The sequence below is a fragment of the Periophthalmus magnuspinnatus genome, chromosome 9 (assembly GCF_009829125.3).
Source record: "Periophthalmus magnuspinnatus isolate fPerMag1 chromosome 9, fPerMag1.2.pri, whole genome shotgun sequence".
In the NCBI taxonomy this organism is placed as follows: domain Eukaryota; kingdom Metazoa; phylum Chordata; class Actinopteri; order Gobiiformes; family Gobiidae; genus Periophthalmus; species Periophthalmus magnuspinnatus.
The window spans coordinates 14,885,018-15,029,196 of NC_047134.1; positions in this window are offsets into that span (position 1 = coordinate 14,885,018).

The following is a 144,179-nucleotide window of genomic DNA, read 5'->3' on the forward strand; positions in this document are numbered from 1 at the left end:
TAAATCTTATGTCAATGTCAGCTCTACCATTGTGAGATAGGACTTATTTTGGAAAGCTAGGTTAATATACTACTAAAATTTGATTTATCCATCCAAAAGCAGTTACATGCTCACTCATTAATGTAACACACACTTTGGAAATAATTGAATTGTGTCTGTAATATTTTTGGACATGGTTTATGAATAATTTCAATTGCTGTTATTTCCTACTATAGCACCTGATACAAATACAGCCATAGCAGAAAGGAAACATTTGCATTCCTCTGTACTAATGCTATATTAATGCTAAATGTGAGCGTTCTTTTACTATAAGGGTACACAGTTTTGTGCTGTTCCAGAAGAGGATTGTTGCTGCATGACTTTGTCAGTTGACATATTTATCTGTGTAAGTTTAGAAGTTTTGTGAAAAGTAAAATGTAGGATGAATCTATTTATTGAACAAAGGACAGCAAAACACCACAACAAACATCAGGCAAAAAAAACAACAAAAAAACAAAAAAATAACGTTCGAGATCCAAGATGTTTGAGTCAGGAGAGATGTGAAAATGTTCTCAGAGGAGATTTGCCCCTGAGGACGACAAATGCCAAAACAACTCTGACAAAGAAAGAAAGGAGGAAAATATGAGCGAACAGAAGGAACAACAATTATTTATGTAAATAATGTGCCATTGCTGCTTATAATTAGTGGGAAAATTAAGCAGAAAAGAAAAGGGAGAAAAACATCATGCATGTCACCCAACTAATTTTTCTCATGCAAATGAACAATTGAAATTATAAATGGAAATGGTATTGTTGTGTTTGAAAGGGGAAGAGTGGTGTTTTTCCTCTCTGTTTGGGATTCATTAGACGCGGGAGAACAGCACAGGCAGATGCAGTTTGACACAACGGGTGAAGCTGATAGCAGCAGCAGGACAACACAACATACTAGTATATTTTCAGATGTCTATGTCACTGCATTTTAATAATTTCCTAAACCATTACACAAAGTTAGCTTTGGATTGACAATATATTAGTTAATAGTAATAGCAAACAAAATAAATAAACAAGCTTTAATTTTGATTACATTCAAATATTTATTTATTTAAATATATATTTAGTATTTATATTTATATAATTTATTTATAATATCATTTTATTAGCTATAATTGTACACACTCTCAAATCCTATGACCAGGAGTTGTTGATAATGAGCAAAAAGTATCACATTAAAAATAAAATGTTTGAATTGGCAAATTACTTATTTTGTCCTGAAATTAATTGTCTAACCTAGTGCAGGCCTCACTACTAAACAGCTAAACAGAATTAAAGTTCTTAGTTTGCAGATAAGTACTTGTATTTCAGGGAGGGAAGCTTATTGTTTTGCTACTAGTTGTAGTATGTGTTTTTTCCCCCCATGGCTTTACTGTAAACCAATAATGAATCACTGTTGAAAAGTCTGTTTTTTTCATCAAAGGCCACGTGTTGATCTGGCCTTACCTTCACAGCACAGGCCGGCTCTGTACACTGTATGTCCACGCTGCAGACTATGGCACATGTGGTGAGGTGCCGACACATTTATCAGACAGCAGTCTCCCAGCGAGAGGTGCGGTTTGCCTCCGCAAGAAAGGCAGTGTCAATGAGGGTGTGATAACTGTGGAAGTGTGTCTACATGTATCTCCTGTCTGCTCATCTCCCTTACCCTCACACACCGCTCATGACCCGCTTTCTGCCACTGCACCCCCCCTCTGTCATTGCACACTGACTTTTTTCTTTTTTTTTTAAACGAAGTGGGATCAAACAAAGTCGGAAAAAGAAAACGCCTGTCTGACATTCATCTGACAGCACTGAATTCTGAACTCTTTTAAACGGGAGTGCAAAGGAAAAAGGCAGGAGAAAATAGGACATGTTTCACGCAATTTATGCAGCGCTAATTTTGCAGCCCCCGCGTCGAGTGTTTACAGAGTCCTGCGCTCTTGTTCTACCCCTCCCATCTCTCCAACCGCACTCTCCCCTCGCCCACCCTCCCACAAACACACACACTTTTCAAGGCTTATGTTATTCGGCTTTGCTTTTTTCTGTCACAAGTAAGGATGCTCTCCCTTGGGGTGGCTAAATTTACATCTCTCCATATGACAAACACAAACAAAGAAGCAAATAAATCAAATGTAAGTGAATGAGAAAGTGGAGGAAACAGGGGTGGTGGTGGTGTTTAGTGGTCCCAGAGCACCATATACATTTATTATGAAGAAAAATGACATAGATAACAGTGGTATAGTAGCTGTCCATTGCCTTTTTGCTTTGATTGACATGTTGATTTGGATTTTATGGTTCATCTGTCTAAACATTTTCTCAGACCAAGAACAGAAATCTTTGAATGTATATTCTGTACAGTTCTAAACTTTTTTTTCCCAGTAATATTGTTGGTTGACTTTGCAGTAAAATTATGATTTTATTTTTACTTTTATCTGGACACAAAACACACTTTAGCATTTGAACACTCCAAACCACAAGCTTTTACTTTTATTGAGGATTGGCTCTCAATTAAAAAAAGACCCAATCATAGTATAAACAATTTGATTACTCGCACAACCCAAAGTCAAATTGATATTTATGTTTTTTTTTCTCTTACCAAGCCTGTTTATATCACAAAACTAGAAGAAGAATTTTCCTAGGCTTATTATTTATTTAGCTTTATTTTCCCTCTGCAAAACCCCATTGCCCCTTTGAAAATGTGAGTTTATAGAAATTATCATTGTAGAAATATTCTGTTGAGTTAGGAATACAACCAACGACCCAGGCACAAGCGTCAGGAGGATACATCAGACTATCTGTTGCACATCTCCGATTCCTCTTACCTTTTATACATCACTGTAGCTGTATGGTGGAGCAGGCAGTGGACAGGAGCCCCCATTATGTGCACTGCAGCAGCACTGGCACCTGTCATCCCTGTGGAGCCTGTGTGCTCTCTGTGTAGGTGGATATGTGCGCCTCTACAGCCATTGCTATAGATGTGCCTCAGCTCAGAGAGAAGAGCTGCCTTTGCTATACTTATACAACTATATGCAGGGAAAGGTAAACCAAAGCTTTCGTGTCTATGTGTGCATACACTGTAGTGCGTGTGCCTAGTGTGGTGGTGTACTCCAGGTTTGATATTTGAATATTTTGAGAGGATTTAGAGGAGGTAGACTTGATCAGACTCTTCCAAAATGCACGTGTGTGTGACAGCATGGGTGACAAGCCGTGGAGCCCTGCTGCGTCTCAATGCGTCCTCTCTGATACATTATTAATTAGGCGGTGTTTAGAGTAACGAGGCGAGCGTTTGAGCCCCCCTCGGCCTCCGTGACATGCTCCCTGGGAATCCGCTGTGTTACTCCAGAGCAGAGGAGGCACAAGCCCACTGCATCCACACCTTACAGGAATACAAGAAGGCATCCTGGTCTGGCCATGTTAGATGGAAAATAGCAAAAACTACTATTGTGTAATCTGTACTACCACTTCTGAAGTAAATATCTATTTACATGCTTTAATATTAGAGAACAGATGCCTCATCATTTTAATGTACAATTTGTACTTATGCATCCGGAGTGGTGAAAAATATAAAAAAAATACTCATATCATTCTCAGATTTTTCCTGATATTATACACACTTGCATACACACACTCATACACACATGCACGCTTACACACACACTGACAGGTTTCCATGCTTCTTTAACCACTTTACCACCATCACTACTTGCTTAATCCTAAACTAAACCCGACTTTACCTATTTTAATCCATATCTGCAATTTAAATAATGTTGTTGACCTAATAATAAAAGATTTTCAGCAGAGACCTGATATTTATCTCCATAAGGAAAGCAGGTCCTAGTTATTGTGCATATACATTTTCATCCTCACAATGTGCTAAATACCTGCCCACACAAAATAAAGCATCATAACTGAGACTAAACCGGGAACTAAACCTGGACTAGACCAGGACCATGACCATTCTCTTGAGCTTAATCCAGGACCAAACCATAACAAGTGTGAACAGACCCCTATGTGCACCTTTGTTACGGTCTGTAACTGAAATGCTGATCAGAAAACTAGTAAGATACAAGTCCAGAATGAAATACCAGATTCCAAATGTGCTTTTTGACAACAATTCTTGATGCCTAATCTTTTGGTTTAGCTTCAGCAAAGGAAAAGTGTTAGTGACTGCTGCTGTTTTTGTGTGAGGAGATGTCTGCGACTCTATGTAAATGAAGTCTTATTGACACCAGCTCATTATTAAACTCACTAATAATCAGACCTTAACTACACTTCCTCTGCTGTTAGTTGCCACTTTTGTTTTGCATGATTTGATATTGTGGGTCACCACCCCACCTCTTTGTTCTGTGAGCTTGTTCACATTAGATGAGTCTCTTACTGCTATTACTGTCTGACTAATTCAATTCTTCTCTCCTCTTTGTCATCTCCTCAGCCCCTGCTCCCTCGTCCGTCTGCCCTTCAAATCTTTGGGGTCTCCCTGAGCCCTGTTGTCTGCCTCATTACTAACTGTTCAACCATTTGATTTTCTCCAGCGGCTGCTGTGGAGCCACACCGAGACCTTCTCCTCCCTATTATTCATGACTACACACACACGCTCAGATATACACACACACACACACGCACAACACATGCACACACAACACATGCACACATGCACAGATATACACACACGCACACACGCTCAGATATACACACACACACAACACATGCACACATGCACACACAACACATGCACACATGCACAGATATACACACACACACACACACACACATGCACAACACATGCACACATGCACACACAACACATGCACAGATATACACACAGGCACACACGCTCAGATATACACACACACACCACACATGCACACACAACACATGCACACATGCACAGATATACACACACGCACACATGCTCAGATATACACACACACACAACACACACAACACATGCACACATGCACAGATATACATGCACACACACAACACACACACACATGCTCATATATACACACACACGCACACATGCTCAGATATACACACTCACACACACAACACACGCACACATCCACAGATATACACACAAGCACACATGCTCAGATATACACACTCACACCCCCCCCACAGATATACACACACACACGCATGCTCACCCCTACATGCTCACACACAACACACACACACACATGTTCAGATATACACACGCACAACACACGCACACATGCACACACACATGCTCAGATATACACACACATATGCACACATGCTCAGATATACACACATGCACAATACACACACACGTGCAGAGATATACACACATATGCACAACACACATGCTCAGATATACACTCTCACACATGCACAACACACACACATGTGCTCAGATGTACACACATGTACAATACACACACACATCCTCTCACACACAAACACACAGATGCTCAGATACACACACACATGCACAACACACACACACACATGCTCAGATACACACACACATGCTCACCCCCACACACACAGACACACACATGCACAACACACATACATGCTCAGATATACACACATATGCACAACACACGAACACATGCTAAGATACACACACACATGCACAACGCACACACACATGCTCAGATACACACACACAAATGCTCAGATACACACATAACATGCACAACACACTTCCTCAGACATACACACATATGCTCTAACATACTCATGCACAAATGGTCGGATATACACACATACACATACTCATGCATGCTGTGACATGCACGCACACACATACACACGCACACCCCCCCCCCCCACGCACACCCCTACACACACACGTGCACAAGTGTGAAGACACAAACAGCTGTTAATTTTGTTGAAAGGTGCGGTCTAAATGAGTGTGTTGAGTTTGTGTGTTTGCCGCATGCACACAGCTCATACACCGGACAGTGTTAGAGTGCACCAAAGCACTATGTTGACAGCAAAGATTTAGCTTTTATTTTTCCAGGGCTACTCAGCAGAATGTAAAAAGTGCCTCCATAAAGAAGTGTATCTTAGAGCGACTGCCTGTGATTCCACAGCACAGTTGCCGATGACACTGTCATTCCTCTTGGTGACGGATGCACTGTTGCATCCTCCCAACTCTGGGCCTCTCTCTGGTTATGAATGTGGCTGGCAGAGCTTGGAAATACTGGGCCAAGGCTTTTTATTCACGACTTTGTGCATGCTGTTCATTTCTAGTCCAAAGCAAACTGCTTTAAGCTCCTTTTTATGTCTTTCCATATCCCTGCTGCTTATCACTCTATACCACATCAGCACGTAACTCAGACTTTACAAAGCTGCGTAAATAGCATATTGCTATGTACCACAAGAATTGTTGTGTTTCATGAGTGATTAGCTGTCAGTCCTCGGCTCCTCACTTTGTTTTTCTTTGTTTGATTGAATCAGCATACAAATGAGTCTGGTGTGATTGAACAGTGAACGGCAGGTTTGGAGGCCTTTTGTCTTTGTGATGAATGTGACCTGAGACATCAACACAATATTGGCAGAAAGAGTGTTAAGCTTATTCTTGAAAAGTGTGCTGGCATAAACCTTTACTTACTTAGCAGCTGACCAAAATTGTATTTTAGTTTGTTGATTATTTTTAAGGATTCATATGGACCACAGCAGAAAGGAGAAGGCATGGAGTGAGTTTGATGTACTTTTGGTAGTGAATCATGAGTTTCATCTCTCCATTTACATACACACATGATCTTTTGACGCACTTGGGTCAGATTACATAGAGACTTGTTTTGAGAGATTTTGCCAGTGCCACTGCACACCCCCCAACTAATTTCTGCACACGTAGGTTCAAGATTTTTTTTTTTTTTAAGTTGACTGCAGCCCTAGTGATGGTAGGACCTTTTTAAATGTAAAATAATAGTTGAAGTTTTTCAAACCATTAATACTGATAGACATTTTGTTAAATTTGACCATTTTGATTTGACCAGGGATCTCACACACAAACTGTTTAATTAATACATTTTTATTGTATTATTTTCTGCCATAACCCTTTTGATAATTGATGTGCACATTCATGTTCATGCAGACACAATGTTGCACCAAAACACAAGCATATCCACACAGTTCATTCATTATCTGCCCCCCTAGAGCGACCCAGGGGGGCAATCCATGTGGCCTCTGCTTGCCAAACATGCTCAGAGGCTGCAGGCCAGAGCCAAATGGGCCAAGCACCTGCCCTGGGAGTCAACAGCCCCCTTTGGCCCTGAGTGCCAACCGCTGTCCTGCAGAGCGGCGATGGAGAGGCAGATAGAAGCCATCTCATTACCTGCTCCCTGGGGCAGTGGCTGAGCAGAGGATGGAGGCTGAGGGCCGTGTCACCTCCACCATTGGCCCTCATGAACTGCGTTTAATTGAAATCTGATATCAGGGTCCCCATACTTGGCGTGCTCCCAGTTGAACAGCAGGCTTCGCTTTGTCCTGCCAAATGCTGGAGAAAATACAAGTATGAGAGGAGTTCAATCTTTCACTTTTACATCTTCTCCTTGGCTCTGTCTTCTTCCACTCGGGCACTCACAGAGTTATTGATTTGTTGAAGCTGTGAACAGGCCCATCACAGCTCCGGCTCTCGCTGGTAAGAGCTGATCAGAGAGCGCAGTTTGATGCTGGGTTTGTGTGCTGTGTGATCTGACCTTGGCACAGACACAATGCTCAGAGTCTGAGCAGAGACCAGCTGGGGATACACATGCACACAAAGAGCTGTTTAACTGTCCAGAGGCCCTCTGGGCACTCCACCTCTCACTTTATCCATTTAATATTTCATATCTCGGCCCCAACCACTCGGCCAAAAGCCTCGACATGGGTTGCTGGAATATGGATGAGAGTGCACGTTTACCCATTTACCTGGATGTCAGTCGGAAATCCCTCTAAACAATACAACTCTTCTCCTGTAACCTCCGCTCACTCACCTCACCGGGTACAAGAGCAGCAATCCAAGGCCAAAGGAAACAGACAGCAAACCCAACAAACAGGAGCGGTGGGGAGCAGTGTTTGGAGACTAAAAAGTTGATGCAAGTCTATGTTAAATTGTTAACAAGACACTGACATGTTTCAATACTGGCCTTTATCTCATCCGATCCCATTAAGTTTTTATAGTTTTTTTCATGAATGCACATGAGACACTGAAGTATGTTTTTCCTTGAATACACCATGGTTGTCTACATAAATTAAGCTTGTCGTATTCAGATTCCTCTTCATTTTCACATTGGACTGCTGTTGCATTGAACCAGACTTTATGCAATTAGGCAGTGGTTTAATTGTCCTTTAATATCTATGTTTTAAGTCAAAGGGTAATTATGTCGATGGTGCGTCAGGGGATCAGAATGTGGTGTACGTGTTGAAAGAAAGCAGCAAATTCATTTTTGTCTAATAGACCTTTTGTTGAATTGGTTCCGTCCGCATGTGATAAGGGTGTTAAGAATTAATGATTTATAACTATTGAGCCAGCAATCACAATTTAATTAGGCAGTAATTTATGATAATTTGTCTTCTTTCACAGCAGAACAGTTAATAATTGTTAATTAGCCGCTGATGATTTGTCCTTTGAACATATACCCTAATGGCCAATTTTCAGCCTATGAGCAAAGAGCCCTGTGAGAACCATCCAAGTGTGTTTAAAACACATGTGAGCAGGCAGACGTGGAGAGAATATAGAAATATTAGACAAAAACAGCAAACAGCAACATGTCATGTCCATCTGTAGCATCTCTGTATTGGCAGAGCATCTTCTCACATTACCAGGCTGGCTATGTGAGTGTGCCAAGTCCATCCATCTATGGCATGCCAAGACGAGAGGGGAACAGAAATGCTGGGAACACACTCCAAGAAAAGGTTGAGCCAAGTAAAGAGGAGGGAAAAAATGGACAAGGTAAAATGGGTGTAAAAACGCTCCTCTTCAGACTTTTCTAAACAACTGTTATTTGCTTAACAATTTCAAGTGGCTGAAATGCTGGTCTTGGGCTGTGGATCTTGACCCCAGGTTGCCTTTGCTCTAACTACTTACAGACTGCACTGTTTTTTATTTCTTGTACTCTATTAGCTTTTGCTTTATTTGTTCAAGATTATCTAGAAATTACTTTAGTTTAATACCGAAGATGACTTTTCTAATAATCCGTATCAGAGGAGGAGATAAAGATGACATTAAACTTTGCTGCTGATTTGAGCCATACTTTTTCAGTTCAGTCTCCAAAAACCCTTCATCTTCAAAAGCCATGAAACAACTGGGAAAGTGCACAAATAAAAGCTATCACTTAAGCTCTTTTTAAGGCTCTGTTCCTCCACTGACTGCTCTGTGTGATAGTAAGTTATAAGATATTTAGCATTATTAAAATGAATTCCAGAAAAGTTTTTGATACATTATATATATTTTAACTTCCCCTTTAGGACAGGTTCTTTTGATTAAATTCTCTCTCTGCAGTTGTTTGTGCTAATGTGCCGCTGATGGCTGTAGTGGGAGGCAGTGGGTTGGGGGTGCACTTGTAACACTGCTTGGATCAGTGCAGACACATATCTAAAGTGTCGAGGCAGCAGCTGTCCCTTTATGTCGTCAATTTCTCCTTGCACCTTTGAACAGCCTCAGCGCTCGTCTCTCTTCTGTTTTAAAAAAAACCCCAAACTCTGAAATGTTTCTCAACTCCGGCACCAGCCCCTAAATAGTCCCAAATTAATGCAAAAGTTGTTTACCTATTGCCATCCTGCCTTGGCCTCCCTGTTCAGGCTGGTGTTGAACCTGTCCACTGTGTTCATAGAGCGCCTTTATGCCTTTGCCTCGGTAAACACTGAAGTCATTACGCTCTGCTCAGGGAGTACTGTCATATACAACCGAATCTATTCACACAATTATTCAAATTTATTCTCCCTTTGACGTTAGTGGGTATTTTTGCTAATTTAAATGTGTGTTCGTAAGCTGCCATGTCCATTTGAGAGTAACACACTTGGTATTGGTTTAAGGTAACCTATAATTACATTTAAAGGTTTAATGATGTTACGCTTGACTCTGTTACCACCAAAGCATGGAAAACACGAAGCATCCTTGCACATATTTTCTTTTTAAATAAAGCTTTTTGAACTTGAACACAAAGAGCTAACAGTACTTTAGTTTGCTGTTGGTTGAACCCTGTGCCCTATAAACGGTTTGTTGTGAAAAGACATTTATTTTCGTATTTGCTGGGTAATTACTGCCAGGACTCGTCGTATGATATGCGAGGAGTTGCATTCTGAATCTCTGCTTCTTTGTTTAAAGGCTTACCATAACCATGAGTCCATAAGGCTAGTCAGTGGCTAATTAAATCAATGTGAGATAATGAAGTGCAATTAAAGGCGGTGGCTGGCTGGTCTTTTGCTGTAAGCACGGTTCCCTCCCTCTGGACTTGCGCCTCTTTAGAAGCTGTTAGTTTTTCCACTTGCAGCCGCCACAATCCCCACAGCAACCGTTTGGAGGAGTGATCAGTGAGCCCCCGAGGCTGCCAGCGCATTCGCACACTCAGACGCACTTCTCCTCTCCATTTATCCTCCCTCACCTCTCTCTCTCGCACTCCCTGGTTCTCACATTTTCACCTTTCCCTTGTACTCTTTCCATTCTAACTTGGCAATGGGAAGATGTTCAAATCCAGGATAACTTCATTCAGGTTTCACAAGTCACAAAGGTATTGAGATACATGTGTCAGTTTGATGTACCACTTCAGTCTGGAATTTACCATTTATTTGAGATTGAACACATTTAAACTATATTTTACCTTACTTTATACAACTTGAAGGATGTATCATATTTAAATAGCATTACTTGTTTAATTACCCTTAGAGATTCGTACCTAATTCACGTGAGTCACCAGATGGCACTATTTAGCTTCGCCTTACTGCATACACAACTCAATGAGGCCATGCTAATAGTTCTTTTCTTTCATGCATAACTTCAGTGGGACAGAGTGCAGAGTTGTCCCTCCTGTCAGTGGTTATGCTTGACCTCCACAGGATCAGATTACACTCAGCGGAGCTCCTACTGCTGTGAGATGCAAACATACGGCAGAGACATGGAAGCACTGCTCACTCCAGCTAAACATCTACGGCAAAATCTGAACATGAGGAACTGTCACTCCCTGATCTGTGATTCGCTGCTACAGCTTTAGATATTTACCGCATAAATGCACAGCAAAGTCAACAAACATATCTAGATGGGGAAAGAGGGAGTGAAGAGGAGGAGTGGGGGGAACAATTGTTGTGCATCAGGTCTGTCTTCATGCTTTCCCTTTGGCATCAGGAGCACTTAGCGCTGGCATGTTGAGTGTGGCGTGTGCTGACGTCTAATGGGCTTTTAAGAGCTTTGTAAGGGGACTATTTGTGTAGCATCAGTGGAACTGTGTGATCGCTACGTGACAGTAGTATTTTGAGCTAGCTGGAGCGCAGCGCAGGATGAGTTACCCAAGCTGTGGCTTCCCCCTGGGGAGTGTATGCTACTGAGATCTAACAGCTCAACTTCTCTCCCACTTTCCAACTCAGGTGTCTGTTTCCGCAGCAAGACAACTGAAATCTCTTGATTCCACCAGAAAACGCCTGTTTGTGAAGAAATAGAACGCCAATAAACAGGGCGTTTTTCTGCACCCGCTCTGGAAAGTTTTGATTTGTTATAGGAGATGTTTGGCTTTCCCCAGAGACGTGGTAGTCACACTTATTTGAGGAAGTTCAAATATATGGGAACTGTTGTTAGATCAGGATGCTCCATTTCTTTCTCCAAAGTTGATGCATCATTCTTTGTTAATATATGGTGTTATTATTTCAAACAAGCACATTATTTGTCTGCAACACTGGCAATGCTTTTTCTCCTAATTACTCCTAATAGCTCTCACTAGGGAACGTGTAAATGTAGTTGTGGTGGACACACAACAACTGAATGGAAAAAGAGTAATTAGTGGTGTGTATGGGAATTGCCATTATGTATACATGTTTCTGTCAGATAAATAAGTTCAAGGAAATAAAACAATTAAAACGAGTCGATGATGCACTGCGATGGCGGAGCGGCCTAATTGTTTACTCCCTTGTTGGATATGATGTAAAATATTATGATGCACCCACGCGGCCTCTTTGCATAATGAATGCATAATTCCTGAAGGAGTGAGCGGTGTAATGAGACTGGACCTGCGGTAAGTGCCAATCAATGAACATTTTTAGAAACGCCTAAACAAAAGGGCGCTCAGGAATTGTCAGCCTAAGTGCAAATGTGCTTCATCAACAATTAGCGCTACCTAGTAGTTTTGTGTGAAGTTACAAGCCTCTGTCAAAAAACAAATGTGCAGGGACATTTTAGTAGTCATTACTAAAAAAATATATAAAAATAAAGCTTTTGAATAATAATTTCTTGACAAAATTTGTTTGCAGGACACATCTAAAATTTGAAATCATTTATACATTTTATAAAAGCTTTGAGTGGATCTTATCTCTTATGATTAAGACAATACAGTTATGCTATGGAAATTAAGACTGGTGCTGTATCCTTGCCAGGATACATTTCTTGTCTCTTATGTCTGAACACAATACAACTGTTCAGTTTATCCATTTTGTAAACATTATTAAGTACTGACTGACAAAAACTGTGGTACTGCTAAATTTGATTGGTCAGAGAACTTCAAAAATCCCTCACCAGAGACAACTTTTGGCAAATGTGTGCAGAATAGACAAAGCCGCCTTCTCAATTTTCCACCAGAGAACAAATTCAAGTCTTTTCACCCTGAATTTTAACACGCACATACACACACTGAGTGAATCTGCCATTTAATAATTATGAGGCGTAAAATCCTTGCCAACGGCGAGCATACTGAAGGATGTAATTATGACCTCTTTCAGAGAGCCCACGCTCAGTGGCATTGCCTACGTTTCCACCCAGAGAGAGAAAAACACTCCCAAGGAATGACGGGGAAACGTGCCCTTCATTGCAATTAAGGACAATAATTCTCTGCAAGAAAATTGTTTCAATTGCTTTTCAGCCTGGGAGCCAAATGGCACTGATGGGGTGATGGTTTGAAATGGGGCTGACAATGGAATGAAGAGTGACATTTTAGGTGTAGTCTGGTGAAGTGTCAATATGCAAGATTTCAATGAAATCTGAAGGTATGAGATAAACCATGAAACAGGACATATAAGCCTAAAAGGAAGCTCTCTGTTACAGAGCCTTCAGACTGATGAGACATCGAGTCTCTGCCCCTAGAGAGCTCACAGGTTCACGCCACCCACTGACGCTAACACAATCATCATCCAGGCCAAGTCCTTTACTTTTTTCTGAAATGCATTTTAGCATGACCACAGATGAAAAAATAAGTTACATAATAATAGTTACTTGTAGGAACTTTGATTGGAATACTGATCTATTCGATAAAGTGATGGTTAATAATTTGTGGATTCAAACTAAATGGTCTAATGCAGCAAAACCCACTGGCAGCTTGTGGAGACAGAAGATGGAGTGCTGCCGGCCCTGGAGCCAATGCAGTGCAGCTGACCCTGACCTTTGCCCCTGCTGCACAAGCAAAAGCAGAATTTCCTTTAAAGATCAATATGGCATTGCATATTTATTATGCTTCAAAGGACTTTAAATTCCATCTGGAAATGATCTGGAAGTATAGGAGATTACATATAAATAAAACAGTATTTAATTGCATTTGTTGACCTATGCCTGCCTAAATAAAATGTGATTTATGCCGTCTGTGTCTTTAGACAACTAATCGAAGCTCAAGTAATTTACATCTAGCCTGTTTCTGACTTTAAATGTAAGCTTTCTGTGCCGTGTTTCTACCTTATATTAAAACACCTGAGTTGTAAATGAAGATTGATTTATTAGCTGGATTCATAAACAGCCTTGTGACTTTGTTCAGCTGTGATCTCATAGACAGTCCTGAATTGCCTTGAACCTAGAGCCCAGTGGAGGCATGATGGTGAGGACAGCTGGACTGAGTGCGGCACAAGCTGCAGGCGGGATCCGGATGCTGTGTTTGTGTATGAAATCCTGCGGTGGGATTGCATCTGTGGTAGCTGCCTGAACAAAGGTCTGAATGAGGAGAAATGGGCACCGCGGGGAAATGGAAAGCAGCTTTAGGGGAGGGAGACATGCACACACATGCGCGGGTGTTTACATTGGACGAGGAAGCTACACGACGATACATTCCAGCGCTCACGGTGGGCTCACCAGAGCTTAGGCCATGTTTTCATGCTTGACTTTTCCTCACCTAAATCCATACATATGTGTATACTACAAGTCATATCATGATATTAACCCAGCGCAAGTGTTTGCTGGGAATTAGACTACTGCTTAAAGTATTTCTGCAAAATTTGTCTGTCATCTCACTTCGCTTGTTTGAGGTTTGGCAGGCCTACTGCAGGGGTCACCTGCCACCCACATCCCATTTCTGACTCAAAACAGTTAACACAGACCCTGTCTTCAGCTCGGCACGCAGGCTTTGGGTCTTGTGCCTCGCTGCAATCAGAATTCACAAGAAAATGGAATCCTTTATATGCAAAACAAACAATGCGGAGGAAATAAAACATTCAGCCAAGCTGTCAGGTCCTTTCAAGAATCAATACGAGGCCTTTCATCTGCGTCCCAACCTCTTCCTGGTAATTATGCTGCATATTTTATGCCCCCCATTTTCTCATACTTGCTTACTCACAAACATGTATTATCCCAACACACACACAGTCCCTAACAAACATACACATAGAATACAAAGGAGACCAATCAAAATACTGCTTTGAATAGTTAGATTGACATGTGTGATGCTAACGTGTGTGCGTGTGTTGTAAACATTATGTACAGTGAAGCAAAGATGGCCATCGGATGACTTGATCAGGATTAAGGTGTCGGCAGTGACAGATTGACATGTCCTTGAACAAAATCACCCTTAAAGTGTCCCGTCATCACATTCTTGCCATTACCAAGGCTGGAGTGGGGGCTTCCTTGGGGACAAGAGTGATTGGGCTAGGACCCTCTGTAACCGGGGGGAACAGCAGACAAAGATGCACAAGTGCAAGACCTATACTGGTCCTTTAGGAAATACTGTTGATTACACTTTTTACTTTAGTTGTCCAGTCCATAACACCAGGTCACTCAAAGTTGGAATCTTGAACAGTTCCTCACTTTTAAACAAGATTCCACATACTCTAAGAAAAACGTGGCCAGCAAAAATCCTCTGAGACAGGAAAAGCGTATGGGCCGGGAGGGTGTGATGGAAGGGCTCTAATGAGGCATAGCAGAGAATGAAATATTAAAGTTTCTAATTAAATAGAAAGACCTCTTCCACTCTCGTCAAGGTTGTTTGGACCATTATCTCTGCCATGTGATCAGCAGTGACCCGATCCGTTTAGGAGCTCCCCAGTGTAAGAACTGACAGAACACACACACTGGCTATTGCACATGTACCCACACACACCCTACTGGACAGAGCCGATACAATGATCAAATTCATCCCTGAAGTGGTAAGAGAAAACTTTTCAATAGATAAAAATACCAATGAAGGCCATGTAGGATATGAAAAAAATGGCAAACTGACCCTAGTAAAAGAAATCAAATAACGCAAAATCAACTAAATGAGTAATGTATGAGCCTCCTTCCCTTAATTTGTTTTTGTCCATTAAATACAGCATGCACTTTAATAGGTAGATGTGCACTGTGCAATACCTAAAACAAGCCATTAAACTAAAGACTACAAAAGAAGGTTACAAAAATCTGTATGTTAACTCTATGATAAATGTGTTAGTAGACACGATAAAAGTGATTTGATGATGTTCCGTACAGAATTGAAGGGCTGATTTCCATTGTGTTGCCTGAGTACAAATAATAGACCTTGCTAGACCTGCGCAGAGCTGTGGCCTGGGACACAAAGACCGAGGGCTGCATGCTGCTGTATATTAAACGGACAGACATTGTGCGTCCGTAACTACAGCCTTGCTTGAATTTTAATCATACTGTTTTATTAGGCTCTCAGGGAGTTTCCCTCACTGTGTTAACGATTTGTCTGCTGCTGTGGTTGTTATAGCCATACTCAAAAATAATATGTATGTCACCCAAATATATTAATTTATATATACGAGCTGGGCAAGTTTCAAAATAACATTATACCAGTGTACAAAGAAAAGGGTTTACCTCGAATTTCAGCTCAATCCAATGACATGCATATGGAGCAGATTTTTATTTTTTGTTTTAACTATAGGGCTTTTGCTAACTATTAACGGTCCTGAAATGACAATAGGGCACACAGCTTTGCTCGTTGATAAAGAGGCAGTTCCAGTTTTAGATAAGTTAACATTTATTCTGTTTTACATTCACATCTTATACAAAGGCAAGACAGCAACTCCCCAAAACTGCCAGTGACGTCAGACCCCACTCCTGGAGAAAAATGTTTGTTAGTTTTCAATATAGTTTAACCTGGTGAGAGCACAACACACACCTAAAACTCTGTAGCACTACCACACATACAACTGGAAGAGGCTATACCACACATTTCTTCCACATTCACAATAAGTTTTAAGCTAGACTGGGACAGTGGACCCAAACACAGCGGGCCCAGGTGGATGTGAGCCAGCCTAGGCTCCATTGCACATTACAATTAAAACATTTAAGTCTGTTAAGAATGGATAAGATGCCCTTTAAAGCTACAGTGAATGTATAATACAACTTCTTAAACAAGACTTGGTTCTTCTGCCTGGCTAGACTGCCCCAACTACAGATTAACAACAGAATCCTTCCTCTCACCTCATCACTACCGCTGCTGAGCCCCACTGGAGGCTGTCGGTTACAGACTGAGAGGCCAAGATGCTGTGCTCTCCCATCCTTCTGCTTCACACCAGGTTTCACCACTGCTGCTGCCTTGCCTTGGAAAACAAATAAAATCAATTTATGTGTTCAGCCTGACAACCAGTTATGACACTTTTAGATTTAACAGTTTTTCATATATGCACAAAAACAAACCATGTCATTGATGACCCTGTTTGCCATTCACAGAAATAATGTACATGCATGAAGTAAAAAAAAACAAAACACACACAACAAACTACATGCAAAATAGCACATCAGATAAATCCAATATGCAATTCCAGGCTAATCAAGACAGGTTTGACATAGCACAAAAAACCCCCAAAACAAACAATACCACTTGTAACAATAATGGTTTCGTGGGTTAGATAAATAGAACAAATTGAATCAATGATCCTGCCAACAATGCCAAATGTGGTACACTGAGTGAGGCTGACCAAATAAATATAATGCTAAATTAAATAAACTAAAAATAAACCAACAATACCACCGGAAATAGCCCAGAAAATAAAAAAGAGAAAAAAGTCCCTAATTCTAAGTTTAAAACCGAAGAGAGAATGAACCGTTACTACAAAAAAAAAAAAAAAAAAAAGAAAAAAAAAAGAAAGAATAAGACACACATGTTTGTTCAATGAGAAATGTAGGTTAGTTTTCACAATAGTTTAACCTGGTGAGGAGAAAACCCACGGCTAAGCTCCTGAGTGTAACCCTGGACATGTCGTCACACTCACAGTGAGCCATTCCCTCACGACCCCAACTGCCCAACACCAGCTACACTGAGGATTCCAGCAGAGGACACGACAACCTCACAGCCGGCTACACTGAGGACTCCAGGACTCCAGGACTCCAGCGCTGCCCGCCGCCTGACACAATGAATGGGGCACCATGGTGGAGACATGGTACGGCATTGGGCTTCATGTTATTTTGCTGCATTAAAAAAAAAAAAATCATCAGCAACTACAAACCTACAGATAACAAAAAACAAAACAAAAAAACAACAATTTACCTGGCTGTGCAGAGATGGACACACACCTGGCCGTAACATGAGCATGGCCAAGCCAACAAGAAGGCAGATCGATGTAGGAGAGACCAGAGAAAGCACGCCTAGTCTGAGATATTTTTACAATAGGTGGTGCGCCATCTGCCAAAATGTGTGCGTTGCTATTGCTATTTCCCCCCTTAAATTCATGCTCATTCATGATTTAATCGCTGCATGGATTAACAAGTGATCAGACAAAATCACTTCCCTGCTCTTACTGGCATGAAGAGAACAAACCACATGAAAGGCAGCCCACCAGCCCAAACATTCAAATACCTTTTGGTCGGAGTGTCTGGTTACTTGAGGTAGACACCACAACACGAACCCTGCTATCCTGACCACTGCCTCTAAGCTTGTTGTCCCAGTGGTGTGACTCAGACAGCGGACATCATGCCATGTGTTAGACTTGTGTTGTTTGATGGCTCCTCGTGCCCCAACTTCAATTCCTCCTCCTCCACTTTTGTGTTTCCCCTCTGGAGACTTGCCTGATTGGATTCTGAGAGAGAGATCGAACGCAGAGGTCAAAGAGAGCCTTGAGGACGCTGTTGTTTGTGTGTGCTGCCATTAGCCGCCTCTGGCAAATTCATGCACGCCAAGAAAGCGCACGTCAATCCAGCCTCATGCTTTCACCTCACTGGAGTCTATGGATATGTCAAGACCACTGTGTTTTCTTTGTTCAGTTTGCAATAATACTCTGCAAGTCAGGTGTGTGAGATGTTTTTAGTCATGTTTTTAAGCACCGACCAACACTTAAAAATAAATGCTTTAAGAATTTGTTCAAACTCAAACTTTGTTCAAACTCTCTGCACTTAGAAATACAAACAATACCTATAGTTCAAAGTAATACGTTCATACCATGCTCATATTAACCCTTTTTACGGAATATGATTGAGGCTCTTTACCACATTGACTTTTATTAATCAACATAAGACACAAGGGCATGATTTTGCTGACTTGAATCTTGCAGGTTTTATCCAGATCATGGCTTGCGGTACAATGCTAATAGTGGCTGCTCTGCCTGGGTTAAAACCACGCTCAGCCATATAAGTACCATGCAGTCAATTAATTTCTGGCTGCTTAATGACTTGGAACCTCAGTGATGCAGACACCCCGCCCAGTCCTCACATCCACAGATTGATTGCATGAATTTCTTGGACATGGTACCTCAGATATGCTGTTAGGAATTATTACATTCAATTTACAAATTATGATGATATTTAAATGACTGCAGTTATAGCAAGAAAAGGAGAATTAATTAGCAAAATAAATTCACCTGTTTTGTCACAGACTTGATCATGTTCAAGTTATGCGTGATGCGCAGTGTCTTGGGGCTGCGTTTGCTACAACCTATAAACCATAATGCTCATGACATGCAGATATAAAATGAAGGTCACTGTGCACTGTATACATACGACATGTGTGCACTGAGCATACTTTCTTTTTTCCGGATATCATCATTCTAACGGCAAGACGCACAGAGGCGAATAATTACGTCACTCAGAAAAGCATCAGTCCTCCACGCTTGGGTCACTTCCTTGTCCTCTGTCTCTGCGTCTCGACTCTCCCCCGTCCCTCCAGTGTTCGCCCCCCACTTTTGCCACATAAATGTCTCCTTGTCGACATGGAAAACTGCCTTTCTGCAAAGTAGTCCCTTGTTTATTTCCTTTGCAAAAGTCTGCTGATAGCTATCCCTGCTGTTCAAGGCTATACCTGAATGTTCTTGTCCTGTGTGTCTGTCGCGGGATACAGGGAGGGGCCAGTCAGATGGAAAAAGATGCAAAGGGAAAAATGGAAGAGAGATAATGTTTTAAGTTGTGTAAGAGGTAAGGTGGGCATGGCGTGAAATTGCTCCAGCACTGGCGACCCTGCTGTGTGCATTGCTTCCACCCAAGGCCTTGTCCCTTCTCCTGCAGTCGGAGCCCCCCTCTGCAAAGCCTCCAGAGCCCCAGACCACCTCCTGTCGGGCTTTTTTTTTCTCTTTTCGGGTCTGTTGCACACGGGGCGGAAAAGATCGTATTTATCACCTGTCAGCATTTGGCAGCCCTGAGTTACGCGACGCAGGACAGCATAAAATTATCATACACAGCCATGAAATTACAAAACCGCCCAGGGACCCCACAACAAAATTATTTCATTTTTTTCTCCCCCAAAAGAGGACGGAGGGTGTTTGCTTGTGAGGTGAGAAGGTGACAGGTGAAAAGTGGGGGGTGACAGACAGAGAGTAGAGATGTGGGAAGCGATGTGATAGAGGAAAACACGAAAAGAGGACGTCCTGAGAAACTGTCCTTCACACTTTCACACAGTGTAAGATAAAATGCTTTCTGGCCTGGGCTCAGAGCCAGCAACGCCACAAAGTCCCATTACAACAAACATTATGTCAAGTGTCCATCTGCTTGTATCTGTACAAATCTGGAATACCTTCAAAATATTTGACCTATGGATTGTTACAGCCCACTTAAATTAGTAACTGAGTTCTGGATCTCAAACCAGATGTGTCTCTTATGGCACGCATAAACATGGAGCGAATGGAGAGGGCTGTCAGGAAGTGTGTTTTAACCAAATATAGGCATTACTAGACAATCACAGGGAAATTATATGTTTTACCACCCAAGAAAAGCTACAAGTAAGCAAACTTAAACGATGGACCAAGTTTACAAGAAAAAAAAAAATTGCAGCTGTCAGTATTTACATCCTATACAGCAATATGAAGCCATAAAGTGATCTGTCTAAAAGCAAATAGTGAATGTTCAAGGCAAGAATGAAGACTTGACAAGCTTTTTACAACAGTGGGAGAGTGTGGGAGTAAATTTTCCATTAGCCTAATGCATTACCTAAGCAATGTGAAGTTTTCAAGGCTCATGTTGAGATTATGAGATCGTGCTTTAAGAAAACATTTGCAACTTGCCTGTCTTTAACTAAAACAGTGCTTTTTCTGTGCCTTTTCTTGGCACCGTGGTCCATCTTCACTGTGTAGGCCTAGTGTGCGTAGGAGGAATGGCATTGACAGAGGGAGAGGTGGCTTTACATAGGCCCTCCATAATGCAGTAGGTATACTAAATGCTTCATTAACACCACACACAGGAAATACAGGGTCAATATTTATAGACCCTTGCACAGAGCACTATGTAGATACGCTTTCTATTGGCTGGCCTTCTAGGGAAGGGAATCAAATTAAGTCAACGAGGGACTGGAGTTTTTCTCTCGTCCTCTCTTCCTCTATGAAACAGTCAATTTCCCAATGATTGCTGGCAGCGGCTAGCCACCACAGGCTTGACCCCTCGTCAGGAGCTGAAGCTGCATGGTAACTTAAAGGCTTTTTCCTGCAAGGTGAAATGGAAAAGAAGGCACATCAGTAAGTCTGTCCAAAGTCAGACTTCAAAAGTATTTACAAAATAATATCAGATAACAGTTACGGGTTTTGAGTGTCTGTGCATACTTGTTGCCAACGTTTATCAGTGCATTTACACTAAGAACAAATAGAACATTTCAACAAACTGATCCAAATGAGCCAACAACAATTATCACATCACTAATATCATTAGGTGAACAATTATAAGATGTTCAGTGTTACCATTGGCCATGTAAATAGTATTTTAATGCAATAATTGATTGATCTGACCTTTAACCAATAATCCAAACCTCAGGCCACTCCTGTAATTAGAGACCCAATATCTGTCTAGTTGCTATCTGTGGTGTGCAGGGCAATTTGAAGTACTTAAAATGGTTAGTCACCACTAAAAAATACCAGTACATCATACATATTGTTGGCCATAATTTTACTCCCAAAAGTCTAGAAAAAAAACATAACAGCGAAAAGTTTGGGAGCCATGAGGAGAACTTTTACTTTGCCCTATTCTTCATGGTTGTTAAAAGGTACAAGGCAAATAGCTTTGTAGACCATGATACATTAACACAAAAAGAAGGATGTAGAGGAAGAGGAATGGTGCGTGCGAGTGTGGTTGGTGTATGCATGTTTGAGAGGAAGAGCAGTGAAAGTATTGCCATAATTCCTGTGTGTCGGCACGGCTGTTAGGAGCTCAGGTGGCTGAGCGTTTGCCCTGGCCAGGCCTCATCAACGTGAAGGGCGATCTCATCCTTTCTGCATCTCTCCTCTCCTCCGCTTGATTAATTGGGTTCCAAATACGCGGCCTGAATACGTAATGCAGACCCTCACAACAGTGCCCCCCCCCCCTCGCTTCAACACCACTACCACCTGCCTGCCCCCCCCCCTCTCCGCTGTCTCACCTCCATCACAGACCCTCATTCCGCTCTCCATCTCCGCGTGCTGGCAATCTCCAACAACACATTAGCATACACTTGGTATTCCAGACAGACGAGGTAGCTGGGAAAAAATTGAGAAATATAAAAAACAATTTAACAATAATAACGACGCTGATGATAAAATTAATTATGCCCAGGGATGGAGCGAAAGACGCGAATGAGAGGGATAGGAAGGAGGCCCCGGCAGCAGTGGCTCACTTAATTTGATTCTCAGACACCAGCAGATATCAGGTGCTATTTGACAAGCAGGCACAATGACTGTTTACTGCCAAATCTCTTCTGTGTGTGTGGTGAATGTGTAAACGGCAGTATGTCATCCACAACAAAAGGTGCGGCGCCTTTTCCCTATGTGTTCACAATGACACTGTGTATGATGGCACACCCTGCAGACAGCGCAGTGTAATATAAATAAATATATATATACGGGCATGCATACAGCCCACCCACTCATCTCATCTGCCTGTCTTGACAAAAACAAAATGCATTTATTTTTTTCCAAACCACATCTGTAGCTAAAAAACTCACAAAACATGTTAGAGCGAGTGATGTTGTTGCTATCTGCTAAATGTAGATTTTCCACAACATCTTCTTATTTCCTTCTGCAACACACAGCTTCTCCCTTGGGACAGTGATTGACACACATAGGCTTTAGGGATACGATTCAAGCATGACTGGTTCTCTTCGGGGGGTAAACATTTTGGAGTATTTCTCTCCATAACCGCAACTGTAGCCATGTTGTCAGTGGCGGAGCTTGTCAGTGCTGCTGCAGTAACTCCACTTATTAGGCTAAACGGTGAGATCATCCTGGGTGGGGTCTGTTTCAATCTCCCTCTGTCTCATGTTGAATTATCATGGCTGTCATCACGCGTGTGTCACACCGTCTCTCCGAGTTGTTTAGTGCATTGAGTTTTTCTATTATACTGCCCAAACTACACAGTGACAGCGGCGAATAATAAAAACATCCTTATCTTCCTTATCCATAAAATCTAAAGGTTTATGCTCTTAGTCTGTCTTACTCAGCCTGCGGAGAGAGGGCGATAGGAGTGGTTGCAGCGGTAGTACAGAGGTGGGGGGGTTGAGAGAAGTGAAAGGGGGCAGAGACTGGTGGCTGCATTGATTTAATTTGCGGAGGTTTTGCGCGACGGCGAAGCATCCCTTTTAACGATCACTAAATTGTTTTCTGACAGAACCCCACCAAGCAATTTCTAACCCCCTCCGCACCCCACTCCCCCCTCGACATTTGATTTACATATGATCTTTAAACACCGGCGAGGCCACGCTAGCTATTTGGTTATCATTCAAATCACTCTCCTGCGTGTCACGCTCGGGGATAGGTCACTCTGCGCTAACGCCGGCTCCCGAGACGAGACGCCACGAGAAGGGAAAAGCAGGAATGTATAACTAATGAAATAAATTGATTAAGGAGTGAAATCAATTGGTTTTCAGACCACAATGAAGATCTAGTGCTTAATTTAGCATGGACGCTGCAAGACCGAGCATTAGCAATAGAAAGACACCTGAATATAATTGATGCTAATTGAAGGAGTGTACAGTAATGGGCACAGGAACGCTAACTGGGCTCCCCATCTTTTCCATTTTGAGCTGCAATCACTACTCTCTTTGAATGCACTCAAAGCACTGCTCAGCTTTGATTCTGCCTAATGCATTTAATAAGCCTGGTTTATTGGACTGTAGGTAAGAGACACACAGATAGAGACGGGGAATTTGCATGCCTTTGAAGAATAAAAGAAGAGCAGCCTTTAACCTTAGAAGTAAAAAAAAAAAAACAGAAATGTGGTATGCTGATGGATGGTAATGATAGTAGTGGTATTTCTGCTTTTTTGGTTTGGAATAATTCATACAGGGACAGATAAATGATTTTTATGGCTTATCAAGGAAAAACCAAACCTTGTAGTTGCCGTTTGCGTATCAAGTGAGCCTTAATTGGGATTTTTAATATTTAAAAGATGCTGATTTTGATGCTTTCTATTGTTAAAAGTCAAATATGTTAAAAACATTCTTTCTTACGTTGAGTGGGATTGCCTCTCCACAGGTCATATTTGTAACATGGCCTGGTGGCATCAACTGTTTATCTCCATGGAGTTAGATAATTTTAATGCCATACTGTGGAACATTCCAGTCAAAGTATTAACCTCTCCATGGAGACAAGCAGGTGATGGACATAAAATGCATAGAAACCCATGATGTACAGTATTTAAATAAAAAAATAATATTTTCATGAGTCTAGATCAGGCATGCACGCTTTAATCTAAAGCTAGTAAATTTGTGCCAGAGTAATGTGTGTCCGCGGAGCATCAATAAAATTCATAGGTTGTGAAGAAATAGGCATTGATTTTTCCCCCTTTCTCAGTCTTTTATGAATGTGTTCCACCTTCTTTACTTTCTCCAGACTGCTTTTTACAAGACAGATTTTAGTGAGTCACCATAAAAGCAATGAGAAGCTACTTAAGTGCACAACAGGGACAGACCCCTATAAAGATCATCGGCAACCTTTCTCAGCCTTCAAGTCCTTTTGAGGAGAAAGACGAGAAGGATATAGGAATGTCAGAGATAGTAAATAAAAACGGAGGTAACTATGAAAAGGCAGTTTTTAAAGCCAGTCTTTTAGTACCTGGACTGTGTTTGGCATCCAGACGTTCATCTTGAGTGATAGGGAGGGAGGTTCTTTCACACACAGAAGCACTAAAGTACCAGCTTCTTATCTAAAGCGCAACATAAGCCACATGATTAAAAGTGGCCAAACAGAGTTTGTTTCCATCTTTCCTGATTACAAATGGAACTGCAACTTGTAAATTGTGTCCCTTCAGAACTGCCTGGGCTTTCCGCCTAAGCTGCTAAGACATTGGGAGATATGGGTTTTGTGGCCACATGTCTGGTTCAAGTGAATAGGTATTGAGCTGTGGTATTTTCACTTCACAGTCACTCACTAAGAAATGTTAATGATAGAATTGTTTTTTTGTTTTTTTTCTACTGCAGAATAATTGTTGATATAAATGTGTATTATTAAGTTCTTAAAAGAAATGCATCTTCCTCATCAAGCACTTGATATGACAGAAATAAAATGCCAAACACACCCCTGTCTCAGTGTTTCTGGGTGTCCAAGTGTTTTCTTGGTATTCCTTAGGGCTGAGCGATTTTGCCTGAAAATAAAATAGTTCATTTACTATTTCTGATTCGATTTTTTTCTTTTTTTCTGCAATGTTCTGCAAATTACAGAATATGGTCAAAATTGAAAGGATTGTGTTCAGTGTATTCTTGAGATAAAACAAACTACTGCATTGTAGCCTGAACATGTAATTTGACATCACTGATTTCAAAGCAGCCAGCCCTGAACGGCCATATGATTTGGTCACTGTGACAGTGGTGAGTGGCCCTTCTTGCATTTTCAATGCAATTCCCAAATAAAAGAAAGTTGGGCAAATAAAAAAAGATTTTCTTCTAAACAAATCAATTTGAACTTCAAATTCAATTTATCGATAGAATCGATTTCACCACTATATCGTCACATCGCATTGCATTGTGTACAGACCTAAAAATTGTGTTTCAAACACAGTATTGACCTCTGGTCTGTGCCCCTCTGCTTTCAATTATGTTTCAGTATGTGACCCTCTGTGAAAACAAGTTTGGACACCTCTGTTCTAAACCGTCAGTCACAACCTACAAAAAAACAGTCATTGTCACGTGCAATACTACACGCAAATAGCTTATCCACAAAATGCTATTAAAATGAGTAATTTTAGTAGTTTTATGTAGATTCATTTTTGTAAACAAATAAGAATCTCCATTTATCTTGAATTTGAGGATTGTTTTTTAGGTTTCCTTGTCTAAAGATGATTTAGGTGAACAGTAACTAAATGCGAACCATATAGATTCACACTTATGTTTGACGATAGCGATCTCAGTGAATAATAGATCTGATTACTCCATCTGTCGGCTGTGGGATTTCTCTATCTGATTGAATATGTCCTTAGAACTATATGTATTTATTGGGATGCAATAATGAAAGATGTAGAGGAATCTGTGGACCTATTTAAACAGGGGAGTGGGGGAAAGGATGCTATTACAAGTGGCTGGGAGTAGGAGAGTTATCAAAGTGGCCCTATGCATGTGAATGAGTGTATTGATCCACGGGCCGATCGATGCTGTATTTATAACACAGGGGAAAGCTGAATCAATGCATACTTAATGTGTAAAGAGGCGGGGAAGCTTGGGCAGGGGTGCAGAGCCAGGGCACAAGGTGGGAGGAGACCAGGAGGAGGCTTGTTATAACCCAGGTTTGCGTTTTATGTTTACTCAGCACTAGTGGCTGTGTGCCTTCTGAATGCTTTAGAGTGAGCTGGTGTGCCGCTCACATCACACCCTGTTATTCTGATGAGCTGTCAGTCAATGTTGCTTTATGTTCATCGCCTTCAAAGGGACAGCTCAGCAAAACCCTCAGACCACAGTCTTAGTAATGTGGACACGAAACTTTGGTGATGCTTGTGCAAAATTATCAATACAACTTACTTCCTCTTGATGGAGTCACAATCTGCTATTTTGGTCATATATCAGGATTCAGCATTTCTCTATTTATTGCTCCTATCTGCTCAAATACAGACACTTTTCCTCACACACTTTTCCTATTGGATAACCTCTGTAAGGCTCTGAGTGAGTGACAGGTGGGTTTAACCAATCATGTTTAAGTGTGAAGTTTCAGAAGATTTGCTCACATGCTAAACAGATAACCTAAACGCTAAAAATGTGATGCTGTTTCCCCGAGATGCTAGAAAAGAAGCAGTGCAGTTTTGCTCCAATGGCTGAATGAATATGCAAAACAGGGCATTTGAGGCGCAGCAAATGCAAATGAAGTCGTTTAGTGGGTACTACTAAATTTATCACAATTATGAGAGCTAAAACTGTGACTTTGAAGAAACAGGTACCAGGATTTTACACAAAAAGCTGCTGTAATTTGTGCACCAATGTTGATTAAAAATACAATATATTAAATGATACATTATAAAATCTTGCACATCCCAGATGGAAGAAACACAAGGTTCTGAAACAGAAATATTAGAAAAACCAACAAGGACGACCAGAGAGGGGGGAGCCCCACCCAAAACAAACTGAAAGTGCAACCACACAGTCACAGATAAAGAACTTAAAAACAAACTGTGCAAACTGAATGGGCTAAACTCCTTCCAACAACACCAACTATTGATGCAATAGAGCTAAAAAAGTGAAATAAAAGTAAGTCCTGGATGAGACGCATTCCTCATTTCAGGATGCACGGATCTGTGTGTTACCATGATCTGTCATTCAGCTTTAAAGTCTAAAGTGAAAATCATTTCTCCACTATTTACAAGCACTGGTTAAACTGCTGTTGAGTTTTCATGGATCCACAACTGACACTCTGTGGGGAGGCTGACCCGATGTGGTCCAAGTACGAGGCAGACTCAGAAAAATTCCCCCATTATCAAAATTTATTTCAATCACCATAATAATACAAAAAAACAACAACCCAAAAAACAAAAACATATTTACAGAAAATAACTGCTCAACATAAACAAAAAGCAATAGAATTTAAGAAACTGAGGAAACACCCCACATATAACCGGCTACACTGATGGTCTGGACTGGCTTGCCCTGATTTTATACCCCCTCAATCCAGAAGCACCTCCCCCAGGTAAACACCATTTACTTCTCAGGTACAGTAGGCACAACTTTAGCAGAATCTCATACTGTACTGCTTTACTGATTAGGGCCTAAATCCCTTTACTAAGTGTTTAAAATAAAACTAAACACTTAAACATTACAAAATACAACAAGACATTAAAGCAAAAAATAAAAATAAAAAAATAAAAAGAACTTAACTCTTTTCTCCCCTCCACATAGTCCAGCCCACGGCCACTCCCAAACCTTTAAAAATGGCCGACCTAGGGCACGCCCCTTCTTTGTCTGGACCATGTGGAGATTCAGGTAAGAGTAGACTGATGTATTGTAACTGGAGATTAAATATAACCAAATAAAATATCTTTCACAGGTGGTTTGATAATTAAATTAAAGGTGATATTAAAAGGCCCATTTTGTCACACACTCCTCAGTCCAGGCTCTGTTCTGAAGCAGGGCCAAATGTCCATTTGCATTCAACAATTCAGTAGCCTATAGAAACTGAGACACACAAACTTTTGCATTCGCTGAATGCTATCATTTACTTTACCAGTCAAAGGTTTGGCCACTTCATCTCATTCAATGTTTTTTTTTCTTCTTTATTTTTGCTACTTTCTACATTTTATAAACATACCAAAGACATCAAATGTATAGCAAAAACAAAAAGTAAATGGCTTTTTTCAAAAAAAGTAAAGGGCGGCTACTTAGAGGAGTTTAATTTAAAATATTAAAAATAGAAATGTTATTTACCTTTTTTCCCTACATAATTCAATATATCTTACTTTATTTGTTCGATGTCTTCTGTAAGTATATAAACTGTAGAAAATGGTAAAAAATAAAGAAAAAAGAACATTGCATAATAGTGTTATTTACCTTTTTTGTTAGCCGCCCTATGCTTCATAAAGGAAAAAAAAAAATCAAAAAACAAAACATTGAATGAGACGTGTGTCCAGACTTTTGACTGACCTTGTTTAAACTTGCACTACAGTGAAAAGTTTGGACATTTATTTTTTGTATTTGTTTTTTTTATTTATTTATTTTTTGTTTTTACTAGTTTCTACATTTTAGATGTATACAGAAGACGTCAAATATACGAAACAAGGTATATGTAGTGAAGAAAAAGTTAAATAACTTTACTAAATATTTTTTGAGGATTTGAATATAAAAAAAACTAATGTTCTTTACCTTTTTTTCTACATAATACTATTTATCTGATTTTATATATTTGATGTCTTCTGTATGTATATAAAATGTAGAATGTAGTAAAAAATATGAAAAAAAAACATTGCACGATGGTGTGTCCAAACTTTTGACTGGCAGATTTAACACGCACACTTCCCAACAGTAAACCACACCAAACAGCACATGCAGTTTTTCAGTTTATACTTAGTTTAATGCCTGGATTGATTATTTAGGCTGATGTGTACATTCATGATAAAAATGAAACTGTGATATAACTCCAGGAAAATCATAGAGTAACCGCACCCCTGCTTCACTGATTTTGGAGTTGGAGGATAGACCTAGACTTTGCGTTGGAAAAAAAACTTGAATAACAGACTTAAACATAGACACAATTATAAAAACAAAAATGATTATATATTATTATCTTTTAATGTATTAGTCTTTCACTGTATTGGTACACTTAATCTCCAGACTTGTATGCCCAGTACATGGCTAATTATACTCTTGTGTGTGTGTCTTATCCCTCCCAGTAGACTATCACGTGGCAGTGGCTAGTGCAGCTCCAGGTTCATGTTGTGCTGGGGTTTCTCAGTTCAAAGTGCTCCCAGCGAACACATAACATTTTACTGCTTTCTGCTGGTGGGGAGTTTTTTTGGTAAGCATACTCCTGTGGGCCTGATTTGGTTTTTGACTTTTATAGCATCCTACTGAAGACTGTGGACTGTGAAGCACTCACTCACCGCCTGTTGTAAACACATAAGCAGGTGTACCCCAACCCCCCCCCCCTCTGTCCCATCCACACAACCCTATACAGATACTCACAGGGGGCCATGTTTTATAGTGGATAAAGGCTCTAAGTATACTGGCTTGTCTAAAATGTCAGGGATACAAATGCTGTTATAGGTTACATTGTTTCTAAGAGCAACCATGACCTGAGCATTAAAAAAACGTGCATCTTGGTTAATTTAAGGTTAAGTCAATACACCAAAGTGTCCTTGAAGGGGTTAAGGCTTCAAGTATGATCATAGTATACACACCTATAGCCGACAATTCAAACATAATAGTCCACAACCTTGAACACCATTAAAGTGCACTATCAAAATCACTGCAAAAAAAAATATTGCATGGTTAGATTTGACCTAGTAGCACTGAGCATGTGTGGCTAAGAGCTGGGGCCGAGGTGAACAGTCTGGTCATCTAGCAGGTGTTTGGCAGGACGACTGTTTTACCTAGATTTATGTAGCTGGAAAACTTCACTGCGGGTTCATGGAAAGCCTACATAGGTCAAAGCTGCTTGAGTTTCCATTCCATGTTCACTTTTATTTCCACTTGGGGTTGACTAACTTCCTCATGTGATTTTTTTATTTTTTTTTTTTGGGGGGGGGGGGTGTTGGTTTAAATCTTCATGAGGTCGAGGTTGAAATCTGCGAAGGATTGGATTTGGATTTTTAGGACAAATATGGAAAAATACGGACACTTTGGGCAGGATTAATTACTACTTCAAAACATTTACAGTCCTTGTTTTAAAATATTTGACACATAATATTAAAAAACTATATTTGTCAGCATTTCAAAAGTTCATATTGATTAAAAAAGGTTAAGTCTTGAAACAAAGAATGCGCTATTGTAAATTATCATTGTGAATTACCGCTTGTGAGGCATGGCAGCTACTTTGGCACAGGTTAGGGCTTTCTTAGTGCTAAGGTAGTTTTGACACAAAGCCCTTTTGTCCTGGTCTTTTATAGTTCATCATGTTTTTATAGCTTCCAAACCATTTGAAAATTGCACATAAAAAGCAAACATTCCTCCCTCTTCTCTCATGCACAGCCATCGTCCTGCTCTGTGTGTGCACAAGTTGGCCCCTCTCCAACTACAGCATCTGCTTTTTAGGTCCACAGCTCCGTCCTGCACCAGAAATCCCTCATCCAGCTCCCTTTTTTCTGCTCAGTGAGAAACATGGATTTATTTTGTTCGGACAAACTATTTTACAGTGGTGTGTACAGCCCACTGCTACACCACTTGGTAATGATAAGCCCTTTACAAGTGGAGAGCTTTTGCACACTCAGCTGAACTTGAATTGGCAGGTTCAATGGGCCATTAGTGCAATACAAGGGAAAAATGCGTCACAAAACATGACATCCAAAGTCATAACAGCTCAATAATACGTGCAGCTTATGGCTTTAGTGTGAATGAATCAAAGCTTTCATTACACTACATTATACTTCCATATTAGCCAGCACATGGGGTATAGCATATCTTCATAGTAACGGTGCGCATGCCTCCCTCTCACATATAAAGGTGTCTGTGCTCCTGGAAGCATTGCCTCAATAACTCAATTTAGAGAGGGATGCAAAAGTGAATACACAATGTGAAAAATGAGCATGCAGTTACAGCTGAAATATGGATGTTCCCAAGTACATATATTTGTCGCCACGCTGAATCATTTAATCTCGCCTCGCAACAACTAGAAAATCCTTCCACAAGTAAATTTATTTTGTGATTAATCCACTGGCAGCCAAATATTATGCATAGGGTTTTCAAAGCAGCAACTAAAAGCAGATGTAGTCAGAAATACCCCACAGGTATATTCAGAAAGTAGATATACTTCAGTGCTGTCTTTGAAATCTTCTGTAGTACTCTTCTGAACACTAGCTCATATGTGACATCAATGTTAGAGGTAGAGGTTTTCTTTATTAATTCTGTAGGTATAGAGTTAATGTTTTACCGCTGCCACTTGATTTTGTTTGTTTGTCTGGTCTGACCACAAAATTACTTTAGTACATTGATTTTTTTTTAATTTTATCAACAATGAGAAACTTTTTTGCTGTATACAGTGTAATCTCTTAGCTGCCTTTTTGAACATTAGGCACTTTTACAGGCAAAAATATAATAATATATCAGAAGATCAATAAAAGAACAAGTGATTTCTGATACAAACTAAATCAAAATATATTCATACAAGTGGCTTATTCAACTTAAACTTTAGATTCATATGTACAGATCTCTATTTGTTTTATATCTTGACAGTTCTGGCTGCTCTCCGCTGTGACTTGTCCGGTCAGCTAATTTAAACAGATTTTAGCGCTGTATTCTTCGCCAGAGCAGAAGGACGACAGTGCCATTTGCAACCCGACTTCTTCAGAACTGTATCCCGGGTGTGAGAAAGTTGGTATGCCCCTCATCCCAATTTACAGTCTGGTGGACATGTTTCCAGATCTTGATTGTCTCCCTGATCCAACGATGCTATTTGTTGCTCTCATGAGATGGTTTTTCCTCTTGTAGTGGTCTGATATTACGGATTTAAGTTCTTGGTGGGCCTTTTGCTTAGTGGTTCAGGCTCATGTTTTGGTTTAAGCAGGTGTTACCCCGTCTCCCGCACAACCCTATACAGATACTCACAGGGAGCCATGTTTTATAGGAAAAACGTTCTAGTAAAGCGGCTTGTCTAACTGACTTGTTCAACCTTTCTACACTCAAATTTGTAAGGGCAAAGAGTCAGTTGTGAGAGAGATGGGAGCAGATGGTTCTGACAGAATAGAGGCTAAATGTCCATTGGCATATCCCAAATATATCTAAAGAATAGCTCTTTTGCATTTCTCTTTGTGTTGTATTTGACTGAAGAGTGAAGTGGTGCATATCCGCGGGCTGCTGATGCGGGACTTTGATACTTGAGTCTCTCACTGCTGAAACAGTCAGACAAGCTGAGATGATGGTGGTCTGCCCGAGGCTCTGAGTGGGAGTGTGGGCAGATCCACTTTCTACAGACATGACGAATGACTGGACTCCCCGCCCGAGTCACCTTCAGCCTTTCACAGGAAGTCCAGGGCACCAGGTCAAATATGGGCATGGCCATTCTCTCATGAAGCACATGTAAGGCCAGTTTGATGACACATTACCGTAACATAAAACGGGAACAAAGTATTTATCCTCACAAAAGTGCACATGTCAGCAAAGATATTAATGTTAAAATGTTTGACTATGATGTACCTGGCTTTGTATCTGGTTCTGTTATCAGATTAGCCTTTTAATTCCTATACATTTACTTTACTTATTGGTCCCAAACATTGTATTTGCGATTCATAAACAGAGGGCCAAGGCATAAAGGCCATTTCAATGTGATTTTAGTTTCCTGACTTAAGAAAATGTACTTTTGATTTATTACAATCAAACGGGAGTCTGACTAGGACCATGGTAGATGTTTACAGAACAATAAAAAAATGATGTGAACTATTAACCAAAACCTTTAATGAGCATTTACCAAGCAAATGTCAAGGATACAAATTCAGGGTTGAATGTTTAAAGTCAGTGCTTTGTGTAATAGCGTTAGAATGTACTGAATGCTTATGCACATATAATTTTTTTATTTTTTTTATTTAAGCACTTAGATACTCTACAATCTAATCTCTATTCTTTCTAATACTATAAGTTTAGCAATTTGAAGTAATACTTAACTCTGGACAGGACCAGTCACAACATAGAACCTGTTTGCTGTGACTGTTTGTGTGAGTGGATTCCTGAGGAGAAATGGCAGGTGTTTTGCATGTAATTCTTGGTGAATGCTGTCATCTGGATGGCTCTGATTGTAATCAGACGGACTGATGATGCTGCAGGCCTTTCCTTCTCTAACTTGAGGGGATGTTCAGAGCAGCAGGAGGCTCCAGTGCTGTTTTACCTGACAATCAGAACGCAACCAACACAAACTTAACACCGCAGACAGCCAGCGCCTTTTAAATTTATGATTGCAAAACATCTGTTGAATAGTCAAAATAAAACAGCGGTGCCGACTTGCTCACGGTATATGTAAATACTTCACAATGTCATTCATTTAAATGGTTGGTATAAATAACATTTTATTTTGCAAAAGAGTAAACAAACAACTGTGTCATAATTACAGATGTCTTGTAATGATTCAGAGATAGAAGTTGTCATTGCTCAATTACTGGTAATAATACTTTTAATATGTTTGGCAATTCAGTTTGTGGTGTTATTAACACAAAACATCTTGGGATAGAATTACAAAGTTTGAAAATTGCAGTGATCAAAGTTTTTTCTGCATGAAACACTACTAACAAACAAACAGTTTTGTCTGTATTTTCTTTGTCTGACAAGGCACAAGTGAAACATGCAGAGATCAGAGTTGGGCCAAAACAGCTGACCATTGGGCCAGTGGTGGGCGAATGATACTGAACATCAGTATTATCAAGACATGAGGATGTGTTTGTACCTGCTACAGAAACACTGCAGCAGATTGGTTTGCATGCTGTACTGCTGCTACTGCTTGTATCTTTTCTTTATTCATTATTTTTAATACATCTGAAAACACAGGTATCAACCAGGCCTCAAGAGTCAACGTGAACGTTCTCCATAAATTTGACATACTTTTGAAAGTATCTCACAAACTTGCAAAAGGCACACCACACACTAAAAAGACATCGGCGGTCACAAGGAGAGGTGTGGAGCTGTTATTTAAGCCTGGAGCCCATTCTGTCCTTCTCCTTTCTTTCTTTCCTTGTGCAGCTTATTGGCCTTGGCCACCCTGTAATGTGTGGTGCCTCCACTGCCACAATTCCTCGTGGCTCTCGGCTGAGTATGTATCGATTGCTTGCTGGTGTGTATTACGTTGAGGGAAGGTGTCAGGGCGAAGGAGCAGGAGAGCGAGGGGAGGTGGAGAGAGGCAGTGGGTGGAGGTATAGGTGAAAGACAGGGAAGGGGGTTAGGTGGAGGAAATGTTCTGACAGCTCATTCATACGTACAGCACTAACACCTTCACAAGTTCTCTGCTACAGATTCAGAGCGCTGAAAATCCACACTGGCACCTACGCTGTCTTCAGCTGATTTTACCCTAATCGCACCATAATCTCAAATACAAAAAAAAACCCAAACAAAATAAGTACAATTCAAAATAAAATTGTGCTTATATTATAATGTATTCATGTATATTTTTAATACCCTACACATATGTGCTGTTTTTATAGTAACCAATGACTACGGGTCATAATGAGTCTTTGTACTTGTCCTACTCAGCACAACATAACACAGAGGGTTGGACATACATAGTTACTAGTGGTCAGAATGTTGTGGATGAGTTTGTAGTTTCTGAACTTTGAGTAAAAAAAAATATAATTTAAACATTTATGTCAAACATTTTCACCACATTATTAATTATAAATTAATAACAATTATTCTCACACTGATGGCAGTGCATTAAACATAAACTGGCTCCAAGTTTTGATCTTAAAGAATTTCTCCACTTTTAGAGACTTTGAGAAGTCTTAACGGTGAGCCGCTGGGGAGTGTATGTGCCATATGCAGTTGCACAGACCCAGGAGTCTGATTCATAGTATGCAACTGTGCTCCATCACTTTAATAAATAGTTGGAGCGAGCAGAGCACATTTTTGCCTGCTACAGAAGTACCAATCAGAATAGGGACATTTAGCCTCTTTGTCTCTGCCAGTCCCTCTCCCTGCTTCCTTTTGTCTCCTCTGTAGCCGTTCCCGCTTACGTCTGTCTGGGTGTCTGCCTTAAACAGGATAGATTCTCTGGTGCTTTAAAGGATGGCTACATCAGAGGGCCAGCTGGCCTTACTCTTTCATCAGCGACACTGACCTTCTGCTTGTCACCGCTTAAGCGGCCGTCACATCCACTCCAGCGGCTCATCGGCCACTGCCACAGGGAGAAAAGCTAAAGAGCTACCTTAATCCAATACAGCTCTTGAGAGTGGCGTAAACAGCACTGCTTCATGTACTGTGCTTCATGTACTGTGCATGAAGTAAGGCATACAACTGTGCCAACAGCCGCAGGCACGCAAAGAAAATGCCAATATGTTCAATGACGATAGTGTCAAGTTTATTCTAAGAATCGTGATATTTGATATGGTAATTAAGATGATTTAGTGTTACTATAAATATTGTTGACCAATAGCATATTCTTCTGTTTTGAAACTGTAGCCTTGTGTGGTGAAAGCTGTGTGCAAAATGTAAGAAAAGATACTGGCACTTTAACAACTCCTTCACTTACAGTGCAAGGGCGACCCTGCTGCCTGAACACTTACTGACCTAAAGATGCAGTGACACAAAAAGCTCAAAGATAATTAAATATTGATTTTTGTTTTCTAATCCTATATAAAAATTGTCCTGAGACTCCCAGTGGTAGTTTTCACCCTCTGTAAAAGAGGGGAAAAAGTCTGGATTGGCGGTTAACCTCTATTTCATGTCGGGGGTGTCGGAGGGGCTGATGTGATGGGGGTGGTTGCCGTGCCGATACGTTCTTGGCTCCAGCCTTGAACCTGGCCCGCACCATTACTCTCCTGCTGCTGATGACACTGATCCCCTCTCTAATCTTTCTCCTGGAGCGGCCCGTGGCAGGCTGCTCTACACCGCATGCCCGATTGATATTCTCTTCACTCGGCTCCTCCCGTCCTGAATTTACACCCCCCTCTTCCTCCCAGCACGCACTACCTTTTTATACAGCTTCTCCTTCACCACAGGAGCACAACTTTCAGGTGAAGACAGTCTTGTTCTTTACATCTCACAGTGGTTGTTTCTGATCATTTTGTTTATTCCTTCACAATGTAGAGCAAACCATGTCTGTTTTACATACTCTTCAGTCACTGGGCATTTGTTCAAGCTCCACTGATAAGTTTATGATCTAGAGCTTGGGCAAGAAATATCATATCTTGATATTCAATGTATAGCTCAGTAGATATACATTTTTTATACAAAAATATTTTTCCCTAAGTTTATGCTGCTGAAATTATGAATGTAAATCTGTGTAGTTGCAGTTAATTGTGTTGGACGTGGCCAGTGAGTGGAGGGAGGGCAAAGACAGGAGAGATTGGGAACCTTGGTAGAAAAGTGGTGTGACTCTAAACAACACAACATTAAATAATCTTAAATATGGCCAAAAGTATAGTGTACACAAAATCGTATTATTACCATTATTACCCAGCCTAAGAATATGAAGAAGTACTCCGGAACAAATGTTACTAAATTTGCTTAGCAAATAATCACTAAACGTAAACATTAAATTAAATACATTCACGTGAATTTTGAGAGTGTGAAGGTCTAAGATACAAGATTTTTAATCTGAGTGTGATAAAGAATTGTGCTGATCTTATTAACAGAAGTGTCTGAATTTGAATCTTTTTCAATTTTTTTTTTTTTTAAATAGACTCACAACAAGCATTTTGACATTATCATACAAAGTAAAAATACTTTGTACATTTGCAAGTGAAGTAAAAGTAATACTCTCTAAAAACAGTGAATAACATGTAACATTTATTTCTTGTGTTCATAGTAAATATAGTATGTTGTCATCAGTCATTCTGTTCAGACTTGATTAACCTGAAATTGAGATTATATTCCAGAATTGATGTGTTCCTTTTGTGTTTGAATAACTTTTCTATTCTGAGTGATCTTTAAAACCTAACCCTGTAGGACTTTTTCTGAACATTGTAGAGCACAGCTGTGACCTTCACTCATTGGCTTCACAGTGTTCCTCAGAGCCAACATGGCAGCTGCCCTATAGGTGAAAAATCTCAGCAGAAAATCATATCCAGACTTTTATTTGCAGGTGACTGGCTTTCCATTTGTGCCCAGTGCCCCTTTCAGGTGCACTTCACAGACTCAGTGCAACCTGGTTCTTCTCCTGTAGGGTGTTTATCTAAGGACTGTCATTCTTAGAGAGTTTTTCATCTTGAATTTTACATTGATTGTGCCCAGATTTTTAAAGTCTATTTTACATTTCTGATTTGCTATTTTCTCCCATAGGAATATCAAAATGGATGATGGACTGGATGAACTGGGCTAAACAGAAACATGTTGCTGTGGTATGTATTATGCTCTCTTATGGGTTCTACCAGAAGATAAAACTGTATAGCACCTGGGGCTGTAAGAGTCACCCATCTTTATATATTTCATACAGTGACCCCTGCACTCACAGGCACACACAGAGCCGTTCATATCCTGCAGGGGGCAGCAGTCACCTGCCCAGTCAGCTGCTCTGTTCTGCCTATGCATTAAGTTTTTATCCCCTCCATCAGGCATGCAGACAAACAAACACTCCTCTGGGCTTGTGGGCCAATAAAATGTGATCTTATTAGCCCCCCAGGCTCAGTGCACCGTCAGCCTGGCCCCTCCACCCCATCAGTAACATACACAGCCCCCTCTCACCTGCAGCTCAGGTCCACAAACACACAACGTGCTGCTAAAGTCCTGTTGCACCGCAGACATTCACCTCATGTGCTGGGCCATGCATCTCCATCCTCTACTTCATTAAATAGCACTCCAGCACTGCCACCATGGCTCTGTGTGGCTAAGTGCTCCCCTGTCAGCCCTCTTAACCCTGCTTTGAGCACAGGGAACCCAGTTACAAGAACAGGGGAACACTACTAACCCACAAATTGAAGTTGTTGAAATGGTACTGTCATGAATAAAGTTTGGGTTGTATCTTTTTATTTAGTTGGACCATGCCTGTTTATCTAATATCTGCATATTTTACTTAAGCATATTTATTGAAAGGAGTGTGCAAAGGTACCCTCATGTTTTATTTAAAAAGCTGTTCAAGGCGCAATTAACTTTTCTGAATAAGTGTTGTGGCCAGATTCAAGGTGATTGGGTCTAAGCGAGCTCTTATAAAAATTTCAAATGCTGCTCTTATCGCGGGACACTGGCTATGCAATGCCATCCATCATGATTTGCTAAAAAGCACACTGTTTACCTGCAGAGCATTTAATGAGATATCTTGACAGAAAATCACACGTTTTTTAAGGTTTGTCAAACATTGAAATTAATTAGCGTAAAGTAGGTAATGGTTTGGAAGGCTGCGGCATTCATGCACCTGTCGTTATACAAATCAGCCTGAAGTATGTGTCTAAAGCTTACAACGGCATTGTTTACAAGTTCAACATTACACACGATGTCTTTCCATACCATTTAGTCTTAATAATCAGGTGTGGAGATTATAAAAACTGAATTACAAAAACGAATTATGACATGCAAAGTTTTACTTTACTCAAAAAATGTATTACCTTTCCAATAATTCTTAATTATAACTATTTTTTAAATTAGTCTGTGGCATATACTTGCAACAATGTAAACAGAGCAACTTCTCAAAGCAACATTGCTTTCTCTAATATCAAGCTGTAAAAAGCAAAGTCTTGAATACATTTCAACCTAGTTATCTTGTAAATAACATAAATGCAGCTTATCCCATTCACCGGTGTCTTTCACTGAAGACATCAGCGGGACATCAAGGACTGGAGTCCTAAAATACATTTGTAGATGGTGACTCTGTCAAACAGCTAAAAGCACCTGATGACCTTTGACCTCCCCTGTGAGAGGCTGAGGTGCTGGCACGTGCTGGGCACACAGTGCTGCTGCTGCAAAGGCTGGGTGGTTCATATTGATTCAGTGTCTACTGTACTTGTGGAGCCGGGGGCCAACAGCGCTTTTCTTACAAGGCAAACTCTGGACCAATCTCATCACCCATCCTCTCCTGGGAATCTTCTGCTTTTCTCCTCTTCCTTTCCTTGGCTTCCACTCGCTGTGCTATGTTCATTTTTGCTTTCATTTTTATTCTATTAAAGGCAAAAAGAAAAGAGAGCAAGGGAAAAAAACAAGGTCGACAAAGGTTGTCCTCCCAGCAGTCAACAGAGGGAGGAGGGGGCACAGATAGCTCTCCAGAAGACAGGCCTGAGAGCTGAGATATCCCACAATGCAGCTGATAAGAAAGTGGGCCATATAACCTTTGTTGGGCACGTGACAGGAATGCAGACAGCAGACACGCGGGTGAGGAGGACTGTACTGCTGCTGCTGATGATGAAGCTGCTGCCTCTGAAAGATGAAGTCAGAATGGAGAGACCAGGACTGTGATAAGTAAAAGAAGACGTTAGGAGCTCACAGAGACAGCCAGGGAAGAATGTAAAGTGGACTGATGGGTTGCATAATAAGATGGCTCATATACTGTGTATGTGTGTCCACAGAAACAGAAGAAAACAGTTCATTTTAAATTATTCTCTCGTCTTGCTATGAATAGATAAAATTTCCAGATGCCATTGGGTAACTCATATTGTTATGAATTGTCTTTACAGTGCTTATAATAGGACTTATCTAATAATATAGCTTAAGCTTATCTAATACTATATCTTATTTAAAATATCTTTATCAGTTGAAAAAATTATATATTTATTTGAAATTATGAATTCCTTAGACCATAATTAGACTAGACTCCTAATAAAATCAATATAAACTGTTGCTTTTCCCTTGTCTGGGGAACATAGCCGTAGTAAAACTATATTCAGCTGCTTCTCTTTTCCCAGCCTCATCTGAACAGGCATCAGCTCGATCTGCTCCAATGTGGGAATAATTGACCCTGAACAATTATTACAATGAGTGCTCTCATTTTTCTTCCCCTCACTTTCACTTGGCAGCAGCGGCGGCAGTGGTGGGCGATGTGGACTCCCCACTCAGCTCCAAACTGGGACAAAATCAGGCGAAGAAGACGCTTCACAAATGAAGTTCTCCTCGACATCTCAGGAGACTCCTTGTGCCATTTGTTTTCATTATTTTGACAAGGCGTTTTAAGGAGCCCTCCTCTCCAGCCTGTCCTCCTGTGTCTCTCTCTCCCCCAATCCCCACTTTATTGGGAGCTCATCCAGCGCGCGGTGCAGCGATGTGTTTCAGTCACAGCTCTCTGCCTCAGAAGACACGGGCGGGGAGCGGGAGGGGGCCAAGTGGCACTTCCTCACCTTGATAAATAGACACCTCCTATCTCTGTCTTCTCCTCGTCCCTCCTTTCTGGAGTCCTCAGAGTCCATCCTCCGATTCACAGCTTTTAAAGAGTTATTTAATGAAGCTGAAAACACACAGGGAATTAACTGAGAGATAACCTATTCTTTATTTACATAGGCTCTCACTTCTGCTCGAGGTCAAACAGTGACTGCTCAACCACTCATGAATATTAACGTGATAATTGTTCATTTTGAATACATTTTCATTTCATTTAATACTTACTTACTCAAGAATGAGTCCAACATCTCAAGACATGCATATGTTTGTTGAACTGGCAAGTCCGTTAATGTCCACTGTCTGAGTGGAGTTGTTCACCACTGTGATCCTAAAGTGTCTACGAACAAGATGAAAATAAAAGAATAAATTATATGGTACATTTGTAGTCATAACTAAAGCTGAGGAAAATGTGAGAGTGATACAAAATGTTCTCTTCCCAGACATGTTCACGCCAGGACCAGCTCACTCTAAAGCGAGGTACCAAAGTATCTTAAACAGCCTGATTTGTATATTCCTGAAACAAAGACCTCCAACATCAACACTTCATCAAGAGGTAAACAAACAGTCCACTCTCTCGTCTCATTTCACCTCCACTGCCGCCCTGCATCCTGTTCCAAAGCTGGTCCTGATTTGTCTTTGGTTTCGACCGCCCTTCACCGCCACATTAAAAAAGTGATACATAAACTTGAAGGGAAAGTTTAAATCTTGTGGCAGGGCAGGCTGTTCACACATCTGGCTCATTGCTACACAATCCCCCAAAATCCACTTTTTCAAGCCTGGGTGGAGTTTTTCTCCCAGGACCAGCCATTTCCAGACACTTCTGACAAATTAATTCCACTTTAGGCAAGCATCTCACCTGACCTGCTTGTCAATTACAAGTTAAGGGTTATTCCACAAAGTCCCAAAAAAATCTTTCACTTTGTGCCAAGTTAGTCTTTATAAAAAAACAAAAAACAACAACCCAAAATCAACAACTCTTTCTCTGATCTCTGTGATTCAGCTTGCTTCTTGAAGTGGTTAAACAACGACAGAAAGATGTAATGTCAAAACACTTCCAATATGAATCAGAAAACTTTTGCCATAGTTACTACATCAATATTAACTGCTCTGCTTTGGTGTCAATCAAGCAATCACACATCAATTACACTATTTTGCAAATGTTGATAAATGTTTCATGTTGAGAAAAGCAACTATTTGCACAAGAGTGGGTGAGAGAAACATGGCAGACTGAGGTGAGACAGGGAGAGCTTTCCATAACCATTTTTTTTTTCTCCCAGCAATGATAGGCAACCAAGCAGAAAAGTGAATTACCCTTCTACTCCAGCACTTGTTAATTTAATATCTCCAATGAGTGGCTGCAGTGTGGGATAGAGCTTGGTTGCATGCATTCAGCACCGTGTTTGAGGAAAGATATTTTTAAATCAGTCAACAAATTATGTACTGTCTGTCTGTCAGTATTTGCAGTCAAAGCCACACAGCCAAACACACCAGACCCACTCACCTTTAAGTGCAGTACTAGGGTACTCAGAACAGTAAAGATACAGCACACAACCCTCAAGCTGCCAGACTCCCCGAGCTTTTTATATATATATATATATATATATATATATATATATATATATATATATATATATATATATAAAAACACAATTTTAAAAGATGAAAACTTTTTCAGAAGTTTAGAGGTAACCACTGTGTTACTCTTCAGATGTGTAGCAGAAGACAGAGACAGGTGCTCAGACAGCAGCCTGGGAGCCTAAAACGTAAGCAGCCTAAAACGTAAGAATATTAAGGCCAGTGTTTGTATATGTTCATAATGTGACAGGACTTCCTGTAACCCCCCCACCACCCCACCGCCACCACCCCATCACAAGACAATTGGCAGGCAAACAGCTGCTTGGTCTAAGCGGGCTGCATATCAATGGCTCTAATTAATTGGATTAATGGAGAGGGTTCTGGGATTTGGGGAGAGGCTGAAGGAAGCATTTCAACGGAAACAGAATTGCCATCCCTGAGGGCAAGGGGGTCGTGTGGGAGCCGCAAACGGGGGCACGCGCCTGAATATGGATGAGGAAAAATTGAGTTAAAACAGAGGAGACTGCAGCATTCATTAGACCGCCCACCCTCTGAAGTAGCTGCTTAATATGCACGCTATTACTATGCAAATCAGCGATAATGAAACGCAGAGGATTTTTTTAATCAGAGGAAGAACAAGCAGATGTTAGGAGGGCTTGCAAAGAAGTGCCACGAGTGTTTGTGCATGCATTTGTATACGTGTCACTGTCAGTTAGGATATGTGCAAGTATGTACAGAGCTGGAAGGGGTGTTTTGAAAAGAACTCAAATAATGTTATCAGTGCTTAAAACAAAGTTACAGCTTCAGAGCCTTTGGATGGGGTGCACGCTCCATATGAATAAACTATCTGGGGACTTCACTCAGCCTGATTAATCTTCTCTGCAGGAGTTGCATTAAGAAATCAGAATTAAGAACAGGTTATTTATTGGAGAGATTTGTGCTGGGACCGTGGGGAGAGATAAAGCCTGATCGACTCTTAGCGCAGTGCCTATGGTGATATGGTAAATCCCTCCGGCAATCCTTCCTGTCTGTAGAGTCAACATTTGGTTGTGTGGGCTGGTGTAGTCCTCCTGCTGGCATGTGTATGAAGTAGTGTCTCATATACTGTGTGCTATGATGATGGTATGGTTAAGGGCAGACTTATATGAGCAGGATCTCCCCATAAGTGGCTCCCTGTGGCTTCCCGCTCTCACAGCCTAATCAAGGGATTTCTCTGTGGGCTGCTTACATTAAGTGTTCCTTCAGCACAAGTGGAGGAGGAATCATGAGCCCTGGATGAAGTCATCGATCATCAGGCGCTTGGCTTTTACAGAGAACTGTGAAACTAGATGTTGGCTGTGCACAGGACGAGCTGAGGACACGGAATGAACAGCACTTGCACTGGAACTATGCCACCAGGAGAAGAACAGTTAGTTAGTTGTTCAAGTTGGTTAGTTTGTCAGCAGTTTGTATTACTTCAATAAATGATGAATGAAGTGATAGGGATTTTAAAAACCTGTGATGTGAATGAGCTTTTTTCCCCTAATACCATGAAAAAAGTCAATTCTCTGTGTCTAGTCGAGATCTACAGTCTACAATCCATTTCATGTTTGTTTTCCATGTATTTTACATTTCTATTTTTGCTTTTTCAATAAATTACTGTATTTTATGGACTATACGTTGCTCCAGAGTATAAGTCGCACCAGCCAAAAATGCATAATAATGAAGAAAAAAACATATAAGTCGCACTAGACTATAAGTCGCATTTTTGGAGAAGTTTATTTTACAAAATCTGAGACAAAAACAGACATTTTATCTTTAAAGGCAAGTTATAATAAAAAAAAAAAAGAGAGAACAACAGGCTGAACAGCAGTACAGCACGCTAAGGTAACACATTTATACTTATTCAGCTAATGAAGCATAGACCGAACTAAATACGTGAGAATACGACTTTCCTTTAGGGAGTATTTTTGCTCAGTCTTTCTCATATGTCTTTTAAATTACCATAATGTTGAAATTTTAAAATTTCAGTGGTACAGAAGTAGTAGATAATAATAATACAGACAATAACAAAGATGTGAAATTAGATATTTTAATAATTTCACATATAAGTCGCATCTGAGTACAAGTCGCATTTTTTTTCATACTTTGGCCGGGGGTGCGACTTGTACTCAGATGTGACTTATATTCAGATAGTCCGGAAAATACAGTACTTGTGTTTTATTACAGGCACAGGCAGGTGTGAATTTCCGTGTAAGAAAATTTGTCAGATTTCTATAAGTAAATATTTAAGTCATGAATCTTCTCACATTTTTTTAGAGACAGAACAAGGTTTACATATAGTCCCAGGCACTCATTGGTTTTGTTCATTTGAAATAGCTAAGTGGATATGTTAATTGAGACTAATTAAACAGGAATGTACAGCTGCTATTATCTGCCTGGGATCAATACGGCGAGCACGGCTTACGAGCGACACGAGTGCAAACATAGTATTGTGTCAGATGGAGCCATCGCAGGAGCTTATGTATGTTGTTCATGTGTGAGGAAAGGGAGAGGCAGGAGGGTAAACAAATTAGCGTGTCAGCTCTTTGCCTCAATAGATTGTTGTCATTAGGTGGAGAATGTCAAGTGGGTCCTCCCTGGTAGGCCATATAGAATATTACAGGCGTGAATCTCCGTCCTGTTTGACTCCCCGTGGCACTGTAATAACAACAGTATAATGACGCACAATACATCAGGTGAATACTGGAGTCCCACTACTCTCCCAGAGCCAGGCTGGGTCTGATGGCACGGCCCTTAATGAGAATGGTGATGATGATGAGGAGGCTGACTGATGGCGATGCTGCTGTCCCTAGTTAGTGTGTCTCAGTCTTAATTAGAAAGAGGCACGATTTAGGACCTGTTTTATGTAGGCAAGGCAGACTCAGACTGTGCTCACTGATTATTGTAGCCTAAATACATTTCTCTTAACACTCCCACGGGACTAAGTCATGACAAAAAGTTTGGAGCCTCACAATTAAATCAGTCAGAGGCTTATGTAAGCGTGTCTTTGGGCAATGTTACTTCACAACATGCGTCCTTTTTACTCTTTGTTTTGGGGATGGTGAATGGGAACATGTTTTTGATCTGAATAAGCTTTGTTTTACACATTGGCGTATTTGGACAAACAACAACCAAAGTCAATCTGGTGTCCTTCAAATGTAAGATATATTAAAATAAGTGTAATGCCAGAAGTCAACAGGATTTGTAGCAGTTATTTATTGTTTTTAAATATAAAGGGGTGATGCAGAGTTTGAACAAAAATAAAAGCCCCCCTTCTTGGCTTCTTATGCTGCCCAGCTCACTAGATTGTGTAAATTCTATATTAGCTTTACGTCATGTATGTCTTTATAGTTGAATTAATTACATGTGTACTGTAAATGTAAATGTGTGATTAGCCACATCAAGAGTTAGCTGCACACAGCTCTTTTCTCTGCTCACAGAACGAGTCATTGAGCTTCAGTGCTGATAAGTGGGGCTTTATGTTCCTCCTATCAGCACGCCGCTCAACTCGCCAAGTCCAGCTCACGATCCAACTGTGAAGGTCATAGAGGATAAAGGCTGTGATGCGTCATTGCTCCATAGGGATATCTCGGCAGGAGGGTGTGTGTGAAAGGTGTCTGATACATGGTTTGTGTTCTTACTGTGTTCTCTTAATCCCCAAAATCCTCAGTTTGCCAGATTTTGACACTTATCTGCTCGTAATTTCTAGCATGCCATTTTCTGTGTACATTGGTTATTCTACGAGCTGGTTTTGATCATGAAAATGGTGCGTATGTGCTCTTGTCTCTTTGTTTGGAAGTGACCTCAGGGTGATCCCGACTGGGAGGTTTGGCTACAGACAGAGGCGCGGCTGATGTCAGCTGGACAGCTGGCACATGGTTCTCTGATTATATCAGACTTTTGGCTTATTATTTTTTTGTCTACTTCTGTAAAGGAGTGTGTATTGTGCTATATTTGTCACTGCCTATACAATCTGTGAGGTAGATATTATTATTTTATCATCCAGACTATTAATGGTTATATGCAGGTGGTTCACAATTTCAATTTCACACAAGCCAAAGTGTATTTGCTTCCACTGCGGCTGCTCCTGCTTGGGCATCACATGGACCTCGCTGATATCTATTCTACTTCAATTAACAACAGATGCCTCCTTCCACAGAGCTAGCCCTAATTGTACGTGATGAGCAAAGCTAATCGCCCTAGCACTGCTTGACCTTCTACAGCTGTGAGGGAACTTTTCCCAGAGCCCCCAGACCCATCCACATGCACATACACAGACTGCCACCAAATATTTCAGACTGAGGTTGACTGGGGGCACTGGGAATGGTTAGGCTAGCTTTGGTGACCGCAAATTAGCTGCTGTAATTGCATATTCCTCCCTACGTCCATAATTTTTTAGGCCTGTTTGGTGTAGTGAGGGGAGTTTGTTTGTTTTGGTGTCAAGGCGATTTAGAGTCAAAACACCTCCGGCACACATGTGCTACCCTAGTCCAAAGTGGCACAACTATAGTTTTAAAAAGAAATAACCGATAAACAGCCAACTATCAAGAAAAAAATGTAGCTCAGTGCTGAACTATGAACAAAGTTTAGGGGTTAACTTTGTATGGGTTGGCGTTTTCTTGGATAAGTGGGTAAGTAAGAGACTATTACTACCTTCCCAGTAAAAAAAGAGCAGCTGGCATTTTGAAAAACCTCTCAAACCTACTTAGGAAAATATACCTCTTTTTTTTATCAGTGTGTTTGAGTTCATATATGTTCTCTGTTTACTTTGAGTTCTAACGCAGTAACATGTTTGGGGTGATCTATGTCTAAATATATTATGCAGTCATATAATACATGGAAATATGTGAATACAAGTAATGTGTTTGCCTTGGAGTGTACTTCATTTGCTATATTGTTTGTAGAAAAAAAGGGGTAATGTGTAGGTGCCGTGATTATATAATAAAAAATATCCTGGTAAAGTCCTGAAAAGAATTTCAAGTGATGTTTGAGAACTCTGAAAAATGATACTATATAAATACTGTTTTGACATTATTATTACCTTTTCCAGAATATTATTGAAGTCCTGGTGAGTGTGATTGATTTGGTTCTGATTCACCCTAAAGGACACCATGAAGAACATTTTTTGAAAGGTCTTGTTTCTAGCAGTGCTGGCAGCCATAGCACTGAACTCTGGTCTCTGCTTTTGTTAGTTCTTGTGACTCATTGTGTTCTGAACATAAGTCCTGGATCTCCCTTTACATGTTCTGTGTCACCATCCATGTCAAAGACTAGAGCTTAGTCAGAGTGAAACTTTCTAAAAAACATATTTGAAATAATTTACTAGACAATGACTTGCAGATGATTTTTGCACCGCTCATACACTGTTCAAAATGTGCATGCATGCACAAGAAACAGACATAAATCACATGAATTTGTATTGCAGCTATAGTGCAGTCTTATGGATGCCTCGATGGCTTCAGCGAGATTTCTTTTGGAGACTAAATACAGCCAACAAATATGAAACATTAAGTTCAATTAGCACTCTTGGTTTCACTTAGTCTCATATTTAGAGTAATTACTCTCATGAGCATAGAATCTAAGTATATCTTAAGCATAAACACAGAATTACCAGTGTAAATGTAATGGTGAAGTATTTGTTCAAGTTGATATATTAGCTTGCAAACAGTTATGCGAAACATTATATAATGCATTGGATTTAGTGCTTTTTGGACACTCAAAGATGCTTTATAGAGCACTGTTCATTCACTTGACACTTGGTGGTTGTAACATACTACGATAGCCACAGCTGCCCTTGGGCAGACTGACGGAAGCAAGGCTAGCAATCTGCTCCATCAGACCCCCCTCTCTAACCATGCCAGGTCTTGCTTAGCTTCTGAGATCTGACAAATTCAGACTTTAACAAGTCAATACTGCCACATATACAGCTCTGTATTATAAATGATGTGATCCAAAGTCTGCTGAAAAATACCCACCCCACTGCTGCAAGTTCACTACTTTGTCAAAACAGTAGTATTTGAAAAAATAAAATAAAATAAATTTAAACATATATATCCGGGCTACATTACTCCTTAAAGTACAAGTCAAGATGTTCTATGTATTTCTAAGTTTCTTGCTTAAATGGTGACAGTGGCTCAGTGGTTAGAGTGTTGGTCCCCCAACCCGAAGTTCGGAGGATCGAGTCCCGCTCGGACCAAGTCCCGCTCGGACCAAGTCCCGCTCGGACCAAGTCCCGCTCGGACCAAGTCCCGCTCGGACCAAGTCCCGCTCGGACCAAGTCCCGCTCGGACCAAGTCCCGCTCGGACCAAGTCATTGTCTGTTGTTGTGTCCTTAGGCAAGACACTTAACCCACATTGCCTAGTATGAAAGTGGTGTGTTTGCGAATGATAGGTGGTGTTCGGAGGGGCCGATGGCGCAGATTGGCAGCCTCGCTTCCGCCAGTCTGCCCCAGGGCAGCTGTGGCTACAATAGTATCTTACCATCACAAAGTGTGGAAATAAATGAATAATGAAATAATATGAATAATAAATGAAATAATATTATTATTTTTAAATGTCTTGCTTAAATCAACATATCCAAATACATTTCATGTGACTTTGTGTAACAACCTATTACCTACTGAAATACAAATGTTCATAAATTACATTTTTTTTTTTTTTTATGTAAATGCAGTGAAAAAGTATAAGCCTTGAAATGTGTGTTTAAAAGCCAGTGGCTCTGGTGACATTCAGGAATGACAGTGTAGTTTCAAGATGATTTTTTATGCCTTTGCCAAACACCAAAGCAAGTAATGTTTATCACTGAAGCTGGTGCCAAAAACACATAAATAAACATGATTTTTATTTATCACTTTGAGAGACCAAGTACCACCCACACAATGGCATGTTTTTACTTTGCAAACTAAACTTGTGTGAACTTTCTTTGAATCTGACCAGGAGTTAGGTGTAGCTACAACATTCGCCCTGACCCGAGTGTTCTGAGTATGACTTGTGGCACAGAGCAGACTGGATCTGTGGCACTTTGGAGCCAGACCCCTCCACAGCCATTATTTTGCCACCTTTTTCTTATTTTTCATTAGTGTACAGCTCTGGCCATTACGAGTTCGGGGTCTTTTGTTTCAGCTCAGTCCCATTTGGTCTCAGAATCCCCGAAGTTCCCTTTTTGGGAGATGCCTTGTGTAAAATTTGTGTTAAAAGTGGTGCTATAGTCACGTTCAGTGTCATATACAAAAGAAACAAAAAATACTGACATGATGAGAAATACAACAATATAACCTTACAAGGGTTTACTCATTGAGAATGCAATTTTTTAAATATTTCTTTCTATAAACCATTTCTAGAAAGAAATATAAAAAAACAGAATTCTCAAGGATAAATCCTCTCCTAAAATGAATTGATTGTGACACAACACCATGGAATTACGCTTTTATTTGTAAATAGAAAACTATCCAAATTTATTAGCTTCAAATTAAGCCGAAGATGAGCTCTGTAGCTCAGACTGTTCACCTGCTGTCACAGAATGAATGTTCCATACCTCCAAACCAGGGCTTTATTTGAGCCGGAACAAGACAAAACAGGATCCGATATCTGTCAGAGTGCGATCCTTCAACTGTTTTCTCTGATGCGGTAACCTGACTGGAGTTAAACTTGTATGTTTAAGATCTTGTATAATATAAACACAGACATTTGTGTTTTAGATGAATTACGCCCACATTTTGGTGAACCGTAGGCTACGTCTCATCCCCTCGGCTCTGCTCTCACAACACAGAGCTGTCCTCCAGTTTGACCCCACGCCACTGTCTCCCTCTATGACACTGGTCCAGGCCCCTTCTGAGTCTCCTGTGCAGAGTGGGATTATAGTAAATTACAGACAACTCACTTTTTTAATGAGGCAAAGAGGCAAGATGAAGTTTATTTATTTACAATATAAAATGCACTTTGACGACAGATAGATGAGGATATGAGGGAATCCAACAGCATTAGGACTAAATACAGGTAAAGTCATATACTTCAGGCCATTGGTATGAATAGCCTCATGTGAATGAACAGCTTTTGTACAACTTTTTGTTCCAATTACTGTAGATCAATGTCGGATTGAGCCGATACAAGGAGAAAACGTGGGGAGGACTGTGCTCTGATGCAGGGTCGGGGAGCAAGCGTGTGGGAGGGCATCCATCAGACTGAGTGTTGTAGTGTTGTACACAGCCTAGTGTGAATGAGCAGCTTTTGCACCAATCCAGATATGTTCCAAACTGTAGCAGAGTCAGACTGAACGATACAAAGCTCAGGTGAGGGAAGGCGACGGCTGTGCGGGGAGTGAGTGCCTGGGAGGGCATCTGGACGGTGTGGTTACAGTGGCAGGTGCTGCTGTGACTTGAGTCAGAATGAATGAACATCCCAGTACGACACATGGATAAAAAGCTCTCAATATTTATTTGTATTTGGATTTATATGGTTTAGAATTGAATACAATGGTCAATTGCATTGTATTTTGGCATTTCTGAGTGCTTATACTCACCTACTGTGTGCTTTGACTGTGTATGGACATCGCTCATAAAGACGCTTTTTGTTCTGGCAGCGTCTGATTTACAAATTAAGCACAGCCCCAGATTGACAGATCGACCAAAATGACTTCTGTATTTCAAACAGAACACTGGCTATGGGGAAAAAATGTCCACACACTTCAAATCAGAGGCAAAGAAATCCTATGAAATCCCATTCTACATAAATTCTGCACTATTGTTTTGAGGTTTGAAAGTAGCAGGTGTTGTCTCTTGGATACAGTGGTCATTTTGGATGTAATATGAAGTTATTTATTGAACATTTTTTTCTGTCTCAAACAACAAAATCATTTTAATTAACAGAGAGAAAGGAGAATATCTTATGGGAAAAGGTCCCCAGAATGGTCACTTTATACCTTATTTGCCTATAAAATGTTTATTGTTTGAAAATTCTACACTCAAAAATGGCATTTAATTATCCTATCCATCATGTCTGCATAATTTGTACCAGATTCCATATTCCTGTCACGAAGGATGCATGTTCATACTCGTCATCTGAACTAACACTGAGGCAGGTCACATATACAGTATAAACATGAACTGTGCCAAGTCTGAAAACAATCCATGAAAATTAAGTTGAATTTTTATCCTGAAATCTGTAAGTGTCCCATAGAATGGTCCCATATGGATTCTATGACTGAGAATTCTATCTGTCAGTTTGGGGGTATGGAACATTAATTTTGTGATAGCAGGTGAACCGTCTGAGGTACAGAGCTAATTTTGTGCTTAATTTGAAGCTAATACATTGGGGTAGTTTTCTATTTGCCAATGAAACTGTAATTCCATGCTGATGTGTCACAATCAATTTATTTGTGAAGAGGATTTGTCCTTGAGAATGCATTTTTAAATTTTTTTTCTATAATTGTAAACCAAAGATGCATAAACCCTCGTAAGGTTATATTGTTGTATTGTTGTATTCCTCATCATGTCAGTATTCTGTGTTCCAAATTTCATCACTATGTGACACTGTATGTGACTATAGCACTACTTTTAATAAGCTCATATAATTTCACACAAGGGGTTGAAACAAAAGAACCCAAACTCATAATGGCCTGAGGTGTAAACTAATGAAAAATAATAGTAAAAAAAGGTAGAAAAATAATGGCGGTGGAGGGGTGTGACTCCCAGACCACAAGTGAAACGTGTGCCAGTGTTAATGGTGCAGTTGTCAGCTGTGGACTGTTTCAGTCATACTATGGGAGTCGTTCACCCACACTGCTTTTAAGTCGAGGCTCGCATGTTAGCACTCTGAGCTCTCTGAAGCTAAAGGAAGCCTGGGCACTGTCCATGACCATGTCTTATTGGCCGACTGTGAAACACCACATGACCATGATGGCCAGAACCAAACCGCTGTGGCCATGGAAAAATGTCAGCCTCAGACTTTTCATCCTTGTGTGTAACAAAACACAGTTTAGAGTTTGGGAAGCACCATGGCAAAAACAGAGCTGAGAAGTGCACTGCTTGAAATGAATAAAGATGTCCTTGTTTCTGGTGTTGTTGTTGTATAATGATAGCAGACACATGCCGATGGTTGTTTTAAGTTAAGACATAATAGTATTTGAAATCCAAATATAAGATTCAACTTTGCTTACAGCTTTACTTTGGAATGTTTATGAATTATTGATTGAAGAAGTTATTGTTTAAAATCTAAACAAGATTTATATATGCCCTGCCCTGATCTTATTTTTGAAGTCACATTATGAAATACTCCACTATATTAGAGAATAACTGCTTATGGATAGACTTAACATCCACTTATCCACTTGGTACCTCCAGTGCCAGCTCCACTGTGTTGTATGGTGATGAGGGCATTGTCTTCTATAACCAGCTTACCATGAAGGGGTTTTAATCAGGCACAAGACATAAAGTGGTGCTCATAGCCATAATTAATACAGGCCTTAATGATGTTAAGTGTAGCAAAGCTTGTAACACACTTTGTATTATTCATGACCTATGTGTCGACATTCCTCTTCTTCATAACAAAGTTGTTGTTGCCACATACTTTAAGATGAAAATCTTTTCAGACAAGTGGTTCTTCAAGGCATTTAATCTTAGTAAGTTTGAATATTCTGTGTGTAGACCATGTATTACAATGACAGTCAAACATTTAAACAGTCATCGAGAACTGATACTGTTTATTGACGTTCTGGGTGATTTTCATCACCTTTGTCATTATGTATTTCATTAAATAGAAGCAATTACAAATAGTTCAACCCAGTGTATGCAAAATTTAAGCAACATACCCAGTATCAGATGTAGACAAAGGTCTTATTTTGACCCTGAAGGCTGCTTTTACAGTACATGTACATGTATGGGGAAAAAACAACAACTTTATTACATGAAAGAAACAGTGCACAGCTCCTTTAATGGTAATTCTGTACCACCAATGGTCAACGTCCCCTTATATGATGCCTGCAGTGGTTGTGCTCTAAAAATGTCAGTCACACTGAAGAGGTTAACCCCTTCTTATATGGGTGGTGATGGAATATTACATATATAGGCTAGCTCTATCTGATCCCAGCTCAACATGTTGTAAGTCCATCCCAGTCCAATCTTGCCTCTCACTGTCACCTCATTAAAAATACAAAAAGGGCTAAAGGGGGTCCAGTCCGCGCTAAAGCTGCAGTGAATGTGCACGCAGTAATGTCATTTAATGCTGTTTCATGTGAAAAGCCATATTAGAGTGCGATTTGGTAATCTGGGTTTGCCCATGCTCGTCTCTATGATGTCATTATGCTAAACTGACCTTTAGAGCCAGATTAGGAGCAGTGCAAGAAATAGGAGGCTTTAGGAAGGGAATTAACAAGAAATAGGAAACGCTGCATTTGCCACATAGTGATGAGGATTCGGTGCCCCAGTCCAGCAGCTACAGTAAGTCTGCTTGGGCTGAATCCTAATGAGATTTTTTTGCATGTCTTATTCTTTTAGGTTTAGTAAATGCACATTTGCTATTTAAACATTACTGAGAGTAATTATGTTCCATCAGTAATTCAAATGTATTCAAATGCTAAAGGTCCCATTTGCTGTTCTTTAATTTGTATAAGTCAAGTCAGGTGAGATGTATAGAAATAAAGTCTTTTTTCCTGGGTGATTTAATGTAAATATGTGTTTTAATAGAACATCTTAAGCTCTCATAAATGTTTTTATTGAATGGTAAATGGCATTCAATGAGTCACTTGAAATGAACATTAAAGACCCACAATCTTTAAAGGGCACATCTCAGTCACCTACAGTGTATAAGACCAAAACTCTTGTAAATGTGGCCCTGGCCTCCATCTGCTGACACATAAACGCTCAGCACAGAGGACACAGCCATTTACACTTCCTGATTGTACCGTTATACTAATGTTGCGTCATCATTATAATTATTATCCTATTACCTTCTCTCAGGGAGCAGTAATTGATGGGTCAGCTAAACTTGTCTCTGAGGGGAGTGTGCTGCCTTGTTAGTGATCCCAGAGAAACTGCTAACTGAGCATGTTTACCATGTGTTTGTGTGTAACAGAGGTGTAACTGTGAATGCAACTGAAACCAAGGGGCGCAGTAACACTTCTGAGAGGAAGCAGTTTAACACATCCAATATTTATGACAGAAAAAGTCAGGCCCTGGTGCATGTACTGCCCCGTAGTCACTGAGCCAGAGGAGTCCATACAGTTCAGCGTGCATTTAAATGACTCTTAACCCACATTCATGGGCACAGGTCGGAGGATGCCATCATAGTTTGGAAAAGACAGACTTCTCTCTCACATTTATTTAATTCAGCTGACCAAATGACATGAATGTGGTAGCAGTATCGTATGGAACATCTGGATGTAAAAATAATCTGTGATTTCAGACCTGACTGAGGTAAAAAAAACCTTTTAGACAGACAGAATTTCAAGTCAAGATTCAAGTTATATGTCAAAAAATATCATTCAAGTGGATGTCATGCTCTAGTTGTTGGTTCTTATAAAATTGTATTAATAGTATTAGAAATGTGAAATAAAAGTGCGCTGTTTTGTTGTCAGGGCCGTTGAGTCTATGACTGTTGTGAGTGACACAGGCCTGACAACAGGAGGTGACAGTTATGGGGCGGGAACACTCCCCTGCTCACCGCTCATGCACTCTTCCATCATTAGCCAATGAAGGCCTCATAAAAGTGAGTTATGTGCCACGAGAGGGAGGTTCCATATGGCACAAGTGATCCAGAAAAGCAACGTGTCGCAAAAGACCCCTAGAGCCCAACAAGTCAGCTTTTATAGGGGCCTCCCTGGCCAACATTAATTGATTTTAATAAGAGGCAGTGAGGGCAGAATGCGCTCATTCATAAGGCTGATGGGGCTTTTCCCATGTCTCCAACCGAACACTGCTGCACTTACAGCTGTTTGTTCCAATGGCCGGAGTGTGTGTGCTCTCTGAGCACAGGGATACTCCCGTCCTGTCCACTCGCTCATACATTTCTTCATTTCCAGTTCAATAATGTCTTCACTTCATCACTAGTCTAGTCATTTATATGGCCCTTTAGTCATCCCCCTCCTTGTGCATTTACCTGAGACTGAGCATTTGCATTAAATCTATACAGAAATGTGGAGACATATGTTGGCTTTGTTTGAAGGAGCGCTCATATAAGTTCTGTCATTTGAAGTGGGCATATTATGTAAAATAAAGTCTTTTGAGGTTTTCACAATTCTAATGGTGTTACTGGATGACTCAAAGTTGTATTTTGATTGATTCACACATGTTTATGTTTTGCATTGTCTTCATTGTCTTACATTTGAGGCTTGAATGCTCTGAATTTTTAATTTTTTTTTAATCTGCCCCCTATCTCTGCCCACTGCTCTAAACTTGCAATTAACAGACTTAACACAAAAACAAATAAATTATGGTCATGCATGAAAGGCTCAAATATGTTACACTGACATTTTTCAACAATAAAAACACCTACATTTAACTCCACTCTCTACAGTGAAGTGTAGTAAGTTTTTAAGAGGACATCAGTGGACCTGTTTGTATTTAATCATTTATTTTACATTTTATTATTATTAGTATGGAAGTTTACAGTGAAAAAAGTGAAATAATAATCTGTGTATGTTATAATATGAAATGTACCTATTATATTATTATTATTATTATTATTATTATTATTATTATTATTATTATTATTATTATTATTATTATTATTATTATTATTATTATTATTATTATTATTATTATTATTATTATTATTTTATAACAACAATACTAATTTATTATTTCTTGTTGAAAATGAACAAAACATGCTTTCAATATGTGTTTAGATTCTTCCCAGACACATTGTGGTCTTCCTCTTTCTATAATAAAGGGATTTGATGAGTCTTATTCAGCCTCTTGTGAGTGTGGAGCGCTGGCTGCAGGAGGTGGGGCAGTGCGACAGGGGAGGGGACAGGGAGGAGGCTGGGCCTGTCATAACTCCATAATACACTCATTACTCCTGTGCAGTAGAATTACCACTGATGGAAATGGGATTTTCAAAGATATACAGAATGTAATTATTACATACATATATGCAAAGCCTTTTCACTCTCAATAGAAGCTTTTGAATGATATTTTCCATTGCGCGTGTGCTGTGGTGGCATTTATTTTCAGGGATATTTTTCTTTTCAACAAAGCCGTCATGTGAGGTAACTGTGTTTTTATAACATAAACAGACTTAAAACTGTGGAATAAAACCTGTATAGAGTTTTTTCTCATAAGGTGGCTTTCACATTAATAGGCTTTTAATGGGCTTCAGCATTTTATAATTATGTTATTATTTTTACCATATCATAAATGACCAAAATAAAATATTAATAAAGGCTATCCCAGCAAGCGGGATGTGTCTGTCCTATAATTATCTTTTTTTTTTTTATTATTCAAATGCAAGTTAATAATAATAATAATAGTAATAATAATAGTAATATAACAATAGTAAATAACAACTGAAACCACCAGTAAAATACAAAAATGTGTTTTTCATTAGAACTTTATATAAATTGTTAAGCTTCATCTCAGTTCAGCTCAGTATAGGTAACAAAAGGCTGTATGTCACTATATGAGGCACCTACAGGTGAGGGGCTGTGCACGAGGTTTTCTTTGGAAAGGGAGAGGTGTGAAACTGTGGCCTCTGCTCTGGTCTGCTCCGAGAGGCTGAGTAAACAGTGTTTGAGTCTGGACTGTGCTGCGATGGACCCAGCCTCTCCAAACAGAAACCATGAGTCAGCCTCAGGAACCAGGCCAGGCTTTTACTTTAATGAGAATCAGGCAAAAATTTTCTCTGGAAAGTTTGGATACATGTCAGATGAAGAATGCCTAAACGTAGACAACACATGCATACATGTGTACTTTTTATATGTGTTTAGTCACTATTGCTGTTAGGCAGGTATTGAACTCTTATTGGCATTTGTTCATCCTGACTGTTCAGAGGAAGCCTATTCCCTGATCTCCGGTCTGCGTGTCTGCAGAGGCAGGGGCCCCATACTCCACTAAGGAATATTTATCTTTCCAGCTGCTTATGTGGATTAAATGAACGTCCAGCAGCGCAGGGAGAGGGAAAAGAGCAGAAAAAGAGATTGAGAGAAACTGGAGTTTTGGAGGGAATTATGCCACAGGGAAAGACAGAACAGAGAGAGAAGAGGAAAGAGGCTGTATGTCTTTAACAGTTTCCACTTAGAAGAAAATAAAACAATAAGAATGACTTCGCAAGTCACATTTACCCCCAGCTGTGAGGAGGGTGATGGAAGCTCACATTGTGTTAGAGGCACCAGACATGTACAGACAGAATACATAGACAAAAGAATGTGCACAAAATGAACCCCAAACACACAGACCCAATTAACATCCTGACATTCAGAGAAATTCATCTCAAAGACACCACACATATGTTCATGCAAATGTAATGGGAAATTGTTACATGCTCAAAGTATAAAAAAAAGAATATCAGCAGCCCAGTTATTCAAACTGGAAGGAAGTTACAGTTTCACAACATCTCACCTGTACCTGCATATTTTAACCTAACTTTAATAACTTTTCTGACTGAAATCTTCAAACTAAAGACATTCATATATTAGTAATAGCACTGTTTCTGTTTCCTTTGTAAAAATATTCCTTGGACAATGCGCACATGGGCATTACATGTAATCAGGCAGCTGATATAAGCACACAAACCACAAATGAAGAGTGTATTAGGATGAAAGCGGTGCCTGTGAAATGTGATGCGCGTTCTTCACACAGGAATGTTGAATGGGTGGCAGCTCAGCTCTGTGTGTGCGATTGTGGTTATGCACAACGTAATCTAAGTCTGAAGCTGAAGTCATGGAAATTTTCCCTCTATAAAAGTGAAGCATGACAATGGATTTGGAGCATCAAGGCCCGTGGGATTATGGGGATCACATAAATCCCCCGCGCCATAATTTTAGCAAACCACATCAAGCGCTGTGTTAAGGGTTAATAATCCACTTCTCCACCTCTTTTCACTCCTTTTGCACCCAACCCCAAATCCCAGACATTAACATGTGTATCCAGATGTTTTCCGAGTAGAAAGACACAGCAGACAAATAAACAGATTTGGGCATAAATCTCAGACTGGCCCAGAAGTACTACCTGGTCATTGGAGGCTCTTGGCCTGTGCTATTGCTAAAGGTGTTAATGCATATAATAGTAATAGTTCTACGTTTGTGTCATCATGTTTTCTTTCCAAAAGGTTAAACCACTTTCCAGACACATATCCACAATCTTTTTCCCATTGCACTTTTTGCACATTAACATCAAGTAATGTTTTTTTAGTGACAGAAACGTAATTGTCCTCCCCATAGTTTAAAAGCTAGTTAACCAAATGTATACAACCAATTAAACCTTTTATTAATATAATATTTTATTAAAGGTAATAGTAACTGTCCTTATTAAATTGGGGCAGTTTATGGTGTCAAAACTAAAATAGTCCAACTGCATCCACTCTGAGCAACAATACCTTTAACAGTGCATCACAACACCTATACCGAAGCTTTAAATACATGCACAGAGGATGACTGTGTGTCTGCACTCTGACATTACAATTTGCCCTATGAGCCAGTTTAACAGCCGCCTTAAATCCCCCGTCCACCTTAAGTCACACACACCCCCACCGGCAGCGGCGTCCTCACCAGTGCATCATCAGGAGCTCTGAGGTGCATGAGTCCAGGATCTTGTTTGGGGAGCTTGAAATCGATCGATGCGCTACAACAAGCTCGACTTCTCTCCCCCTCCACCGCTCGCTCCTAACTGTGTGTTTGTGCATTTACTGTGGTTGTGTTGGGACTCCCTCTTCTCTGTCTGTCTCTGTGTCCACTTGAACATCTGTAGTAGCAGTAATCAACAGTTTACACACACATACACCGCAGCAGGCTCTTCTGGCTGTTTGGAGAGAGGAGCGTGGCTTGTGCCCATTCCTCTATTAGCCCACTGTCAGAGGGAAGGCGGGGATCATATATAAGCCAACGGGATTAGGAGGCAACAAAGCATCAGAGCAAAGAAATCCCTCCCAGCCTTGGGGTCCGACTGCAGCCTCCCCTGCTCTGGACAGTGGTAACAGGGAGATGCAAACTAACAGCTTCTCTCTTGACAGTAAGTTGTGGCCTAGTCTGGTTACTTCTTTACTGTGACCATAGCACAGTATCCAGAGTTCCTTAAGTTTCCCATCTCCTAGTGTCTTAAAGAGTGTTATTTTTTATTTATATTCCTCAGCATATAAACATGTTGTAAGCTATAACTTTTGCAAGGCCTGAGGCAGTACTGTGGATTGTATAACGTGCAAGACCATTGGTGTAAATAATGTTGTTTTATTTGCTTTGCTGTAATCTAATCTAATGGTTATCATCAGTGCCTCACAAATTCCAGTTTGAATCTTGATCCTAGAGAGAGTAGCGGATGATCAACTGTACGCCTTTTAAAGAGGAGGTCAAACATGGTGTAACCACACTCATTTTCTGCTTGACAGCCATGATTATAGCTTGTGATTCTCTACCTGCAAGAATCGCCTGCATTTGTCAGTCTACCCTCCTTTGACCACAAAGAGTATATCTTGTCCTACATTACCATTTCAAAGAAGGAGCGCGCACCTATATCCTGGGCTTGATGGCTGCCTCACCGCTGCACTGCTCACTATATATGTATGCAGTGAAAGTAAATCTGAGTGATTAATCAGGTCTGAAGCTAAAACATAATAATAAGCCCCTTTATATTAATGCGCAGCTCGTGGCTTGAACAGCTCAGTGGAAAGGCCATTAGTCACCAGCTCCCTGCAAAGCCACAATTAAGCAGTCGCATATTACTCTATCTCTTCCTCTCTGCCTCCGCTCCCAACTTTAATCACACTTGTGTCTCCTTCATTATGGATTCTGCTCCTGGGCAATCATGTCTTTAGGCGCTGACTTCCACGAGCACATCATCTTATTTTCCTATTTGTTAACCTATGTGTTAACACAGCTACTGTTCATTATCCCCCAGCCACGAAATGAAAACGAATATTAAATGTCGAGTTAACGTAGTAAAGTCAGTGCTTGTGAGTTCACTTGTGATAGTTGGAGAAGTGTGGACTATATTCTTTTACACATCACACTTATGAGCAGTCCTGTGCTCTAAAAACAAACACTTAAGGCTGTAGTCCTTGAGTTTTGTAGTCAATCGTGTGATGTTGTTTTAGTCAATGCATTTTTGTATCAGTCAACTAAATATTTAAGTTGGATTATAATGATTTATGTGGACCACTGGAGATAGGAGAATGCATGGGGTGAGCTGGCTGGAGTTTTGGAAGTAAGTTAGTAGTTTAATCTGCTTTTTTAGTTCTAAAGATGCTGTTTACTACTTCTCTGTATAGCCCCTAGATAGTTGTTTTAGTTTGCTACACACCCTCCAGATTTCACATGTTTTTCACCCAAATGTAAAACTAACAGATTATTTTTCTTAAATCATATTGTCCCCATATTATGGCATGTATAGATATAGTATTTTCAAACATTGTTTAAGTACGTGTTGTTCTTGTTCTATCGCCCACTGTTCATTTTACCAAGTGAGTGGGTGCATAAAAAGGGAAAGTGACAGATTTTATAATTGTTATAGAAATCTTATTTAAATTCAAGCCTGTGCTTTTTTTCAGGCTTGGGACACTTTAAAAAGCTGTCATGCATACCAACCACAGGCACTTCCACCCTCCCGCTCCTCCCCCTGTTTTTTTCATATCCTCTAATTTTGCCCGTGCCTCTGCAAATTTGTCGCAGCGCGTGGGCTCCGTTTGATTTCATTAAACAGAATATTTAAGCATAAAAATTGTTTAATCGTCTCATGTCATTAGGAGATGGATTTCGTTTTGCATACATTTGCATACTTCCCCTTCGCATTAGAGCCTGGTGAACATGCAAATGCAGGGCCCAGGTTATGGCGGAGGTGTTTATTGTCATCACTTGAGGCAGCTCTACATAGCAGCGCCTCCACACAACAGGGCTGACGGCAACATCTGGACGCCTGGGGGCTGGGAGGAGCGGAGAAGGCTCATGTTTGTTTTTATTACACAAAAACTACAACCCACTAATTCTACAGTTTATTTTTCTGAATTACCTCTGTGTTTACTTTGTGTTTTTGTTTTTGGTGTTCACTGCCTGAGAATACAACAGCAAATCATCTGCTATCACAGTTTACCGTGAAGTTCTTGGATAACACGGTGTAGATCCAGATCCTTCCCGTCTTTAGGAGGTTTTGAATCATCTCTGTGTATATAGTTTGTTACACTTAGCATACATCTATTCAGTATATTTAGTTTATTTATTTATTTATTTTATCACTGAAATGGGTTATGTAAACAGTCTCATCTCTGCTCAGATATTCTTATAAAATAATTAAAAAATGCAATCAATAATTTAAATTTGAGACAGCAAAGATATCAGTGTTTTCTGGTAGCTCTCGTTAATACAAATTTAAGGTATATTCTACTGAAAGCGTCAAGTCCCCGCTCTGTATTAACTGCTTTAATTACTTCCTCTTCCCTCGTGTTTTGGATGTTGAAGTTGAAGCTGCAGTCGATGAAGATGTAAAACTGTGCACTGTTCTTTCAGCTGTAGCTTCTGCATGTGTTTTTATCAGCTGTTCTGCCGCTATTGTCCACATGGCTAAGCAGCGCCGCTAATGAGGCAGTAATTAGCAACACTGTAACGCTTCTTCACCCGTGCTTAAGTCCTCCTTCATTTTCCCCTCTTCCCCCTCCCCGCACCAGTCATTTTATTTCATGCTGCAATTTCAGGCATCACAGATGATTTGTTCTGGCACAGTAATACGCTAACCAAAAAATGGCGTGAAGTGAACAAGTCCAAGAGAAGACGAGTATAAACCTAAGAAAATGTAGTGTGTGTTTTCAGTCGCTGTGTACAAATCTTACACAAAACAGCCTCATTCATACAAAACAGTAGCTCAAGGTCTTTTCTGCCTTCTTAAAAAATCTGAATTTATATTAATACATACTACGGATAACACATACAAATATTGTCACAATACTTCTATTATATGTGAAATAAGCACATGGTTGCTTTTAAATCATTGTTATTTTGTCATTCTTTAAACCTGCAGTGTCAAGATGTGACAATGACTCTTGTTGATTCCCGCTGTATTCGCCTGTTGCCATCAGCCGCATTGTAACCTGGGGTCTGGGTGAGAGACTGGGGCCTTGTAGTAGCACAGTTCTGATGATACTCGGCCCCAGTGGCAGTGGCGGGGTAATAAATCATGGGTAGCGGTGGTCAGATAAAACGGCAGTGTGGAGCTGATTGGGAGGAGAAACTATTGTGACGAGTGTGCGCTGGTGAGGATCCACTGACGACCCGTGTGAATAAAGGTCAGCCCGGCGTAGAGGCAACCCCAAACATCTCCCTGCATCTTCATTTACCCCGAAAAGCCATTACAGCCACTCCAGAGGCAGTTTGTGTTTGACCCGCCCTACTCTGAGCTCTCCCCTTCTCTCTGTCTCGCTCATCTCTCACGTACCAACAGGACTTCAATGGCCCTTAAGAGCGAGCTCTCAACTGAGCCCGTCTGAAGGAGGGACAGGGAGACCCTCTGCTGGTCACTTAGATGGACTCCTCTACAGTGTACAAGAGACCAGTCAAAAGTGGTCTTATATTTGAGACCAGTGTGATGTGCTAATGAAAATGAACATACACGTGTCTCGTCCACATTACTGTAAAATAATAGATATTTTGTTACACATACTTCTCATAACATTCTCATAAATATTCTCATGTAAACACAACCATTTTATAAATTACTCTGCAAAATCACATGGAACGAAGAGTTTTATGACCAAAGAACATAAGTTTTGTGTTTTTTGTTGTGCATGTTGCTTTTAACTATTAATACTATTCTGACACCATTATGTTATTTGTGTGTAAGTGGGGCTGTAAATTGTGGAGCATACATTACTTTGCAGGACAGATGCAGTTCACGGGATTTCATTCTCTTGTGGTACATTTAATGCATCTGTGTCTTATCAAACTCATCTTAGCAGTCAAAATCCTCTGTCTAATTTGGTGATTGACAAGTGGTGTCCCATCTGATTCAGGTAGGACCATGTGGGTGAAAAACCAAATAACGATACGCTTCACTGCTGAATGTGGAGAGTGTAGACAGCAGCGGCAGGGACAGTGTTTTCTTATTTAATCTTCTATTGAAAATAATACATTTGCTTTTGATATCTCAATAACCCGACTAAATATACCTAACTTCCTGCATGAAAACAATATGATTTTGAACATTTCCAGTAAGTGACGGAGTGGTGACAGGAGCTGTGTCAGATGGTTTGTCTAACTAGCCCCTGTGCCTCCTCTGAGTGACACATGTCAGTGGCTCTGCATCAGCTGCCCACCTGGCACCAACGCCATTCCACCTCACCTCTCTTTTACGGCTGCTCATGGTTCTACCTCTACTCTCTGTCACCAGCCCTGCTCTGCTTGTCTTTCTCTTTCCTATAAATCTTTAGAAAACTCTCCTCCCATATCCTCTTCCTATTCTCATGATTAGATAGCCCTGCTGTTGTGTGCGCGGGTTCCCAGTGGACAATCACGCTGCAAAAAGTGTGGACATGTGTGTATTTGTGAGCTGTGCATTTTCTATTAGAACAAAACATGCCTGTGGGGCCAGCAGACGTCAACTGGAAATGCAATCTGGGCCTGTGCGCTGACACCCAGCACGCGTGGAGGGTGGTGCAGGGGTGGCTCGGTGTTCTGGGGCGGCAGTGTGAATGTTATCGCTCTCTGGAGATGCCCTGGTGCCGCCCTGGGTCTTCACCCTCCTTCAGTTCAGCCTGGACACTATTGGAGAAGAAAACTCCCATCTGGCCAACTTTACAGACAGCCACTGTTCACCTGCACGTAGGGGTGGGTAATATGGACAAAAATTATTATTTTGATATTTTTTAGGTTTAACCCAATGGCAATATTCAGATTATATTATGGCACTATGTCAAGTTGTGCTAAAATGTGCCTTTAATTGTCAAGGTTGAGGTATTCCAATTTATAATAGATTTTAATCACAAACGATATACTCAATAAACTAATTGCATATCTCCAAAACAACATTTAATATATTATCAATTTTTCAAGATACCCCCTACCTCTACATGCATTCCAGGAAAATTCATTTCTTGCCTAGTCCGATTTGAACAGGATTTCTTAAATGCATGTAAACGATCCGATCATACTCTGCACTGCTGCATGGCCAATCACGCTCTGATCATGCTGGGAGAGCCATTCAACTTCACGGGTAAGAAACCACCAGGAAAACATTAGACACATGTTTTGATGTGTGCTCACGATGACACAAATGACGGTCCCTCAGCTGCTGTGTTTCTTTCATTATTTTATTGTTTAGGTCTGCTATGTTAAAGTGAAAGTAAAAACTACTGGAGCTTTAATGTTTATTTGTCCTGCAGAGAACAATCGAGGTATGAACAATGTACTCCCTACTCACTGTAAATTAGTATTGCTTATGTATATTTGCAAAAGGATGGTCACATGTATGTTAGATATTTGTATTAAGCAAATTAGCATCTACTAAGTTAGCCCTCCTGTTTGCACCTTTTCAGGACTTTACCTGCTGTTTTATCAAAGTTCAAATGTGGATTGGTTATTACATTATTTTATAAGTAATGAGGGTGCATTCACACTCACACGAAGTTAAACTCAGACTAGAACAGGACTATGCCAAACCTACATCAGAACTAAACACATACACACCCTTATTATTAAGTACAGTAAGTATTAAATGTTATTCTGAGTGTGCTCTTGGATCTACCGTATGAGACCCCATTTCAAAAAAGTGTACCTTGCCATGCTGAAAAAGGCTTCTCTGATCAACCGTTGTTTGTGTGACAGCGCTTTAGGACAGAAGAGAAAGTGGGAGGAGGAACAAGGAAGGACAGACGGACGAAACATATATAGGTGCTGGGTCTCGGCAGGGCTGGCGTGAATGCAGATTGGGAGTTCCTGGACATGCATAATTCACCACAGGGGAGATAGGAGAGGAGGTGGGTTTGAAGAAAGGGAATAGGAAGGTAGGTAAGATAGGGAGGGATGGGATAGGGGTGAGGAGAGGAGGGGTTAGGAGAGAGGAAGGAGAAAGAGGAAAATGAGCAGTGCGTCTCAGCCAGCGTCAGCGTCTACAGTGAGAAGGTAATTAGGGAGCTGTCACTTGTTCCTGTCAGGCAGCACTCCGGCTGAAACATGGAGCGCACCCGCATGTGTGTCTTAGGTTGTACTTGTGGGGGAGGGCCACGCTGGTGGAGGGAGGACTCTATATATGTGTGTGTATGTGTGTGTTTGTGGATGCATGCCGGGAATGTGTATATAAATTGCGCAAAAGAAAGTGGGGAGGGAGTCGAATTCAAATGCGACATAAGAAGGAAAACAGAATAAACTAACCCACTGTGAGGGAATTGTAATAATAGTGGATAAAAATGATTCAGAATGATTCTGTAATAAAAGCAAGACCTGTGGTATCGGCGGTGGAGAGCCACACTAAAATGTGCTGCACCCCGACTTCCTGTACTAAGCATTTGCCACATCAGGATAAAACCCCCATCGCAACTGCTGAGTGATTTATTGAGGTAAACAAATTCATATGCATGCATTATTGACATGGGACCCACAACCATACAGTCAGCAGCCTATGTCTCCTGTCAGCTCTCTGCATGTTGATTGTCTCGAGTCAAAATAACAATACGCTAATGTTTAAACAATCTCCTTGTCAATGAGAGCATACTTGACAGTTTCTTCTTAAGGTGGGGAGCGGGGGACTAGGTACACGTGCAGTCACTCAGTCAGCCGCTGCGACGTGATGCATGGGTATTTAAAGCCGCGAATGCCTTTATAATCTGCAGCCCCTCAGGAGACAGTAGCTCGCCATATGAGCCAATCGGTGTGGGCCTGTCGGTGAAGTTTTTCACAGTGACACCGGCACTCATACCACTCACTGGGTGTTCCAATTAAAAGCCACCCCTGCCAGGAGTGCAACAGCTCTCAACAATGCTAGCCCATGCACACAGACACGCGCTCATATGGGCTAATACACCGCGTGCTGACAGACCACAAACACAGGGCTGACGATGATGGATGGTGTGCGTAAACTGGATGGGGATATAGACTTTGGCTAAACAGCCCAGGCCTTCATCAGGGGGCTGTCCTCAGGCAGGTGGTGGGCCCAGGACTCGCAGGTGCCGTCGCCACGGTGATGTGCAGGATAATTATCTCACGGGGGTATATCCACAGTGTTGGTTAAACGTAATCATGTTGGGTTTCAACCAGAAAGTGGACAGTACTAGGGATGAGAGGGGCCAAGGAGACATCACACAATAAAAGATTTGGCTCTTGTTTCTTGGAGTACTTTGAAGTTGAAGCTACAATTTTTTACACAATTAAACCTATTATTCAGATGCTACAGTATCTGCATGCTTCTGTCTGCAACTACTCAAACTGTTGTTTTGACACATTCAGTTAAACTATTAAATAATGAAAACAAACAAAATGTATATATTAGCAATTAATATTATATTTTTTATTTTTGAACAACAAACTATTATCTTGATTCATTTGTTCAATCCTTCATTTAACCACAATAAAATTCCTTGAGATTCTTGCCCAGCTTGTTAATATTATAGTACTGTTTTATTCTCACCTTGACCTTGATCAGACTCGTTAACAAATGTATATGACATTACACTGGTCTATTGTTTCTTTACTGTCAGACTGTTTGTGTCTCCAGACACAGCTTGGTACTAATGCTGTCACTAATTGGTCTGTCTGAGGACGACCCAGCCATCTTAGAAACACAATGAAAACAAGTTCATAAGTCGAAGGCATTTTGTGGTACACGGCGATCAACAAAATAACCACAGTAACATGAATTTGTAAGGACTTTTATGCATAGCTTCTCCGACTCGCCAGTTTAGTGTAAACAAGTGATATTGTGAATCTGTGTCACCCAGTGATACGTGCCATTTTCCCATGGCTGGTCCATAAGCAACTCATTAGACCACTTCAGACGTATTTGCACTGCGAGGGGCTGCCATTAAACACATCACAAGGCCTAATAAATGTATTATTTAAAAGCTGTGCTCCAATTACTAATTGATTAGAGTGGAGCGCCTCATCAATAACACACAAGCAGCCCCTTCAAATCAAAATACACATGATTTATACATGAAAGGCTTTAAAAGGGATAAGTTCTCGGCTAATCAGTCATAAATGTTTTAAACACCCAAATTTTTTGCTCATAATAAAAAAAAAAAAATGTTGAGTGGCTGTCAGATCTGGTGTTGTGCATGTAATGTATTGATGTGTGTGCGCGTGTGTGTGTGTGTTGTGTGTGCTTGTGTGGGAGTGAGAGATAGTGGTGAAAAGTGTGGCCACAAAATTGCTTCATGTGTCCCAATGGGATCGATATGAATGAGACAAACAGAAAATATTGCCCAAGTCTTGAGTCAAATTCTGAATTTATCAGCAGCAGACTTGAAAATGGGTGTAAATGAAATGAATATAAATGGGTTTGCTTTTTAACCTTTATTAAACACTTGTCCCCATAGGCAGAGCTCCATTTTCTCTACTGGAAAGGTCCAATTACCACACTAATACAATATTAATAACACAATTATTCTAATTAAGATGTGGGCATAATTGTGTCATGTACAATGGGACTAAATATTACAAAGAGTTTAAACATACACTATAATAAAATGTTCATACTTTTCAATACCACTATGTCCTGGTTTTGTTAAATTGATGATACATTTCAAGATGTTGTTGGTTTTAGTTTTATCAGTGATCAGGACATGAGGTGGTATTTGTACAGATACCAGAGCACCAGGAATGTGGCTGGGAACATACTGAAAAACAAAGCCACATTCAAAGACCCAAGTGTCTCATGCACAGACCCCAAGGACAGACCAGAAAGCAGAAGAAATCCTGCTTCACAAATCAAAAAGAATGGAAAACATGGTTATGTCATCTGTGCAATTCTTACATGTGGCCCAACTTTCTGAATCATTTATTCTTATAGTTCAGAGTGTCATGTATTCAGATTCTCTGACTGAATCTGTTGTATAATGATATAATATTGAGTTCTTTTCCCTTTACTGTGGTGATTCACATAATCTGAACACTCACGATCATTTTAGTTATGTTTTTGAAGTTAACAAGTGCTATACGGCTGCCACGATGTTGGTCCTTCCTATATTTACTGTTAACAGTGTACGCTGCAGCCCCACCCCTGACGATAATGATGTTGTATGATTTGTGAAGATGAAACAGTGATGAAGTAGTGGAGATAGGGTAATTAATGGTCCTGATGTCACAGATGATTGTAACTATGATGAACAGTGTGATGGCTGCCTAAAGTATATGTGAAGTTTGACTCTGAGATTTACATGCAGTCGGTGCTCTGGATCGACGTCTAGCTGAGTGCGCCATGCCACAGGGGGTTGTCACTTCTCGACGAAGAGACAGGTCCATGCCTACCATGAAAACTCTCCCAGCAGCCACTGCGGCACCCCATGGAAGCTCATGCTAATCGCCAGTGCTGGCTTCACCCCCCCACTGTCAGCTCAGCGAGCTGGATGCACATCACCAGGGAGCCCCACGCTCAGCTCTGTACAGGGGCTCACGAAGGATGCCTCACTCTGGTGAGGGCCAGCCTTGTGTGTGGTGTACAAGCAGAGCTGTATGTAGATGCATGCAGGCCCACGTCTGCACACATTTCATGATGACACTAATGTGATAGTGGGCTACTTTAAATATAGGCATATCGTTTATCTGTTAATGAGTACAGGGAGATGGGCCTGTTGAATATGGTAATTCTCTGCTGTATTAGGCTTGACAATATATCGTAAAACTGGGAGCGTGTTGGAAAATGTCTGTGTAGTAAATGTACAAGTACAGAAGGCTGATCCATAGACCTGCAATGCCCTTCATTATTTACAAGACCCTCATTCTAGTATTATGATTATGAAGAGTAAATTCAATATTTTGTCAGATCACTTGGAGTAACAGAAGAGTGGCTTTTGGAAATTCCCTGTTGGGCTGTATTTTATAAATCTTTTAAGTTAAAAGAACTCAAGTAAAATTTCCCCTGGCCCTGTGCTGAAGTTCAGGCTCAGGTGTCATTTTGATCATTTATATACTACCGACTATTTACTATTTAAAATGTGATCATTTTTTCAGGGTTCTTTTCTGTCTAGTTTTTTTCCCTTTCAGAATTCACACACTGTACTGAAGTAAGTGCAGTGTCCTTGTCATCCTCTCAGAGTATAGTGTGGCTGTATGGATGAGAAGTGACAGGGGTCGCAGTGTGAGGAGGTGTCTGTCATATGCAGCTGTGCCTATGACCTCATGTTCTCATAATAAGGGCTAAGGACTCTGCTTTGTCACTCCTAGGTCAGGTAACAGCCCTGGAAGCCTGACACAGGACAACAGTACTTCCAAACAGCTGTTTAGCGGTGAACAACAAGGACAGAAGTCATGCTATTTCTACAATGTACACTAACATACATGTAGGCAGTGTGGCAGTTCAGAGCCAGACATACATCTAACCTTCTTGTATTTTTTTCCAGTCTTAAGTCAGTGCTTCTCTTCCACTCTATTACACCATCACTAATTCTCTTTAATATTCCATGCAATATACTTTCAACCAAAGCCTAGAAATGGAGAGTTGCCAAGCAGCCAAAAAAGGAGCATTACTCATAAGGGTCATGCTCTACTGCGCAAAACACAACCCCTCATATATCATCATAACTGCCACCCGGTGACAATTACAATTGAGATGGCAAGAACTAAGAGAGAGCTCCTTAATTTAACATCCAATTATTACAAGTTATCACCTCTTGATCAGTGTAATATAACAGACAATCAATGTTGCATGTGACACTTAGGAAGGGCCCGGTGTAAGCGCGGGTGAGACCGGGGGTGTACGCTGGGCACGTGCTTCAATTTCACATAGGTCCTTTGTCTATACTTGCACATAGACTATTAGAAACTATTAAAATTGGTTGTTAAGGGTTACGCCTGTCAATGTTAAAGTGCCGTAGTACATTATAAGCCTTTTAAAATATTTGACAACCGTTCCTTATGCCATGTGATGCTCCAGTTATATAAAAGTTGAATCAAAATGGAGCTGTGGAGAGAAATTATAAAACCAATGCTTAAGATTTGATGTATAGTATTCAAAATGCTTCATCGAGGCTCTGTTCATTGTGAATCATTAACCGGCTCTACTGCTGCTGCAAAGTACCTAGCATTAAAATTCTTAACAGATCCGATAGCTAGGGATTTGAGGCAGGATCTATGTAATTGCATGTATACCAACCATGAATTATCTTTACAAACGTTAAATGCAGATTTACACAACCTTAACCTTATATTACATGGATTATTACTTTCCTTTCATTCATTTTTTGTCCTCTTGCTTCAACAAATAAACAAAATTCAACAGATCTATCTATCCAGTCCTCAAGTACATGTTTACCAGACTGTCCCTTTATTTTGATATTCCTCTTTTAGCTCATATGCCCTTCCTGAAACGACCCTTGAAGCTGACTCTGAGACATGCGTTTTTGTATTTCCGCTCAATTTAAAACAATAACACCCCCTCGTGTAGAGTCGCTGTAGATTAGACCTAAATATCGGTTAAGATACTGTAGGAAGATCTTAATACTCTTAAGTCCTGTGACTAATGAGCCAAATTAAAGAGATGATGACTCTCAAGACAGCAATAAAAACAAGAGGAAATGTCTGATGTGTTTCTGTTGTTTTAAAAGGGACGGGACCAGCGCCAAAAATCTGTAAAAGTTTATCTGTTTGCATTAATGAGAGGATATTTGTCTAAGCCCCAAACTAAAACAAACACACTTGACACACTGAGGCGAACTAAGTAAAATCCATTTAGTCATTAAGTAAATCTGCATATCAGCATTAACTACCATTAGCAGGGAGAATTAGCGTAGAGTATACAAATTCATATTGCCTTTCCCGGGTGATCAGAGGCGGAGTCATAATCAAAATAGACCTTAAAGCCTTTAAATCCTAATTCAAATGTATATGCTAATTAATCTGGATTAGTATAAAATTTATGTAGATTATGCATTTCCCTTTATAAGTGTGTATTGTTTGGGCTTGCTGTGCTTGGGTCTGTAAATGCTTGCAATATAAAATGATTCCTTCACAAGTCTCCTAAAATGTCCCTTTCTTCCTCCCAGCTTCCTTGATGCTATCTCCTCACAGCTCTGCTCTTGTAGCCCGGTGGCAGCTTCGTTTAGCATTTCAATCGGCCACTAAAAATAACCATCTTTTCTTTTATTCACACTGGCTTTGCTATAATGCAGCCACTCGGTGCGGGCAGATGGGAGGTCAATCCATTATCTCACCACCACCGTCCAAGCTGCTGCCTGCCTCTTCAGTGCCAAACACTCAGACCACAGCACCTCACTCTACTGAGCCAGTCTCATGAACCCAGCACTACATACTGTTTAGAAAATGTATTGTTAGCTAAATATTAAGTGTTGCAGAAGCCATATTACAATAAACTACCTATATTACAATACAATTATTCTGTTAAAGGTTTATTGTAAAGCAATGTAGATAGTTTTTTTTAGTTACTGTGCTCTGTGCATGTCTGTGGGCCTTTCAAAATAAAACTTGGGTTATTAATTAGCTTCTATAATGAGTTTAAAAAAAAAAAGTTTTATTATTTTACCCTCTCAGCTCAAACGTTAACATTGTACAAACGAATAAATAAAACAAAATCACAAGTGCAAAAGTTACATACGATACATTTTGACCCCTAAAATACTGGCATTTATTGAGCTACGTCTTCAGATGAAAGCTTTTAATTGTTAACTGTGACTTACACTTTCTCGTCAGACACAAGATACTGGATCAGGATGCTCTTTCTTACAAGTATATCTGTCGCAGGGTGGCGTAGGGTGCTATATTCACCCCACAAATTATCAGCCACATCACACACTAACCGTAATTGTCCTAATTATGATCAAGTGAATTATGACTAAGTCTCCATTTTCTCATCCTATGGAATTTTTCTTGTTTATCTAAGTAAATGTTGATCATATTGTTTTTCTTTCTTTCAGTTCCGCTGCTCTACATGTAGCATACATTACTGCCATCATCAGTGCAGTGAAATCAAGGCTATTCCCCCTAAACAGATTTTTAACACCCCATTTAACATAGCTAATGCTTTACTGTGTGGAAAAGGAGTATTATAGTTGGTTAACCAGGATTTTAAGTGTGCCACATTCAATCACAGTCTAAAGTAATAATTTCCTTTCTGTTCATTTAACTTATAATTGCCACACACATTATTTATGCCACGTAATCAGCTATCCATTATACTTATTGAGAAGATAAATGCCATTAGTGCCTTGGCATACGCTGCCTCCTATGTTTTAATTTCCATATGGCTTAGGCACTTTATTTTCTATTGGCAATAATGTGATTCTTCCACTGAAAGGATGTAAGATCAATATCCTCTCAGGCCTGCGAGTTAAGAGGAGAAGCAAGAAAAATAAGCCCATCCACTGCGTCCCAATTGATATATGTCACGGTAAGACGGCGCAGATGATAATGAAATTGTTGAAAATGTACAATTTATGTGGTGATGAGTTAGCTTCTATGAGCTTTCTCGCACATTCCCCACAGGCCATTGTCAAACTAAAGCCATTAGCACATTCTCTGGCTAGCATTAACCTTTCCGCAGAGGCTTACCAATATCTCATCACAGCACAAGTCCTGCTGCCCCCTCCACTCGTACGCTGTTCGTTTATGGGATCGGCCATTTCCAAGGCATTTAAAACATATATATGCCTTAGAAAAATGATCATTCGTAAAGTCCATCATTGGCTACGTTTTCTGACCATTTCCATGAGTTACAGCCATCTGTCTGCCTTGGCTCGTTCCTCTGGGAGCAGGAGAAGACTGGGTGCTCTCGGTGATGGAAAGCATGAGCTTTTCTGTAGCGATCGCCAGGGAGTCATTGTCTCAAAAGGCGTGTTGCTTTACATGTACGGGTCAGAGGCTACCGGACATAAGACCACTCACTGGAACAAAGAAATAAAAAGTATTGATCAACCTGGTGCCATGATGCAGTTATGACTGATTTAGGATGGGGTAAAATACCCCTGATCTATACAGTATAGAGTAGATAATGGCCAGAGTTATTTTATTACAATGTTTAAAATGATGTGTCATATATGCTGTGTGTTGAGTTATACCTTCACTATGGTTTGCTATTTTTGAGCTTCTCTAACAAACATGTTGTTATGTCTACTAATCAAATGCCTAAAATGGCTCAAATTCAGATTTTAATTGTTTGTGTTTCAATGGTTTTAGCAGCACCAATTATGTCGTGTATTGATTTGATGACAACATTATTCATAAAGATGATCAAATTGTGTTTAATATTTGCTCTTAGTTGCTTAAATTGGGTTGAAGTATAGCTTAACAGTACTTAAAGTTCCTCTACTAAACATTTTACTGCCATAAAGTCCACTGTATTGAGCTATCTCTTTATGAAACAACAAAAGTAATTTATATGTTATTTCCTACTTAGATGTATGAATTTAGATGGTTTAGACAGAGTTTTCCTGTTGATTATGTGTGCTGGCTATATGTGAGCTGGTAAATGCCTTTAAGAAGCACATTTAGCCGTAAGAGCGGTGTGTGTGCGCTGTGCTGTATGCGTGTGAGTCAGGAGGTTGATTGTTGTGGTGCTGGTGATCGTGGCTGCAGGGCTTCTAATGAAGGTGTGCGTAATAAAATCAGTGCACTGGGGTCCTCGCACGCGCCCCGCCTCCCTCAAACTGCATCTGATTGAAAATGGAACAGCTGTGATGATTTAATTTACATGTTAATAACCAACGGGCCTCCAGAAAATCGCCCAATAAACGTCTTTTTATTACCGCCTACCAACGCAGGGGAGCGAGTGTGAGAGGGTGAGACTGAGAGGGGTGGGCGTGAGGGTGCCGGGGAGAAAAGGTGACTGTAATTAATTGTTTTAAGCGATTCTATTAAAACCAAAATGAACTGGTGAGCTGCATGTGGAATGAGCATGGACCGGTTGGCAGACAGTGGTGAGCGTAGGTTGGTGGAGTGTTGTGTGGGTAGGGCTGGTGTTGTTCTCAACTGTCTATCTTTCGCAAGTGAAGATGTGATTTTTTTTTTTTTTTTTTTTTTATCTGGATTTTTATGATATCCTGCTTATCTACCATGGCTAAAACAGTATTAGCCTTTAAACTTGGATGAATTGTGCACTTCTACATTAGTTTCTATACTCAGCCTGATGCCACACTTGTAGGCATCATGACAGCATCGAAAACACCCCACTATTTTATTAAAGAATCAACTTAAACTGGCTCTGAACCAAACCAGCTGTTTTGCATACTTGACTAGATTAACTGTAGTTAACCAGGTCTCATAGTTTGTACAGCCATGCTCCATTCAGACTGGTAAAATTATTCATTCTTCCATTAGCTGTTATTGGCCTCCCGGGCATTGCCAATATATTACCAAGCCTAAAAAGTGCCAATAGAAATGGAGGATTTATCTGCCTGTTATTCTCAGTGATTTAAGCCATCACCTCTTCTTTTCTCTACATTTTTTCTCCAAACCACCCAGGGAAAGGAGAATTCCTCCCCAGCTCCAGAGAATAGAAGCACAGAAACAGGGGTTGAACCAGAGCTCCCTCTTTATTCTCTCCATCTTTTCTCCTCCTGCTCTCCGCCTCCCCTACCCCCAGTGTCCGGGTCCTTGGAGAGGTGGCCCAGCCATCGTGGCCATTCAAGTCATTGTCAGCAGAAGCCACATGGTCGCGTCTCTGGGCTTCTCTGGGGACATGGGGGGCCACTGAGACAGGACTCTCACTGGGTGGGAACAGTAATTAAAGAATAGAAGCAAAAATATAAAGAGAAAGAACAAAAGGCAAATGAACAAAAGGAATAGCAAATTTGGCTGGGAGGCTGTGGTCCGTGGAGGCCATTAGGGAATACTCCCAGGCAGGGTACAGTGTGCAGCCCCACAGTTCAGAGCTGGATCCATTAATGATCCAAATACCTCCGAGCTCTTTGACTATCGCTCACGTAGAGCGCTGCAGGGTACGATATGTATGCAAAGGCTTGCATCATGTGTTGTGTTGTACGCTAAAGTAAGTCTGGATTTCATGCCACTGTCAGGAGCTTCCTTGTCACTTCTTTGATCAGCAGCTGTTCATTTTATTGACTCGGCTTACTGCTGGTGTGTGACATTAGAAAACACAGGTTGGCTGGGGTCCTCCCAGCCCTCTGAGGTTCGGCTCAGTTAGTGCTGTAATGCATTGTGTGCCCTAAGGCCTTGTCATGCCAAGAAGGGAAGCCAACCCACAAACAACACCTAGAGCTGTTTACCTTTCAATCCTTAAAGCAAAGATCTGACTTTGACACCACAGAAAGGCAGAGAAGCACAACCAAATTTATGCTAATAGAATATTGTTTAGAGGGCTTTAAAAACATCCCCCCGCTATGTTGTGTTCGCAGCTGGGACTGCCACGGGGAGAGCGATACAGACGAGATAGAGTAGAAGAAAACGCAGCACAGCTTCAGGAGAGGGAGGTAAACAGAGAGATCAAGCCTACGTGTGGCACATTCCAATACGGAGGCAGAAAAGTTCTGGGTGGTTCCCAGGAAGGGCTAACTTTGGAGAGGTAAGAGGTCACTGTATGTGGACAATGACGCCAGCTCAGCGTCTATTGACGGGGAGGGGCCAGGGGCATTGTGGGAAGGGCACAGAGTGGCTCTCACTGCCAGTCATAGTTGTGTAGTATTTGCATGGGCTGCCAATCAACTCCGAAAGGAATGCTCTTAGGTCAGAGAGGTCATGCAGGCGGAGTCAGCCCACAGCGAACACAACAAGCTTTGACGCATCGAGATGATAGGCTCAAGTGAGGCTGGAGTGCTTATCTGCACGGTCTGCACCACTACAACCCTGTGTGAGCCAAAGTCATGTAATGTGCTCTGTTCACCCTACATATAGCTGATCTTACTCTTATGACTATTTCAAACACAATTTGACAGTTGTAAGTGTGGCAGTTCACCCTAACCTTCCCTCCTAACTTTGACTGTGAGTGGTTGTGTGAAATAGAAGGAAGAAAGCAAATTGTTTGTGCCATGGTCCTTGACAGGAGACAGCAGTGTCCCAGTATTAGTTAAGGATAAAAGTAATGGGATTTGTAGTGGGGAGGCTGCATGTGTCCTGAGGTGCTGTTGATCGGTGATACGGGTAAATCGCTGCTTTTAAAAGCTGATAAGTATCTATGTGGTAGAGGGGACAGAGCAGAATGCACAAAGCAGAGCCAAATGAATAAATACCTCTGCTATGTCATCTACAGTATGATATTTGTACACAGACAGGGCACAACAATACAATCTCCATCTATTACAGTAACTTGTTGCCAGCATCAGACAAAAATAAGACAAACTTGTTTACACTGTATTAATTGTTGTGAGAATTACCATTTTATATTATTTAAGTTATACTGTTTTTTCATGATTATTGAAAATACAATAAACAACCTGACACAAATTTTCAGTATTGTAGCCAGCTTCTTTGGCTAGTCTTGTTAGAATACTAAATATTTAATTTCAATACCACAATAATGATTAAAACACTCCTTTAGTACTTGCCAGTGGTGTAATAGTTTAAGGCATTGCACATATTAAAACATTAAAATATAATTTTAAACTCAACAGAACCATTTATTCAATCATATTCTGTGGTCTTTTACTAGTTTCGATAAAGGTCAAAACCATTCTAAAAATATTGCGGGAACTTTGTCCTTCTCAGTCTCGTTTAATAGGTTCAGTATGGATTACTATCTGGCTATCATTTTTTAACAACACTAATACTGACACTAAACGCTTTCAGTTTGCATGACCCTAAATATGTTTTACACAGTAGCTTTCCCATGCCTTAACGACTTTCATATCGTTCTTCCAATGGGACTAATGTAACTGAATCTGCTGTAAGGGAAGGTGCTGAGATGCTGTAAGCCAGGCAATTATCACTGATATAAAAGTCGTGCCATGAGCTTTGAACGTTTCTCTGTGCGCTCGTGATCGGCCAGTGCTGCAATCTGCCAGAAAAAAGAGCTGCCTCAACCAAATTTTTTTAGCATTTGTGTTAAATTATCCTTTGGGTGAACTAATTGTAACATGTTAATAATGTGATTGGTGACAGAACAGATTTTTTACAACAGCTGTAAAAATAAATGACATTAAATAACAATAAATAGTTGAATTGCTTAAATAATAGCAGAGGTTTCCCAAAAGTATAATCAAACATATTCATGTCAAGTGTTTATTTTCTCAGCACACCAGTGCAGCATGCAGCAGGAATACTCCAGCTACCACCCACTCTTTGCTGGCTACAAACTGGAAACATGGAACCTCAAAATGTCATCCTTTTTAAATTAAAGAAAAAATGAGAGAAAAGAAAAGAACACTGAACTTGTGCTCTTGAAAAATATACAGACATGTTATCCTTAGCATTCGAAAATACACATACTATCAGTGAATGTTTGGAAAAAGCGGTGAGGGAGGAAAAAATGGGAAGGGGGTAGACTTTCTTATATTGACTCAGCGGGCGCTACGCCATACAATTAGTCCAAAATCCAAAGACAGCAAAAGGAGAGGGAGAGTGAGATAACCCAAAAAATAAAAAGATGTCTGTGGAAAATTTGGAGCACTTCCCAAAATACACAAACTTTCCCGACGAGCACATTTCTGAGGTATGCTGTAATCTCATATGGCTGGCCTTTGCAAGCCCCTCCGTGAGACTTCTCTCTGCTCAGCTTTCCAAGCCTCCAGATCTCACCAGTCTGCTGCAGCCCCCAGCTCGAGCCCCCAGCTCGAGCCCCCACAAAATCCCCTCCAAAACCCACTGTCCACACATGGCAATCATTAGGAAACTCTTAAAGAGCAACATTATACCACCAATTGCAGCCTTGCATAAAATTTTGATCACTTAAACCCATCTTAAAGAGGCAGTGCCACTTTTTGCTCTACAACCTCATTTTTGCTCTCTCCATGAATGGTAATAAATGCACTTACCTCTTAATAGTCACCCCCACCCGCGTTGTAGCAGCCAACAAAGCCAAATGAGGCTTGTAGCCACTTACGAGGAGCAGCGCCATTAAGGGACACCCTTTAAATAAACCTCCTGGAGGAAAATGCAATGCTTTAGAGCAGAGTCAAACTATTTTCTGCTGCATTTGTTGCTTGTGTCCTGAAAAATAAACAAAAGGAGTCATTTTAGAACCAAAAAGAGACAATTTATACAAATGACCCTCCATATGACTAATTATAGCTCGCAGGATTAAGTCTGGCTGGCTAACGGCATTTTGTAATGTCGTGGACAGAATAGTGAACACAGTTAAGAGCAAAATACTACAACAGGGAGAGAGGAGTAAATCAGGTTCTAATGAGGAAGGTGAAGAGAAGCCGGAGCCAAAACCCTGCTGCGCTCCCTCGTAAACAATGATTAAGGCGCTTCAAGTGGTGGCATGCCCACTCCTCGCCACTCACCTCACTCCAGCACTTAATTAGCCGGGGCTTTGCTTTTACTGCAGGCTTTAGTGTCATAAAATTAACACATTTTGCAAAACAGGAGAAGCAACCTCACACTGTGGTAAGGGTTTAACAAGCTTCTCCTGGGTGAACACTTTGTTTCGCATTGAGGCGAAAGCAGCGTCTCTACAGGCCAATAACTGCCATTTACATTGTAGCGTGCGGAGGGTATAGGGAGGGAGTGTATGGAGGGAAGGTAGCGGGTGAAGTGAGGGATTACGGCTTCATGTGGTGCCGTTTATCCCGAGGAGCACAGGGAGGGAGATAAAGCTGTGTAGGGCCCAACGCGGCCCCTCTCACAGCCTCTGTGCCAGAGGAACAGCTTACCCTGTCCTGTGCCCGGCAGATGAATAGGATTTAAGCAAAAGTAGATTTGACTCAACTCTTTGCCTTCCATTCATCTGTCTGAAAAGTTCCTCCAGATTCTGTGCCAAAGCAGAGACACTTCAGGAATCTGAAAAGGATATTTATAGTGACCAAAAACATGTTCAAGTGTTTAAGGAACATGGTTAAATGAATTGAATGAAGATGTCAGCTCTATCAGCATATCTTAGGCTCTTGGTGATTGTGGCCCTAATCTCCATAAACACATATTAACCAAAAAGTATATTCTACATTTTTACTTTTTACAGGAATGAACTAAAATTGACAAATCTTTGACGTTAACATTTTTGTTAATATTTTACTAGCACTGTTTATAATGAATTTTACCTTGTTGAGGACAACAAAAAAATATCATGAGGACAGTGTGTTAATTTACCACTAAAAACATTTGCAAACATGTTCTTAAGGTTCATATTGAAATGTTTTCCAAACATGCCTTAGGGTAAAAATTGTAGACCTATTATATCTATTTAGTCATTGTGGATTTTGAAAAATACTGAACACAGTGAAATTGAATGTAGTAGCGTGTAATCACAACATTACAACATACAGCCGCGTTACAGCCAATGTGCTTATCCAGCTTCAACCTGTTTGCAGGGGATTGCAGCACAGCTCTCCATTGCATATCAGATAGTCAGTGTGTACTTGGCCTATTGGATTTCTCCCCCCTTTTTCTTGTGTGGCTGCATATTAAGAGGCACAACGTCGTTTGGAATGCTGGTTTCTATTTTTGAAATGTTCTGAAACGATGTTTGCATACATTTGCATAGCCAAGTGCAAATTGAGCCATGAATATGCAAATGCCGTGCTGATGTCTGTGGCAGCCTCCACTCTGCCAGGTTTATAGAAGACTGCACACACACATTTCTATACTTCCACATGCAGATTTCACTGTATATCCTCATGAATGGGGAGGGTCACTAGAATAAAACGTACTTCTTAAATTACTCATTTGCTTGTATATCCCTAGTTGGTATTTTTAGTGCAGTTTTCTAGTGGTGTGCTGGCCTGTCTGCTTTCCATTGCCTCATTAAGGCGTGAGATGGACTTGCATAAAGGTCTACTAGCTGACACCAGATGCCAGCTTATTCTCGGTGTAGCTGGTAACTTAAAATAAAGTCTGACTTAATTTGTTGACTGCATTTGCGGTCACTCACTTTGCAGCCCCCCTCCGCCCACTCTGCCACCCCTTTAACCCAGTGACTTCTAATTCATTTAATACAGTTTTAAATCATTTGTTTGGAATACAAAGTCTGCATTTGCTTGTATGAAGGATAAAGTTAAGGCCTAGGGCATACTATTAGTTGGTTTAACCTACTGTATTTTGTTTTACAGACAGACAGACTGTCAGAAATAATACACGTCGGACAAGAGTAAAATTTTTGCCAGATTTTTGTGATGCATTTAGTTTGTGTGCCATTTCTGGATAAATGCAGATGGTTGTGTAGATGGAATAGCACCTGACACAGGTAGCCAATATTGTACTCAAGTAAGAGTATCATTATTTAAAAATATTATGGAAGTAGAAATACAAAGAAGAAGAAATTACTCAAATGAGACTAAAAATAAGTAAGAGTAACTTAATGGCCATTGCATCTGATTTCTAGCTTCATGTTAATCTACCTGGAAGGACAAAACATAAAACAATTACAAAATCTGGTATTTCCACAGGATAAATGGCTCAAATAAAGGAACACATGAATAATGATCTCACCATAAAGCTTCTGTCACTCAGTCTTCCTCACACTGAGAAGGGCAAACAAAACTTGTGCTTTTACACTGTAAAATGTATTACTCAAGAATAAATATGGTGCCTGAAAACTACTCCAAGAAGTCAGTGTATTTGTAAATGTAACAGAGTACTACCACCTCTGGCCTTTGACATAAAACTAAGCAAAACAAACAAACAAAAATGTGAATTAATAACTAATAACATCAACTTTTGTTCAACGTTTTACTTACAGTGGAAGTGTAATGCTTAATATCACAACCCAGATATTCTGTCTATTTCTAACCTAAATAGTAGTGTGCATTAAGTCGCTGTGTAAGCCTAATGAATAATTTGTTTCCCGCTGAGGTGGATTTTCAGTGGCCTTGTGATTAGAGGTGGCCCAACATTTGTAATCTCCTCCAGCCTTTTAATAGCTGAAGTTGCACTTCTCCTCTGATTGGCACCATGTCCGCACAGCCTTTTAGGATATACAAGGCAACACAACAATTTAATTAGAGGAAAAGAAGAAAAACAAATCTTTTAATTAACCCAATTAGGGACAATAGGACCTGTGTTTCTGGCAACCCTTGCCTTTACTCACATACTTAGGCTTTCTCCAACATCACTGCAGTGTTTCATATGATTCCTTCGCCTCCATTTCAGATCTCGGTGGGGATCCCAAACAAAGCCGACGCAATCTGCACATGTACTCCAGAGAAATTATGCTAATGAACACAAAACAAAAAAAGAGAGAACCTTATCATGGAGCCCCATTCCCCCGAGCCCCAGATTAAAAACTCATTCATTTGTTAAATATTTGACACATCTATGCTTGAGCCGTGAGCTTAGGGATTTGCTCAGTACTTCATATCGACTTGTGTGGGAGAGAGGAAAATGCCCCCCTCTGATACTGGCACAGACAAGCTGGCACGTACTTGCACGCCCAGGCAAAGAACATGGAAATGAACACAAATGCCAGTCTGAGCTCTCCCACTCTAGATAATAGTTTGTTTATTAAGTCACTTACTACAGAAATCCATAGTTTTAACGCAATACATTTTCTGCATAACGTTAGCTTTAGATCGTGTGCATGTGTATCAGGGCAAGCCAAGGGAGCACTGCTGTTTGTTGACTGCCCCAAACTCAAATAAATGAAGGTTGTTGCATCAGGAAGAGGTCAAAGTGACAACTGCACAAGACTGTTGAGCTGTTAGCCGCCAATTAGAGGGTCACTGTTGTTGTTTTTTCTTTAAATAGGCTGCTCCAACCACAAAAGTAAAACAATTTAGCTGTAGCACAGACACAGCTAAAAGTCGTATTCTTCATGAGGGCATCTGATGTGAAATTACATACAAAGGTGATGATGATGACATTGTAAAAGATGAATAATTCGTTCCAAAACCGCCAACAGTTGCATGTATCTTAAGTTGGCACGAAAAAGTGAAGAAGTGTTGAGAGGATTCATGGGATACGTACAATATGAGCACATGGCTATTATGCCTATCCCCAAAATGATTCAGTTGGGAAAACAAAGCAGCTTTCCTTTTTCATTCCTGGATAAAAATAAAAGGAGGGGTACTGCTGTGGAATCAGAGAAAGGAGGAGGGCATAATTAGATGATCACAAACTGTACCAGCGGCTCAGTTTTCGCTCTGCGGTCCAAATTACAAACCATCATATTTTTAAAGTCACGCTGACATTCTTTTGTCCCCAGCAGCTGCCAAGAACAACCGAAGATCAGGCTTGTGTTGGCGGCAGATCAAAAAGAAGGACCCCGCTCCAGTCGCAACAGCAACTGAAAACATTTACACAGCTGGGGCAGTGGAACCCCGAGGCTGCCCTGCCCTAATGCACAGACCTGCAGTGGGCCAGCACATCCAGGCTAAAGATGGAGGGGTGGACCAGGTGCTTCTGGGTAATTCTCTAAGTCCACAGACTGAGTATAGGATAATAACTGCTATGAGATCACTGTGTCCCTTTGGAGTCAGAAGTCAGGCCTAAGGCAATTTATGTTTTGACTTGTGGCTGCGAGGTGATCAAAAGAAAGATTCAGATGTATCCGTAACAGAGCGGAGTGCAGTAAGTTTATATGGTACCCCCTAAAATAGAAGAAAATCGCATGGAATTCATAGTTTTTTTTTATCAAGTTCCCTCAATAATCGATATTACAATGAACTTATTCTATCTGGTAATTGACGATGCTGGAAAGCCGTGAACTTTTGGTACCAGTGTCTTCGATTATAGGATGTGCAGTTAAGTGTAAAATCTAAAGGTAATAAGTTCAAGTTACACAGACCTTGCATTGGCTTTGTTAGTATCACGCCGACTACTGTTCTCCCAAAAACATGTCTTATATAAAGTAAGATTTGTACATCTACTAGTACTACTGGAATCCTGTATAAAATTGATGCTATTGTCCATTCACAAGGATCTGTTTTCCGATTCAGGAAGTGTTTTGCTTTTTTAGGCCGTGATTAGATATTTATGTTAAAACAAAACCAAGACTCTGCAGTGGGTTGTGTTAGATAACGCTTTCACCATATTGTATGGAATATGTTCCTAGCCGTAATGGATGTAACAGACGAGTAAGACTTTTTTGCATACATTCATATTTCTACCAGATGTTTGCGTCGATGCCATTGTAAGCCAACTCCTTGACAGATTATTTTTTTGCACATTGGAAAATAATCATTGTGAAATATAGTATTACTTTACTCTGGCACGCCTCCCTGGTCAACAGTTCACGACAGAAGGTGAATGTTCAGAGTACACCTGCTATTATCTGAAAGCAAGTTTAACAGGGAAAGATTGAGCAATGTGATTTTTTTGTACTTCTGGTCTACAAGTTTTGAATCCTGTCCAGGTGAGTGGAGTTTTGGGGAATGGAAGAACTTATGAGAAGCATATGTTGAAATTTAGTAGTGTTAAAAGTGACGGTAGCAAAGTGGGGGAGGAGAGCGATGGATTCAAGGTTGGGTTGACCTTTGCAACCTCAGCCCAGTAAGTCAGAAAACCTCAGAGGAATCATGACGTCACCGGCCCGTAGAGAGACCGAAAATCAAAGAGGAGGCATTTGAGGGACAGTCGCTCACAAGCACATGCCGAACTAGTAAAACTGATTTCTGCCAGTGTTTTGTGTTTGTGCAACCATTTAACACTATGGAAACTGGAGACGAAGTGGGTGGAATTTTCTTTTAACTAGAACCAGATTGCATTGTCAGTGAATACCCGCCATTTTTTTTCTGACTATCCTTCCAAATGCTGCTGTAGTGGAAAGACTTTAGTGTGATGTGGTCTTTAGGGCTCAGAGTAAATTATTTTAACTTGTACACCAAAGGTATGCTGATTTGTAGCATGTTAAACATTTATCCTGGCTTTGAAATACTATGGATATTGTTAGTTTCACCATGAACTTGAATGACATTGGCTCTACCTTTGAAAGAGGACGGTCAAGATCTCAAGCCACAAGATTTATCAAGAGCGTCTCTCTGGAGAATAAATACACAGCTGAAATGCAATATTGAAGGCCTACCAGGAGAGACAGGCGAGGACATATTCATAGGAGTTGGACAGGACAAGTGACAGTGGCAGGCCAAAGAAACCGCCTTGATCCAGGAAAGAATTCAGTTAGTGGAGAGACCAGCAGTTGATTAGACTTTATGCTAATAAAAATTGCAAAAAAAATTCCAATCTGTTTTGATAAATTTATGTATTTTGGGCTGAATAAATGAGGTTGAGTCTAATGCTAAAAATATCATTAACTCTTTATAACATTGCAGCTTGGGTATAGTACATTTAATCCTACTTGTCTGACTTTTATACAGTTAATATATCCAAGCAGACACAATGTACTTTTACTCCTACTTATGCACACCACGCCGATTCACACATATTCAGATAAAGTAATCTAATACTGCAGTTTATGTTTATTAAAGAATACGATTATCTTCTTTAATAATTCACTTGTAATACATGTCGGCATACTTTTACATTTTAGCGTCTAAGGCTGTACCAAAATGATCTTTACACCCCCTTGTGGATGGATTAATTATGTTCTTATCAGTAACTATTGTCAATAAAGTGTGGGTTTTATGTGTAAAGCTACTGTAATATTGTAATTTGGTTTCAAGTAAGGCCTTATACCTAAGCGACAGCAAATGGTAACATGCTAATTGTAGCCACTATCTGATTGGTCTAATCGTGCATTACAAGTTATGTGGTGGGTAATAAAGTGACAGTGCGTTTAGCTCCAAATCATGCGGAAGAAGCATGCTGTGCTGTCTAATGTTGGCAGAAAGGACTGCTCAATTAGGGAGCAGATTTAAGATGAGAGCCTTGATTCCCCAACCCAATTAATTAGCCCGAGAGGAGAGGCGAGGCAGGCGCAGAACAGAGAGGAGATTTAGCCAAGAAGTGCCCACCAGGGGCCTGCTCCGAGCACTTACCTCTTCACCCTCACCCTGCTCCCTGCCCCGTTTGTCTCCATGTCCTGTTTACTTTTATTTTACACATGTGACTCCTGCTTCAGCCCATGCCCTCTGACTGGCATCGCTAGGCATAGGCTAGTTTAAAAGCAAAATAGTTTGTTCTTTTTTATCTTTTCATTTACGAGTCTTTGAGTGTCCACAAAGTGCTTGATGTGTTAATATTTCATCTACACGAATGAAAAGATGGCAACACATGGACAAATGATGGTCTATTTCTACACATACATTGTAGAAATAAAACAAAGAATCTGTAGCTACACCAGATATACATATGGATATAATTTTGTCAGTTAAGCCTTTTCATTTCTTAGAACCAATTCAAGGGGTACAATGTAAAATGGTCATTTGATGTAAATGTTTCCATTCTCTGACTTACCTACCGTTGTCCATACTGTTCCACTGATTTTTAAAGAAAAAACATGATACTTTCTCATTGTTTTGATGATGTCTTTCTTTCTCCTGGTTCATCAATATATTCAAAGTATATAATTTGTGCCTTGAAGACACATCTCCAGCATGCATATTTATTATGGGCTATAGCCAATACCTGCAATGGTTTGTCAATAGGCAAAGACTGAATATATTGTGTCTGGAGCAGTGACCCCGCCTGAGTGAATGTCAGATACCGTACACTATTACTGCCACAGCCCACTGGCCATCTATCAAAACAGTCAATATCTGCGGCTCGTCCCAAAACTCCAAAATTACCCTGGTTAGAGACAGGAAAATAAAAAGCAATCAATGTGTGGTCTGAGAGGAAGGGCCAGTACATTGCACAGTGCAGAATGAATTTTTGATGCCTCTGCTGCTTAAGCCCGAGACTATCAATTACCAGATAAACAGGTCTAAGTGATTGTTGTCATGGTGCACAGGGCGGACGTCCAATTAGGTCCTGCACTGACTAATGTGTTAATATCTTACATAATTGGTATGGGGGCTATTTTCTCTCTCTCTCTCTCTCTCTCTCTCTCTCTCTCTCTCTCTCTCTCTCTCTCTCTCTCTCTCTCTCTCTCTCTCTCTCTCTCTCTCTCTCTCTCTCCCTCTCTCCCTCTCTCCCTCAAATGCCACACTGATTGTTACACCATTATTTTGTCCTAGTGCCAATACTAGATAATATAAGGCTGGATATAAAGATTATGAGGACCTCACATATAAAATACAGGCTTATGTCAGTAAAAGTACATTCTTTAGAGCAGAGTTCAAATTATAAAGGAATACGTTAGATTATTTTTGGGTTAAATGACATTGGACATGGGAAATCTGTCTTGTTTATGTTCAAAAAATGAGTATTGACAAAAACATTGAATTTTAAATTGTGATAGATTAATATGTGAGGAAATATATATATAATTTCTGTTTCTTTCAGGTCACCCAGCCTCAAACCCCTTTTGTCGTCCATTTAAGTCATTTTTTTTTCTAAGTAAAACATACAGAAGGATTGCAGCAATACTATTTGTACAAAGTAAGGAGAGGGTAAGAGAAATACTGGCCGCCCATTGGAGGAGTGTGTGCGAGGGATGAGCCGTCTGCCTGGAAAGACGATTAGTATTCATGTGGCGTGGAGCTCCAGAGAGGATTAATGGACTCTGATGCCTAATATCCTGGAGAACAATTAATTTGCCCACAGTTTTGTCATGGTTGAAAGTCAAATGCTGGAACAGATCGATGCGCACAGCCGCCAGTGAAATGGTGGCAGCCCCTTCTGCCGGCTGCAGAATTTTAATTTCATCATCATCATTTTCCCCGACCGCCTGCCACCCTCCACGACGCGGCCCCTGACATGGCTGAGAGGGCCTCATCCTCAGACAGACACCCGCTCACACTGCTCACTTTAATACAGGACTATCATTGGAGCAGGGATCCATAGAGCTAACAGAGGAGTGACAAAACATCAGAGCTTTTACATTTTCATTTAGCATTGAGATGTGAAGTAAAGTAAAGATACTCTCACTTACCGTTGTTTCTGTTTGCGGTACTCTAGAAAACTCATTCAATAAGCCTGAACACATTCAGATATATCTGAGACTATCTTAGTGAGATTAATTATGTGGTTACGTAACAAGAAAGATAAATGGTTTGAGTTAGCTGTGTATGAAAACACAGTGGCATTTGTAATTTGGGCTACAAAGGATGAGCCAGTGTCCCAAACTTGAATAGTAACATTTTACACCAGCAAGGCCTTTTTGTATGGCAATAAATGTATTTGAGAGTATACTATATGTAGTAAATTATATAAAAGCATCACTGGAACAAAAAATATTATTAACAAATAAAATTAAATTAAAGGAATGCTTTGTATTTATACATGTTACCATACCATACCATGTTACCATATAGACAAAAATACTACTAGATTTTATATTGAGTGACGTTCACAGCAAGCATGTAAATCACATACAATAATAGTGTAATGAAAAATAAAAGGTCCCTAATGATTACACAGACTCATACATATGTAAGAGGATGATCTAAGGATCCTTATAGCAGTGTGCCTATCTCCCAGCATCAATAAGACAATCACATGTGGACTTCACCAGAGGCGTCCTGCGCTGATGGCCACGCGTCGCTGCACCATCTTCAGAGGGGCTGAATATTTCATCAGGGATGCAGATGTGTCAATTAAAGATATGTGGAGACACAGCCGGATCCCTCACCGGATTCCTGCTTTATTTGTGTTTCCGCTCATACTTTCTTATAGCTCAAGGATATTCTCATTAGCACATTAATGCAACACAAATTAGAGGGACACCAGAGACGTTGTGCGAGCCATGAGGGAGAACAAACAAGATGTGCTTTTAAAGAGGGACTTCTTCTGGGACGCCTCATCTGACCACACTGGCTGACGAGGAAGCAGCAGCAATAAATTGTCACCATAGATACACAATAGTGGTTTTATTTCTAATAGCACAAGAGTCCCAGCTGATGGTCACACCATGCTGCTTATGACTAGCCTCTCAGTGCAGAGTATCATCTCTCAGTCTCGCCTTCTGTGTCACGGTTTTGTTCTCATTACCCGCTGTGGGGGAGAAAAACGTAGACATGGTACTATGAATTATTAAAGGCAGCGCTGCTAATTTATTTAATGAATTAAGAGGAGTCCAGTGGGGGGTATTTCAATAATGGAGCTCTGTTAGTAGTGTTTTAATAAGGATGGCACACACTGATTGGGTAATTACATCTCGCCTCTCCCCATGCTGCTCGTCTGCCGGGCTGGAGAGGGGAGAGTGGGTGACAGTGGAGGGGAAGTTGTGTGCTGTCCAAATTTATCATAAAGCACACATGAGGACACAGACCCTGCTTGAGCACTGGCCTCCCATTAGAGATTGAATTGGGTTGTGCCTCGCAGCAGTCACCGGAAAGGAGCTGCTGGATAAATGGGCCTGGACTGACATCAATCAACACAACAATATTTACCTATATCAAACGACCGCTCTTCACATGTGGGTTTGTATGCTAAAGATGGATAATATTCATACCCAATACAAATAGAACATGTACTAAGTAATGTTTAGTAAAGCTATTCAGAAATATTTTGTGGGTTTGATCCTTTACTCTCCAAGAACTATAGTTGCTGCAAAATTGAAGTGATGATGAAAACAGCAGCAGTTTAAGTACTGGTAGCTGCAGTCAAATACACTGCTTTTTAGTTGAGAGAACATTGCAGCCTTAAATTATTATTCTTTACTGTTTTGGTTTAATAGGTGATTATCCACTTGATGTACCTTCTTTAGCAGTGCGTGAACATATTTGGAATAGCTCTTTTACCTCTAATGCAATGGGCCTGCTGTAATGTTGTAAAGAAGAGACAAAGCCATAGATTCACAGCCTGTAAAAAGTAATGTCAGATAACAAATCTTTACGGTCACTCTAAGTACCTTGCAACAGCACCCAATAAAGGTTCCATATAAAAACTCATTTATACTTGCTGGTGTACCTTTTTCACAAGTGTCACTGTATCTTTTTTATGTAAAATATCATATGTGTTATTCTTTTGGGTCATCCCCTGCACACAGTTCTTTCTGCATTGATTTAACATAGTCTTCTCCTCTCATCCATAGGTTTGGGGCTGAGGTAGTACGCTGACTTGCAACCCCTTGTGGATGGATTGAGGTAGGAAAATGTTTTTTGAACCATTAAAAGAAATTGTGATGAAAAATAAGATAATGCATTAAAAAGTAGTAAAGAAATGGCATTTTATCAGAGTTCGGTTTATCTTTTTTGTTTTGTTTGTTAAAGCAATACAAATGAACTCTTGTCTAATTATTCTATACGTAAAGGTTCCCATGGTGACATACAGAAGGTGAAAGAAAGGGAGGACAGGTGGATACAGTGTGAGAGATTGAGAGGAGAGAGAGAGAGAGAACGCCTGTCTATAATGCTGGAGCTTCATTGGTCGGAGCTGGGCCTGTAATAGGACTGGATCCCGATCAATAGAGACGCTCCTCGGGCCATTCGTAGGCGTAATGACTTTAGCTTTCTCAATAATTAAGATATTGTCACTGTGCTGACTGCAGGGTCAGCCAATCATTAACCCCATGTTAAATATGCCTTTGTTTTAATTGCTTTCCCTTAACTCCACCAGATACGGAGGCAGGAAAATTAAAGGGACAGCAGCCTCTCTTTTCTCCGCACATGTCAGATAGCTGCCAAGTTTACATACACACAATGGGCAAATGAATGGATTAGGCTACAAACAAAGAAATATCTATCAATGAATGTGTGAAGGAAAAAGTATATAGAGCAAAAAAAAAAGTTTGTTAGTTAAGAGGCACTTAATCAATTCCTCTTTCAAACAATTAACGAGCCAGCTTAAAATCTTCATAAAACACATCAGTCCTGTAACATGTTATATTATTACAGCAGTTTTAGTTAACAATTTTCCACCCCTGCCTAAAACTTTTGCACAGTGTAATATCTGTTTTCTGAATCTAACCTGCCTCCCTATTAGACGCCTCTATTTTTAGTGCTCTCATTTTGAACCCTTTAGAATGTATTTTTAAAGTCTTGTACTGTGGCATCTCCGCTGTTGTCTTTAGATAACTTCACAGGGTATAACATGAAAAGACTCCAGCTTATTTTACTCTCTCGTTTGAACACTGAGCTGAATTGAACAAAATTCTTCGGGAGGAAGCATCTGATTTTCATTTGGCTGTTTCAAAGGCAATGTAACTCTAACACATTGTCTTCCTGGCAAGGATGAATGTGGAGCCAATTGAGGTAAAATAGGGGTGCTCCTCTCTTGCCTCACACCCCCATGGCACATACCACTCTGGCGGTAATATTCCCAGTGCGCTTCCTCACCATCCCGACAATCACTTCTAGCATTCCCTCCCAGCTGGGTGATGAGAAACAATGAATTTATATCCGACATTCCGCCATTCTTTTCTCTTCTACATAGAGTACCATGCTTGCTTCTTTCCCTCTCTCCTCTGTGCTGCTTTGCAATTGGCTGGTTGGTAAATGGACTAAAGCGCCACTCAATAGGCCCGTGCACTCCTTCAAGGCGCGGGGCCCTGACCTTTTTCCTGGTGTGGGGAAACGCAATTCATATCGGGCCCGGACCAGCTGGCCGCTAAACGAACATCTCATCCAATTTCCAGACGCTTGCAACACAAAAAAACAGAAGCATGAGGGGGGGTTGTGTTGTGGGGGGAGTTGAAAAGGTTTGTGGGCAGGGAAGTCCTGATGGATTTTAGATTGGTTTCTCAATTTATCTTTGCTCAGAGGAGGCGGGGGAAGCAAGAGACAAAGAGGAAAAACAAACAGCAAACGCACAACTAAAAGAGTCCAAATACGAAGTTGTGTTAGCTCACAGTTTTATTCTATGATTACTTATTAACCATCATTTGTAAAGTAGTTCAACAATGTAGTTTTTCATTCTGTATCTAGTAGAATGTGCCAAAAAGAAGTAAAAGTGTCAAAATCAAATATAATATTATCCCATTTCTGATATAAACTAATAATAATATATATTTTTTTTTATCAAAGATATTGAGGCACATGAAATGCATAATATATTTGACCCTATTATATTGCAAGAAATATGTGAGGTTATGTAACTACAAATACTAGAAGTAGCAGTAGTTTTTTGTAGTTGTAAAATGATTCTAAGTGATCTTACTCACTCTTTCCAGTTGCACACTTTCACCAAATCATCAACCTCCAACAGACTAATGACAGACCACCGGGATAGATGGTTACTGTGGAGACGGCAGTCCCTCAGGACCACCTCGTGACAAACAACAACAACACAAACACCAAACACATACACATTAAGTGAATGCGTGCACACACTCGACACACAGCACTGCTGTTGTAAAAGGTGTGTGCCATGGTTCACTCAACACCGTGTGCCTCTAAAGCACTGTCATTTATTAAATGAAAGAAGTTGGTGCTCGCTGCACGAAGGAACAGTAAATTAAATTAAGTATTTGTCATCATATACCTACGCAATGTAAGACAAGTCCATTTAGGATGCAAGGCAAGCAAATTGTCTGGGAGAGTAATGAAGAACAAGGGTAAATATCCTCGGACGTAAAAAGAAACCATGATGTCAGCGCCACTTAGACTCGTTTCCTGTGCCTATACATTAGACTTTATTAATTAAATCGCCACCTATTTTATTATGCTGTATATTTTATACATTCATTTACCCATACTGTATTTGCTTGTCTACATATTCCGCTCTTCCTTTTTTGCCATTTGAATAAATATTTGAGGCATCATACATTATTTATTACACACTAGCTTCATTTACTGGGTAGAAATAATAAGGTATACGTTTCAATTTTGTTATGGCTGATCTACATTTTGCCAGCCGCTGCAGGCGATGTCACAGACCTCGCTAGTTGACTTGGAGACTGCTCTTGCAAAGACTAAGGCACGCAGACAATGCACTTGTGTACAACAGCGCATAAACACTGATGCATAAACAAGCATACAGACACGAAGGCAAAAAGAGGTAAACAATTCCCACTTTTGAGAGCTCCAGTTGTGCCTTGGGCAACAAACCAATCATAGCTCTGCTGTATGAGCATGTTTTTTGGATAAACAACTGGTATTGGTAATTTGGCACAGCTCCCTTGGACATGGCGATGTGTAAGCAGTATGTTTCTAAACAGTGAGCGTACAAAATAAGGCTCACACTGCAGCGGTCGATCCAGGGACAGCCTCAGGTCTCTGGGGTGTACTGCTGCTCCCTACAGCCTCTGTCTGTCTCCCCATGTCTGTGCCACTGCAGGCCTGGCCCAATTAAACCTATTTAGAGAGCCTTCAGCCCTGGGCTCAGCAGGGACTTGTCATCCAGCACTCAGACATGTGACTTCCTCCCTGTAAGAAAGATTCTCTTGTGCTCTAGTGATGCAACATTTTGTTATTATAAACAAATATTGGTGTATTATTTTCACAAGTTTATAGAGCTCAAATCATACAGGTATGTCAGAGACCCTCATAGCTGTGCCATTGTGGGAGAAGGGTGTGTTGGAGGCTGGCTGCATGGACCAGATCAGGTTTCCTGCGCCCCACAAAAGCAAACACAGCTATAGACGGCAGTATGTGCCCTGCATCCCTGGAGTCCAAGCACTGCTCTGAAACCAATTTAGCAGAGCAGGCTGGAGAGAACCCCCCCTTCCTTGCCTTCTGCCTCCTCCTAAACATTAGCCCTGACCAGTTTTACAGACACAGTTTGAGAGAAAAGAGGTTCGGACATCTCTTCTTTCTGAAATCCTGCCCTGGTTGTGCAGGGGCTTGTGTTTGGATTGGCATGGAGGCTGGCAGACGACAGGGAGAGGTGGAGCAGGAGAGAGTTATAAATAAACATTTGAACAAGAGCTGAGGAGAGGTGTCGCAGGCCGGCCTGAGGCCATAGACCATCCCTAAGCTCACTGGCGCCCCTCCAGGTCACTAACATGAGTGTTGCACTGTACGGAGTGAGAGAAAGACCTGGGGATATGTACGCTGTTGTTACAGCAGCTAAATGAAAGAACAGTTCTAACCTCAATGCACTGAGGACATTAGCATATTATTACATAAAGACAAAATGTTCCATTCATACCTCATCTGACATAGAAGATGGCTTTCCCCAGTATAAAAAGTACAAAAACCCCTTGGTACTTTTATACATTTTTTATACATACATTTTATTTAATTTTGTAAGTGTACATGTGTGGGATTAGAAACAAATGTGTGCATGTGCAAAGGTGCATTAGAGTCCTGCTCCCGCCAAGTCCAAAAGCCCCACTGATCGCTCTTGCTGGGCCTCGACTGTGGGTCCTGAGTTGGGTTTTTTTGTTGTTTTTGAGTATATGGTCTGGAATAGGGGCAGCGTCTCATCATCAATTTACACAGAAATCAAAATCAATGCTGACGTATCCTTGGCCCTCCAAGGCTCCAATTTTTAGATGTATGTAAAGGGCTGAAACTGAAAACATAACCTTTCTGAATCTTCATTCTCTTCTTATTTCTACTGTGTATTATTGTCCCATCAATCTAAATGAAAAGATGTTATTGTGTTATTCTAAGTAAAAGTTACATGCACTTTTAAACAGAAAGCAAGCTGTGGGGCTTTGACATCTCAGTGCCTCATGACTCCACTCAAATCATGGACAAAATGAAATTGCTGCAGTTCTGCCAAGCACCTAACTGGCACTGAGAGAGAAACCACAGGGGCAAGAAAGCACAATGCAGTCCAGTCCTGGGAACCGGACCAGACACCCAGCACTCTGGCCTCCTCTGCCCAGGGTTAATGCCTTCTGAGTTGGGCTGTGGACTGAGGAAGCCTTGGCAACAGTGCACCCGTTATGAGCTTTGAATGCCAAAAATGGATATCGGAGCAAGGTGTGGCCTTAGGAAAGGTTACAAGAATGTTCTACAGTGAGTGTGTGTTGGAAAGATGTAATGCTTTTCAGTGGAGCTCCATGTGCATTGAGCATTATGACTTTTGCATGCAGATGTTTGGTCCAGTATAAACTTAGCTCCCCAGATGGTTTTCCACCCAATCACACCGCAGTGCTCTCCTCAGTCTTCCAGTGTTCCTCTCAGGTTTGTGGTCCATGGGTTCACTCCCACAGTTCTGCTATAGGAAAAGAGACAGTTTGGTTTTACGCTTACTTATTGCCGGCAGTCGTTTATGGCTGTATTTTGGCAAAGATGATTGAAGCTTTTGGCACAGCCTCTCCACATCTGTGCTCCTCTGACTTCACCTTAACTCTTCTTTGTATCTTTAAAGTATATTTTTATTGGCCTTTTTTTTTTTCTTTGCAAATCTTCAGTCTAACTTGGTAGTAAATGGTAAGTAAATTGCCATTGTGGTTGTACTGTTTTAACTGGATTTTGTGACTGCACACTTATGGCAAACTTACGAACTTCTTGAACACATTATGCCTTCCTTCAAGACAATAAAACACAGTTCTTAAAGACTAACACAAAGCATACCATTAGACGACATGGTGAATCCAGCTGCAATTTAACTGAAGATGAAAGGCAAAAACCGAAAAGGGAACTTTAAAAAGAGGACACGAAAGGGAACTGTAAACCACAAACTGCTATGAAGTCACAGCGAGCCTATCTCTTTTGAGTCAATTGTGGTTTTGCTCCACAGTTTGCTATAAAAATCTGGAAGCGTCCATGGAGGCCAGTTAGCAGTTTCGGAACTGCAGCTTGGTGTTTTACCACAGAGCCTGGCCATGAGTTAAGTTGTCCATAATAAATGCAGAGATATGGTTCAGTATATATCTTTCGAGAGAGCGATGACTCTTATATGATGTCTTGTATTTATTGCCATTTATTTTTATTCATTGACTAAAAGGGTGAATTGTGGTGTGTGTCAGGAAGTATGTTTATCTTATAGAAAAAAATCAAAGTGGCAGATTATTTGCTTTGTTTCATCAGTAGGTTAAAAGTTGAATGATGATTGCAACTAAAATACATGCATATTTGAGCTAAGAACGTACATCAACCAAGCTACTGTAACTTTTATTCTTTTTTCTTATTGTTTGTTGCTAATATTCTGGGAGAGGAACAGTATTGCAATACTATTACCAGTTCTTGTTTTGGTGGACACAGGGTCTTCTGGGAGGGAGTTTAGAACAGTCCTGGAGGCCACAGACATGGTTTTACTAACACGCACTGTTGTTTGGGACAAAAATAAGCAGCGCTGCCTGCAGATAAACCATTTTAAATAATCCTAACACGATCCTAGGAGCACTCTAGCAGTACCTAATAAGAAATTAACTTCAAATCAGATAAAGACTCCAAATCATCAGAGCAACAACTGCAAATGTAATTCTCCAACTGCAGCTGCAATTCTTTTAGAGATATTTCCCCATTGAATATGAGGATTTTCTTTGTTGTACTTTTGGATAGAACTAGTTTTTGCTCGGGGCGTCTCATCTTCACAACACCAAAGCAACTGTTTCTAATTAAATTTTAGTATCATTTTCGGAATAGTCTGAACCGAGAAACATTCTTCTAACTCTGGAGATTTTACATTGTGGCTTGTGACTGTAAACACTCATAATATTACTCCACAGTTTAAGCCAAGAGAAAATAGAAACAGTATGAGAGCGCATGTGAGGTCGAACAAATGGCCACCATGTATACAGAGAACAAACATAAGAGATGTTAAACGGACAAAGCAGAAGGAATTGGGGTTGCACAAGGATTCTGAATGGTAGTGCATAAATCTGTAAACTAGTGTTGTGACAAAGGTATTAGGTCCAATCTGAGACATTATGAAAATTATCGCCCAATAATTTTTAAATATCTCTAAAGAACATTTTACTTATTTAGGCAATGGCTTAATTATTCACTGAATCCAAATTCCATTCACTGCTTAAATAGCACTGAATTTACCTCACCTGAACTCACCCAATATCATCAGTAATGCTGTATTGTAAACAAATTTCCTTTTGTACTAGTTACCAATAATTTATGTGTGGCGAGCATCCCTCCCAGCCTCACTCAGTTTTGACATGTGGTTAAAAAAGCGGCTGCAGATTGTGCAAGACCTGTATCTGCTGACATATTGAAACCAAAAGTATTAAGGTTACACTTTCGATTAATTGGGACAATTTGAGCTCAGATATGATCAGAACAAGTTTGATGAAGATCTCTGGACTTTCAGAAGAGCAGAGATTGGCTAAACATACAGGACATTTAGTAAAACACAACTTTTTTGACTAAGATACAATATTAGTATTTTAAGTATTTTTGTTTATCTAATTTCGAAAGTTAAAAAATAAAACATTTGATCTCTGGCCCACCCAGTCGGAGATCCTCTTTCTTCTTGAGCAACAGTACCCAGCTCACTGGCCGCTCTTCTCCCCTGCGCTCCTGACAGCCTCCTGCTCTGGGGCCTAAAGAAAACAAACCAGGCCTGATTGTGAAAATAGTGCCGTAGGGCCCTCCTAGTGCCCAGTGCTTATCTCACACAAGGGCAGCTTTGTGCGGGATGGGGGTTTGGTCCTGACCCACTAACACCCCGCCAGGTGGAGACTTCCAGGGCCACGCTGTCCCTCTGCGTTGCCCTCCTGCATGTCCAGTCAGACCGCTGTGTGTGTGTGTTTTGAAAGGGGAGCATGGGGAAGTTGCTCCATTTGGCCCCTCACTGGTCTGTGGCCAAAAACAGTTCCTCAGCAGTTGGAGATAACAAGACTTCCTCAACAGACCGCAAAGCATGATAATCAGAGAATCCTAGTATTAAATTTTCATATGAGTGAACTTGCAATGGATGAGTTTTTTCCAGCCATCACACCTTTAAACGTGTTGTTTACAAATGCATTGCCGAGTATAACTACACTAATGGATTGAGTTGTTAAGCTTAGTTGTACTGGATGTATTCAATTACTGAGCCAAACCCGAGCTCCAAACATGCATGATCAAACCTCCAAGTCAAACAAGAAGGAACTGGGTTATTTATTATAAGTGAATTGCCCTCATATTTGTCAACACTGATGCCACTACCCTGTTGTGGAGTTATGTATTCATGTATTCTTTGTTGACAAGAAACTAGACTTATCAGCCAGTTGGCACGACCCTAACCTGTATCTTCTTTCTTTGGAGGTATTTGCTATAGTGCTGGATAACTGGATAATATGTCAACACATGGCTGCAAACTGATGTCATTTTACGTGGTTTTATTTAATCCTTAATAATTCACATTTTAAAGTGTCATGTGTACTTTTTGTTTTCTGTTTGTTCAGTGTGGCAGCGTTAATAACTATAATAAACATTCTGCCTTGTGATTAAAAACATGTTTATGTTGGCCTATAATTACTTGTGGATAAGTGGATCAATATACATTCTCATTCATGGGTAAAATAAGCAACCCCTTACCTATCTGCACAATCTTGGGTTATTACGGTAATTGGATGATCTAAAGTGTGTTGCTTTGACATGATTTTAAATAGATAGTTCCCAGGTTGAAGCCTGATTTGTCAATGAGAAGAAAAATGTTCTTGTTAACTGATTTGGTCTAATAGCAGTGATTTTGGTCAGGTAGCAGCTGTGTACACACCACACTTCCACCATTTAAACTAACTGCACAGAAAAAGAGCCATGAAGATGTAGATATTATACTTTTGGTTTCATTTGCCACCCAGGTCCATGCAGAGAAACCAAATGAAATGATGACATTTGTCCAAACACATAGAAATAACTAATATATTCCATATGGAACAAAATGCTGAACTGGAGAGCCCTGTGTGAGCGACATGCACCAACCATATTCAGTTGGAATTCATTAGGAAAGTGGGGCTACATTTTTCTTCTATGGAAACCAAGAGAAATGAGAAATGTCGATGAGGTTGTTTTTTCCGAGGTCCTTGGAGAGTGAGCAGAGACACTGGGGCAGGCGGCTGGATCGGCACCCTGCATATGGGCCACATGTGCAGTCAACAGGGACACAAATGTGACATAAAAAACTAACTTATATGATTTACATAATTAAGTTTGAGTACCCCTGACCTTGAGCCTGGTTAAAAAGACTTCAACATATTTTTACAAGTATATCTTCAAACACTTTCTATTTGTGACTTTAATAGTATATGTATGGCAAAGAAAGTCTTTTATTGTTTTTATCTTGTCGATACATTGCAATTAATATTTATTTATATTTATATTTAATATTAATATTAAATATAATATTTTAGGTGATTATAGTAATTTAATTTATATTTGGAAATAAAACTTCATTAAAAATGGTGCCTACGTTTGCACTAGGTCATAAAACTGAAAAATTACTTACAGTCAAATGTGTTTATGAACTGATTCTGCTGACATGACTTTCTCTGTGGCTGGTGATACTTTGTGGTAGAGACATTACAAACCATTCGCAGACACTGCAGAGGACTAAACAAGAGCATATGTAAACCAGTGGATGTTGTGGCTCTTCTGCAGTCCTTCAGGAGGATCAGTCTAGCCCTTCCATTAGCAGCATGAGCAGGCCCGGGGCGCAGGCACGAGTGTGACCACAGATTATTGTCCTGTATGCTTGTTTGGGTTAAGGCTTTAGATGGGGAAATGGGATTAGGACAGGCCCGGCTGGAGACACACACTCTAATGGGAAGCAGAGAGAGGAGCGCTGGTCTGATCCTCCTGCACTGGCCGAGCAGAGCAGTGCTGTTATTCCACCTGATTGGATTAGGCCCCTGTTAAATGTGCTGCGATAAGGGGTACCACTGTGAGACGCTCCCCAGCGTGGATGTAAAGATACTGTACTCATACTACCACCACGATGCACACTGAACACATATTCTTCTTTGTCAAGAAGTGGCACCTGTAACGGTCCACTAGTGTGTGCTATAGGGACTTAACCATATTCACTAATTTTAAATATACACATTGAATTGAATATGTTAATATTGATTGAAAGGAAACATATTTAATTTTATTAAATGTTGCAGCAACTTTACTTCACATGGATTTTGCAACTTTATCCAGGCTTGGGAACAGCGGGGAGAGATTGTGTCTCTACATATTTTACCTTGAAAAAACACAATGTACACTGTATAAGGAAGCAATTTAGCATGCAGCAGATTTTTATATGTATGCAAATGTAGACTCCAACTCACTAATTACAGCCTCTCCACCAATCAGACAGTAATTACTGGTATCCTGCCTGCCTTTCCTTCCAATGGCTGAGCAGCTAATTTGAGCAGTGGCTTAAACAGCTGGAAAAAGCACACTGTAGCAGAGCTGGTGGCCTGTGTGAGTTCCTCATACTGTCTGTGCTACTATTTGTGTTTGTGGATGGTAGTTTTTGGATATACCAAGTTCCATTACTATATTGGATTAGACATTGGATTAAATGTCTGCATATGTAATTTTATCACTGACAAGAGCAGTTAAAGTTATTGTTGAAACTATATTACTCCACAGCTATAAGTTATGCTATATAACTTGTTGACCCTAATCTGAACCATTTATTTGTGTAGTCAGCTGACCATTAGGTACAGAGTGAGCAGTGGTAAAAGCAACAAACCAAACTCAATGAGTTCATATATAACTTCATATAAACATGTTACACAGCTTTGACCTAAAATCAAAAAGAAAACACATGCAAAGAGCAGCAACTTCAAAAAAAAAAAAAAAAAAAGAAAGAAAAGCAAAATGCATTCAGACATTCAGATGGTCAATGTCCAAAACTTTTTATTTTGAGATTATATTTCCACAAGAAGCATTTGTCAGGTCATTTCTTTCTTTTTCTGTTGCACTGGGCCACAGTATGTGGTCGTAATGAACACAGCGTTGACCTGTCTGTGCTCAGTATAGGAGAGGTCATGTCAGCTCATTTAGCCCATAAATGAAATCAATAGAGATTTGACTTTTGATGGTCAATATACTATCCATATCCCAGCAAACAGATGTCAAAAGATTGTGGTTGTTCATGTAATATTCAAATCTTTGGATTTTTCTCACCCAAAGTAAGTCATGAAACATAATTACTTGCACATGTAAATAGTTTTGAAAAGTGTTGGATTAAAAAAGGAAAGAATATGTGAGCGGCTCATAGCTGCAGCGTGCAGTATTTGCCCATTCTGTTTGCTAAAATCATTGCTTTTTCATTCTCTGGGCTTGTAGTAGTAAAGGTCAGAGGTCACTGAGGGATGATCCATGTGATTGGACACAGGCTGGTTGTATCAAAGTCTTGGACGGAGTACGTCTATAGTTCGTAATGTGAACCTCTCCTGAGTCTGATCAAAGTGATATAATAAATGAAAACTCCATCGTCAAACAATCACTGTGTAATTACTAAATGTAAAAATAAATACAAAAGACGAAAGAATGCCTCGTCTAAGTAGTCCCCTTCCCCCCTCCTCCCAGCCTTCTAAAAGGGGAGATAAAATGTTCCAGAGACAGAGGACCAAGCACCATTTCAAAGATGTATCAGAGGGCAACGATGGAAAAGTGCTTTTAATCTTGTGTAACTCTATAGGCCTCTAAATGGGAACTGCTTCAGAGAGGGGATCCTTTAAAGCGGACATATAATCCTAATTAAAACACTGAACAGAGCTACCACTAGATCTAAGCGACTTCAGCCATCTTCTGCTGCAGGGTCTTTTATTGTTGTTGATGTCACTCTAATGAAATAATGGACACAGGCTTAAGAAGCAAATCAGCCATTCATTGTGGTGTAATACGTACCTACATGGGCCATTTGAAGCATCTGCTATTTACAGGTTATATCTTACCAATCCAATTTAAGGACAAAGGTTTTATGTTAACAGTGAAAAGAGTTTAATTTGAATTTTTACATTCCAAATATTTTTTTTTCTTTCTCAATAGTAGTGTATGGTCTCCCCTCGGTCCCAATAGCCCTTCTCACCCGAATTCCCCCAGCACCTCCCTTCCCCTCCATTGATCAGGGTAATTGAGAACAGTCGCGTACCCCCACTCCTCAGCCCGGCTCCCTCTACTCCCTCCTTTCCCCTCCCTCCCAGGGCCCCATGAAAGCTCAGACATCTGGTCCACATACACCCCAAAGTCTTCATTCCCCCAGTCAGTCACCTCCAGAACCCATCCGTCCTGCGCGAGAACTCCAGACACATTCCCGAGAACATGAGCGGACAACCAGAACTTTTCAAACACAAACACACGGACACACACAAACGCACACAAAAGGTTAATTCCTATGGCAACAGCGTTTATTATACATGATGCTTAAAACCATGGATGCACAAAAAGTATTGGAATAGTCTACTAAAACTACGTATACTTGTATGCATCCTATATAATGATTATCTCAGTATTGTCATATCATTGTGAGCTGCGTATTGTATTAAATAATGTGATACTCTGTCCCAGCGCTAACCCTCAGGAATATCCAGACCACTAACTTTACAAGAATAACTGACTAACTTACTTCTTCTACCTTTTTCATGCTTACTGTGTACTTGTTTCCTGTCTGCCGTGGAGGTCGATATGATATGAAGTCTGGGGCTGTTAAACCTTGTGTGTGCATGTGTGTGTGTGTGTGTAAGATCCACGCACCAGCGACAGCAGCAGCGGTGGTGGTGGTGTAAGTTACGTGTTGCAGATACAGATCAGGCAGGGACAGATTTAATTAACAGATATCTCTCCTTAATGTAGATTCTTTTGGCTCACTCCGATACATCCCTTGTGCTTATCCAACCAGAAATAACTTATCTTGCCTCTGCTCTAGTCCTAATGTATTTCTTGGGGCGTTTAAAGGGATTCTGAGGAGAAACTCTACCTTTGTGTCTCCTCACGGCAAACGACAAAGAATGCGATTAGCGCTTGTACGATTGTCACTAATATGCGCTCTATGTTTAACACACATGGACACTGCAGACTTCACATGTTGGCGAATGCGTGAGTGAAAGTGAGAGAGTGTTAATTTGCTGGCCATAAACTAAAGCTAATAGAGATTTGCCCTTTTAATATCTTTCAAGGTGACCAGATTACTGACATCAATTAAAGCAGGTCCCACTGGCTCTCCGCCCATAGCGCACACTCGCTCACTCTTAGAGGAAGGGAAGGCATCATCGGCCGATAAATCAGACTCAGCAACCGAGAGCGCAAAGGGGTTGGGGGGGTGGAAGGGGCAGGCAAGTCAAAAGGAGAATTACGGGAAAAGTGCAAAATAGGACAATGGAAAGAAGAAAGTTTAATAGTAATGGTGCTGTAATGTTATGAGTGCACAGATTATACAATGTGAGGAATATAGTAGGAAAAGTGAATTGTTTATGTCTAAGTATGGATAGTGACTTTAAGGAAATGTCAGAGAATTAAAAAATATAAAATTCATAGCGTAACACACTTGCAGTTTCTAGAGGGAGAAGAGAAGAACTGATTTTACATATCCCGAGATTTGTCTTTCCATCTGAAAGTCGCTGTAAAGCTGATGTGTGTGCGTTGGAATATTGATGGTTCAAAGTTTCACTGAATATAATCAATAGTCAATTAATCATAATATGTTTAACGGACTCGTAAAACTTTTAATCGGCATAGCAAACATCTGCCTCTTCCAATGTAACATGCCTAACAATATGCATTTTAATTTTGTCATACATTTTAGGCACTGTGAAGAGTTTTTGCCAAAATAAACTATTGCTCAGATGTTGTACACGTTGTACTACTTTAGGTCACAAACCTGTAGTGGAATCTGGTGTTACTGAAGGAGTTTCTTGTGTTATAACTACCATCTGCAGTAGTAAATATATTGCTTTGTGTTTCTTACCTGTTGGATGTATTTGTAATATGTATCAGAAGTTAATATGCTGTCGAAAAATTCTAGTAAGAAAATGTGAAGTATTGAAAAATGACAGCGCTTGACTTTTATGCACGATAATAAGTATGCATGACATGCAACAATTAATAAAATGAATTATGCAGAATGCCCATTAACACATGCACATACACACACAATGAATCTGTCATTAAATGGGCTAAAATACAATCCAGTGACACATAGCACTCTGTTTAAAAGCATACTTTGAGGCGGGATGAAGAACTTTAATTAACCTGGGTTTGCAGATTGGAGGAGAGAAGCAGTTATCCCGTGGCCTCTGGCATGGCGCCTGTCCAGCAACGAGAGGTGAAATATATTCTTATAGATCTGCAGTCAGAGCCATGCAATATTGTGCATCGCTCTCCCACATTAACCTTCAGTGTGAGCGCGGGCACACACCAGGACAGAGCAGACAGGAGCGGCAGAGAGGGAGGAAGTGCACAGGACACAGAGGGGACACTTTTAGGAATATTTAACTGCAGACAACAGACACTCAACTGTCTACAAAAATGCCTCATAAAAATATGTATAGTTGGATCTTTGATTATATTTAGATGTGTCTGCATCTTTTAACAGAATTGGTAAAACTACAGGACCATGGTGTAACTTTTCTTTAAAAAAAAGATAAATCATGAAACGTATTTATCTTGCATTTAATGTAGGTTTTATTGCTCAGAAATACATCAGAAAAACACTGGACTTGACCTAGTTGTGTAACTTCCCTATCTCTATGTAAATAAAGCAGTAACATCTCCATACGAGCACCCAGCAGACCCATTAGAAGAGTTAGTGCACCTTAGTATTTGCAAACCTACAGCAATGTTATAGTAGTTCTGGCATTTTAATTCAGTTAGGTTTTTGTTCTATGCTTAATGGTTTAGTGCTGTACCTTTGCTAATAATCTGTTGAAGTAAAAGTACTGTCTGATTTAGGTCAAAGCTTACTTGTAAACGTTTTACTATCCACCAGCGTCCCCAGTGGCTTGTGCTGTCAGCTTGCTCACCCCTCTCACTCACCCCCCTCCTTCTCTCAGTGACTCTTTAGACCTTGAGTCCAGCTTTCCCAGACGGTGATTTAAAATAACAATTGCATGCATATCAGATTTCAGGCCTCACAAATACATGTGAGATGAGGTAATGTGATCAGTGCAGCGCACCATCCAAACCACTGGGTGCACACTCTCTTGTACACGTGTGTTTTGCACAAGTCAGTTGCATGTGTTTGATTATATGTGCTTTGGGTTAGAAACAAGGTTTTAATACCTGTAAGATTACATATACACAAACATTACCTTATGATGAGTATCTATTTCCACACATACAGATACCGTTTTTGTGTATGTTTTTGTACTAGGACTAAGGCAAAGCTACTTATCACTGTTTATTACTTATGTTTGTATTTAAGTTATCCTGTTGTATTCTCTTTACATAAGTTATTCCCTCCTCCTTGTGCACTGGGTTTTGCCCTTTGTGATTTGATAAATGACACTAGTGTAAAGCCATTCTAAATGATTTAATTGTTTAGTGTTATGGTCACATGCATCAAGACATATTGTAAATGGTGTCAGTTATACAGTATCTTATTGGGAAAAAGTGGTTAATTACATAATTAATTATGTGGAAATAATAAGCTATTATCCAATATCTTCAGTTTAATTTTACCCATTACACTTCCTGGCCAGGATGTAAATCTAGTATCATGCATATCCGATTGTCAAGTGCTATAGAGCGCTGTCTGTTTTCAATTAGACCCTACGTTAAAGCGGCATTAAATTTTTACATGGTTTCATTGAGTCAAAATTACAACTCAATTAATACCCCATAAAATGGTCACAGAGTTAACGACTGAGAGGCAGCGGTGTATCATTAAAATCAGAAGACTGAGGTTGAAGTGGCTGGCTGCGCACCGAGGAACATGGGATGCCTGTCGACCCAGCCAGTGCCAGTGAGTAAACACTAATAATAGCCTCCATAAAGCCGCTCATATGGTTGTGTGGGCCAGGCCTGCAGGGACCATTAAAATGCTGTGGCTTAAGATCCCATTGCTTTAGTCTGTCTGACACTGGAGGATGGCAGAGTGGTGAGGTGATAAGTAGAACTGGTGAAAACAAAGAACCATGGGGACAGATACGACAAGCAATTAGAGGGAAGACTAAAATGGCTATTATGCAAGAAAAGGGAGTGCAGGTGAGTGGTGCAGAAACAGATTAAAGCAGGAATACTGGAGGATGGCTTCTCTGATTAGAATGGGTGGAAGATATACCTATTTGTGATCATTGTGACATTCTAAACTGTGGATCAAGTTTATTGAACCATGTGAGATATTTAGTTTTAAAATGGTCCACAATTATCCTATTATACCATTCTTTTTAAAAGTAACTATATATTTTTTCCATTATCACTAAATATAAATACGCTGTTGACTTGTTTAATCATAATTTAATCTCAACAGTGACGTCACTCCACAGACTCACCCTTTATCCCTCCCATAACTTTACTATATTTATTAACTATTGCTTGGATGGTCATTTCCCTTAAAACCTCTGTTGCAGTTGGGCTGTGCGGTGAACCTACAGCCTTGGCTCCTAATGGGACAACAGACTGGGCCTCCCCATTCTGTCAGGTGAAGCTAAGTGGACAGACAGGCTCTTATCAGTAAACCACAGCCACCGGTCCTCCCCAAAAATGGTTTCTCGTTAGCAGCCCGGCTTTTCTTCTCTTTTGGGTTCTGCACTATTCTCACCAGCTTATCTTGAACCCCAATCCTCCCCTGTGCAAAGATAGCTCTTTGTGCACTAGTTAAATCGTAAAAGCAAACATGACTGGTTATTAATCTACTTTTGTTTGAGGAAGGCATTTGCAATAAAGCAAAACAATATAGAAAGATTTGGTAACATTTTAACTGAAGACTTGGGCAAGGATTCAAGTGTGTTAGTGAATGGCATTTGTTTTTTTGTTTTTTTTGTGACTTTTACCAGCTAGTGAATTGCTAGGTTACTCAAAGTTTGTTGTGGGCCGTAGATTTAGCAGGTGGACATAGCGTGCACGATTGATGGTCTGCATTGTTGAAAACAGAACAAAAATCTACCTTTTTTTCTCCCCTTTCTTGCCTCTCATGGAATTCACCTTTGCGTAGGGTTAATTTTCCAAATATCTCTACTTTTCATCCCTGGATATGCACAATTAAAGTTCACTCTCCCTCCTCGCCCCTCCTTGGCCCCATATGTTCTGAGTGAGTGGTGAAGCTGTTGAGAAAGAGAAGTGTTAACCTCCTCTCCAAAACCACAGGCAGAAGGCTTGCATTCCTGCTTCTGAACTCAACGCGTTGTTTATCTGCATCCATGCACTCGGTCGCCATAGCAACCCCAACCACATACACTGACTGGCCTCTTCTAATTTTTTCCTACTTTTTTATTTCATCACTGGGCTCCCATGCGCACACTCCTCACTAAGATAAACAGAGATGGAGCCCATACTCAGCCAAGCCTGCGTGAGTTTATTTTGAGTGTGCGCCCGGTTAGGTCCATGACGCGATTTCACCATCCCTCTCACTTTTCGCAGCTTGAGACCTGGAAGGCGCTCAGGATTTGTGAAGCAGAGGAGAGACTGGGGCTGCGGTTTTTGGAAGTTGGCTCCACTTCATCTCCAGACATAACGCCCCAAATAGTTTCAAGGCGTTCATTGCGTGGCTTACGACATGCTACATTTCTGACCAAATCCAAATCTTCTGGGAGGTGTGAGGATTTATTATTATTGTTTACACATAATCAACTAGGACTGCACAACATGGAGAGAATGTGCTGTGATTTATAGCCATGGTTTTACAGTTTTTAAGAATAATATGTGTTTAAAATTATGTGTCAAAAAACAGCTTAAAAACTTGAGGCAAATACTAGGTTAGTGTTTTAGTTGTACAGGTTTGAAAATGTTTTATTTGCCAACACATTAACATGTTTTATAAGTTTCACTTTCATTTTTGACACTGTGAATCTCCCCTCCCTTTGCTTCCTGTGCAAAGTCACTCCCCCTTCAAAGCGCCATCACGACGTGCATCCTGCTAATGAAAGTACTCCACATCACATCAGGTTTGTCAAGGTGTTGTGTACAGTTTTGTATCAGGCTTTTGTATTTTTATAGAGAACGGAACATTCCACACACAACTAAGGATAAAGAGGTTCGAATAGAGTCTGGGAGAGGTCGAAAAATTTCTTATACATGCATTGATAACACCTAAAACCTCTTCAGACATGTTTCTGATGAGGGAACAATGTTATATTAACACTGTAGAAAGCTAAAAAAACACACACAAAAAAAACAATGATTTTGCATAATGCCCCCTCTTTAAATCAAATTGTATGCTAAGTATATCCAAAAACTATTTTATATTGTAAAAGTATGCTATGTAACAAGTTCTGGGACTCATTTAATAGCCAATACAGCAAGACACAAACAGTTTACAATGTTTTAATAGTGACTTACTCCTAACTTTAAACTGGTAAAGATGAAATTTGACTTTCCGCATCTTTTCAACTGCACTTTAACACACATAGAGCATAATACTCCTCAAAATATAATACAGTATATTACCGTAATGAGAGTAAATGCCTAACACATATATTTATTATGAAATGATTATGCATAACACATTTTAAATCCAAACAGAAAATATCACATTTTTCCATCTATGTGTATTTTTGTGTTTAGCAGAGACAACACTTGCCAGTCCAAACTTATTTTATCACTGTTTTTCATACCACACACGCAATTATAGAGCCAAAGTCGCTCAATTTTGTAGTTAAAAAATTGCTGGGTGCCAGTGAGAAGAGGCCCAGACACACAGTAATATACAAGCCTGTAAGATGATACTTTACTCTCTTAATTAGCACTTCCCTTTTCCCATTCAGCCGGCGTTCCAATGGTTGACTATTCCTTTATTAGGCAGGATTCCATCTCCAGCTTTCCAATAGGCACTTAACTTCAGCCCTAATAGAGGATTTTCCCACACTTTCACTGACAAGGCATTCGGCTGAGAAGAGTTAATTTGTTTCTAATGCTTGGCTAATGGAGGGCCCTGAACAGCAACCGAGCACTGGATTTTTGGGGATTGACTTCTTCTGCCACATCTTCAAATACTTTATGATGGGAATAGTTTTCCCCGTAAACCACTAAATTGCAGTTCTCGTCAAGTAAGAAAATAGAGGAAAGGGAACCAACAATTTCATAAAGAGTGTTGCTATTTATTTGTATATTGTTATTCATGGCGGATGTCAAAAGGGACTCTATGGGCTATCTCAGGCCTGCAGTCTCCAGTTGGTTAACATGTGAGTGACAGGCACTGGCACTATCAGCTGTCCGGCTCCGCAGCAGGGGTGTCGGGGAGGGGGGGGGACCAAGGGGTGATGGGGTTGACGAGGGGGGAGAGCGGAGCGGTGCCAGGCGGAGAGGGGACAAGGCCTCGATGCTTCGTTGAAATCTATTTTTCAGCCACCCAATAGTCACGGATAAATGTTTGTTAGATTTGTGAATGTCTTCGAGAGCGTTTGTCTCAAAGTGATGCCTATTGACACATATGCACAATGGCCATTTGCTATATTTAGATACCAATTCATCTGTCACATGCATGTCTTTGGAGGATGGGAAAAATCTCAAGTACAAATGGCGACATCATTGAACAAAATATGCAGAAGTTCATTCAAGAAAGATTTTGTTGGCAGTTTTGCGAAATCCCAAACTCCTTAGCTTCACACACACAATCATATAAACTGATGAATTGGTATTGTATGTGCAATTGAATATAATGAGGCGTGTTCTTTGCGCCGTTTACGCAAATCGCAGTTCTGACATAGGACATTGTGTAATTCAAAGGATAAAATAGTTTGTCTTGAAGTATTCATTTCTATGTCAACAGTTTTAAGTTATCGTCTTTTGAAACCCACGGAAACCACTCTACTACTCTACCACTCTACTCGTGATAGTCGTTTAATAAAAAGTAGCAGTCAGCAGTTTCACGTGGGCCTGTGCACCATACGGATGTACACAGATGTAGGATGGACAGGAGAGGTGACAGCCCCGAGCGCCCGAGGCAGTGTCACGTCTTCTAAGAGGTCCAGAGTGGAAGGTTATGGGGACTATACTTTAATAAGGCAGCATCAGCGTTGGGACAAAGAAGAGCCTATAGATCAAGGACAAATCACCATGGGAACAACTGCATATTATTAAGGAAAGATCAAAAAGAATATGTAGAGACAATGCTGTGTTGGCTTGGCTTTTGTTCCAGCCTGCAAAATCAGTAAAATCATCTTCTCTACAAGGTCAACATAGACTCCTCCTTATGGATTCTCTAATGCCATTTTCTACTGACTCCAATGAAGACAGGGACACAAGCTATTGATCTACACCTCACTGCTTTGTATCGGCACATTCAGTGTATGTTTGTCCCGGTGCCAAGAGGAAATACAGTAGGCTGTGTGTGCATGTGTATCTATAGGGCTTTTTGTTTGTGGCAGCACAAAGACACCAGACACAAAAGCCAATAGTGACTTGTCAAGATAATTAGGACTAGTAATGAGATGTGGGTGGAGAGCATTTACCTCACTGCGGCTGATGACCAGTGCCCTTGAAGTCAGGGGAATTACGGGAGATAGAGCTGGATCAGCAGACATGCCCCAGCCTCCATAAGCCAAGCCTCTATAAGAAATCTCCATTGATGAAACTGCATTTTATTATAGCTAACAAAGTAGGATCATTCTCTGACAAACGTAGATAATGTGTTTACTGTAGGTAAAAGAAATATACATTACAACACATGCCACATTAACCTATAGCCATTTGCCCCTCATTTGATACCACATACAAAAAGATTAAAATAATTGATCAATTTACTCCGGGGCCAAACTAATCAATGAGATACATTATTAAAAGAAGGCTATTGATCAGGTTGGAGGCAAGCCGACTAAAATGTTTACCACAGCACACAGGCCAGGATCAATGGTGTGGCCAATGCAGTTGAATGCAGCTCCATATAGATTGATGTGTGATGGAGCAATGGGCATTATGGATCTGCCTACTGTCCGTCTGTTGAAAGTGGAGAGCAAAGAGGGACAGGGGCTTCTGTGTTGGGTACAGTAGACATCCGTATAGGACAGCCTGCCAGTTCTTTTGCGTAGCCTGTCTAGTAGTTTAAGTGGAGTGTTGTGTGAGAACAATTAAGTATTTACTTGTATCTACAGGTGCAATGATTAATCAGAATAATTGAGACTTTTAAATAATCATTGTTTATTCATTGTGGATTGAATTTACTCATCTGGACTCCAAAACACAGACTTCAAGACGTTTTATAATGACAGTGGCATTATAATATATATGTAAACAGATGTTTTTATTTAATTTTATCAATAATGTACATAATTATTCTCAATTTAGAAGTCTCAAGTCACTATATTTTACCGTCATCTGTCAAAAAATGTGTTGGCGTGTTACTTCTGACCAATTCTAACCAACATAAACAATATTTCAAATATATTACTTGTGGGTAACATTAGTTGTTGTTTTTTTTAACTCTAACCAGTAAAAGCTATCAGATGCCGGTATATTGTTGGAGATCCATATAGTGTAAATGTCAGTGTGTACTTGTGCAATTTGGAGCTATTGATTCTGGAAAAAGGAACATTTTAAGAAAGTCAACACAGACTATCCCGCCATCAGTTCAAGGAGCTACTTTCCACACAAAAGAATTCTTTGAGGAGAGAAAAGAGAAGGGCAGAAAAAAAGATTTTAAAAAGTGCTCAAAAGAAACGCAGAGTCCTCTCTCTCCCGCTCCTCTGGCATCTCTCTTTGCTGCTTTAGAAAGGGACAGAATGATTGTGGGGGCAGATGTGGGGTGGGGATGGGGCATTTTTTTCTGAATAGGCCTTAACGCTTTTACAGATTTCCTCTCTCCTCACCATGGAGGACATCTGACCTTTGGTGCTTGGAGGGAGTTGGGTGGGGGGTGCTCTCAGATAAAGCAGGGAGGGGTAGCTGGGAAATCATAATGAAAAGTGGTAATTCCTTAGAGAGGGACAGAGAAAGAAACGTCTAAGGGCCAGTAATGAGATCGTCTGACTAGCGTGTTGCCATGGCGACCCTGACAGTATTACTATACACCACACTGTATGAATGAGAGAAAGACCATCCATTGTTGCTACAAGTGGATGGGTCAGCGCGCAGAAGAAAGAGTGTGACGCTGAAAAAGCTCCTAAACGGGCGGTACATCAGATGCTGTTAAACAAATTCTATTTAGTGCAGTTTATGAGGAGCAAATACCAGTGAGAAGTACCATTTTGACTGGTTTAATCTGTCGTAAAGAGCTCAGATGGTTTATAGGAGCTATCACAGGGAACTCCAACCTCCCACAGAGTCCAGGTCCAGACCATGAGTCTATGTGGCCTCCTGACACTTTTAAATGAGCTACAGTGTGATGTAAAGTTAACCCTGTACTGTTGGCTGTGTTTGGAGCCTTGTTATAAATCCAATTACTTTGGTCAGTCTGTAAAGTGTGCATCTGCTGCCACTGTACTCCTCTGTATGAACACACCATCAGCACAAACTATGAACAAATGATGATAATGGTGTGGATCAATGTGTCACTGCAGTGGAGATGTGGAGACTCCGAGCTAAACCACTTCAGACCAAAGTAAGAGCAAAGCATAACAGTGGTTTGAACGTTTATAAAGAATTATTCCAAACATAATGTGGGTGGGTGATCTTTGGCATAAGGTTGATAAATATACTATGTCTGAGTTGAGTTTGTATTGTACGTTGTTGGACTATACACAAGAAAATGAATTGGGCAAATTAAAGGCTTTTAAACTTTTTTACAGACTTAAAACTTTCTTAACATTTCCTAATTATTCAGCATGTTGAGTTAGTTTCACAACTTTGAGAGACCTGAGCAGAGTTTTGTCTATGTGAGCTGCTTTTACAATATAACTTTTCTGGTGCAAAACACGTTTTGCTCAACTACATTGATCTGTACCTGACTGAAATCATGTGCTGCTTATTAAACACATGTACTATAGTGTGAAAAACATTAATTGTGCATGACATTTTTTTTTCTTCAAAACGTGTTTTGGAGCTCCATGCAAACATGTGACCCTGTGCAGTGGGTGACAAACACTTCCTTCCCAGGAGGAAGTACTGGTTCATGTAAGTCCCGGAGACAGGAGGCGGTGTGGCCCAGTGATAATCATGTAGAATGGACAATGCTGCGAATATGTGTGGGCAAAAGGACACACAAGACTCCAAGGAGAGGGCCAACAAGGACTGGACATGCCTTCAGTGACTGTGGGCTACAAAAAAAAAAAAAAAAAAAAAAAAAAAAAAATCAACTAACACTGATTTGAAATACAGAAATAAAATAATACACATAAATGAACATTGCTCTGTGTCAAAATTGAGTTTCCATGATGTGTTAAGAGTTTTTGCTTATAGTTTTCCACTTAATTTTAATGTGGCTAAGTTTGGGCTTTACATAAGATTTCAAATGTCTAAAACAGTTACTTGGACCTACAACATGAACACACAAAATAATACATGATGTGTAATTTGCCAGTTTTAATTTTGAGATGATGTACTAAAATGAAAATAATCTTTCAACTATTTTTCTCATATTTCCTGTAACATGTCTTATTATGCGATTCCCTTCAAGACAGTGAATAGCATTGACTTAAAGTGAGCAGATTGTCTCAGGCTTCTCAAAAAGGCAGGTGGCGGAACCAGTGAAAAAAGTCCTGCATGCGCTAGACTTTCATAAAGTCCTGAAAGATGTTTTTGACAGAAGTTGTGCAAAAACACACACATGTCAAGGTTGTTCACACGATGGGGAAGAAGCTACAATCATTTTACATTTTGTTGTAATACATTAGCATACAATATTAGGATTTTGGAAAGAGAACAAAAAACATTTAAACTTAAAATTTTAAGTCTGAATTACTAAATTGATATACCGGTAATAAAAATAGGACATTGGGGGAAAAGTTTATTTATTTCTTTTTTTTTTCTTTTTTGACAGTTACAGGTTACAGGTGAAAATACCTAGTGCTTAGAAATCATTCAAAACAAATAAAAAACTTGAATTTGACTTTGAAAGTAGACTAGTTAGTACCTCACTCTGAAATCTTTAGTAAAACAGTAACTATAGCAACCACAAATACTTCTCTGGTGGAGTAAAAGACAAGAATGCCTCATTATCAGTGGTTTTATCAGGATTGGAGCGGAGCACGGCAGCTGCCCTTCCTTGTCCCGGCACCGCGGCCTCTTTTAGAAATCTGGGGCCACTCGTACCATTGTGCTGTCTGACAGGAAGTGCCGTTCTGTGCTCACTCCCAGCATTCACTGGGTTTCCTGTGTCAGGTTACCACATCCGGTGTTTATTTTCTTTTGCTTTTTGTCTGTATCCACCCCAAAGGATTTTTCTTACTTCAACCCAAATATACAAAAAGAGGATGGCACTTTTGCAAATATTGGGAGGTTAATTGAGAGGATGTAGAGTATGTCACTGTGAAGCATGTCTAGACTTATGATCGTAGGGCTTCTACCTCGCACCAAGAAGGTCCCGAGTTCGATTTCTAGATTGGTGGAGCGTCTCTGTGTGGAGATTTTCTCTTGTGTCTTGTTGACTTGCCTAAAAGAGTGGACAGAACTGCACACATGTCCCTTATATAACAGCTAGAGTCAAAGGCCGTACTGTCTGGCCCACATTTGGAAACTGTTGAAACAAGGATTAGATTTCATTACATCATAGAAAAGCATTGACAACATTTAAAAACTGTAGAATATAATAATAAACTTTTACTCAGCACTCATTTTCCAACAAAGTGTTAAAAGCCCAAGTTTCTATCAGGTCGTGCGGAAAAGAGTTTTTCCTCTGCTTTCACCAAAAAAGAACTTCAATCAATTTCAAATTAAGCAGTCTATTCAATAGACATTGTCTTTGACAGATAAGCTTGTTACACCTTGAGAAAAGGCTAAAGAAAAGTCTTGAAAACAATCTCTTCACAGTAATTATTGCACTGCTTGGACTTTTGTTTTTCCTTCGCTTCTCTAAAACAAACAGCTTTGGAAAACTTAGCAGGGTGTGATTGATAGAGAGCATGAATGATGTATAAAGTCTATTTTACCAGGATCGATAGTGAATTTCATTAGCACACGCCGACACACGTGCACACACACCCCCATACACATACACACACACACACCCACACACACACACACACCCTTTACTCAGGACATGGGGACATTCAGTGTAGTAACAATGAGGCACATAGTAAACCAGTATTTTACATGGCTTTTACCAGTGCTTCACCACAGATGTCTGACACTGATATTTGGTCTGAACTACCTTGAAATGCTAAGGCTTTCTGCGAGTCCAAACGCTGAATGCTAAGTGCTGACCTCTCAACTGGAGAACACAGCCATCTTCATTTAGCTCAGTAGATTCCCCTGAGGACAGCTCACCTCCATTGTCCTTCCTCCTCCTCTGTATGCCGCCAGTGGTGGCCATCTTGATCTCGCATTCAGATCCTACATCCACTCCTCCTATAGCTTCCATCCTCTCTGACAGGCCAGGGGGGACCTTAACCCACTGGGCAGGTGCACAAGCCACCAGTGTTTATGGTGAGGCAAAAGGTTTGATCACAGTCACAGCGCGGAGGAAGCAGACATTTTAGATGCATATATTGATCACGTATTGGATAGGGGGTGCACTACTGACAGGTGACCACAACACACTTAAGTTGTGAAGTCAAACATTAAAACATTATAATGATTTTGTGAAATTATATATTTGTAACACTGAAAACTGTGGAAATACTATATAAATGTGTGCTTAAACAAACTTAATTAGACTTGTTTGTAGATCATAAACATGCCAATTACCATGAACTTTTTGTTTTTCATGGTAAGACAGAGGCAAATGTATGGTCAGTTCATTTCAAATAGCTGTTCAGAAGGTTCGTTTATATGTTTATTTAAGCGTACAAGCCAGTCTGGTGCGTCATTTTATCAAAGAACTATATTGTGAAGAGCGACCAAGCATCTAGTTTTGATTGAAAACGTCCAAACTTAAAGTGGAGCTCATGTTTACCCTTTGAAATAGTGATTCGGTCATGAGCGTCACATCGGTAGGTTGGACAGGACAGAGGACAGAAGCAGGAGGGGGTGGCAGGGCCGTGTTACTGTGCAGGGTCTCTTCTCCAGTGCTCCCTGGAGATGCTCCGTCTAATGCCTGTAATGAGAGACTTTAACTTGTCATACTGGTCCAGGGGGAGGGGGACAGGGTGGTATAGTGGACCATTGGGGTCTGGGACACTTTGAAATAAAATACATCACTCAGAGATATGTAGCTTCTGAACATCACTGACATAATGATGAATTAAGTAATAGTCATAAAAAATATCTCAAGGGACTGTTATCTGTAATGGAAGTTTGGAAGTCAATTGGAAAGATCAATAAAGGTGAAAAATATTATTTACGTGGCATTAAAAGTATAAAAATATGCTTCACCAAAGAAAACCAAGAAATAATTGGATTAGATTAGATTCAACTTTATTTTATTGTTTGAAATACTGTGGAAATTCCTCTGAGCGACTGTTTTTTCACGACTTAAATCCTGTGCATATAAATGTGGCCCTAAAGTCTGCAACCCCGAAGCTCTGGGCCCCTGAGCAGTTACCACAGCAACCTGGAACAACAGCAGTAACAACATCCACTGATGGACAGCGCTCTCCAGGAGGCCACGAACAGGTACTATTTTCTTTCAAAACATACAGAAAGAGAGAAAAGTGCATTATATTAAGATGGAGCACGTTTCTATGGACTACCACAGCTTCAGCTACTGTGTCCAAATTAAAAGGAAAGATCTTTGTATAATGTTTATAGAATTAGAACGCTTTACATCAGCGGCCACACTACACTATACAGCACATTATACTCAGAATGACATCACAGGAGATTTGGAAGTGCTAATACAAGAAGTAATATGATGTAATAACTTGTGCTTACTGTTTCTGACTAGAGATCTTTCAACACTTTAATCTCAGAATAAGGATTAACTAAAACCCTACCTGTCCTGTGATCATTACTTGTTCTACATAATACTCCATAGTTTTTTAGAATGTGGTGAGGTCATGCTCACCCAGATATTTTTATAAACACATATTTTCTTCACTTGATTAAAAAATACTTGTGCCATGGGCTGCATTTTTTTAATGTTCAGTTCAATTCAGGTTTATTTATATAACAACTTCAGCTGACCAAAGTGATGCACATAAAAGTAAAAAAAAAAACAAAAAAAAAACAAAGAAAAAAATGATGATGCGGTCGTTATTCTCCGTGTCACTGTTTTTTATTCATTGATTATTTTACCCTATTTAATTGGTAATAACCACATTTAATATGAAGAGCAGAAATGATAAAGGTAAAGTTACTTGTACCTGTCACCAATTCTCCAGGGGCAGTAATAACTACATTTTTGTTTAGAACTAACCACCACAGGACTGAGACTGTTTGCCCATGTGGCTACATGGACCAAACAAAACAGACAACAACAACAAGGGAGTTGAAATAAGTTACATTACACAACTGTGTCCAGATCAACTACAGTAACTTTACTGATAAATCCACAGAAGCCACAACACCACAACAAACCACACAGACATGAGCACTCACCTCACGTCAGAAACCTCATCCATTTCACACTTTGGCTTTTCTCTGAAGAAAATGGAATATTTTCCCCTGACGTCTCGACAGGCCATTGTCCATCGAGTGTCCAAAAGTTCACTCACAGTTTTGTGTCTGCTCCAAACAGTCCGGACTCCGTGCAAAAAGAGCTCCAACGATGGCACGATCATCCAGCTGCTGTTGTACAAATGTAAACTATCCAATGGTTTAATGCAGATGCACGATCACAAAAGCTCTCAGTCAAAAGGCCTATGGACAGAGCGGGCAGCAGCCTAATGGCAAAACAGCACCATTTACATTCCTCATTAGGACGACTGCAGCAGCGGTGATGTTCCAAACCCGCTCAACAGCTGACAGGGCCACACCGCTATGAACACAACACACATATAAAGATATGTGGATGTTCAGTTTACACATTCTTGTTTTAAAAAATCTTCACTTTGGAGATAGTTTATGAAAATCTCTATTTTTATTCAAATCTGTGCATGTGTGGACGCAAGAACATATATGTGTTAAAATATCTGGATACGTGTAGCCAGGTCCGAGACATGGGACAGGACATTTCTCTATTGCTCACACAGTATTTTATAAGAAATATCTAAAAGGTAAATCAATAATAGTACAACTTGATAATTAAATTACTTTCTATCTAAACTCTATAACTGACTATATGACAACACAAATCTGCATTTTAAAAATATTAATTTTAGCTGCCCTCACCTGTATTAAATATTGGCCCCTAGGATGTTGTGATGTCATTTAAAACCCAGCAATACACACACATTTTACTTTGAACTAAACTACAGAAACAAACTTCTGTGTGGTATTCATTATTTTAGGACCTGATAGATATGGTGCAGTTGAGAAAAATGTATTAACTCTGAAGTGCTGCGGGAAAGAGAAAAGTAGCTCGAGCCAATGTGTGAAAGTGAGAGGAAGAGCGAGGGGGAGTGTGGAGGATGTGTTAATAACAGGAGTGTTCCCACCAACCACTGCTCAGAATCAGATGCCCTGGCCTCAGACTGTGAGCGCACTGCTCTCCGGACATGTGCCAGCTCTTCTTCTCTCCTCCTCCTCCTCCTCGTCTTCCTCTCACACAACACACCAGCATCCACCACACCAACAGCAGGCCAAGCCAAACGTGGGCAAATTCTCAGTGTGTTACCCAGTCAGGCAGAGGTAGGAAGAGGAGAAATACAATCACTACTATTTTAGAGATAGTTCTCCATTTTATGTACAAGAAATTAACTCAGATACTTTGGTTCAAACTGATGACCATTAGTATGTATATGTATATAAAGGTAAACTATTTTTATTTTCAAACAAGAACATATAGTGCTTAAGTGGATCTATTATGCAAAATCGACTTTTTAGAGATTTTAACCATGTTATAGTTGTTTCCCCTTCTCATTTACCCTCTCAAAGTTGTATTTAGCGTGATCCATACATGTGAGTAATCTTTATACTGCATTCCAGACGTCATTGCTCCTGTCAACCATGTTTTCACCACAACCAAAATACGGCCATTGCTCTGTACTCTGTCTCTGTTTTCTTAATCAGTTTTATCTGTAGGATTTGGCAGCTTTGTGTAGTCATATGGATACAAAAAAACAAAACAAACTACTAGCATGAGTTTTCTAAAACTACTAGCAGTTTTCTAAATCAGAAGTCAGCAGACTTTTTCAGGTCGTTGAATATTTTGATTTTAAATGTCCAAATTGTACCATAATGATCCACGAGTGTCATAGATTATAACTATGTAGCAGACACAAGTACAATATATAACACAACCTTTAAAGCAAAACGTAGATTCAAACAGCTGTCAAAAAATACAATTATAGATGGAATGTCTGATTAGTTAATGATTGATTGCAAACTGAGGATAAAAAATGCAATGCTCAAACAGTAAATATTATTCCTACATTTCTATAAAAGAAATACACCTATTACATTTTCCTTCCAACAGAATAAATGTCTAACTTTAATCTTTATTTCTGCGCTGCATACAGCGTCATTAAGTGTTTTATTTCTGTAAAACCAGTGTCCATCACTGGTCCATTTATTTGTTCGGCAGGAACATAGTCCCTTCTATCCCGAGTGCTAAAATGAGTCATCTTTGGCAACTCCTGGAAAGAAAACCATTCGTTTGGAGTACTACTGTTGACATGAATCAAACTTATGTATGTGGAGGGACTGCCAGAACATAATGTGTTGCACATTGCTGGAGCATGCAACACACGTCTCCAAGCAGCCACACAACACATAAGGCAGCGTACAAGTCGCACAAACACATACTTTAAAGAGTATCTCCAAAATAGACAGTGCTGCGTTGCTACAACACCACAGCATTTTACCAAACAACCAGACGTATCAGCTTACACAGAGAAATAATATTTTTATTGAGTAAGAAACTGGAAAATATTAGAAGGGTTCTGGACATAAATGTTTGCAGAATTTAGAAAGAAAATTTTTGCATCAGTGTTTTTGTCTTTCAGACCAAGAAATATTACCATAGCAACTTTATCAACTTGATTTTGTTACCCCAAATATCAGTTACCAGGTTAGATATAGGTCATATCTTTTGAACACAACTCCACTTTACTCTTATTGCATTTTCGTAGTAACTTAAGTTCTGTTAAGTTCTGTTATTTTTATAACAGTTATTTCTGTTATATATATTTTTTTCTCTTTAATGTTTATCATGTTAGGCTTCTGAGTTCCTAGTATATGACAAGTACTAATTTATTCACTTTATACTATTATATACTCCTTTATACTATAGGAAATTATTATTATTATTGAATTAGTTTTGTTCACTTTCACAATTTGCGCAGAGTCCTACTCGCCTGAGATCAAACCACTGTGCTGTAATTCTGATGAGAAGTGGTTACACGGTGCTGTTCACATGAGCTCTGTGCGTTTCACCTTGCCAAGTTGACCGTCCATTTATTGTCCTGACTCCAGTGTGCAGGAGACAGACGGGCTGGTAATGAGACTGCCTCACCTGGTCTGAGGAGCTCACTGTGGGACCATTACAATCAAACCACCTGCAGGCTCATTGTGCACTGCTTTTTCATGTGAGCATAAATAAGAGGGAGACTGAAGAACAATAGGCAGAGTGTCTGACTGCGACTGCTGTGAATGTGCTAAACTCCACAGTGTCATGACTGGGCCTTTCTCCTGGTGTCACCTCAGTGAATCTGCAGCTTCAAGATAAAACAGAGCAGGGAGGTTCTGTGGCTTAGCAGACACTTCATAATAGCCTATTTTAGACATGGCCGTCTTTGAGTTTTCTTTAGTTTTCACTATCTATAAAACACAACTGCTGCTAAATGTAGTGTTTCCCAGCAACACTCAAGGTCACCAGTGTTGTGGTTAAAAGCCAACTGTACTTTGCAATATTATCAGGCCTGGGATATAGTTACTCTGCTGTAGGCGATACTTTTGCTTGTGTGTGTATTTTTAAAAATCACATAGCATTACGCCGTGTCAAGAGTTGTCAAGATTATTCAGTTAATTGATAATCATTAGTATTAAGGTCACAAAATAATGATAAGAACTAATAAATAACAATTATACACAATTCAGTTATTTCAGTTACTTCAAAAAAGTTCACCTAAAAGTGCTTTTTATCAAACTGTTTATGTCACTGTTAAAGTTATTTTATCATTTCAAAAGTTTGAGTTTTATAAAAATTACGTACTTAAGTAATGGTAACATAAATGACATGGGAATGAAAGAGAATTCATGATTTCACTATTGCTCGGTCACGGTGCAAGTAAACGAAAAATTGTGATAATAACCGTGAAACTAATATTCAATATTGTGACATCTCTGGTCAAATCATTTTTATGCATGCACTACTATCTGAACGTGAAAGTAACAACACAACTGTGGAGTCCCTGGGTCAGTTCACAAATGCTTTGGTAATTTTCTAAGTTAGTCTGGGCCGAGTCTGCAGGAACTGTTCATGTACAGTAAACTAACCATGACTTTGTTCTCAATTAATCATGTAATCTTGTTCTTCTAGTTGTTAGTTGTCTTTTACATTAGATTTTATCACTGTAACATTTTTTCACAATAGGAAATATAAACAGTAATAGATAACTGAAAACAAAATATGGCAGGGTTTTCTCTGAACCAGAGAGCGTAGACATATGGCAGCCCAGTGCAGTCCCAGCGCACAGACATAAACATGTTCCTTGTACAGCGGCCTGTGAGTGTGAGGGGGGCGAGCTGTCAGCGGTTGTTAACACATGTGTCCAGGTTTCCTCTAGGCCGTTTACTGGAGACCCAAGGAGGCTCACTACCAAAGATTTATGGCTCCTGGGGAAGAAGTGGAAGTGTGTTATTGATAAGTTGCCGAGGGAAGGCGAGGGGCGCCCACTGCAGTAATTAGAGGATGAACTTGCAGCTCATTGATTGAATGGAGTCCTGGACAGGCACCACCTCATATGGTACAGCAGTCGCACGCTGACCTCCGCTGGGACCCACCTCTGTGCTGTGGGTCCAGAAATTCACATGGCGTTTGTTTCATTAATTGGAGAACTGCAGAAGACAATGGTCAGTTTATGTCAAATGCCCAAAGTTGATTGGTTTAGAGAAATACTAACAAATTTGTTAACTTGGTTTGATTTAGTGGCTTTCAACAGAGACAGCAGTCAGTAAATTACATTATATATATGCAAAGTTACGTGTTACTAAAAATGAATACCAGAATCGCTCGGTTTAGCTTATAAGCAATTGGGAGCTTCACTCATAGAGGTATAGTGAGAAAGGTCAAGGTGTGGACTGACTGGCCTCTGCTGTGAAATGGTGTTGCGTCAGAATCCTGTGATGTAGAATTAATCATTTTACAAGAACTGAAGCCAAAATCTCATTTGCACATGCTGGAGTGGTCTTGTGTATATGTGTGTAGTCTGTCAGATGCGTGGGTGGAGCGGGGAAAGTCTCCAGTCTGTTAAAGCCTAGTATTATCCCAGCATTCACCAGTGTTTCCAGTGACCACAGGCTTGGAGAGCAGCCCAGTCCTTCTAGACACTGCTGAGCGGAGGGACGCAGCATTGTTGTGTTTGGCTGCAGATTTCAGTTTTTCAGCGTGGTCTATAAAAGAGGAGGGGGCAGTCTGGGTATAGAGAGGAGAAGTGGGACACAGTCAGTCATTTCCCATTCCAGAGCTTTTTATTTTAGGGGAAAATAACAGATGCTAAGCCCAAACTCAAAATCTGTTGCTTAAATTGCCTTAATTAATTGGTCCTACCAGGCTAAGGTTTGGATCATTTTGGTAATTGTGCATTTATTACAAGTTAATGTGTGTTTGTTAGCGGACACGCAAGCATGTTTATGTTTACTGGAAATTTTTCTTATATGGGGAAGGTGAAACTAATTTGGGATATCAATCGTTTAGTTATAGCCTCTTGTCCCAGTGAATCGCAGTGAATCGTTCATTTGTTTACTGTTATCCGACGCGCATCTCACCATACATAAGCAGTCTTTACTATGTTTAACTAAGGACTTTCCCAGGCCCGAGCCCCATTCTTTGTCCCCTCAGAGTGAAGGCGCTCCCGTGCATGGCCAGGAGCCGGACTGGAAATCTGAATCCCTACATCTCATTAATAGTAGATGTCCACCATGTTGGATTGGAGATGGCTGAATAATCCCCTCCTGGGTTTTTATCATTCAAATATATTCCTCCCAATGCTTCACCTGTAACATGGATCTCCGTTGTATTTGCTTTCTGTCATACAATGTTATTTTATGGACAGTTTTGTTTTCCTGTCAGGTTTCAGCAGGATAACTAAAGTCAGTCAGTCTCACTTCTAGTTTTTGGAGTTTTCTTTCTCTATCATTAAATTTACATTACTTTTCCTGGACCCTGGTTAGGTCTAAGCTAGAACTTGCATTTGACTAACAACGCCCACCCCACTGTTGTTGTCATTACCAAACAAAACTAACCCTACTTGATTCTTCCTTACCCTCCTGTGCTGCCCAGGTGAGAGCTCTTCAAACCGCACCATCCCAGGAATTACACAGGCACGAGGAAGAAAGCGGACAATTATCTTCAATATCTGTCAGACTCATGACAGCAACAACACCCCCCTCAAAACACCGGCGCACACTCCAGCAGCAGAGGCGCCTGTCCCACCCACCAACACTGCGCACACAATCACAGCTAAAACACAAAGTACAAAGACTGGGGCTGTGCTGCGCTTTTGATTGTTCAGACGCATCAAAATTATCTTCCTCTCTCTCCTTCCCCCCTCTTCCTCTGTGCCTTCTTCTGCTCATTACCCACCACATTTGCATGCTGCCTGGCAAAGAGCAGCCAACAATAGGGAGGGACATAAAAAAGGGATTAGAACAATGATAATCACTCATGCGGGGTGCACGCGTGTATATGTGCGCGTGTTTCATGTGCAAAAAAGTGAAATGTATTTGGTATGAATTCTCTCTTTCTTAGGGCTGCGAGTGCGCCGGAGATGTGGGTATAATTAAACTGGAGGAAACAGCTCTTCTCATATTGTCAAAACTAATTTAACAAGCGCTATTGTCTTTAATTCGAAAATTGACTAATGTTGTCCAATAGATAGTCATTATAACCTTAAACAATAGAGAAGCTGATTCATTGTGTACATGGCAGAGTGACGAGAAGGAAGTCCATACTGTGAGAGGACGAGAGTTTTACTGCGAGGTCTGCAGCACTAGCACACTAAGTTCTAGTCATTTCCAACTTTTCAGCATGGCCTAGGGGTCTTTGGCTCCCAGAGTTACCAGCGAATGCCCTGTGGATACAGCAGCAGTAACTGACATGAGCCGGGGCATGCAGACACGCACTAATAGAGTTGGTCGTATCAGCAGGACTGGAGTGAGGGTCGGGCTGGTGCTGCAAACAGCCAAGGTCGATGGAAGACCCCCAAGAGCCACAGAATGGATTATGTCTCTTCCCTCTTAGAGCACTGATAACCACATCAGCTTCAAGGACCCCTCAGGGCCAGCACAGGTGGGACTGGCGATTGCTCACTTACAATCAGGAATCCTTGATGCATTAACAGTATTTTAGACACAAGTGAATGTTGTAGAGGGGTGAATAAAAACATGTGACCCATCAGCTGACTGACAACAAAGCCACAAACACTGATCTTGAAGGACTAGCACTTGGAGAAAGAGAGAGAGAGGCAGCTGAGTGGGGATCTGTGATAATAGCCTGCACTTGATCACACCATTACCTCAAATTAAGGATAATTAGCCTCGGTAAACTGGGCACAAAACACGCCTATGATGTGGAGCCCAGAAGGCACACAGTGCTACCTTTTACAGCCTGCTGCATGCTTTTGGGCACACACCAGCGCCGCTCACAGCATGGCGAGGAAGCGATAAAGAGAGCGGGCCCGGATGGCTGCTAGCAAACTGGGAGTAATTATCAAAGAGAGCTTATAATCAAACATCCAAATCGCAAACACGGACTATAAAACCCCCTTGGCTTACATCCAGGAGTCGTTTTATCCAATTAGGTAAATGGCTGTAATGTGGGGGAATGAGGTGTGGGGAAGGGCAGTGGGCTGCGGCAATAAACAAATTGAGCAGCATAATCATATATTGCTAAGCTTATTAGTCAATATTTTTGTCTCCAGATTGTTATCCCATTGTTTACTTTAGCAATAACCACAGAATCAGGCAAAAGAAAACCTGTTTGTCAGAGGCATTTTGTAGTCGCTTCACATTTTGGTCATGATGTTGATCAGAAACAATAGCTGTTGGCAGTGTTTTCTGCTTTCAATTAGTATTCAGTCTATCATTATTTAACTACCATATGCTGCAACAGAGGAGAGATTCTTCAAAGATGCACTTTGTGTGAGAGGAAAGGTTGGCTTAAAGTGGTTAGTGTGGACTAGGGCTGGGTATCATTAAGAAGTTTCCCATATGATACATACTTCGATACATAGGCCATGATACGATACATATCTCGATACGGTGCACTGTCAATTCGATACAATCCAATGTTTTTCAAATCGATTTGATACGATTCAGTGAAAAATAAAGGCTTTCAGGACACTTAATGATCAACCCCATTCTCCCCAAAAAATATATAGCAATTTTATTTTTTTATTTAGCTTCCATTTATTGAAGATGAATGAGCATAGCAGTGTATTTAGTTTTGTGCATTTTACCAACTAGAAAATGACATCAGGCTGTTCCATTGGTCAGTATCACTCATCCACAGTTTATATGAGCTCCACATTTACACAGGGACATGTGCAGTTTAACGGCTCTGAAGGATCACCTCATATTTACTAAATCGCAACTGTGATACTAAAAGTCTTTGTTAAAGTTAATATGAAATAAACCTATTTTAATAATCAAAACAGTGAATCAAATGTCAAATGTTCTGCATAAACAAGTTTCTTTCCGCTAAACAAGCCACACAAATGTAGCACTGTGACAGAATAATGTGGTTAATATAAACAAAACAAAAAAAAAAAAACTCTTGGCGATATATCGATACAGCAGCCCATGATATTGATGCTGTATCATTAAATGAAACGATACAATATTTCAATATTTTTGCACTCCCCTAATGTGGACGGTCAGGTAATGTAACTATAGAGGTTAGATTGTGTTGCTATGAACAAAGAAAGAAGAAACAATGTAAAGGTACTCATCCTTTCTTCAACTGTAATGATATAGAGTTTTACTTAATGTTTGACCTTTCAGACACCTCAGATCTTCTTCTTCCTTTACACCTTTTTGAGAAAAAGAATAAGTGAATAGATGTAGATATCCACATTTATTGTCAGCATTTTGATCCCACAATGGCTTTTCCACAGTTCTGTATTTCATCAACCTAAACAGCTGAGTAATAGCTCAAAGATAAACCAGTGACTATTTTCAGCGCCGGTTGATAGTCTAACCGTTGTCATTACCTTTCACATTCAGTATTTAAACAGCGATTGCGACAGCGCTCACTTTAAAGTGCTCTTGCCTCACTTGCCTCTCTCTTTGAGCGCTAATTGGGAGCAGGATTGTTGAGAGCTGATGAAATCCAGATACAACCAGGCTATGTGTAAGAGAAGGCAACAACAACTGCACTACCAGAGGTAAGTCCAGCCCAGTGGAGAATATGTAGATAAAAAAAAAAATAAAATAAATCATTTGTTTTGATTTTGTGAAAAATTTAACAAAACACTTTATTTTATTCATTCACATCTCATCTGCCTCCATTTGGGAAGTAATGTACTCATTTATTTATTTATTATTTGTATTATTTATTCTTTCTAAGTTAACCCTTGTACCTTGTTGAAAAAAATGCATCCTCTGGGAGTGTTTCATACAAACTGCCATAAAATTGCCAAACATTAATATTTTTCAATGATTTTTTTTTTTTTCATGAAAAGTCCTCTTTAAAATTACATATTATGATTGTAAATTACCATAATTAATTAACCCCTTAGATGCCAGTTTTTGTCACACATCACCCACTGCCACACAAGACACTGTGATAATGTGATAATTCCATTACAGGACGTTTTACTCTGACACTGTCAGTGTGAATATTCAGTGTGAATATGGACTTTAGGGTGTTTTTTTTTTTTTGAGTCAAAGTTACAAAGTTACATTGGGAATGTTTTTAAAACTCAATAATTTATCTATGATCAGTGTGACTGGGCTATCAGTGTCAGTGGGAATATTCAGTGGGAAGATTGACTGTTTTTTTGTTTTTGCATGAATCCAGTTTGTTTGCACTCTATAGTCTCCTATTATAAAATGACTATTGTGACAATCTCCTTTTATTAAAAGGCTAAACAAGTGTATGTTTTTCTGTTGAAAACTACTTACAATTATGTAACATTTAACAATTAATTATTTTTTTTTTTTAATTTTTTTTTTTTTCCACAAAATTACCATTATTTTCCATGAGGTCTTAAATCCACTGCTCCATTATCGCTACATGTCCATATATTGGCATGTACTCTAACTCCATGAAAAGAAAAGAAATGTGACTTTTCTTGATATTCTTGTCTTAACCATATGAACAAGCAGTGGGAGGATTGAGTGGAGTCCTTGAGTACTGTCAGTTTGAACATAAAGGTTTTACCCGTGCAGATTTCTCCCATAGACTTTCTTCATAAATGCATAGTTTTATCTCCACTATGGAGAAAAAAAATATTTTTTTTCTTTTGATGCACATTTTTTTTTAGCAGCAATAGTCTCAGATTTACTCAAAATTGTACTAAATTGTGATTTATTTATTTTTTCCACAGCTCTAAATCTGTCCCTAAATGCACGTTTTTGATGAACAGCCCGTTTTGACATATATTCCCAGGGAATTATGAAAGTTTTCCTTTTTTCTGATCTTTTTGACATGGCATGTTTGCTCTTTTCTATTACACTATATGAAACTTTGTAAATCATCATAATGTGGGTTAAAACATAAGATTTGAAGCCTTAGCTTTTAAAGGAATGCTTAACTTTATGATTTTTTTTTATTTTCCCTGTCTTCCTCAAGAAAACTAAAATGATACTTTTTATTGCTTTGTTTACCAGTCTGCTGTTTTACATCGGGATATAGCACTTCTGATCTGAGTACCCACATAAACACTCCTTGATTTTTTATTTTTTTTTACTTCAGCCATTCAGACTCAGAGATTTTCACTACCAACACATCCAAACCTTTTCAGGTGATTTTCTGTATTTTCATTTGGTTTTCAAGGCACGAATTGTCCAAATGTGACTATGTTTTGTATAGAGTGAGAGTGGTCATGGGGCAGGGACTAAAAGTGAACTTTTTTTTTTTCTAAAATTCATTAGGTTTACTGCAGAAAATTGAAATATTGAAGTCAAAATTATTTTCATCACATTTTTAGATGTGGGATCAAATATTGATCAATAGATGCACAGATTTCCGAAACATGTCCAGTTTGAACAAAACTTCTCATGTCGACAAAATTGATCAGATTGGAATGAAATTCACATATGTCTAAAAACCTATTAAAACACACATATGTGTGAATTTTCATGGCAATCGAACAACTGCAACCAAAGTTATCACTATAACTGCACCCTCAAGAGACACATATTTCTATATAAGCCTCTGAATCAAACATCCACAGAACTGCTATTTGAAATATTTTTTTCACTTCAAATATTCAGACTTGAAGAGGTACTCACTACCAACACATCCAAACCATGTTTGGTGAAAAAATTCTTCCCTGGTTTCTAGGCATTGATTTTTAGAGTAGGGATCAAAAAAATTTGTTTATGATGGAAGTCAATGGATACACAAATTTCCAAAATACGTGTGTCTACTTTGCCAAAATTGGTCAAAATGGGATGAAACTCGCATATGTCTAAAAAACTGTAAATACACAGGTGTCCCTTTCGGCATCATGTGTGTAATAGTGCGTCAGCAGTGGGGGAGAAGGGGGAGAAGGGGGAGAAGGGGGAGGGGCCGGAGCGACTGAGGGAACAGAGGAGCAGATCCAGTTTTACCCTAATCGTTTGAATAATAATAATTTAAAAAAAAAAAAAAAACATCAAAAGTGTAATAGATATGTTGTATTTTTAGTATATTGTAATTATTAGCAGTGATGCATGTGTGAATTGATTTATAGTTTCCCTGTTATGGTATGTGCAGGTTAAGCTAAGAGCGGAAAGCTAAGGTGCTCCTAAAAGCTAAGAGCCACATTCCCCACCACAGTGACACTTGACTGGAGCACTGAACAAGCGGGACTTCCCTGTTTGTGAGTGACAGGGTCTGCACTGAGGTCTGCTGCCATGCACTTGTTAACCCTGCTCCTCCTGCCTCCTGCCACTCAAGACACAGTTCTCAGTACACCGATACTACGTTAACAGCTATGCAAATACCAATTTAAGCCACCACACACCATGACCGGCTTATTTATGGAGAGGGTTTGGAGTCATAAAAAACTCAGTGTCAGCACATTTAGCATGGTTATAGTTATAGATGAAAACCATGTAGGAAACAAGCATGATGCCAAGAGAGCCTCAAGCTTAATTTTGTTTGGGAGATGTAAGGGAAAATGGTCACTCACTCCCAGATTATACACTGTTAGTTTGTAGTTTATTTGCTCTAGTTTTATGTCCAAAGCTGTCATTTAGGTTGCTGTCCATCCTCTTAGCTGCTGAATAAATTCCTTTAATTCTATAATGTAAAATTTGAGTAAAGTCACAGATGCCAGATGTATTTAAAAAAAAAAAAAAAAAAACATTAAATGCACACTTTAATGTAGTGTTTGCTGATTCACATGGGACTAAAAATTGAAAAATGTTTTGATATCTTCTTTGATGTGGTTTAATTACTTAAGTTAATCGGTTTTATTAGAATAATCGCTGCCAGCAGTCTAAACTAGTGTCTTGCCTGTGGACATAACGTCAGCCTGCACCGTGAGAAGCAGGGGCCAACCCGGCAAACATGCACCGAACTGCTACGAGGATGGGTAGCCATGCTGTCATTATACGTTAGTGGATGGAACGTAACATCACATTAAACCACATTACACCATTAATGTAACATACTACTTTGACCTGAGGAATGTGGCACACTTTAACTCCTTCATGCCCAAACAAGCTTGTGGACTCATGAGCTGCAGTGAGGCGTGAGATGCTGGTTCCCGCACGGGGCAGAGCTGTACATGAACAGACAGGGCTGGCCCATGAGGTGGCCCCTCTCCCCCAGGGCCAGCTTCTGCTTCCTGTAAACAGCACAGAGCTACAGTGATGGTGCGAGCAGTGGGTTAGTGTGTCTGTGCATGTTCAGGTGTGCTCCACTCATGACTCCTGCATTCTTGTGGCCAGGTTCAGGGGAAGAGGAGTGTCACATCGTAGAGCAATAACTACATGTTGAAAGTAAATGTTAGCATCGACTGTTTATTCATCATCGGAAAAGCTTGCAAAAAGTAGCCGTAGATGTTTCGAGCCCTTATCCCACACTGTAGATCAAATAATACTAGTCTTGAACTTACGCCTTTTGGTCTGTGTGTTGGTAGTTTGTGGTCATTCCATCATGTAATTGTCCCCATAGATCATGTTGTTCCCATACATCATGTTGTCAGTTGATGAAGTGTGCCGACCTAAGTGGTGATTGACGTAGATGTAGTTTAACCTCTAAAAATTAAACCATCAAACTCACTTTGATATTGCAAAAGATGTAATTGCTGCTCTATTTTTTTGCTATGCATCAACCTGTCTTCAGTGCCCACTTATAGTTATGATTTATGTTAGCCAAACTTTGTGGCTTTTGATTTCTAAGGCAGACTGGTGCAACAGAGGGTAATCTGGTAAAAGACTGATTACCCTTTTTTTTTTTCTTTGTTGAACATTTTACCTGTGGTCTGACTGTTTGGGACTTGGGGGGGTTGCACTGAACCTGAGTACTGTACTATATACAGCACATATCAGTCTGGAGGCTGTTTTGTTGCCAGTATGTTTGTGCAAAGTAAGTAATTCTCAGACGACTCAAACAGATGACAGCTGTAGCAGCACCAGTTTCTCTTTCACAGGTGGCTGAAAGTGAGTGAGAATAATGGAAAATCACAAATCAAAACTTGGGAAATAAACATATTTCACAATTCACAGTGTAGCCCTCAAAGGTCAAACTCCAAAATATCACTTTTGTAATGCATGCCTAACGTTATGGTGCCAAATTAACTGACAGCACAAAACATGTATGTGTGAAAATACCATTACTGACTGACAATCTGAGGACACAAGAGGAAGAGCGTTCATGGACCTTTTTTACAGCAAATCTAGTCACTTAATGATTCAGCCTCACTCTTCAGAGGTGACAGCCAACCTGTGGGCTGGTGCCACTGTGAATCAGAACTGTTGCAACTCCCACACTTTCACACGGAAATGTGGGAATTCAAAAGGTCCAAATAAAAACTCAGAATAAATGATGATGCAGAGAATATTATACTTTCAAGCAAGCATATACATTACATTTTTATTATTAGACAAAATTGTTTAAAATAATTCTAAATTCACAAAAACTTTGAATTTTAAAATGCAGAAATTAAAATATGCATTTGTCTAGAAGGTTGTAAATATATAAGTGAGGTTAGCTGAGTGTACGTTACATTTTACTTAAATAAAACCATCACCACAATCAAAGGCATTCACAAACATATTTATAGACAGCACAGACACTCAGGACAAAGGTGTCTTGCCCAAGGACACAATGGCAGTATAAACAGCAGTTACATCTCTATCCATTTAGTGACCTCCACCTTTTCCCCTGATTTTGGGATGGCCTTTGTCATGTAACAGTTCTGTATACAGATCGCTCCTGCTCTGTGGGACGGTGTAAGTATGGCACTTTAGGTGTCAGGTAGATTGAATGTGTCCTTTGGAACGGGCCAGTGGTGTTAAACTGTGAGGGCTGCTGCAGGGCAGACTGCACAAGCATGACGGATGCACCGAGGAGCATCATTGTGAAAACAGCCACAGCCCCAATCAATACTGCCTTATTTGTTTGTGTGCACGCAAGGGTAAAATAGTGTGTTGTCTTGCCTCCTTTCTCTTCAAGTGCTTTGAATTAGGACACTATGGAGCTGAAGTGCAACATAGCGCTGGCTGGGAAATCAATTCCATAGAGAACCAGGAGAAGATATTCACAGAACAATCTGAGCCTATTCGCTTATACTTAAGACACTTGTGCTTTTCAAGGCTGCAGCTCATTCCTATTCAGTTTACCTGCTCCGCATCAGGACCGCATTGCCCTGGTTTTATTCAGCGGCTGTGATCAAGTGGCCCCTCGCCGGCCTCTTTGAATGAAGATGAGCACTCAGAGCTGCAGCATCTGGGCAGTGTACATCTGCTGAGAGACCTACCCACACAGGGATGCCTGGCCTGGCACTGGGACAGGTGGTCCAAAACAGAAATTAATGTAATTACCAAAGCACAAAACATTTGTAAAACTAATTTATCATCCTTTTCTCTAATTTAGTGAAACACTGACCTGCAGCATCAATTATGTTTCTCTTTAAGTAGAACTTGGATAAATGAATTCTTTGATTTTGCCTAAGGCCAAACTCTCACAGAGGTTTAGGATTTGTGAGCAGTGCACGATTACATGGTTAAAACAGGAAATCAGTAAACCAAACTATTGTTGCATTTTTACTAATATGTATGACTGCAGAAGTCATGACTGCACTCATCTTGGCTTTGTCCAATTCTGTTTGTTCATGAATTCCAGTATTGAATCATTTATAATAGTTCTACTTTGTTAAATTTGACATTTAAATATGTATATTTCTATCACATTTTACACATTTGACAAAAGTCTATTTTCATCTGAGTTTAGGAGTGGCAAAAGTATTTAATTGGCTTGTGACACAAATCAACGTTAATAATCTATTTGAAAGTAATTGTATGGTAAAATAACTGCAGAAATATTTAGAGCGTGCATGTATTTGATAGTCAGGTCCACACAGATGTGCCCACAGTGTCACGGCTGTGCTGTGACAGTCGTGGTGGAGCGTGTGCCCGTCAGAGGTGCACCCTGTCACTCCTCAGGCCTACAGTGGGATGCCAGGGCTCAAGATGGCAGCTGGTGCAGCAGAGGAGAAAACATGCTGAAATCTGAACCTCCCCCCCAGAGAGGCCAGTACTGAAAAAACAGGTGTATGAGGCGAGGGAGCAGTGTTGAAGGGTGACAATCGCCCCTCAATCCTCCTCATTATGCAATGTCAGTGTGCTCCGGAGCACGCGCCCGCGGGAATACTGCCCTGTCTTTAGGACACACTGTTCTGATGAAATAACGGCATCACAGCATCATCAACTCTGTGAACTTTGGTTCACTCAGAAGCACAAAGAAAAGCTCTAGAATTTAAGTAAAAATGTGGTTGGAAGAAACTAAAGAAATGCTCCACAAATGTCATTTTCTTTTATAATTTCAAATACATATACAATTTAGTTTTTATTTCTCTAAAGAAGATGTTTTAGAATTTAAAAATCTCATTGAAACTTAACAATATTAGTATGATGGAAAGTATTAACTTGACAATGGCAATGAACTGCAGTTGGGCTGTTAACACGGTCTGGGACATATTGAGTCTGTGTTGGTCACAGGATGTTTTGTGCTTTGTAAGTAAAGTGTGTTGTTATAGTTGTTGTTGTTGGGAGTTTGGCACTAACAGTAGAGTACCATAAAAAGACAGGTAGACATCAACTTGTTATATCAATGTAAAATAATAACCTATGTATGTCGTAGATTATAACTAGATACTACCTGGTGCACTTATCTCCTTCTGATTTCTAGAATACTATTTGATACAGTATGAGCAGCTCTGGGTGTGAGAACAATGAGCTGGCTGCAGCATCGTCTGAATGGCTTATTTGTGGAGGAGCCTGGGTCAGGGATGGACACAGAGAGGGGACCGTTCTGACCTGAGCACACATAACCTTTGACCTGTGGCACAAACAGCACACAAGCACACTGAAACATTTAGAGGCTGTGAGAGAACTATTTCTGAGAAGCACCACAGCATCTATTATTGGCCCTGTGCTTCAACCTTGCACCTGTTGTGTGGGGCTGTAATGGAACAGGGGGCGCAGTCAAATCATGCACCCCTCTTTACTTTACTTACACACGAGAACAGTACTTAGGTGAAGATTTACCATGTCGCACAATTATTAATATATTATGGCATGGTTAAATGTTCCTGACTTCAGATTAAATATTTAGTCAAGCTATTTATTTTGCCAAGGAGCCTTTCACATCACCACCATCACCACACATACAGTACACCACATTCACACAGACAAGGTTGGTGACCACATATCACATGAGTCACTGTAGCCTGAAAGTTGAATTGTGGTGACCATAAATCATACACTATTTTACATTTTTTATTTAAGCCACACTGGGACTAAGGTGTTACGGCTGATACCTCCACCTTGTTAAAAAGACGACAGACTAATTCCACACGCATAACTCAAAATAGATTATCTACACACATGATCTACTTAGTAATTACTGTACATGACACCGAGTTTTCCGTGGACACTATTCGGTCCAGCTACAGTATGTGTGTGGTGCTCCCCTATTGGTAAAGCCTCACCCTCCCACTGGGACAATGCAATCAAACGTCACCACAGGACTCTGATATAATGATCGCTGCCGAGTGGGCTAATTAAGACTGAATACTGCTCATAAGCCTGCTCTCTTTGCCAACAAATCACCGACAACTCTGCTCCTTCGTCAATGAGCAGGGCCTGTACAGGGTCATGCTCTCTTCCTATTGTAGAGAGAGGACATTGGCACCTATGGAGACAAGTGTAGGATATTTCAGGTGGAAACAGCATGACAACGCACAAGGCTTTGAGAGAATGGTGTCCTTATTCATGCGCCCTTAGGCTGTTGTCACTGCATGCCGCGGTTAACAGTATTATTATTGATATCACCATAATTTATGAAGGCACACAGACGGAGATGTGCGCAGAGCTAGCAGTTAGCCACACATTTTCAGACACACACTGGTCTCCTTAGAGATGTCAGCGATCTGCTCACGGTTTGGTGGAGCCTTTGTGCAGTGGGCTCATATTCTTTAACAGGGGGCCTTTTGTTGTTGTAAACAGCATGAATTTTTAATCCAGCCCAAGATTCTGGGCTGTAATGAATGTGTGGGTCTCTGGGGAGGGAGGCCCCTGGCTCCTGTTGCTAAGTTTCAGATGCTCCTGACTTTAGTGCAGATCCATACTCATGCTGTAGCCTACATGATGGCTTATAGGTTATACTATATCTACAATTATGCATTGCTTAAAGGGAGAATATACATGTCACCATCCATCAAAATGCCATTAGATTATTCAGTTTACTCACCCTTGCCTCCATTAGGCTCATGCTTGAGCTGTGCTGATTTGCTCTATATGGACCCATGCTCTGCTTTTTTCAGTGTGCTTTTTCTTCTCTAACAATCTATATTTTCGATTCTGCACCCAGGGGCTGTCAGTCATTTTATTAGTCCAAAGCCTGCTTGTTCAATAGTGCCAATTCAAAGGCTTGGACATTGACCAAAAGGTGTTCCTCACAGCATTTTCTCCAATCAACAGCTTTCTATGAGCTTTATTAAGGCAACAATAATTGCTCTATGTATTTTGAATTTCTTGTTTTCTCCCGTCTCCACTACAACCACATTAACCACGTCTTATCCAGGAATAAAAGAAACAGTAGTTGTGTGATCTTGAGTCTGAAAATAGCTTTCCTCCCATCAGACTTTCCTGTCATAGGAAAATGCTTTAATAAAGCTGAGAGATGTATACTGTGTGTCAAAGGGTTAAATCAAAGTGCTGCTTTTTTAAGTAAAAAAGCGCTGGAATTCTCTCTTGTCCTCTTTTTTCCGTCTTCTCTGCCGAAGCCATTAAATTGCTGATTGATTTTTGTATCTCAGCTCGATGCCTTGCCCCTCGCTCTGCGTCTCTTGCCATTGATCCTCACAAGGCTGCTGACTCCAGAGTCAGAGGAGCCATCCTCTCTGGCCTCCGGAAATGAACTTGTTAGATGGGCTGTGCGATTTATTGCTTTTGAGGCCATGGTGTCTCCGTGTGAATGTGTGAGCGTCTATAGGGACCATCAGTGTGTGCACCAAGGCTGCCTTCACACCACTGCAGATTTATGGCAGGTCCAAGTGCATATCCGAGAGAGAGATGAATTTAACATGATGTGTTGAAAATAAGACACAAAATTTTGTTATTAGCTGTTAATATACTGACCTTTTAAAACCTCAAATTGTAATGTGTGCACAGCTTAGGCACTAGACAAAAGCCACAAGTCAAACTAGTGCATTTGAAGAATATTTTCAGGCCCAGATTTCCTCAGTTTGGTGCACTGCTGTGCAGTGGTGGCTGCAGACACAGGCCTGTCCTCTGCCGCAGCCTCCTCTGACATATTGATTGGGCTCCATTTAAAAGCCCTGTTCTCCCGCCGTTATTTACTCCAATAGTAAATCTTTACAATGCCGTAAAAGACTGTTTTACACACTCAGGTTATGCAATCTCCCACTGCAGCACCCATACAGCGTGTGTCAGGCAGAAGGAGGGCTAGGTACCTCTTCTCTCCCCAGGAGCAGGCACTGAGACCAGCCCGAGCTTCAGCAACACTTTACACTCCAGAGTAATGAGGCTTTTCAGGTTTAACATTTGTGGTCAGATATGTCCATTTTCAGTCCTCAGTTGACTCAGCTGATGACTGATGAGTTGACTCAGACTTGAGAGTTCCTCTGAGAGCCAGTGACTCTGTTTGAGGTTCTAGACCAGATATTGGTCTTCATTAGTCAAACTACAGAGTCATAGTTGATTTAGTTGATTTATAGAATACATTCGGACAAACCCTGGACCAAAATTGACTATCTAGTTAATGGTAAATGCTGTATTCATCCAGCCAGAATATTAATGAACAAGAACTAGTAATTGTTTTTTATTGACTCCTTGTGGTGCTATAGATGTTATTGATTTCAAGGTTTCACACCAAAGTCTAACAATTACTTATTGTCTCAATGAGAATAACAAATAACCAAACACAAGACAATTATTATTTAGCATGGTAAAATACATGACTTCTTTATCCCTTTAGCGTCTATTGGTGCACCTTCTGTGGACTGCATGTTAACACCAGAGGTAATAATTAGTACATTTAGGAGCAGAGAAGCGGCCCATATTTGGTGTTTATTGGTTTGATGGTAAACAGACTTCAAAAGACCACAGGAGCATAGAATTGATTTGTCTCAGTGGGTTTGTGTGTTTCAGGAGCAGTGTGGATGTCGTGGAGGGTAAATGAGTGTGAGAGAGGAAGAGAGGGCTCTGCTGGTGAGTGCTTAATGCTGCTTGGCTGTAGACTTTGGAGCGTTTCATCTTTGAAGTCACTAACATTATCATCAAGCGTCCTCCCCAGCCCCCTGTATAGCAGTTCACACCACACTCCTTCTCATAAACTTATTTAGCTTCAAGTGGGCTATCCAAATCATCAGCCACTGCAGAGCTCACATGGGATACCCCAGCTGAAAATGTACACTTGAAAAAAGAACATTTGGAATAAACAATAAATAATTAATTAAAGTAGTTAAATAAGTAATAGTGTGATATCCGTTTCTTTGGTGGCGCTATTGCTTTACTTTATTTATTCATGGACTTAATAGACACCATGTCTTGCCATGAAGAGCTAAGCCTAAAAAAGTCTTAAGATGTTTTTTTTTTTTTTTTTTTCTTGAAGTGGATCATTTGGAGTAGAGAAAGTTAACACTTCTTCTCCGGACATATTTGCGTCAGACAGACACTACAGTCTAGACTTTTGGTTGTGGTGGGGGTGTAGAGGTCAGGTCATGGACTGACATGGGCCAGCTGTGCTGTCCCGATACAGAGGCTCCCCCAGGCTCACATCACACACAGATTCTCATTACCAGCCTCCTGTAATTGGTGTGATGCTCCCAAAATACTGGCTCCTGCACTGTGAGGATCATCTTTTAACATGGGGTATAGGATGTCCCACTCCATGTGTGGCTAGGATGACCACATATCAGAAAAATCTCAGAATTTGAGAGCAAGAAAATAACTTTTTGTTTCCTAGAATCACAGAAGAATGGAGGTGACTGTGCGCTAATCTGGGTGGGCCTAAGGACTGTTGTTCAAGTGTTGACACCTTGTAATATGTTGACAAATGTGTGCTTCACTGGCCAGTCAACAACTTGCTAATATACGGCCGCGGCACTTAGCGCTGCTGCAGAGGCTGTAAGCATGGAGGCAGTAGAGGCAGTGTGGAGCAGTAAGTGTTTTAGCAGATAGGTGCACCAGAACACAGTGTCACTCTGAAACACGGCTGTCTGCGGCCAGAGGTTGTAAATCTACTACACCAGGGTTTCAGCACTGCCTCCGTTTGACCAGGCACCTGCTTATTCAGCACTTTGGAGTCCCACTACTGCAGTGTTGTCAAAGCGCCACAGGTTACTGTGTGGTGTAACCTTGTAAATTGTATGAATTTGATTTTTAAACTCATTTTCATAACTATAAAATTGTGGCAAGATCTCTCCAAAGATTGATTTTCACAGTATATTAGTACTATATGTGCATAGTATTTTAGAAGTGCATATGGATAAGTATTTCCTTCTGCCCCATGTGCAAATTGGCAGAATGAATGAGCCCACATGTGTGCCTGCTGAGGACATAGTGACGAAGTATAAGAAAACAGAGGCAGCTTTAGCCCTTTGGCCTGTGGCGGTTGAGGGGCGCTGACGCCTCTCTCCCTTTTTTTTGGTCCACAGGAGGCCTATCTTCATGCAGCCACTGACCCATCTGTCCCGCATGGCTAACTGGACTCCTGTGTATTCACTGCAGTGCAGAAACTCACAGGGGTGGGGGATCCACAACATCTGGGAACCATCAAGCCAAAAGAGCCTTAGATCCAGAGATTCCAGCCCCGACCCTGTGTCCCCCTCCCTGCTCACAACCTCCAGCAGCACCTTTCCTCTCCATCTGTCTGCCCCAGTCTTCCTCTCCTCCCCTCAGACTGCCCATCATTTCTACGTCTGTGGGTCTAATCCAAACAGATTGTCTAACTGTTTCGAAAACATACTCCCTTTTTCAGCCCCTCTGCCCCCTCTGTGCTGTGTTCATTTGAAAGAACAGATCCTCTCTTTCACAGTGGAGGAGGTGCGGTGTCAGTCTGGCCTGGGTTAGCAGGTTACTGCTGCAAAGAACTATTTCACAAGGAATGAGTGAGCGAGGCCCCAAAGCACTTTGGCAGATCCCCCTTTAATGCTCTATCTCCACACATTACACGCCACCACACCTCTCCCCTCAGCCTCCTCCACCTCACCTCTGCCTGTTCTCTGCCTCCCCTCACCCTCCCCTTTGCACCATCTCTGCCTCCCCCTGCCTCCCCTCTGCCTGTCCTGGCTCCTCTCTTCCTTCTGTCTGCTGGGGCACAGCTGTGTGTGTGGCTGAGATCACATTGTCTCATATTGTCCAGCGCTGCCACCCTACTTGGAAGAGCCGTGCTGAGCCAGGCCGGTCTTTGCCGGGGCAATCCCAGTAGGGGTTGGAGGAGCTGGGAGGTAACCCAGGAGACCAGGGGCCTCCCACAGTGTGGCGGCCTACATCAGAGGAGCCCCCACCAGCGCCAGCCCCCATCCTGCATGTGGGCTTTTGTTTTGAGGGAAGCGCTGTCCCTCTTTATCATAATTGAATTAAAAGGATTAACATGGTGCAGTGCTACTCGCATCTGTGTTCTCTATGATTCCACCTCTTCCTTGTGCCTGGATTCCTGAGGGAGGGAGAGTTTCTGAGAACTGCTCTTTCACAAACAAATTCTACATTTAAATGGATGAACCATCTTTTATAAGACATTCTTGGTTTTAACATTCAGCTATTCAGGTTTTACTGCCGTTTTATGAACACACACCAAAACTTTTGTGTCAGAACAAAATGTGTAAATTACAATGCAGAATTACAAGTGTGAACATTTTAAAATCTTGACACAAAACACTAACCATAAATGTGGCAATTATGAACCTATTATTTGACGTGAACACAATGAATCAATGTTATGTGTTTAGGCCTGTCTCCTCCTTTAACTCAAAACAGGTGCACAATTAATGATTGGTTGCTAATTTTAGCTGATTTGTTCAATAACACTAGTTGTAGAATTTTGCATTAATCTTCGATTTGTATACAGGTTAGAATTAGTATTCTACTAATAAATGCTAATCAGACCCTGTCCGTATGTGGCTCTACCTAAATGACCATAGGAATCCTAGTGTTGATTTGAGGCCACTGCTGAAGCTGCTGTCCCAATTGGTTTGTGACCCAGGTCAGAGGAGTGGTGGCCTACAGATCAGAGGCTGGACTCACTGTTGACACGTCCCCAGTCCAAACAGAAGCCACACTGCCCTATAACTCACACACACTCTCTCCTACACAGAGGTCCTGACAGACGCTTTGATTTATGTCTGGCCACCAACAAAAAAAAGAACAAAATCAATTGGCTATTACCACACTTAGCACTGGGCTGTCACCACCTGGGAGTAGGGTGTTGAAAATAAAAGACAGAGTCCATACAATGCTTCCATAGCACTCCATAAAGTCTGTGCCACAGGGGAGACGCGATCAGGGCTCCATCTCCATATTCACGGCCAACGCGGTATGTGTGTGTCATTCTAAAACACGCTGGCATCCTGCTGGGATTGTTGTTAGGGGTTAGTGCAATTTTAATGAATGTAACATCTGTTGTACAAAAATAATGTCTTATGACTCGTAATTTAGGTGTGTGCCATCTCAAATCAAACTGTTATAAAATGCATACTCATTCATCATTCTTCATCAGCTCTATTGTGTGACTTGCATGTAAAATCTGTATTTCCTATAAAACATGGTTGTTGGGAGGAAGCTATCATATAGTATCCATAGTAACACAAACAACCCCAACAAATATAGAGAGCTTGAGATTGAACATCAAAAACTGAAAATGATATGATGTGTGACATGATCATCTACTTTTGTTGAAACTTAAACGCCACAGCCCCCTCTCATGGGCCTCTTCACCTTCTCCTGACCCCTGTACCCTACTCAAAATCATCCTGCTGTATTTAGATCCCTTTATTCCCTTTGGAAGCTATTCCAGGCATGCATCATGTAAGAAACTGAGAGATATTTTTACAGAGTAGTGCTGGGGGCGGGGCTAGTGCAGGAGTGTTGCTGTGTGAAAAGGGCAGAGACGCTAAAGTTACTAAGACAAACCACTGTAAGGTAATTTTAGATTCTACTAATAACGCAAAATATAAGAAACTAGCTAAAAAAGTCAGAAATCAAATACTATTTTTTTTTCTCTTAGGGTGGGGTAAATTGCGTCATGGCCACCCAGTCTGGTATCGTGTTGTCTCTGTCCCCCAATGGAACCGTGCCTGACCCAACAACTGTGTGTCTGCCAAGTGGAATGCAGGCCAGGGTCAGTGCTGGGGCCCATGGCCTCCTGGACTATTCTGAGAGGATCAGCTCATCCCTGTTCTAACCCTACACTGGCGTCTTGTGACTGGGGTTAAAAATGGCCCAGTGTACGCAAACACAATTGCCAGCACAGGCACAAGGCCCACACACTGGGGACTTGCTAACTAGAAATGACTGTAGGTTATTATTAGTGTTATCAAAAGTATTGTTGAGGAGCTTTAATGATTTGTAATAGACTAACGTATGAGCTTGAACTAGAACAGTGTTTTGTTTCCATCCTTGGATAAATTAATATAAATCAGGAATTGTCCATGGATAAATATACTTAATTTGAATGTATTTTAATCTCCTAGTGCACTAAAAAAGCTCTAACTGGTTGTTGTATTTTGTTCTGTTGTGTTTTGTTGTCTCATTATACACCATCATGACAAAAGAGGCGATAATCTGAATGCAGATTTAGATTGGACTTGATGTTACCTTCAAATTTACATTTCAGTTGTAAATGAATCATAATGAAATGTTTTAATTAGTTTGCTGAGAGGTAAAAAGTAGCTATGTTATGCAATTGATAGTAAGGTAAAGGTTGGGGAAAATATATATCACTGTAACCATTCGCTGCCACTGTAGAAACTTGGGTTATTTCACTTCAAACGGTTGGCAGTAAATGTTTAGATGGTGATGTGTAAAATGTTATAACAACACAAATCATAATTTTTACCTGCACTACCTGGAGCCGAGACTGTAATCAGCATTGTGTATTCCATGTTATCTTTAGACCTCTCCCCCATGAGTCCTCTCTATGACACTGTAAACTTTAACTGCCTGGTCTTAGTGCCTTAACTCCAGCCCCAGCCACCCATGGGAGCCCAGAGCTTATACAGGGGGCTTATGGGATTGAATGGGAAAGAGCCTGTGTTGTCCATCTCAGCAGTAGCAGCAACTCGAGCAGGAAGGCCCTAAACCAGCTGCTTTGAACCAGGGATAGTCTCACAATGTCATTAATAATGGCAAGTTTTAACCATAAATAGTTGTGGACTGTGTTCTGTGGATTCTTTGACAATATTTTTGGTTTATATTGGAAGCTGTGAAGTTGTTGCTGTTAAATCTCGTTTTCAGTTACTGGCGCTGAAATATTTGAAACGACTACAGTGTCACTAAGTCAGAAGAGCGAGGATGAACCGCAACACTTTGTTACACAACCAATATATTTTGCATAACTTTTGCAATGCTAAATTCTGGTAACTCTTAATACTTATTTATGCATTAAAATTATATTCTCTACAACAAACAAAGTGTTAAATTTGGTAGATTTGTCCTGACTCAAAGATCTTTTTCAGGAGTAAAATCTATATTGCCCTAAAACACGTGTCAAACTCAAGGCCCAGGGGCCAAATGTGGACCGCCATGTCATTTTATGTGGCCCGTGACAAGGTAAATTTAAATATATGACTGTCTTAAAATGTCAGTTTATCAGGAGTTACGCAATTACAGACATATTTTTTATATCTTTGCAAATTAGAGACGAACCATTTTGCTGATGCGGCCCTCAGTGAAATTGAGTTTGACACCCCTGCCCTAAAAGCCCCAGAGTTTTTATTCAGGACCCCAAAATAACCGCTAAATAACCACTGAACTTGTAAACTGTAAAATAAAATAGTAATTTCTAGTTTTAAAATATTTAAAATCTGGTTCAGTGATAACAATTATGTGAGTTGTTTATTATGTCATTTGATCATATTTTACTAAATTAAATACAGTAATTATACCTTGAAGTCATCTTGTGACCATCATCTCAATGCCCCACAACCTTTGACCTATAAGTTAAATTCCCAATGGAAAAAAAACAAAAAAAAAACCCTCTTGTCATTTGTTGTTTTGGTCATATGATACCAAGATGCTACATAATCCCGTTTAACAGTTCTGAATTTAAGCAGTAATCTAAAACATATGCAGTTTTGTTTTCCGTTGTATATTTCAGTAAACAGCTACCAGGTTACCCAACACATAGCCTCCCTAATCCGCTGTACTGCTCACATTACTACGGCCCTAACATGGAGGTTGGTTGTCGTTCACTTAAGTTCTTGGTGAGGGGTTGGAACAAAGCTTGTGTTGAAATACAAACAGGACTTTTATAGGCATGTTTACAAGTACGTAGTTTGTCAGCCCTGTTTTAGCTGTTGGTGGGGGGGGGTCAGAGAGGATTGATGGCTGGTCAGGACAGTGTCTGGACGTCTGGGTCACACTTCGCCCTCTGCTCTCTCTGGTTTCAGCTCCAGTGCTGTTTTTATGTGTGCTCCCTGCAGGGGACACTCGCCACTGCGCACAGGACAGGCCCGAGCACATGTCAGGCTAACTCACTTACACAGTCAAGAAATGCATTACTGGAATATCAGTTATATATATTCAAGTCTTTTAGCGAAGACTGAAAAAACAGAAGGATCAAAGAAATAAGTACTGATCTTTTATTTTAGTTATATAAAGAAATCTACTTTCAGTTTAAGTCCACGTTTGATCATAATATATTCAGGATTGAAGTCTATAATTTTCATGTGTATGTAGTTTATTTTTAGCCTTATTCATGATGTTTCTGAAGAACTGTTCAAGTCACTTACCTTTTATATCAGTTTTGGTAATAATTAGTTGTTGTTTTCTTTTGTAAATATGGCAGCTTTCACCACATGTTCGTGCTTTAGCCTTCATTATTGCGCGCTGTTACCTCAGTGGTACTGAGGGCCAGAGGAGGGCTGACCCAATGGGCTGAGGAATCATTATAGGCTCATAAAGGGCCCAGTGCCAAGCTCCCACTCAATAATCCAGGATCCACATAGAGCCAATGCAGCTGATTAATTAGTCAAGCAATCAATGGCTGCACCTTGCATCCACTGATTTCCTCTAGTATTTTGTCGAGCAACTGCAGCAATTACATGAAAACCCCTATACAACAATAATATATGCAAGCCGTTATAAAGACACACAACGACCACACAAAGCATTTGCCTCTTTCATACTTATCTTCCTAATGATAATAAGATTCAAAAACACTTTGAATTGAGGATA